The 144179-nt window shown below is 47.4% G+C and overlaps 1 protein-coding gene across 1 annotated transcript; it reads left to right on the top strand.

The window, feature by feature from the left end:
* The first annotated feature begins 21417 nt into the window (after positions 1–21417).
* LOC143930242 (beta-microseminoprotein-like) lies at positions 21418–100367 on the top strand. The gene is made up of 4 exons (XM_077454388.1): positions 21418–21479; positions 35206–35308; positions 38884–38989; positions 100129–100367. The coding sequence occupies exons 1-4, from the start codon at positions 21477–21479 to the stop codon at positions 100253–100255; spliced, it is 339 nt and encodes a 112-aa protein (XP_077310514.1). The 5' UTR covers positions 21418–21476; the 3' UTR covers positions 100256–100367.
* Positions 100368–144179: the final 43812 nt, after the last annotated feature.

Consider the following 144179-nt stretch of genomic DNA (forward strand, 5'->3'; position numbering starts at 1 on the left):
CATTTAAATATATGGCAAAGCAAATTGGAGTTGTATTATTTTTAACTGCAGTATGGAATAATTAATTCCAAATATTTAAACACATACACAGTTTTATTTGTCTTTAAAAAGCTAAAACGCAACATCTGTAAAATGGTTTTATCAAGATCTATGTAAAATAATTTCACTCTAAATTTAACAGAAGCTTTGATCAAATTATCAAGCTGTACACAATATAACAATTTTGTTTGTGCATTTAAGAGTGTTAGATCCCGTTCACACAGGGGCAACTCTGGGATCCGACTTCAGGTTTGCCCCAAGTCGCGCTGTTGAGAAAATCAATGTTAGTTAATGGAGCCGTCTTAATGTACACTACAGCAGTCACTCCAACTCCAAAAAAGGTTCCTGTACTACTTCAATCTGACTTCAATGCGACTTGTACCCATTGATTTCAATGGAAGTCGCCTCCAAGTCAGATCTATATTGAAGCGACAATGTCGCCTCTCTCACAGAATAATCAGTTCTCGAGGCGGAACTCCACGCCAAATTTTAAATAAAAAACCAGCAAAGGTTCCCCCTCCAGGAGCATACCAGGCCCTTAGGTCTGGTATGGGTTTTAAGGGGAACCCCCTACGCCAAAAAAACAGCGTGGGGGTCCCCCCAAAATCCATACCAGACCCTTATCCGAGCACGCAGCCCAGCCGGTCAGGAAAGGGGGTGGGGACGAGCGAGCGCTCCACCTCCTGAACCGTACCAGGCCTCATGCCCTCAACATGGGGGGGTGGGTGCTTTGGGGAAGGGGGGCACCATGCAGCCAACCACCCCAAAGCACCTTGTCACCATGTTGACGAGGACAAGGGCCTCTTCCCGACAACCCTGGCCGTTGGTTGTCGGGGTCTGCGGGCGGGGGGCTTATCGGAATCCGGGAGCCCCCTTTAATAAGGGGGCCCCCAAATCCCGACCCCCACCCTATGTGAATGAGTATGACTTCTCCGCACTTTTCGGCCTCTTCTCCAGCTCTGCGGCGTCGCCTCACACTCTCCGGTTCTTCTGCCGACTCCTCCTTCCAGCTCTTTTACTAGCAGACGAGCCCGGTGTCCTTCTTCCTTCTTCTTTCTTCTTTCTTCCGATGTTGACACGACACTCTCTTCCACTGTAATGGCTTGTGCAACATGCGCGGTGACTTATATAGGTATGGGGCGTGGTCACCAGGGCAATGTCACGTGGTGACCCCGCCCCTTATGACATCACAGTCCCAGCATGCCCCAGCACTTGAGACCAGGTTCGGGGCCACTCTGCAAAACGAGCTGCACAGTGGAGGTAAGTATAACATGTTTGTTATTTAAAAAAAAAAATTCCCTTTACAACCCCTTGAAGTTAATGCACACATCTAGGGGATGGTCTGTCCACCCTACTTTTATACTATAGTACAAGGATGGTGTTTTTCTCCTGGGGAACACTTGTGGTTCTCCTGAATACATTGACACTGGGTTGACCCCACCCCATCCCCCCCCCCCGTCAGTTGGACAAAGTCAAACGTTTTATTGATATGTAAACAAGTAATATAGACACATTATAATATCACATCCATCTTTCTATCCCCTGAAGAAAAGAAAAGTCTGTAAAACACATTCAGACTGCACAAATCCTGTCTCACTATATTTTGGTTGTAACATACACATGAAAAGCAATTATACCTATGTTTGATTGATGACATAAATGCATATAGTTGTTTGACTAATGATATAATGTGGATTGATGTTTGGTGGGCAGGATCTTGTTGGAGGCAATTGCTTATTAAATTTTAGACCAGGTTATACTGGATTGTTTATATTCTTACTATATACTATGTTATATCCTAAAAGAGTGCACATTATGGGCATAATGAGTGTAAATCTCTCCAGCCCTGAACACCAACACCAGTCAACCTGCTTCTGCAACAAGGGACCGATCCTCTGCAGCCCTGAAGGAACCACTATGTATTTAACTGCCAGAAGAGTTAGATCAAGAGATCTCTACAGTAATCATAGTGGTCTGGGGGTAACTGGTGTGTCGGCCAAAATGCAAAACAAAGTTGCAGGCCAGAGGCAGTGACAGATAGGCAGAGACTGAGAAAGCCTACAGTCACTAAGGGTTCCATACCAAGCCTAATCAAACAGCTGTGTTTATTTAAAGGCAGCCTCTACCTCAGAGCTTGCTTCTGGGAAACTACTATGGCAAGTTGACATATCAGAAGCAAAAGGTGGTTACTTTAACCCCATGCAAACAGACTGTGTGGAGCTCAGTTACTAAGGTATTTAAACAGCCATCTAAAGAGTACCTCTGCCTCAAAAGGAGCCGGCCAAACAGGCTTCATCGGATTAACCAAAGGTGTCATTCTTCCAGCAGAAGAAACAATATCCTTTGCAGAGTCCCTGGGGCAGAAAATAGATGAAGAAGGTTCCTACTACTGTTAAGTAGTGTTTTGTGACCTGCGACTGAGCTCACTTCGGTATCCAGATTGTCAGGACCCCAGACAGGATGAAAGCAGAGCTCTGGTCAGTGATAAAATCTCTATGATGGCGGATCCTAGCTTGAAAATGAAGCAGTTCAGCCACTGCAGATGCAAGACTGTATGCTGTTTCTCCGGTAATCACTGTGGTCAGTGAACCCTCACTGGAATGGAAATGGAATTTTCAATGAAATTTTCAATGGAGCCAATGGAATTTTCATTCCTCTCTTCCAATTCATTGCATCCCCTCCATGATGCATTAGAACACAAGGGTAGACATTATTATTATTATTATTATTATTATATAGGTTTTATATAGCGCCAACAGTTTACTCAGCGCTTTACAACATGAGGGCAGACATTACAGTTACATTACAATTTGGTACAAGAGGAATCAGAGGGCCCTGCTCGTTAGAGCTTACAATCTAAAAAGGAAGAGGCAATTGATACAAAAGGTAATAGCTGTGGGGGGATGAGCTGATGGAGGAAGTAAAACAGTGTTAGTTAGAAGCAGGATAGGCTTCTTTGAAGAGAAGGGTTTTCAGGGATCGTCTAAAGATGGATAGATTAGGGGACAGTCGGACAGATTGGGGTAGGGAGTTCCAAAGGATGGGAGAAGCTCTGAAGAAATCCTGGAGGCGAGCATGGGAGGAGGTGACAAGGGAGCTAGAGAGCAGGAGGTCTTGAGATGACCGAAGAGGGCGGCTTGGTTGGTATTTTGGGACTAGGTTAGTGATGTAACTAGGGACAGAGTTATGGATGGCTTTGTAAATTATTGTTAGTACTTTAAATTTTATTCGTTGGGTGAGTAGAAGCCAGTGCAGGGATTGGCAGAGAGGGGTGGAGGACACTGAATGGCTGGTAAGGTGGATAAGTCTGGAAGCGGCATTCATTATGGACTGGAGGGGGGATAGTCTATGTAAAGGTAATCCAAAGAGGAGGGAGTTGCAGTAGTCGAGACGAGAGATGACCAGGGAATGAATTAGAAGCTTAGTGGTGTCATTAGTTAAAAAGGGGCGTATTCTGGAAATGTTGCAGAGGCTAAGGCGACATGATTTGGACAGGGCTTGTATGTGGGCCTGAAAGGACAGTTCGGAGTCTAAGGTTACCCCTAGCACCCTGGCATGTGGGGATGGACTGATAGATGTGCCATTGATCTTGACAGAGAAGTCAGGCGAAGGGGCACGTGGGGGAGGAAATATTAAGAGTTCGGTTTTAGATAGATTAAGTTTGAGGAAGTGGTGTGACATCCAGGCTGATATGTCTGTTAGTAGATCAGTGATGCGTGAGGAGATTGATGGGGTGAGCTGAGGGGCAGAGAGATAGATTTGGGTGTCATCAGCATATAAATGGTAGTGAAAGCCATGGGAGGCTATCAGCTGGCCCAGGGAGGATGTGCAGATCGAGAATAGTAGAGGTCCAAGGATAGAACCTTGGGGGACCCCAACGGAAAGGGGAGTTGGAGAAGAGGAAGTGGAGTTGTAAGTGACACTGAAAGTGCGATGAGATAGGTACGATTCAAACCAACAGAGAGTGCAGCCATGGAGACCAAGCAAATTGAGTTTTTTGAGGAGGAGAGGGTGGTCAACTGTATCAAAGGCAGCAGAAAGGTCCAAAAGTAAGAGTATGGAATAATGAGCGTTGGTTTTGGCTGTTAGTAAGTCCTTAGTGAGTTTTAGGAGGGCAGTTACTGTGGAGTGCTGTGGGCGAAATCCAGACTGAAGAGGATCGAGAAGGTTATTTTCAATGAGGTGGTTGCTCAGTCGGTTGTAGACTAAACGTTCAAGGAGTTTGGAGGCAAAAGGGAGTAAAGAGATGGGTCTTAAGTTGTTAAGATTGGTGGGGTCTGAGGCCTTTTTGGTATGGGAGTGACTAGTGCATGTTTTAGAGGGTTGGGGAAGATGCCAGTAGAGAGTGAGAGGTTGAAGATATGAGTTAAGGAGCGTAGGATTGAGTCAGATGGTGACCGTAGTATTTGAGAAGGAACAGGGTCCAGGGGGCAGGAGGTTAAGTGGGCATTAGAAAAAAGTTTAGTGACTTCCTCTATAGTAGCTGGGTCAAAAGAGGAAAGTATTGATTGCGCAGGAGGACAGGGAGTGTAAGGAGAGGGAGATGTCTGTAGAGCGGAGATCTCGAGACAAATCATCTCAATATTATTTTTAAAGTGATAAGCAATCTCCTGGGCAGTGAGTAAATTAGTGGGTGGGGGTAATAGAGGACAAAGTAGAGTGGTAAAGGTAGAAAATTGTTGACGGGGACTGCGTGAGAGGGTGTTAATGAGAGCGATAAAGTAGGTCTGTTTGACAGCGTGCAGGCAGGAATGGTATTTTTGGAGGGCAGATTTATATTGGCTGAAGTCTTGCTGTGACTTATGCCGCGTACACACGGGCGGACTGTATGGCCTACTTAGTCCGCCGAAACACATTTCAGCGGACAGTCCGCTCGTGTGTGGGCTTCAGCGGACTTTTTCAGCGTGCAGTACGGCGGACTAAGTATTTCGGATTTTTCGAAATTCTGTCCGTCGTACTCGCATTTCGGCGGACAGTATGGCCGTGTGTGTGCCAGTCCGCCGTACTTTTGAAATGAACGGACTTTTCCCGCCCGGAGAAAAGTCCGCTCATTTCGAGCACGTCTCCAGGTAGGCGGGGTCCGTCGTACTCGCATTTCGGCAGACAGTATGGCCGTGTGTGTGCCAGTCCGCCGTACTTTTGAAATGAACGGACTTTTCCCGCCCGGAGAAAAGTCCGCTCATTTCGAGCGCGTCTCCAGGTAGGCGGGGCCCGCGAAGGAGACGTCGCTGGCCCCGCCGCCTGGTATGGACCTAAAGGGGACCCCCAACGCCGAAAAAAATCGACGTGGGGGTCCCCCCCAAGTCCACAACAGACCCTTGTCCGAGCACGCTACCCGGCCGGCCAGGAAAGGGGGGTGAGCGAGCGCCCCCCCTCCTGAGCCGTACCAGGCCGCGTGCCCTCAACATGGGGGGGCACCTTGTCCCCATGTTGATGAGGACAAGGGCCTCTTCCCGACAACCCTGGCCGTTGGTTGTCGGGGTCTGCGGGCGGGGGGCTTATGGGAATCCGGGAGCCCCCTTTAATAAGGGGGCCCCCGGAAACCGGCCCCCCACTCTATGTGAATGAGTATGGGGTATAATGTACCCCTACCCATTCACCTGTAAAATAAAAGTACAAAAAAAACACAACACACGAGATAAAATACTTTATTGCACAGCTCCGGGGGTCTTCCGTCTTCGGGGGTCTTCTCGCCGGACTCCTCCGCTATCTTCTTGTAGCTCTTTTGCTAGCGGAGGAGTCCGGCTTTCTTCCTCGCCGCCGGCCTCTTCTCCCGACTTCGGGGGTCTTGTCCCCCTCTTCGGTTCTTCTGCCGGGCCACCGCGCCTTCTTATAGCTCTTTTACAGGCGGTGGCCCGGTTTTCTGTCGCCGCCATCGCCGCCGCCGCCGCCTTCCGTTCTTCTTCTTCTTCTTCTTCTTCTTCTTCTTCTCCAGGAGATGTTGCCTCGACAATCTCTCCGGCCGGAATGCCAGGGACGCACTGCGCCGCCACTTATATAGGGACAAGGGGCGGTGTCACATGGCTTTATGTCACATGGGTTGGTCACATGGGTTGATGTCACATGGGGACTATGACATCGTAAGGGGGCGGGGTCACCATGTGACACCAACCCATGTGACATAAAGCCATGTGACACCGCCCCTTGTCCCTATATAAGTGGCCGTGCAGTGCGTCCCTGGCATTCCGGCCGGAGAGATCGTCGAGGCAAAATCTCCTGGAGAAGAAGAAGAAGAAGAAGAAGAACGGAAGGCGGCGGCGGCAGCGAGGAAGAAAGCCGGACTAGCAAAAGAGCTACAAGAAGATAGCGGAGGAGTCCGGCGAGAAGACCCCCGAAGACGGAAGACCCCCGGAGCTGTGCAATAAAGTATTTTATCTCGTGTGTTGTGGTTTTTTTTGTACTTTTATTTTACAGGTGAATGGGTAGGGGTACATTGTACCCCATACTCATTCACATAGGGTGGGGGGCCGGTATCCGGGGGCCCCCTTATTAAAGGGGGCTCCCGGATTCCGATAAGCCCCCCGCCCGCAGACCCCGACAACCAACGGCCAGGGTTGTCGGGAAGAGGCCCTTGTCCTCATCAACATGGGGACAAGGTGCTTTGGGGTGGGGGGGCGCTCGCTTGCCCCCCTTTCCTGGCCGGCCGGGTAGCGTGCTCGGACAAGGGTCTGTTGTGGACTTGGGGGGGGACCCCCACGCCGATTTTTTTCGGCGTTGGGGTTCCCCTTTAAGTCCATTCCAGGCGGCGGGGTCAGCGACGTCTCCTTCGCAGGCCCCGCCTACCTGGAGACGTGCTCGAAATGAGCGGACTTTCCTCCGCGTGTGTGGGCGAGTCCGTTCATTTCAAAAGTAGGGCGGATAGTATGGCGGACTTAGTACGCCGTATTAGTCCGCTCAAAAAGTGGTGTGTGTGGGCAAGTAGCCCGTTCGGAAAGTCTGACGGACAGTCTGGCGTACTTTTCCGCCAGACTAAGTACGTCATACAGTCTGCTCGTGTGTACGCGGCATTAGTTTTACGCCACAGATGCTCAAGAGTAGGGATGAGCTTCGAGTTCGAGTCGAACTCATGTTCGACTCGAACACTGCCTGTTCGCCTGTTCAGCGAACAGTGAACAATTTGGGCTGTTTGCAGCAAATTCAAAAAGCCAGAACACCCTATACAAGTCTATGGGAGAAATCTAAAGTGCTCATTTTAAAGGGTAATATGCAGGTTACTGTCCTAAAAAGTGTTTGGGGACCCGGGTCCTGCCCCAGGGGACATGGATCAATGCAAAAAAAAGTTTTAAAAACTGCCGTTTTTTCAGGAGCAGTGATTTTAATAATGATTAAAGTGAAACAATAAAAGTGTAATATTCCTTTAAATTTCGTAGCTGGGGGGGTATCTATAGTATGCCTGTGAAGGGGCGCATGTTTCTGGTGCTTAGAACTGTCCCTGCACAAAGTGTCATTTGTGCAGGAAAAAAAGTCTTTTAAAATCACTTGCGGCTATATTGTCGGCTCCCCGTAATACAGAGAACACTCAATGAGTGTTCTCTGTATTAGCCGACAATTCATTCATTCATTGATAAAAAAAAAAAAAGCGTGGGGGTTCCCCTAAATTCAATTACCAGGCCCTTCAGGTCCAACATGGATATTAAGGGGAACCCCGTGTCAAATTAAAAAAAAATTGACGTGGGGTCCCCCTAAATATCCATACCAGACCCTTCAGGTCTGATATGGATATTAAGGGGAACCCCGCATCAAATTAAAAAAAAAATTGACGTGGGGTCCCCCTAAAAATCCCAGACCCTTTATCCGAGCACGCAACCTGGCAGGCCGCAGGAAAAGAGGGGGGGACAAGAGTGCGGCCCCCCCTCCCTCCTGAACCGTACCAGGCCACATACCCTCAACATTGGGAGGATGCTTTGGGGGTCTGTGACCCCTCAAAGCACCTTGTCCCCATGTTGATGAGGACAAGGGCCTCATCCTCACAACCCTAGCCGGTGGTTGTGAGGGTCTGCAGGTGGGGGCTTATCATAATCTGGAAGCCCCCTTTAACAAGGGGACCCCCAGATCCCGGCCCCCCCCTGTTTGAAATGGTAAGGGGGTACAAAAGAAAGTGTAAAAATGGTTAAATAAGACAAACACACTTTTGAAAAATTCCTTTATTAAAAATAAAAAAAATAAAAAAAAGATTCCAGCGGTGCTAATCCACTCTTGCAATCCAGCGACGAATCTCCGGGGTCCAGCGATGGATGATCATATCCAGCGACGGGGGATCTCTCAGTTTTTTTTTAATTTGACATGGGGTTCCCCTTAATATTCATGTCAGTCCTGAAGGGCCTGGTAATTGAATTTAGGGGAACCCCCACGCTTTTTTTTATTTTTTTTTATCAATGAATGAATGAATTGTCGGCTAATACAGAGAACACTCATTGAGTGTTCTCTGTATTACGGGGAGCCGACAATATAGCCGCAAGTGATTTTAAAAGACTTTTTTTCCTGCACAAATGACACTTTGTGCATGGACAGTTCTAAGCACCAGAAACATGCGCCCCTTCACAGGCATACTATAGATACCCCCAGCTACGAAATTTAAAGGAATATTACACTTTTATTGTTTCACTTTAATCATTATTAAAATCACTGCTCCTGAAAAAACAGCCGTTTTTAAAACTTTTTTTTGCATTGATCCATGTCCCCTGGGGCAGGACCCAGGTCCCCAAATACTTTTTAGGACAGTAACTTGCATATTACCCTTTAAAATGAGCACTTTAGATTGTGAACGTTCGAGTCCCATAGACTTGTATAGGGTTCTAAAGTTCACACGAAGTTTAGGTCTGTTCGCAGGTTCTGGTGCGAACCGAACAGGGGGGTGTTCGTCTCATCCCTACTCAAGAGCACGGTTATGTTTTTTGAGGCTTCTGGTATTGTCGGTCTGCCAGGGTTGTAGCGGTTGGGGCCTGATTCTGTGCGTAATGAGGGGGACGAAGGTATCCAGGGTGGATGACAGTAAACTGTTGTAGACAGAAGTAGCCAAGTTGGGGCAGGACAAGGATGAGATTTTGTCGTAGAGACAATCTGTAGCAGAGAAAAGAAGAGAAGGGTTAAGATGGCAAAGGTTTCTATGGGTAATAGTTTGGTAGTTGGAAGGTAAGGAGGAGGCAGACAAGGAGAGATTGAAACTAATAAGTTGGTGATCAGATAGAGGCAAAGGAATATTGGAAAGGGTGTGCTGAGTGTATAGGTAGGAGAAGATGAGGTCAAGGCAGTTGTCAACAGAGTGAATGGAAGCACTTGTCCATTGTTTTAGATCAAAAGAGGTTAGACTCAGCAGCTTAGAAGTAGCAGGAGTGTTAAGATTAACAGGGATGTTGAAGTCACCAAGAATGATTGTTGGAATTTCAGAGGAGAGAAAGTAGGGTAACCAGGCAGTGAAGTCGTCAAGGAAGTTTGATACTGGTCCAGGGGGCCGATAGATCACAGAAATTCTCAATGAAATTGGAGAAAATAGATGAATACAGTGAGCTTCAAATGAAGAGAGGGACAGAGAGGGGGTGGATGAAGAACCTGAAAAGTGCTTTGAAGGGATAGGAGGATTCCAACACCATCTCCTTTCCGTCCATTATGCCTGGGAGAGTGAGTCCACAGGAGGCCACCATAGGAGAGAGAAGCAGGAGAAGGAAGGTCAGATTCTTGAATCCAGGTCTCAGTAATTGCAAGTAGGTTCAGGGAGTTAGTGATAAATAGGTCATGGACGGTGGTGAGTTTGTTACAAACAGAGCGGGCATTCCAAGGGGCATAGGAGAAGGGGAGGCTAGCTCTAGGCTTAAGAGGAATAGAAATGAGATTGTGTGGATTGCGGCTGCTAGCAGAGGATGGGTTGTGCCGTGTATGTTGGCCGAAGGTAAATGATTGTGGTCCAGGATTTGGGGAAATATCTCCAGAAGTTAGGAGAAGAAGAAGGGTGAGAGAGGTGATATGGGAGTGTGACTTATGTGGGGGGACACGTCCCAGTGGCTTGCAGGCTTTATTGGTATATGGATTTAGAGTTAGCAGGAGCTGATGAGTGCAGTAATAAGGTGAAGACGGGAGTGAGGGTGATATATATAAGCTGTGGGGGGGAGAAGGTGGGTGAAGGAGTGAGAATTTAAGCAGAGAGGATGCAACTGTGAGAAGGAAAAATAGAGAGTGCATGATACAGAGTGGTGAAATTGAGAGGAAGCATGAATGAGAGAAGAAAAAGTTTGGAGAATCAGGTGACCTGTAGTCTGTTTAATGTTCTGCAGAAGTCTGTGTATTTTCGCTTTGTGCAATCGCTGAAGTGCTGAGCAGAAGTGCAATACTTAATCCAATATGAATAGACATGTGTGTACATGGTCGTTAGTCAAAAGTAAAGACTTGAATAACAAGCGGAAGGATGAGGATCCAAAATTGCATCGGCCAACTAATCTCTCTAGCCTCCAGTAAGGCTTGACCTTCACAAATCATGCCCCATGATTTCCAAGGAGCATTGTTCATAGGGGTGCAACTTCAAGTCACAGCGACTTCAAAGTAGTACCTACACTACTTTTGATCCCACTGTGATCTAACTTGGGGCCATGGACATCAACAAATACACAGGCATTGATTCAAGTCGCATATAAATCACTGTAAAATCACACCAATTTTGTCTCACAATAGTTGAAACCTAGGCTGACCGTAGATAGACACAAGTCAATCAAGTCGAAGCTGTGTGTGTGATTATATGTCGGTATTACCTTGTATATCCTGTATGTTGTGCTCGTTCACAAGTATGTGTTTGGGTGTGTCTGTGTATACACACTTCGAGATGCCCATGTTTCGGCATTTTACTTTCGCCTTTCCACAAACTCCCGGCATTTCCCGGGATATTGGGTCCAGTAGGGGCTGACTTGCAGCAGCAAGGACTTCTGGGGAGCCTTGTTTGGGCAACAGACTGGCGCAATGACTTCCAGGTTCTGAGAAAAGAGTCCTAGTACAGACTCTGGAGGAGCCATCATCTAGAGACTATGGCCTACCGGGAAGCAGTTCTGAATTTCTGAGAAAATACAATAAAGTTACCCTCATAGAGAGCAACAGTATAAGTATCTCACTTGAACAAATAGATCTTTACCATTGGTCGCATCCCATGGTCGTAAGAGGGGTAAAGTAGTCTGTAGTAACCCACGTGGTCCGAAGGGCCCAAGGGAAGGTTGACAACTGGTTTTGTAGTAAGGAAAGACTTACTACCTGCACCAGGAACAGTGACTCCACAAAGAAGACAAGTCCCCTTTTGGGGAGGTAGCTAAGCTAACTAATATTTCAGTGTATCAGCTATTAGGCATACCAATCATCACAAGTTGTTACTTGTCGGATATTCATGCCGATGGAGGACAAGGTGTCAAAGTCAGAGTTGCAGTGGTCGCAGACTGAAGTCTTCCGAAACGCAACAAAAAGAGCCTCAACTATGCTGCAAAATGGGGAAGGCCTATCTTTGCTGTCAAGAATGAATGCAGAACTAGTAAACTTTTGTCAGAGGTATCTCACAGTCAGGTCTACCAGCCCCTTATGTAGGGTTTCTAGAACTTACTGTCAGACAGCGTAAAGTACAAAAACCGTTGGATGACAAGGGACAGTCTCCAAACCAACAAGCCAGTCAAGGGATCGGCAACAAGTAAGGCTGCAAGATATTGGTCTGACAATAACCTGGGTGGCTTCCCAGAGGTGGAAGCAGAGAAACTAATGACAGCCAGCTGGGTATGCAGATTAGCCAATATGTACATTGAACAAACCTAATAGTCTCCAGGATCCTTATCCGCATTCGCAGCCCTTCGGGGGTGATAACACTAATTGCCCTGTGACTTGCAGTCCATGACATCTGCAGATACAGTCTTAGAACTTGCTATTCTCCTTTCTGAGATTCAATACCTCATACAGTGTGACCAATGGTATCTTCCAAACTCATAAAAGTTATATCTAGATCCTGGAGACCAAGAAGTGGAGGTCTCACCTTTTAGTCTTTGAAATCCTTTGGAAGTCAGAATGCCTACTCCAGCCTTCAAGTACATTAGCTATGAGAAAACCTACAGAATTTAAAGGATGTAATTCTCTGTTCCTTGCTGTAAGGACTGAATTGTATACAAGTAAGCCTAGAGACGGCATTAAAGGATACATGAAACTCAGTCGTATCCTCACTTTCTGGGATCCAGTAACGGTTGCATATCTTAGTATCCAATACCGAAAGACCTGGGCAGATTATTCTTTCCCCCTGGGGTCTTCCAAATAGTGTGAGACACATTGTCTCACTATCCATTAAGAGGGATAAGACATCCTCAGTATGGTCAGTAACACGGAATAAGTAATTTGTGTGGCTAATAGGTCTAGAAGGATCTCAGACATCCAAGTGTCAAGCCATAAACTACCTTGTTGCTGAAATTATCAGGCAAAATGGCTCTAGTCTCTTCCTAAACACTATACAAAGGTTGGTATCTTTGCAACCTAGGTTAGAGCATCATCCTTCTGGCACATCCAAACTAAAGTTTTGAAGTACCACAAACATTGAAAATAGATTTAAGGTTGAAGAGAGACATAGCATTGGCCCTTCTTCAAAGAGCAAAACGATAGGCTCTTAAGGCCTAATGACATCAGAAGACAAGCACTGTCCAATAAAGACAATCGCAGGGTTGTAGATCAAGTAAGTCAAAGGGCTTAGATGGCTAGGACAAATCTATCACATAAGGGCAGAGACCGCTCTTCCAAACTGCGCATCCATGGGTGGAACTCCAAAGGAGTCCCTCCAGAATTAATATGTAAACTACGACCTGGTCTACATTAAACACACTGAGGGTCCATTCTTGTGGACCGAGCAGCCTTAACTACAATATATATCAGTCGTTATACTTGCCTAACGGTAATTTTCCTTTCCTGATGCAAGCATGGCAGCATATATGTCCCTCCCATTCAAAAAAGAAAAGAGAAAACAAGCAACAAGCAAGGCCTCACAGTGATACTAAATTACGAGAATGCTGCAGGCAGGGAGGAGACCTAATCTTATAATATAACCGGTCTGGTGATAGGGCAGGGGGCGGAGCCTACCCATATGTATATGTTGTCATGCTTGCATCAGGAAAAGAAAATTACATTAGGTAAGTATAATATATTTTTTTCTAGTGACATATTAACAAAATTAGGATGGAGGTACTGGTGGCAATAATCGCCTAAATTTAGTCATGTTCAACTTCTAACCCTTTCTCACTCTATCCGAAACTAATATAAAAAAATCTGGGAAGGTGCGGAGCAAGGAGGACGTGCGGCGGCTGAGCTCCACACAGGCAGGGAGAAATCCACCGCCATCCTCCGCCATCCATCCCTTACAATCAAGGATAGCAGCTCGCCAGACCTGTGCTGAGCCTGGGGATTGCGGTGCTGTCTCCCGGAGGCCGTCGGATGGGATATATCCATCCTTAACGGCGCAAACACACCCGGCCACATAGCGAATCATCCGGCGCCATCTTGTGGCCTACGAAATCAACGGCCCACGCCAGCCTCTACCGCAGCGCCGCCGGAGCGAGGAGGCTGCACTCCGGGCGGACACACGCCGCCGCTCACCCGGGGACTACACGGCCGGAACAGCAGGGCGCAGTATCCAGCAGATTCCCGGATACGGACGGCGCGACCATCCAGGCCTAGGAACCGGCCCATACTAACAACAGGCCGCAGTGAGTACACCCACGGCGCCCCCCTCACAGCGGACTCTTTTATACTATATTTAGTGGGAACCTGCAGATCCTGGGGGCAGAGCCTGGGGGCATAGGAAGCAAATAGGGCGGAATGCAGCTATACGGCCACCAGAGTTAGGAAAGCCTGAGGTTCCGGCCTACCTACTGGAGACAGCGGCCATCTTGCTACTCCATCTACACCCTGCACCTCCCTAACTAGCCCAGCTCGAACTGTAATCACCTAACCTTACCCCAGCATAACCCCAATACAGGTGCGCACCACACTAACAGTACAGTTCCACTACCCAAGAACTGGCAAACATTATTACAGGGGAAGTGGCCTGGTGATTGGCGCACATGACTGTAATATAGAGGAACCTTGGTGACCAGAGGGGCCTGTGCACTGAAAACAGACCTGACAGACGAATATGTCAACACAATCAAGGAGAAGCACGCACAGCCACATCCTCCGCTCTTTGGGGACACCCCAGAAGAAAAAAAAGAACTCACCAGCAAACCTTAGCAAGTTTAAATACTGTGAAGGGAGCAAAATTTCCAAAATGGCACTATCACAAAGAAACGATATTGTTGAGTATATGGATGACGACGAAGTCTCCCTACCAGCATCTGAAGATTCAGCCGCAGGCAACGGTAAAACAGACCAACTTCTTACCTACGCAGCTATGACAGACATTGCCGCTGATATTAAAAGTTCTTTTGCGGCAGCAATAACAGATATTAAAACCGAGCTAATGAGACTAACAGAGCAAATGGCAATCTCAGACAGAGCTGGGAAAAGGAGGGACAGAGCACTGGTCAGACTGGACGATATTACGAATTCACACTCCAAACATTTGATCGATATGAACAGACAAATTGAAGATCTGGACAACCGTGGTAGACGAAATAATATCAGAATCAGAGGAGTGCCCGAAACGGTGCCCCCGGACCAAATTAGACCAGCTCTAACAGCCATCTTTAATACTCTCATTGAACGGCCGGAACAATCTCCCATCGACTTTGACAGGGCACACAGAGCTCTCAGACCCAGGGCACAAGACGGAATCCCCCCAAGAGACATCATATGTTGTCTATCTAACTTTGGCTTGAAAGAAGATATCCTCCAAAAAGCGCGGATGAAAGAAAGGATAATGCACGAGGAAGCCACGATTCAACTTTTTCAGGACCTTTCACCCATCACACTTAAAAATAGAAGAGCACTACGTCCACTTTTAGAAGTTCTGAAACAAAAAGGTATCAACTACAGATGGAAATTCCCATTTGCACTGCAAGCAAACTTCATGGGAAAACAACATGTGCTAAAAGTCCCCGATGACCTCAAAAAATTCTGTGAGGACCTACAAATTACACCGATGGACCTCCCAGACTGGTATGCTGAATTCCTCACGCCACCAGCAATTAACAACCCACAATTCTCAGCAGAACCCCACCACGCACGATCGCCTTACCAGCTAGGCAAGCATCGCAGAAGTACTGACAGAAACAACTTTGAGTCCCCAACATCCTCTAAGAGTGCTAGGAGCCCGAGAGGAAGGGAGCCGAGAGGCTACTGAAATGGTCAGACCCTCTGCAACCCATTTTTTTTTTTTTTTTGAAAACTCGCCCATTATCCCATCCAGACGGCTGCCACAATTTTATGGTAACGAGGGGGCACACTACCTTAAAGGTTAAAAGTTAAACTTCTGAGGCTACTCCTTGAGACTTTTATCTGCACCTATGACAATCTATCTACATGAGGGTTTTTTTTTTTTCTTTTTGTTTTTTGTTTTTGTTTACCTCTTTCTTCCCCAAACAAGGTTTGAAACCCGCAAACTGCAGAGAGACTACAATAACCTGCAGCAACACCGTATACTTCTATCCTGTTATGCTCTAATTTTTGTCTTTTATTTAGGTTCTGAGACTGGCAAATTTGTTAAGTGGCTTGAATACCGCCATTTGCACGTATGACACTCCCCTACTTCCTTCAAGATGGTGTTTCTCTATTGACTGCGGAACTGTGAGTAACATTACCCGAGACACCGCTTTACATTCCTCTCCCTCCCAAAAATTAAAAAGGGGAAAGACATATCCTAGAAGCTCACGGCAGGAAGTAGCAACAGGCCAATCCTAAGGACACCATTTAATGCACCTTGTCTATACCTTTTTACGTACAGCCCCGGCAACTACTAACGTAGATAACACTCCCTGCCTCGCTATGATATGTTTCGCTCTAAGACTGTAAGAGTGGATAGGGCCTATACAGGACGGAAACCAAACTGCGCCTTACTGCAGAAATTGACACACCTATTATTGCTCACGTGACGCCCCTGCATGATGTGGAACACTCTCCGTTTGCATAGGGACTAGACTACCCCTCAAATATACAGGGGTGTCTACTCCTCACTATGTGCTGAGGAGAGTTGAAGTTAAATGCTCAGGATATGGGTTAAAAGTTTACAGTTATTTAAGCTAATATCTGTTATGCAGCTTGGCGCTTAGGCCACAGTTTCTTAGGAACGGTTTTACAAAGTGTTTATAATGTTATTTTCTTCTGCTAACTGGTTAATTGCGACTCGCACAACCCCTTCTCCTCCCTCCACCCCCTTACTCAAGTCCTCTATAGTCTATAATAAATGCCAATGGATGGTCTCAGACACCTTGCTTACAGTTAACCTCTTGATGGGGTCTAGAACCGTGAGATGTGCCGGGCTCCTCTGTTGGTTACCTCCATTACTGCTACAGAGCAGTTAAAGGAAACAGACGCTGTTAGACTGCTCATTGATCACCTCCCACTCTCCACCAAAGGGAAAATACTAACACTTATGTGCATTAATTAAATCCCAAATTGACCCACCACCAACTGGTGACTAGTGGGTACTTTCCTTCTTATCCCTTAACTAATTACATCCTTCCTCCCCCCTCCCCCCGTACTTTACCCCCCCCCCCCCCCCCCATCTCCCCCCCCCCCCTTTTTTTTTTTTCCTTTCTCTCTCTCCCCTCCTCCACGCACGTACGCACTCTCCTTTTCAGTCCCAAAACACTCCACCCTAACACTTTCTAAATCCCCAATATCTCTTGTGAAAACCATTCACAGACGCAGCTTCTCCAGAAAACACCCATCCTAGCCCAACGGCCAAGATGGCATATGCTTTTTTAGGGAAGACACCAACTATTATCTCACATAATGTAAATGGTCTGAATATACCTGAAAAAAGGTCTAAACTGTTGAGAGAACCTTAAAAAAGTGCGCCCATTAGTTGTATTTCTACAGGAAACCCACTTTAAAGACAAGAGTATTCCTAAACTCACTGACAATGTATTCACAAAAGTTTACCATTCTACCAACCCTCTTGCCAAAACGAAAGGAGTGTCCATCCTGCTGAACAAAGATGCACCCTTTGAACTGAAGCACCAACTTACTGATTCCGAGGGAAGGCATTTGTTTCTGAAGGGCACCTGGGAGGGATCCCCTGTAACACTTGCTAATGTGTACTTCCCGAATACCTCCCATGTGCCATTCTGTAGCAAAATAATTAAAGAAATTAAATGGTTTGCGGAGGGATGTGTCTTTTTGGGTGGAGACTTTAACATTCCTATTTCCCCCCTCAGGGATACTTCTTCTGGACACACCCATGTCAGTTATAGGCTTCTTAAACGAATGAAATCGCTACTACAGTCTCTAGCTCTGGTTGATGCATGGAGATCCGTGCATCCATCAGAGAGGGACTTTACCTTTTTCTCCGCACCTCACAAATGATACTCAAGAATTGACATGATCTTTGTCTCACAAAGGGACCTGGGCAACTTACTCGCAGCTGAGATAGGAATTATTGCACTCTCTGACCACGCACCCACAGCTATCTCAATAGAACTGGGTGCACACCGCAAACCTGCATTTAATTGGAGACTCAATCCTACACTCCTTACTGATCAAATTGTGAAAGATGACATCCACAACACGATTAATACATACTTTCACAACAACAATGACACCGACACGAACCCGCTAAATAATTGGGAAGCTCACAAGTCAGTGGTGAGGGGTGAACTTATAAAATGGGGTGCCAGAAAGAAAAGGGAAAGAGAAGGAGAAATTACAAAATTAGCCCAAAAAATTGCTAACTTGGAATTGCAGCACAAACATTCTCAATCTCTCAGGGTAGAAGAGCAACTGACTGAATGCAGAACGGCATTACGCCTTCTACTAGATCTCAAAATCAAAAGATCCCTTTTTTAAAAAAAAAATATTTTTTACGAACAAGGGGATAAGAGTGGGAAACAACTAGCTAGGGCCCTGAAGGAAGCAACACTATCAAGCCATATTCATGCCATAAAGGATAAAGAGGGGACTCTGAAGTACAAATCTAAAGAAATGGCAGACCTGTTTCACAATTATTATGCCAAATTGTACGATCTGCCGGCCCAACACAAACCACCCTATATAACACATACAAAACAAGAAGCAATCAAAGACTTCTTGGAAAATAGTAAATTACCCTCCCTGTCAAGCGACGACACATGCAAACTAGATGACCCTATAGCTATATCAGAAATCTCAGACGCAATATCCGACTTAAAAACAGGAAAGAGCCCTGGCCCTGATGGTTTTACATCACAATACTATAAGATGTACACAATATCTCTCTTGAAACCCCTTCAATCTGCTTTTAACTTCCTAGCAAAAAATAGAAACAACTCCAACTCATTCCTAATGGCACACATACTGTAGCTGTGATCCCCAAACCTAACAAAGACCACTCTGAATGCGCAAACTTCAGACCCATCTCCCTTCTAAATGTTGATCTCAAGATACTGGCCAAAATACTTGCCAACAGATTAAAACCCCTCCTAGCACAGATTATAGGCCCTGAACAAGTGGGATTCATGCCCGGTAGAGAAGCTCGTGACAATACTACTAAAGCGCTGAATCTAATCCATTTTGCCCAAAACTCTAAAACAGTCGGAATATTGCTTTCTACCGATGCAGAGAAGGCTTTCGATAGAGTCTCCTGGGACTACATGATGGACACCTGTGCCCATATCGGACTACGGGAAAACATGCTGTCATGGATCTCAGCACTCTACCAAAATCCCAAAGCCCAAATTAAAGTAAATAACACACTATCTGACCCCATCTTGATCCACAATGGAACACGCCAAGGATGCCCTCTATCTCCACTTCTCTTTATTCTCACCCTAGAACCCCTGATAAGAACAATCAACTTACATAGAGATATTCAGGGCTTCACAGTAAACAATAGAGAATACAAAATAGCCGCATATGCGGATGACCTCTTATTCTTCATCACCAATCCACATATATCCTTACCAAATCTTCAGAAAGTGTTTCAAACCTTTGGGTTCATCTCCAATTTTAAAGTGAATCAATCAAAATCTGAAGCACTCAACCTCACCCTCCCCCCTGACCAACTCCAGAGATTGAAAGACAACTTCCCTTATAAATGGGAACAAATCGCACTCAAATATCTAGGTATAAACTTAACTAGCAACCTCGACGTCTTATACAACGCCAACTATAAACCACTATTATCCGCTATAACAAAAGACCTACTAAGGTGGCACCCAAAAAAATTCTCATGGTTTGGCAGAGCGTCCATTCTGAAGATGACGATACTACCCAGACTTTTATACCTATTTAATGCTCTACCCATAAGAATCCCGGAAACCTTTTTTAGCACTCCCCTAAAGCACAGAGAGACTTCCTCTGGGCAGATAGAAAACCCAGAATCAATTTTGCTCTACTAACGCTTCCCAAAAGCAAAGGGGGTATAGGCCTCCCGGATTTTAAGAAATACTTCCAGGCTGCGCATATCACCAGACTCATAGACTGGCACTGCCATGGCCCTAACAAAGATTGGGTCCAGTTGGAAAGCAATTTAACCATACATAAAACGCTTTACTATCCATGGTCCAAACACTCCAAAAAAGATAAACAGATAGGCCACCCACTGGTTGAAAACACAATCACTATTTGGCACAAAACAGCAAGCCTACACAAAATCGCATCCATCCCAGGTCCACTGACACCACTTGCCAATAACCCTGATTTCCCACCGGGCATGCACCATAAACTACCACATGACCTCCTTATTCACCAATGCATGACAAACTCGAACATCAAAACGTTTGACGCACTTAGCTCTGAGGTGGGCGAGGCATTTCCTGGCCTGTGGTTTTACATGCAATTAAGGGACTTTGTGGTAAATGGTAAACACAAATCCAAATTCTGCCTCCCGTTGACGCAGTTGGAGTCCATATGCTTAAACAGATCACCGGTAGCCCACACCACATCCCTTGCATACTCATGGCTAATTTGTATGCCACACGCCGATAACAATAAACACAAAAGGAAGTGGGAACATGATCTTAAAATGAACATTTCTGAAAAGCAATGGGAAAAGGCGTGTATTTTGACACACAAATGCTCATTAAGCTCCAAATACCAAGAGATTTCCTATAAGGTCCTCACTCGATGGTATCTGACACCGCAAAAGGCCGGAAGATGGTCTCTCCCCACCTCAGATAAATGCTGGAGATGTAAAACTTGCATAGGCTCACTTCTACACATTTGGTGGGAATGTCCTCTCATTAGCGCCTACTGAGATGAAATTAAGACCTGGATAAAACATATAACGGAAACCAATCTAGAACTAAACGCAGCCGCCTGCCTGATCAATTTAGTCCCAACTACCTTAAGTCGCTACAAAAAAAAAACTCTCTCGACACCTACTAGTGGCGGCTAAAACGCTCATACCCATCCACTGGAAAACCTCCACAGTCCCAGGAGTTAAGGACTGGTTAAATAGGGTACAGTACATTTTTAAAATGGAGGAAATAGTGGCAATGAAAAAAGAGAACAGCATATCCTTCAATAGAACTTGGCAACCTTGGCGGGCCTTTACACTCTCGCCAGATTATCAATTACTCATGAGCTGAACTTCCCTTATCCATTACTCTACAGAGAAAAAGGTAATAGTAAGGAGGCAATAGAAGGGCTGTGTTATACATGTCTCTATTGGACACACACTGAACCTAAGGAAATGAACCCTAGTGCGATGGTACCCCCCCCCCGTGACTACCAACCCCCTTTATCCTGTACCCCCCTTCACCCTTCCCCCAATACATAACCTACCTTGTGATATCACTAGTTTATACGCTTCTCTATTTGTCTTTGTTTTCTTTTTTCGTTCTAATTGAGATACTAAGTTACAACACTAATGCTACCTAATTGTATCAGTGTTTGTATACATACCATTGTTGATAACATTTATAATTCTATGCTAATTGTAAACCTCAATAAAACCTTTTTTGACTGTGAAAAAAAAAAAAATCTGTGCTTCAGTTCTACTTTAATAATGATCACCTTAGGGGGGCCTGCCAAGTACCCCACTCTAAAGCACATATGTATAAGGCCTAAACTTGCACTTTTTTTACTTTATTATTTGAGAATCTGAGACCTCTTATTGAACCTTACAATTATCCAAAAACACAGAAAACTGATAAATGATAAGACTAAATAAGTACACCTGAAAATATTGTAGCTGGTTATGAATGTTGCAAAATATTGTGAGTGAAAAGGTATAATAATCTGGACAAATGATAGTAGTTCAGCATTTGTTTACATTTACCATTTCTGTGTAATGTTCAAAAATAGCCTCAAAAGAGTTTAAACAAGACATCCAAAGTTCACTGTGCTCAGTATACGAAGAACCTCTCAGGATGGTAAGTACTGCTCTCTCTTCTAAAAAAAAAAAAAGAATGGAATAATGTGTCAGTATAGAATATGCTAGTAACAATACATTTAATAATAATACAATACTTGCTACAATGCATATATTGCATAATATTGACACTCCTGAGCCTGTTTATTGCTTTATTTATCATGTATTTTATGTTTAATTCTTTTTGACTGATATTGCTTTGTATGTAGAGTAATCCCAATAAAACCACACGTACATTTTTAACCATCTGTTTATTTTACCAGTGAACGTAAATCTAAAGTCAGAACACAAAGTTAGGTATAGAAAATGCAGGTGTTGTATATGTTTAGGAAAGATATACTGTATTTGCGGTACAGAAATATACACTGAAAAATTACGAAGATTAAACTTCCCGATAAACCAATTTATTGAATTGCATTTTAAAAATTCAATAATGTTAAGGCTTCAAGAAAATGTATAATGATTTTTTTTTTAAAAATAAAAGTTTTTTTATTATTGTTTTTACTTAACAAGTTTTAAAATGAAAGTTTACATAATTCTTTGGACATTTATTTAATTTTTTTTTAATCAAAAGAACGTTTATTGAGTATTAAAAAAAGGATATACAAACAAGTGCCCAGTGCAATGGGCACTAAACAGACGGATATCAAATTTCACATAAACGAGTGAGTAATGTGCACATCTGATTGCAGATATAGGAAGCTGTTCGAAGTTTCAAGCAAAGAGTGAATAGGGGAGTCTATCTGAGGGTACAACTCACCGAACACCACCCGGCTCAGTTCGCACCAGAAATTTCGAACGGACCTAAAATTTGTGCGTTTTTTCGGGAGCACTGATTTTAATGATGATTAAAGTGAAAAAAAAAGTGAAATATTCCTTTAAATATCATGGCTGGGGGTGTCTATAGTATGCCTGTGAAGTGCCACGTGTTTCCCGTGTTTAGAACAGTCCCTGCACAAAATGACATTTAACGGAAAAAAAGTCATTTAAAACTGCTTGCGGTTTTAATATAATATCTGGTTATCTTTGAGAAAAATGGCATGGGTAGCCCCCCTGCCCATTACCAGCCCCTTTGGGTCTTGTACGGATATTAAGGAGAACCCCGTACCCAAATAAAAAAAAGGAAAGGCGTGGGGCCCCCAGGCCCTATATACTTAGAACAGCAGTATACAGGCGGTGCAAACAAGACAGGGACTGTGTAGGTTTGTTGTGTTAAGTTGAATCTGTTTGTAATTTTCAACTGGTACATTTTTAAAGTGTAGCTTCAGTAAAAAAATATATTTTTAAGCTTTTTGGAAAACATAGGGAAGGGTTATCACCCCTGTATAATTTTTTTGGCCATCCGTCTTTTTAAATCTCACTTCCTGTTGTCTCCTTCCGTTTGCAAGTAGGAGACGTTTGTAAGTTGGATGTTTGAAAGTAGGGGTCTGTCCTATATGCTCTGCAGAAATGGGGGCCTAAGGTGTTGGTGTTGCCACAACACTGTAAGCCCTCAAAGTGACTCTTGGTGGGCGCTGGAGCGCCCTGCTGTGAACGATTATATCAAGAATTGTAATTACATGCCATTGTTGAACAGTGGTAGAAAATTTGGGCCTTTGGTGGTTGTGGTGGTGGTGCTGCTGGTGCCACAACACTATAAGTCCTCACAGTTACTCTCGGTGGGTGCAGGAATGGGCCCTGCTGTGAAATTGGGGCTGAAAAATTGGGCCTTAGGCACTGCTTGCTGGTGCCACAACACTCCTCCCAGATACTCTAGTTGGAGCGCAGGAGTGAGCCCTGCTGCAAAGCATTGCATCAAAAATTGTATTACATGCCGCTGTTAAACAGGGGCTGAAAAATTGGGCCTATACACTGCAACCCCTAACATATACTCTAGTTGTTGTGCAGGAATGAGCCCTACTGCAAAGCATTGCATCAAAAATTGTATTACATGCCCCTGTTAAACAGGGGCTGAAAAATCGGGCCTATACAATGCAACCTCTACCATATACTCTAGTTTTAGTGCAGGAATGAGCCCTGCTGCAAAGAATTGCAACAAAAATTGTATTACATGCGACTGTTAAACAGGGGCTGAAAAATTGGGCCTATATACTGCAACCTCTACCATATACTCTAGTTGGAGTGCAGTAATGAGCCCTGCTGCAAAGCATTGCATAAAAAATTGTAATTACATGCCCCTGTTAAACAGGGGCTGAAAAATTGGGCTGGTGGCATCACACAGAACCAAAAATGTTCTTCCAAGATATCAGCGGGATCATTGAGGAGGAAGAGGATAGTCAGTCAACATAACAGGACAGTCACTCAGCATCAGCATAGGCAGTCTTGAAGGGATGTGACATTTCAAAAAAAATTATTTGGTTACATCAGCTTCAGGTGCTTGGTAGCTGGTGGTGATCCAAGACTGATTCATCTTTATGAAGGTCAGTCGATCAACTGAGTCGGTGGACAGGCGCACCCTGTGATAGGTTACAAAGCCACCAGCAGGACTGAAGGTGCATTCCGAAAGAACGCTGGATGCAGGACAGGCCAGTAGCTCAATTGCATACTGTGCAAGCTCTGGCCAGTGATCCATCCTCAAGACCCAGTAAGCCAGAGGATATTTGGTGGGAAAGGTGTCCAAGTCTGACCTTGCCTTTAGGTATTGCTGCACCATGTAGTTTAGACGCTGGTGATGGTTGCTGGAACCGATCATACCTTGGGACTGCGGAATAAAAAATTGTCTGAATGCATCGGTCAGATGGCCACCTTCTAAACCGCTCCTTCTGTGACTGACCGAAGTCTCAGCAACACGTTGTCCAGGACCAGGAGTTTGTAACCTCCCAGTCTCTGGGAACGTGTTGCACAGACCTTTCTGCAAGGCCTTCTGGAGATATCTCATCCTCTGCTCCCTCTGCGATGGCAAGATAAGGTCCGTAACCTTACCCTTGTACCGTGGATCAAGGAGAGTGGCCAGCCAGTAATGGTCCCTCTCCTTGATCCGAAGAATAAGAGGATCCTTCCACAGGCATTGCAGGATCAGGGAGGCCATGCAGTGTAGGTTAGCTGAGGCATTCGGTCTGAAGTCCTCTGGGTCACTAAGGACAAGATGATCCGCAGCTACCTCCTCCCAGCCATGTACAAGTCCACGTGTTTCTTGGGACTGTAAATCATCCCTAAAAGACTGCTGCTGCTGATTGCCAGGCTCCACCTCCATGTTGACACAAGCCTCCTCCTCCTCCTCCACTTCCTCTTCCTGTGTGATGGATGGGACAGCAGGAACACTGTCTGGAAAAGGGGGCCTTGAGAGGCAAGGAAGTCCTCCTCTTCCTGCCTCTGTTCTGCCTCAAGTGCCCTGTCCATTATTCCATGCAGCGTATGCTCCAACAGGTGGACAAGAGGTACAGTGTCACTGATGCATGTACTGTCACTGCTCACCATCCTCGTGGCCTCCTCAAATGGTGACAGGACAGTGCATGCATCCCTGATCATGCCCCACTGGCGCGGTGAGAAAAAACTAGCTCCCCTGACCCTGTCCTGGTGCCGTAGTCGCACAGGTACTCATTGATGACCCTCTGCTGTGTGTGCAGCCGCTGCAGCATGGCCAACGTTGAGTTCCACCTGGTGGGCATGTCACATATAAGGTGGTTCTTGGGCAGGTTCAACTCCTTTTGGAGCTCAGCCAGCCGAGCACTGGCATTAAATGATTGGCAGAAATGCACACAGACTTTCCTGACCTGCCTCAGGACATCCTGTAAGCCCAGGTACCTGCCCAAGAACCGCTGCACCACCAGGTTAAGGATGTGAGCCACACAGGGCACATGGGTCAGTTGTCCCTGTCGGAGGGCGGAGAGGAGGTTGGTGCCATTGTCACAAACCACCATTCCTGACTTAAGCTGGCGTGGCATCAACCACCTCTCGGCCTGCCCCTGCAGAGCTGACAAAACATCCGCCCCAGTGTGGCTCCTGTCCCCCAAACAAACCAGCGCAAGCACAGCATGACGTCTTTTTGCCTGCGTATTTGCGTAGCCCCTTGAATGCCTATGGAGCACCGCTGCTTCCAATGACAGAGTCACTGGAAGAGAGCATGGAGGAAGAAGAAGATGAGGGGGTGGAGGAGAGAGGTTTGTCACAACCAGTAGTAGCATTTTGGAGGCGTGGTGGCAGAACAACCTCCAACACTACTGCACCTTGTTCTGTATCCTTCCCAGCTGCCAGAAGAGTGACCCAATGGGGCGTGAAAGATAGGTAATAAAGTAAGTAAGCGGTAATATGCACCTTACCACTGACCGCCCTGTCCAGCGAGGCAAGGACATTGCCTTCCACATGCCGGTAGAGAGCCGGAATCACCTTCCGTGAGAAAAAGTGGCGTTTGGGGACCTGCCACTGAGGAACCGCACATTGCACAAACTAACGGAAGGGGGCCGAGTCTACCAACTGAAAAGGCAGCAGTTGAAGTGATAGCAATTTAGCCAAGCTAACATTCAACCACTGGGCATGTGGATGGCTGGGAGTGAACTTCTTTCAACGGTCCAGAAGCTGGGGCAGGGAAATTTGCCTGCTACAATCGGACGTGGGTGTACAGTACTGCTAGCAAAGTGCCCGCAAGTACTTGACTTGACTGTCACTTGACTGTCACACACCTAATTCTACGCCTTTATTCCTCTCAGTGCAGGTTTCAGAGAGGACGGAAGGTCTAGTGGGGTTGGAGATCCCAGCTGATGAGGAGCAAGGAGAGGTCCGCTTTGTTCTTTGGTGTGGGTCTTTAAGGTATGCTTGCCAACGAACTGCATGGCAGGCCAACATATGTCTGGTCAAGCATGTGGTGCCCAAGCGGCTGATGTTTTGGCCACGTGAGATACGCTTGAGACATATGTTGCAAATAGCAGCGGTGTGATATGATTCACTCGTCTCAAAAAAGGCCCACACCAAAGAACTTTTGGAATAACGCGCAGAGGCAGCGCCCTGCACAGGTGGAGCTCTGCGATGTGATTCAGTCGGTGTGCTGCCCCTAAGCTTGCCTCGGAGGGCACCCTGCCTCGTTGGAGATGTGCCTCCGCCTCCTCCTCCTCCCCTCTCCTATCAGGCACCCACATCAGTGACCTCATCATCCCCTCCCTCTTCATCACTGGAGCAAACCTGCCAGTATGCTGCAGCTGGTGGAACATGACTGCCAGATTGCTGTCCTTCTTGAGTATCCCCTCTCTCTGCGCTACTGCCTTCCTCTAGCTGGGTATCATTTTCAGAGCCTTCAAAACACTGGGCATCCTCCTGGAGCATGTACCCAACACTATGCTCAAACAGTTCGGGGGACTCCTCGGGAGGACATGGTGGGTCTAGGGAAGGACTGATGATGACATTGAGACGAGGGAAGAGAACACGTTGGCAGCTGCTTTGATAGTACCCTGAGCCTGGGTGAGAGAGGATGAGGAGGATGAAGAGGGCTTGGTCATCCACTCTACCAAGTCTTCGGGAATGATGCGGCTCAATAAATCCAGCTGCCGAAAATAAGGACAAGCGTGTCCCATGGCAACGTGCTGATGATGATGTACCGTGTCCACAACCAGCACTGTTGTCTCTAGACACAGAGCCTACTTTCCCTCTTTTTTTGGCTCGTGACTGTCTGCCTCTCCTTGTTGGCCTTCCAGACATAGTAATGGCCTGCAGGGAGATGGGAAAACGAGCAATTGGGTAGTGTATATTGTGCTGGAGACACACAACACCCACAAACTACTGCAGATGCCTGTATGAGAGAACACCAGCAATAAAGGGTAGATACAGGTGTATACTGCGCTGGAGGCACACAACACCCACTAACTCCTGCAGATGCTGGAGAAAAAAACACACTGTCCCTGCAATCTAGCTCTTTCCCTGCATGCCGGAACACACTACACTAGGCCGCCGCGCTGGTGACCTTATATAGTGTGGGGCGTGTACTAAACTCCCCTGAGCTACAATTGGCCACAGGCATCTTGCCTGTGGGCAATTATTGCTCTCTTTGCTGCCGGCACTGTGATTGGCCAAGCATGTGGGGTCACAGTGCATGCTTGGCCAATCATAAGCCAGCAATGCACTGCGATGGCGCAGTGCATTGTGGGCCGTGAGCGTCACAGGAATTTGGCGCGAACGGCCCATAATGTTCGGTATTTGCCGAACATGCGAAAAGCCGATGTTTGAGTCGAAGATACGTTCAACTCGAACACCAAGCTCATCCCTACTCTCCGTGTTCACTTACATATATGTAGCACTAACCCCGAAGGAGCTGCTGGTTTTATTGAGGCTTATCATTACCTCACCTGCTCGCCTCTTCATCTTAGGGGGGTCCCGTGGAAAGTAGCCCAAATGATGGTATATCAGACACGTGGTCCTTTTTGAAGATTTATTTAGGGGTAACACCAAAGAAAGACACAAGACACAGTCCTTCAATAGAGGCTTAGGGGATAAAGGGGAGTTCAGGCACCTGGTAATTGTGGGTTAGAGGTATAGGTCAGATCCAGAGGACAAACAGCTCCACAGACTGGATCCAGCAGTCACTGGATAGGCCCCTCTCCCTTGACCTAGCAGCCGATGAGATGCTAAACAAAGTCTCTGACACAGACTTGTTAAATGAACTTAGAGGTTTTGAGGGTAGATACACAACAAAGTCTTTGCCACAGACTTGTTACTTGAACTTATTGGTTTTGAGAGTTTTTAGGAAGAACTACCATACAGTACCAGATTCTTTCAGCCAACCCAGCGACACTGTAAGGATATTGATCTGGGTTGCGTCCTCAAACTGAGTCTCCAGGCTCCTCCAGAGACCAGCCTTGCGCTCGGTCCTCCACTGGAAAAGTCCTCCCCTGGATCCTCCAGCTTTCTTGGCTTCTCCCCCCAGATGAGACAGCACAGGACCACCCCTGGATCAGCAGGCCCCAAGACATTCCTTGGCCCACACTCTCAGTTGCAAGGCCTCGGGCCAGCCGGCCCCAAGGCGCAAGACCATGCGACACAGACCCCAGACCAGGAGGGCCATGGGGTTGAGATCATGGATCATGCAAAACAAACCCAAAAAAATGGCGTTGGTACCTTAAATACCCTCTCCCAGAATGCGCAGCGGGAAACCACAACCACTGAACCATTTCCGAGCAAGAGGTAGCATTCAATGCATCCAGCCTGCTGCTGTTCCACACCCACCAATGGTGACGGCGAGACCTATGGTCAGGTGGGAATCAGTGAAACCCAGCTGAACTGGTACAGAAACCAGAACTTTTAGAGAAATTAGTCTGTGCCAAACTACAGCTAAAGACAATTAAATTTAAAAAAGAACCATAGCGTCTGCTCATCAGGAGCAGGGCTCTACACATATATATCCTTAAGGGATTGGAATGTTTGGACCGTCCCGTTGTTTAGTACATGTGAAAGAAAAATAATTCCCTTGGATATCCAAAGGCTTTGGTCGGGGACATGAGAGTTGTCCCACAGAGGCGTGTGGGCATGAATTATAGGGGCCTTAATTGTGTTCATGGCTTGCTGCCAGATTTTACAGTGATGGGATAGCATATTGTTTTTGAAATCTGAGGGCTTGTGTTTGCCGCAAAAGAGAATCTGGAGTGGATGGGCTACAAAGCTTGTGTGAGGGGAGCAAACTAGGGTTAAATAGGTCCTTGTCTATTTGGTTGAGGTAGTAAAAGTGCGACAGCTGAGAAGCGGCATAATATTGGTCTGGGTCAGGGTGGGCAGTGCCCCCCAAATGAACGGGGCATTTCAGAGTCCGCCAAGAGAGCTTGTGTCAGGACGAGCCCCACACAAAGGTGTTAAGAATAGCTTCCATGGATTTGAAAATTCAGGCAGGGATATGGAGGGGAACGTGCCAGAATAAGTAAAGCAACTTGGAGAGGAGAATCATTTTAACTAAATTTATACGTCCCATGATTCCTAAAGGGAACCGGGACCAGACTTGCATTTTGGTTTTAAGAAAGGAAAAGAGGGGTTCTATGTTCAAACCTATGTACTCCTCCGGTGCCCTCGAGCACTGCACACCTAGGTATCTGGCCTGCTCAAACAAGAGGGAGTGCTGTCTGAGCTGCAGACGGTGCACCCAGATCTAGCGGGAGAATTTGTGATTTAGACCAATTAATTTAAAAACCGGAGTATTCCCCGAACTGCTGTATCAGCCGCAGAGCTGCCTCCAGTGATGGCCTTGAGTCTTCCAAATATAGGAGCATATCATCCACGTATAAACTAAGGGTCGCAGTCAGTCGGCCCAGGCGGAGTCCTTTAAGGGAATGTGCCCTAATGGCAATGGCCAGAGGCTCCATAGCAAGGGCATACAATAATGGGGATATGGGGCATCCCTGGCGGGTACCCCTGGACAAAGCGAACGGCTCAGAGATCTTGCCATTGACCTGGATGCGGGTGGTGGGGGCCTTGTAAAAGAGTTGTAGCCATTTAACAAACTTGGGGCCGAAGCCAAACCAGCAGAGGCATTCCCAAATGTAGTTCCATTCCACAGAATCGAATGCCTTAGCGGCATCCAGGCTCTCCACCACCCTGGATCCAGTATTGTCATGTGTGGCCTGCAGGTTCATGAAGAGCCTGCGGAGGTTGAACGCAGTATTTTTGTTTGGCATAAATCCAGTCTGATCGGGATGGATTAAACTAAGTATGACTTTATTGAGTCGTAGGGCAAGAATTTTGGCTAGGATTTTTACATCAAGCTGTAGGAGCGAGATAGGGTGGTAGGACTCAGGGAATCGGGGGTCCTTACCTGGTTTGGGTATGAGGACAATAAGAGCCTCTCCCATGGATAATGGGAGAGACTCAGGCCGCCTACACGCGGGCGGATTGTCTGGCCAACAAAGTTCGTCAGACAATCCGACAGACAATCCGTCCTACTTTTGAATGAACGGACTTGACCACACACGATGAGCAGACAGTCCGCCGAAAGCTTGCGCGATGACATGTACGGCACGTACGACGGGACTAGAAATTCGACGTCCAATACACTGCAATGCAACCTTCGGCGTGTAAATCCTTTCTGAGCATGCGCCATACTTAGTCCGTCCAACTTGCCTACACACGAGTGGACTGTCCGCTGAAACCAAGTTTGGACGGACAAAATTACGGAAATTCCGAAAGACTTAGTCCGCCAGACTGTCCGCTGAAAAAGTCAGCTGAAGCCCAAACACGTTTCAGCGGACTAAGTTGGGCAGACAATCCGCCCGTGTGTACGCGGCCTCAGTGTCAAATATGTAGGCGTAAAGAGATTGCAGTTTGGGTATAAGGGTTTCCTGAAAATGTGTGTAGAATTCAAGAGGAAGGCCATCTGAGCCAGGTGCCTTGGAGGATGGGAGATGTGCCAGCACCTCGGCAATGCATTCCGGGGTGATAGACACATCCAGTTGGGTCTTTTAGGAGGGAATGAGGCTGGAAAATCAGTACCATGGAGGAATTGGGCTAATTCAGTTTGGGTGTGGCATGCTGTAGATGTGTAGAGGGTGGAGTAGAGTCATTTAAATTCGTCTGCCACCGAGCTGGGATCTGTAATCACAGTACCAGAGGCGGTCCGAAGATGGACCACGACTGGGGGGCTGTGGTCGAGGTGGGCCATGTAGGCAAGCAATTTGCCCGCCCGTTCACCATGCTCAAATACACGTTGTTTACTAAAAAAAATACCCCGTTTCGCTTTTTCAAAATGTAGTTGGTCAGTCAATCTAGACTGAATGGATCAGGGAGGCATTGGCTGGTGAGGGATCTGCTAAAAACACCTGTTCAAGGGAGTTCAATCGCTCTTCAGATTGTTGAAGTGTGAGTTTGGGCGTGGCTTTGTGTTTATTTATGCGCGTGGATAGATTTAGGCGGTCATGTAGTTTGAAGGTCTCCCAAATCAGACCAATAGGTGCCGTGCCTAAATTGGCATGAAAGAAATGAATTCACTCCCTTTGGGCACCATCCAGGTCCGGCAGGACGGTGAGCCAAAATGGGTTCAAAGTCAAAGAGGCCTAAGTGCTGATACGATAGTATATATGTGATAAGAATAAAAATAGAAAAAACCTTAATGGTCAGGCTGCGACCATAAGTAGTGTTCTGTCACGCTAAGGGTTAATAGGTAAAGTAATGGTGCGCTCTAATCATTTTTCCATTTAGCCACTGCAATGAAAAGGAGTAAATACTACTCTATATAATTTCATTCAAATAAAGTGCTAAGTGCAATAATCCATCCTCTGCACATAAACCAAAAAATGCTGAATATTATCGAAATCAATATACCAAAATGATTATAAAGTGCCAAAGTACTGTGCGAAAATGCTCAAATAAAATCATATGTGCAATAAAAGGAAATATAATACATATGCTACTTCATAAATAAAGTGCTAAATATTGTGCAAAATAGCTCAAATGAAACTAGAAAAATATGTGCAAAATTCGCTGTGAAAAATAGATATGTTATGTCATACATGCAAAGGAAAAAAATGCTCTATGCCCCTCGCACCTATAATTAAAGTGCACAGTGCAGTAGAATACCCACCTTGAATCAAGTACTAACTACAATCAGGTTGTTGTATAACACCACTGGTTGTAGCTCCACAGATCAAAAAACTAAATTAACTGTGATCAAGCAAATGCTCAGTCCATTGCCATATATATGGTTTAGACCAGAAATGTATTGCGATCACATCACGATTGATGTTAAGCTTAAGGATTCTCAATGATGTCACTTCAATCTTCAAATATTGCATTTCACCATCATGTTCCTCATAAACCAAAGCGGTGGCAGTGCATGTAAAACAATCAGCTGTTGAAGGCATACCCCACACAGACTAAACACGGCAGGTGTGTTCACCGAGAGACACTCCACTGGATTATGTCAAAGGCTCCTCCCGACGCGTTGCATCACGTGACTTTATCAAGGATCCAAAATGGGTTCAGCCGCCAGATGTGGGAGGGATAAGCCTCAGGGAGGTGCAGAGTCATCCAATATGGGGAGTGATCCGAGAACACCCTGGTGCCGAACCCCACATAAATGAGCCTAGGCAGCAGGGTGGGCGAGACCAATATCATATAGATGCGAGACATAGCTGGCTGTGAGTAAGCAATCTTGGTTGGGTATTTGTGTCTCCAGGAATCAGTCATGGCGAACTCCTAGATAAATCTGCCAAATCTGGTGATGTGTGTGGGGGGGGAGGGGGTGGCAATTGTGCGGTCATGCCAATTCTATCTAAATTGGGGTTTATCCTCGTGTTAAAGTCACCAATCCAGATGGCAGGCACTGTGGGGTGTTGGACCATAAAATCAAGTCCCTCTTGCAGGGTGTGAAATTGGAATGGCGGTGGGATATAATAGGCCATAAGCAGCATCTCCAAGCCACTAATGGTGGTGTGCAAGAATAGGAACCGGCCCTGAGGATCCAACCGCAAACCGTGAAGCTGGAATTGCACCGTTTTGGCAATGAGGATGGCTATCCCACAGGCATTATAGGTGTAAGGAGCTTGGTATAACCAGCCCACCCAAGGTTTTTTAAGTGCCAGTTGGGTTTGGCTTGTAATATGGGTTTCAACAAGGACTGATATGTCAGCCCGTATGGACTTGAGGTGTGAGAGGACAGCCACCCATTTAGGTTCGGCACAGAGTCCTTGCATGTTCCAGGTGATTATCTTGAGCAAAGCCATCGGGTGTCAAGGAAGGTTTGGGTTATGCAGTCGGATCCAACAGGGGGGGGGAGGCATTGAATGTACCGTGAACAGCAAGACAACATACATTTAGAGAGGAACATTACACTTGAGGGTGCGGCAGGTATGTGCAAGCAGATGGCCGAGAACAAAACAGTAGCCCAGCCAGTGGCACAGAGAACCATCCCCAATGTTACAGAGCAGGTATGACATGACATGAGACTTTTTCTAAGAGACAGATATATGCAATATGTCAAATGTGAACAGCAGATCAAATAAAACATGTAAATTTCGTCAGCTCTGGACCAGCATGGCAAAACACTTAAACAAACACCCGCCACAGCCGTGGGGGTGATAGCTGGCCAGGGAAACAAGTCTTGAGCAAATGATAGCGAGCACCAGGTCAGAGGAGCAGTGGGGGAAGACACAGCTCCGGGGGCAACCATGGCAGTTTGTGGGGGCGACAACAGGGAAACTGTAGAACACAAAACAGAGAGAGGTAGAGAGTGTGCGATTATGCAGAGTGAGCGCCCATGAGGTGTCCGAGAACAAATTGAGGATAGTGGACGGGGGGTTCAAGGGAGCGGGAGGGATGAAGTGGGACACCCAACGCACTTGCATAGTCCTGTGAGCTGGGAGGTAATCTATCCTTGGAAAGACATCGAGGGTGGGGAAGAGGGGGGAGAGTAAGGGAGAGGGGAGCCGAAAACTGAAAACTCAAGTGTACCCGCTCCACTCCTTTGGTAAATCAATTTCACTTTGCAAAGTGAATACAGGTGAATAGGGCAACTCTGTGTTCAGTTAATATATACACTTATGTACTAGCAAAAATAGTTTTTTTTTTCCCCCTTGCACATTATTGGGTATTTAAAATTAAACTCAGGTTTGAACAGCCTCTACTCATTTAGTAGATGAACTCAATTATTACCCCTTGATTTAGGAATCCTGCTTGTTTATACACACTGTAAAAGATCAGCAACTATTCCAGTCTATAGGAATGTAGTCAAAGGTCAAGCATTGTATTATATAGTGCTGTTTTTTGTCATCCAAAAAAAATTTAACTATTTTTTTGTAATTCTTTTTTTTCCACTAAATGATACATTTATAAAGAAGCAATTTTCAAGTAAAATAAAGTATTCTTCAATATAGCACGTTGATATTATTTTCTATCATCAACTTGCTAATGACATAATCACATATCTAACTTCAACCTAATGCACTACTACACTAACAGTAATAGGAGTAGGAGGGGATAAAAGGTTGCAAAATACACTAAAAAAAGGAAGATTTGAAGGTTGTTGACAGCTTTACTACAGACCTGAGCAGGAAAGTAACATCCACAAAATGATGAGGCAACTGTGCCAAATATCATTGACTCAAATGATGCAAGGGTATACCACTGATGTTGAATTTTATGTGCACACAGAATGCAGATTGTCCACTCACTAGAGATCAGTGAAGTTCCTAAAATTGTAAAATTGCTTTCCCATTCACTGGAGACCAATGACTACCATGATAATTCAGCCTACCCATTAGAATATAATAGCACCACTATGGATGCAACCTATTTATTCACTACAGTCCGTTGACATCACTGAGAATGCAGCTATTGATTAGAAACCAGTGTATCCCCCCCCCCCCCCCTTTATCAATGCAGTGTATCCATTCACTAGAGACCAGCAACATCAATGCAAATGTATCCTTAAAGTGGTTCTAAAGCCTAAACATTTTTTTACCTTAATGCATTCCTTGTTTACATTTTATAATTTTATTTTAGCAGTTTACTTTAAAAGTCTAGTGACAAGACGTATGTGCTAGAAACCAGTGACGCAATTATCCATTCATCATATCTCTTTTATACAGCATTTGTTTTTTCACACCCCAAATGTTTTCAAAGGATTGCAGCAAACGCATAATAAAAATCACAGAAAATGTCCACAAAAGTAAAAGTCATAGTGGTAGTTGACCAATACCATTGCCTGTTTATGCATATCTGCACTTAGATTTTTTGTTATTCTGTAAAGCATGCTTCAAAAGTATTTTTCTACTGAAATAATGTTGTACCCAACTAACCCAAACAAACATTTATTACATACCTTTCAGAAATACCTTGTGACTATTTTATTGTTTGCTGTTACCTCCTTTGTTGTGTGTGAAGCAGCCTGTTTTATGATCCAAACTGAACAGCTTGAAGAGCCACTAAAGGGTGAGTTGAAATTGTTACTCCCTACAGAAAAGCTGCATGTTGCATCCAAACAAGAGCGTTGCTAGGTCTGCAAAAGATCTGGGGCTAGATCCCATAGCAGAGGTCACCAACCTTTTTGCATGCCCGAGGGGGGTGGGGGGTCGACCGTTGGTAAGCAATTTTTCATGGGCGATGGCTGGTGTTGGCGCTTCAATCATCATGGCACCATGGTTGATATGGTGTCAGGGAAACTGAAGTACATTATTTATTATATATTGTTAAATTCTAATATAAAATGAAGTGGTTCAACTCACCATAGTGCAGAATTACTATGGGGGCTCCACCAGATGCAGTGCATCACTCATCACTGTCGCCTGTCAACAGATGCAGCGTGTTACTTGCCACTTTCATCTGGCAACAGATGTGGATTGTCACTTGCTACATCTACTGCCACCAGTTGCAGATTGTCACTTGCCACGTCTCCTGGCACCATTTGCAGATTGCCACATCTCCTGCCACCATTTGTAGATTGTCACTTGCCACGTCACCGGCCACCAGATGTGGGTTGTCACTTGCCAAATGATGTGGATTGTCACTTGCCATGATAGTCAGTGCCAACATATGTGCATTGACGCTGCATTGGTGGCAGGCTGACAGCACTGGTTCATTTAGTGGGAGCAACAGAGCGGTGATGTGGGGTGAGCAGTGAGAGATGATGTCATCTCGCTGCTCCCCGCTGCACCTCCGACATTGAAGCAAGGGGGTCTGGCTGCAAAATGGAGCTCTATGATGATAGGAAGCACATGACCACAACTCCACCATGCTGTGAGGGCGGAAGAGCTCCGATGTGTGGCGGGCAGTGAGAGATGATGTTATCTCTCTGCTGCTCACCACACCTCGCTCCCAAATTGAAGAGGCCTGGCTGTGAAGAACGCTGATGTGGAGTGGGAAAAGAGAGATGTCATCTCTGCTCGCTTCTCTCCTCCACCTCTCATGCAGCCAGTCTGCCGCCGCAGCAGCCGCAAACGCTGGTTAGGCAGGGACCCTGCGGCAAGAAACTCTGGGCTATGTGTCCCAGATTCGGGCCTATAGCCCCAATACCTACCCCCTAGCAAAGCCCCTGCATCCAAACAAAACAAAATAAACCTCTAGCAATTAGAGTGTGAGAGTGTGAGTCTGTTCAAAGCATTCATTTTCACCATATACAGCAATCCTAGACAAATTTCAGCCCCAGGGCCAAATCTGGCCTATTGGCTGTCCCTATTTGGCCATCAATATCTCCACTGTTAGCATGCCTTTCTGAGCCTGTCAGCTTCCTCACCAAGGAAACAGATGTCCATGTGAATTGATGCTATAACTCAAAGGAGAGAGCCTGAGGAGCTGATTGGTACAGCAGGAAGGCTCTGTGCTGGTAGGAGAGCATTGCCTAGGAGACATCTTGAAGTTCTCCCACCACTCTTCTACCTGGCCAAGTTCTTCCTATGTTAACACCTGCAGGCTGCAAACCCCAGGAGCTGTGCACCTGTTCTTCAGTCTAGGTCAGGATCTGCAGAAATCCCCGCTGTACCAATCTCAGGCTCTCTCCTTCCAGTGCCAGTGCTTTTCAGAGGGAATGTGACAGGCAATGAGGAGGTGTAATATCACCTCTTCACTGCCTGATTTAAATGTATAATGGCGCAATAACAGTCTGCAATTGTGTGCATTGCAAATGGTTGCAGCATGGCCTTATTGAACTCAATGGGCAAGTTTGACTAAAGCTGTCGCTTGTCAAACTCTGCAGCCCAAGGTAAATATGCAGTGGGAGAAGCATGTGAACAGCTCCGTTTGCTAATATTTTACAGTTCAGGCGGGCAGGCGCAAGGGGAGGACCACAGCTCAGCTGCCCTTTTTCAACCCAATTAAAGAGAAAAAAAATCTAGTACCACGGTGTCTCAAAAATAAAACATACACAATTTTTTTAGATCCATCTATTAAAAGGAATCAATACCTGTAACTATGGATGCGTTTCAGCCTCATCATCTGAAAAAGACCTAGCTCATAAGCAGTTATTATTCCTAGTGCCAGGTGTTTGTTTTTAATATGTTAATGTACTTACAGATTAATAAATATTAATATTGAGCGGAATTATGTTTGCCCCCCCACAATAGTCCCAGTTTCTCATGTGGCCCATTGGAAATACAAATTGCCCATCTGATATACAGTATAGTTGAAGATTGCTTTAGCATTGTTATAATCAGTACTTGCACTTGCCTGTAAAAGCATCACTGTAATACCTTACTCAACTGAAGTAAATGGACCCTTCTGTATAGGCAAAGGTACCTATGGGTATGTTGCCATCAGCGTGGACCATCAATATGTAGGATTTGCAAAAGCAAAAAAATATTGGGTTTATAAATAGGTTTTCATAATTTGTATTATGTACCCCTGTAACTGCAAGCTTTGGAAACCTGCATACAGCAATTGAAACAAAACTGCAATCTGCAATTTCATCACATCAAACAGGCTTAGTATGCCCTACACCTAATCAGGGGTATATATGAAACTAGTGCAATGCTACTTCTGTCTACTAGGAAGAGGGATAAATTCTGCATTACCCTTCTTAAATAATGACCTATGAGCCAGTTTCTCAACCAGTGGTACCCCAGGAAGTACGTCTAGCAGGATCAGAAGGGTTATTTTATACATGAGTAACAAGTAACTAAAAATCTCAATTATAGAATGTCTTATTAATTTAAAGCATAAAGGGTCTTTGAAATTATTTTAAACATTCAAAGGGAGCACCAGGGGGTACGTAGAAAACATTCAATGTAATAAAGGACTTAATAATCTAATGAAGTTGTGACACCAGTCACACAACAAACAATACATCCAGGCACATCCTTGTTGTTTCAGGCAAAGGAAGTTATTTAAATAAAAATAACATAACCAGTACCCAAAACTCTCTCTTTAGAGTTATAAACATGCAGTTTTAAAAAAGCCTGAGTTTGTCAATATCTAATAATAACCTTAACACTAACTCCAATCCAGTTCACCAGATGGTGGGGCAAATGTTTGGTCCATCCTTATTAAAGCGGAGTTCCACCCAAAAGTGGAACTTCCACTCATTTCTGTCCATTCCGGGAGTCCAGGCTGCAGTGAATTACGTCACAGCTTAGCTCCCTCCTCCTTCCCCCCAACACCAGTAGGAGAGCGCAGCGGTGCCTCACCCATGCACAGTAGGGATCCAGCCATGAAGCCGTAATGCTACACTGCTGGGTTCCCTTATACACAATGGTAGCAGCAGCACCCGACAACTGATGGAAACATCAGCTGCGGTGCCGACATCGCTGGGCTTCAGAACAGGTAAGTGTCCTCTTTAACATAATAATAAAAGAAAGCTCCTATGTTTATCCATCCTGTACATTTATTTCCTACTGGTACAGTGTGTTGTACTACCTGCAGTATTGACGTTAGTTAAGAGCAAACATATCCAAGAGGGAAGAAGCTTTCTGTCATCTACCAATGCAGCTATACCAAAGATGATAACTTGATTACAACAGGCAAGAACTGTCAGGATTTCGGCATTTTGGATAATAGAATTTATATTTTTTTTCCAGGATGTCTCTATAAAGGAAAATTATATCCACCTGGCAAAACATGGAGGACGAGGAGCTGTTTGGACTGTTATTGTGACCCAGATGGGTTAATGGACTGCTGTCAAGCGTATGTTAATATTTTTAGCATTCTAAAAGACTTTTTAATAATATCTTCCGAACCCGTTAAATTACTAGGAGATTACAGCTGCAATCTTATTCTGTCATACCTTTATTTTCCTCACCTACAACAAAACAGTCTTCAACCACTTTAGCCCCAGAAGAATTTGCCCAAATTACCAGGCCATTTTTTGCGATACAGCACTGCATCGCTTTAACTAACAATTGCACGGTCGTCCGACGCTGTAGCCAAATAAAAGTGACATCCTTTTTACCCACAAATAGAGCTTTCTTTTTGTGGTATTTGATCACCTTTGTGGTTAAAAAAAGACTGACAATTTTGAGAATTTTTTTTTTTACTTTCTGATATAATACATATCCAAAAAAAAAAATTATTCATCAGTTTAGGTGTGTATATATATATATATATATATATATATATATATATATATATATATATACACAGTTGCAATAAAAAGTATGTGAACCCTTTTGGAAAGATATGGATTTCTGCGCAAATTGGTCATAAAATGTGATCTGATCTTCACAACAATAGACAATCACAGTCTGCTTAAACTAATAACACACAAAGAATTAAATGTTACCATGTTTTTATTGAACACACCATGTAAATATTCACAGTGCAGGTGTAAAAAGTATGTGAACCCCTGGACTAATGAGATCTCCAAAAGCTAATTGGAGTGAGGTGTCAGCCAACTGCAGTCCAATCAATGAAATGGGATTGGAGGTGTTGGTTACAGCTGCCCTGCCCTATAAAAAAACACACACCAGTTCTGGGTTTGCTTTTCACAAGAAGCATTGCCTGATGTGAATGATGCCTCACACAAAAGAGCTCTCAGAAGACCTACGATTAAGAATTTTTGACTTGCATAAAGCTGGAAAGGGTTATAAAAGTATCTCCAAAAGCCTTGCTGTTCATCAGTCCACGGTAAGACAAATTGTCTATAAATGGAGAAAGTTCAGCAGTGCTGCTACTGTCCCTAGGAGTGGGCATCCTGTAAAGATGACTGCAAGAGCACAGCACAGACTGCTCACTGAGGTGAAGAAAAATCCTAGAGTGTCAGCTAAAGACTTACAAAGTCTCTGGGATATGCTAACATCCCTGTTAGCGAATCTATGATACGTAAAACACTAAATAAGAATGGATTTCACAGGAGGATACCACAGAGGAAGCCACTGCTGTCCAAAAAAAAAACATTGCTGCACGTTTACGGTTTGCACAAGAGCACCTGGATGTTCCACAGCAGTACTGGCAAAATATTCTGTGGACAGATGAAACCAAAGTTGAGTTGTTTGAAAGAAACACACAACACTATGTGTGGAGAAAAAGAGGCATGGCACACCAACATCAAACCCTCATCCCAACTGTGTGTCAGGGCTGGCTTAGCCCTTCCTTCTCTGGGCTGGCTGCAAAGCTGTCAGCTAATTGCCAGCTCTCATTTCTCTCCACAGTTACCCAGCATTCCTGATTCTACTCGTCGGACCTGCCTACTTAAAGCTGTCCAGCTCACTTCATCTCTGCCTTCACCTTGGTCTCATCACAAGAAACCATCTCCTGCGTACCTGTTTTAAGACTTGCTTGCTGACATCCCTTCTGGCTCCTTATCCTGCTTGCTGTTCCTCCAATTGGATTCCTGACTTCTGGCCTGGCTGATTACCCAATCTGGTTATTGAACTCTGGCCAGGCTGACTACTCGATCTGGTTACTGGACTTTGGCTATGCTTTTACTAAGCTTAATCTATTTAAGTATGGTGGTGGGGGCAACATGGACGGATTGCTATCATCAAAGGCAAAATGAATTCCCAGGTTCATCAAGACATTTTGCAGGAGAACTTAAAGTGGAGGGCCACCCAAAAAAAAAAAAAAATCAGCATTAATATTCTTAAAAAATAAATAAAAAATAAAACATTTTAAGAAAAAAATGTTTTACCTTACTAGAAATCCCTGTTGCTAGGCAGTCTTCCTAATCTGCCTCTTCCTACTCTGCGACGATCTTCAGTCTTCTCTCCTCCTCGTGTTGTCTTCCGGGTAATGGGGCGCTCTGTGTTCTGGGAACTGTGTGTTTCCTAACACAGCGCGTCCCATTCACAAAGCACTGCGCGGCTGTTGGCTGGCAGCTGACCACGTGATAAGGGGTCGGGATCGACCCCTTGCACGGATCGGTGATCAGGCGAGTCTCATGGACTCGCCGATCACAGAGCGCGCCGCGCGCCCCTCAGGGGGCGCGCAGGGCGCTCGTACACGGGACGACGTCAATAGACGTAGTCCCGGAAAAGGAGATCCGCGCTGTAGCCGTCAATTGACTATAGCGCGGATCTCAAGTGGTTAAAGAGACAGTATACAAATGGCATGTTGTGGGTGAAGTCAGCTCAGATGCTGTAAGCAGCAGGTAAAGACATGGAGGAGGTCAGCAGGGCTTTGGCACAAGCCACCGTGACCCAGCAGCAAGCTTCAGCAGATGCAAACCGTCGACATGAGGAAGCGATGGCTCAGCAGCAGTACGCACTGGCACAGGCTATAGCTGCGCAGCAAGAAAGCACACGGTTGCTAGCCACCCAGTTTACTGCTCAGCAGTAGTCCACTCAAGTACAGGTGGCTGCCTTGCAGGAGGCAGTACAGCGGCTAGTTCAGGGATGAGAACAAGTGGTTGTTGCCGTTGGCAACCAAGTGTCCGTGAGGGCCAGCCATTTCTTACAAAAACTGACACCCAGCGATGATGTAGAGGCCTTTCTCACTAGTTTTGAGAGGATAGCGGAGAGAGAAGGGTGGCCCTGTGACCAATGGGCAGGCATTGTCTCCCCTTTCCTCATCGGTGACCCGCAAAAGGCCTATTTTGACCTCCCAACTGAACACATCAGCAACTATAAACATCTGAAGGCAGAGATCCTGGCCCACCTAGGAGTGACCACAGCCGTCCGGGATCAGAGGGTGCATCGCTGGCGGTACAAACCTAACCGACCACCCAGGTACCAAATGCATGAACTAATACAGCTGGTTAAAAAATGGCTGCAGCCAGAAAATCTGTCAGGCCTACAAATGGTGGAACGGGTGGTGATGGACTGGTACCTGCAGTCCCTGCCCCAGACGACCTACAGCGCTGGGTAAGCCATGGAGACCCTGCAAACACTGACCAGCTGGTTGAGTTGGTTGAAAGGAACATCATGGTGAAGGACCTGCTTGGGCCTGCCAAGCATCGGGAACCCACACCAAGAGCAACCAGACTAGCCACAGCACCTAGGAGAGAAGCCCTGCCAGACGTTGGAACCCGCAACCCTGCACCATCTTCTGCAGAACCTCGAAGGTTTGTCCCTGTCCCAAGGATGGGAGGCCTACAGTGTTGGCGATGTTGGTCCTGGGAGCATACCCAGGCACAATGCCCACTTCAGGAGGAGCCTATGGATTGCGGGACTGGTCGGAGAAGCTCCTTCTATGTGCAAAAAGTGCACTTTATGCACTTAGTCTCTCAGAGCTATTATCCCCAAAGTTTACTATATATAACTTTGGGGATATAACAACTTTGGACGCTGACACCAATAAAGTCCTTTTGAAAGGTTTTTATTTTTTTAGGGGTAACATCCAACAATACAGTCTCGTATGGAAACAGAGGGCAAGGGTGAAAGAACTCAGGTACCTTGAACTGCAGATATAACAAAGTCTCTAGTACCACCCAGAGAGTAGCCACTCGCAACTGGGCTCTTCAAAGCTGAACAAATCTTTAGCCAGAGATTATGGCAATCAGCACTTTGACTCAGAACTTGTGAAATCTCTGACCTTGAACAAGTTGTAACTGAAAGTGAATAGGAACCTTTTTCCTCAGTACCTGGAACGTTCTGTCTCCTTGACAGTACTGGAAAAAGCGTGGATTCGTCAATGTCCTTCACAATTCAGTAACCAGGCACTTCTCAGGATGCCAGCTTGTTGGCCCTCTTCCGAAGAGTCCTCCCCCAGTCACTTGCATGAGCTGCGGTGCCCCTCCAAGCCGAGAGCACACCCAGATGCCTTGAATCCTCCCTCAGTTACTGCGCCTCGGACCAGTCGGTTCCGAGACTCTGGAACAGACGGATCCCTACCCCAGACTAGGCGGGTCTATTAGGGTTAACCAACTGAAGCATGTCTTTGGAGCGACGAATGCTCCGGTTACCAGGACCCCTCGCGGGGCTACCCCGGTCCAGAATCAGGAACAGACCGCTAGGGCCTCACGAACGAACCACCCGTAACACGTGACCTCAACATCTTAAGTACCCCTCCCCAGACTCCTCAGCAGGGCCCGGCACACCCACTGATTGGCTCCGAGGAAGCTGATACCCAAAACGTCCAACCAGGCCTGGTTCTGGCCTGTCATGTGCACCTCACTGTACACATGACCAGGCAGAACCCTAACACAGCCCAGCCAAACTGATGTCAAAGTTAACCTACATAATTAGCCCTCAGAACCCCATTACAGTTCTGAGGCAGAAAACTAAATTTACACATGAATGACACTTTGTCCAAGGTGTCACCGCTACACATCCCCCCCAGTTATTTAGACAATGTCCTCATCGGCTAGGCAACAACCAAGGCAATGGGTGTTGGGGAAGGGAAGGAAAGGAAACTTATTCAAACATTTACGTTTTCAGAATAACACATTCAATGCTGTACATATACCACCCAGCTAACTGACTAAACCCACCCAACCTCCGATGAGCTTGACAATCGATCTCGGTGCATCCTGAAAGAAAAACACAATACAAAAGATAACACTGTACACTATACATTTCATCTTTCGTCTTCGTCAACGGAACTTCCTCGTTCAAAGACACATGAAATTTCTCTCTAACATTTCTAACGGCTTGTGAGAGAAAAAAAAAGTTTTTGCCTATTACTGCTCCTTTCCTGCCGACTCATGCCACCTAGGGGTCAGAGCCGCTGTAACTACAAGTCTCTCAATAATCAGAGCGCTTTGGGGCGAAAAGCCTGTAGAACTGTCACGGCTGGCTTAGCCCTTCCTTCTCTGGGCTGGCTGCTCAGCTGTCGGCTAACTGCCAGCTCTTATCTCTCTCCACAGTTACCACCTGTTCCTGATCATGCTCGTCTGACCTGCCTACTTAAAGCTGTCCAGCTCACTTCACCTCTGCCTTCCCCTTGGTCACATCACAAGAAACCATCTCCTGCAGTTCTGTTTAAAGACTGGCTTGCTGACATCCCTTCTGGCCACTTATCCAGCTTGCTGTTGCTCTGCTTGGATCCCTATCTTCTGGCCTGGCTGATTACCCGATCTGGTTATTGAACTCTTGCCTGGCTGACTACTCCTTACGGTTACTGAAGTCTAGCTATGCTTTGACTACTCTTTTTCTTTCTTTTTATTTTTATTTAATAAACAAGTGTGATTTAATTGTTCTTCTGTCTCATGGTTTCTGACAGTAGGCGAAGGCCATGAATTCAGAAGATACAGTCAATCAACTTGTTGGTAATATTTTTTCCAGATTGGATGAGCAAGATCACCGCATGGATCAGTTTGCCATGACGTTACAAATGCTCCTGAGTCGCACGGCTCACCTGGAATCCCCCACGGTGGCTGCTCCAGTACGTCCCTACTGCTGCGCCAGTCTCTGTGTAGGCACCCGCCTCGAGTATTACCTCGATAAGAGGTATGTCTGGTTCCGCTCCGCTTCCCCAGCGATTTGGAGGTGATCCAGTTCAATGCAGAGGGTTTCTCAATCAGGTTGAGATATTCTTTGAGATGCTGCCCCAGGCGTTTCCCACGGACAGAAGCAAAGTAGGTTTCATGATATCATTGCTTTCTGTGAGAGCCTTGGCCCATACCTCTTAAAAGCACTAAAAAAGTGCGCTTGTAAGACTGCTGCACAAATACGGTGTGAAAAAAAGTATTGCAATGACCACCATTTTATTCTCTAGGGTGTTAGAAAAAAAACAATATATAATGTTTGGGGGTTCTAAGTAATTTTCTAGCAAAAAAAATTGTTTTAAACATGTAAACACTGAGTGTGAAAAAGAGGCCTGGTCCTTAAGTGGTTAATAGCGAGTTATTTGGGACCCGGAATTTGGGAGGCTCTTAAGTGATATTAGGGTGGGAAAGAGCCTCCCTCCCTGACCACAGGCATTCAGCACACAGGGGGTTAAAGGCCTCCAGGAAACTGAAGGACGTTAAACTCTGGGGTGAAGACCCAGCTACAAAACCGTATGTGCTTTTTCTTTAATTTTGCTTTGTGCTGAAGTTAAGCAAACTTTGTTATACGCCGAAGATAAGCGGACTTTGTTTTATATTTTTGACCTGTGTTCTGAAGGAAGCCTTATTTTTGATTTACTTATAAATAAAAGCCTTTTGTTTCAAGTTTAAACAGTTTAAACTGGTGTCTTGGATGCTGGCAAAAGTGCATTTGCAGCCGCAAAAAACGTTTAAAACTAAAAAAACTGACATTTAACCACTTGCTTACTGGGCACTTAAACCCCCCTCAGTCCCAGACCAATTTTCAGCTTTCAGCGCTGATGCACTTTGAATGACAATTGCTCGGGCATACAACACTGTACCCAAATGAAATTTTTATCATTTTTTCCCCACAAATAGAGCTTTCTTTTGGTGGTATTTAGTTACAGCTCGGAGTTTTATTTTTTGCTAAACAAACAAAAAAAGATGCAAAAAAAAATAAAAAATCATGTTTTAATAGTTTGTTATAAAATTTTGCAAACGGGTCATTTTTCTCCTTCATTGAAGTGCGCTGATTAGGCGGCACTGATAGGCTGCACTGGTGGGCACTGATGGGCTGCATTGGTGGGCACTGATAGGCTGCACTGGTGGGCACTGATAGGCTGCACAGGTGGGCACTGATAGGCATAGTTAGGCGGCACTAATAGGCACAGATAAGGCGGCACCGATGGGCACAGATAAGGCGGCGCTGATGGGCGCTGATGGGCACAGATAAGATGGCACGGATGGGTGGCACGGATGGGTGGCACGGATGGGTATGGAAGGGCACCACTGATAGATAGGACTGATGGGCACTGATAGGTGGCACTGATAGGTGGCTCTGATAGGTGGCACTGCTGGGCACTGATGGGCGGCACTGCTGGGCACTGATGGGCGGCACTGATGGGCACTGATGGGCGGCACTGTGGGCGTGCAGCACCTTTGAGGCAGATTGTGGGCACTGCTGGGTGGCACTGTGGGTGGCACTGCTGGGTGGCACTGTGGGCACTGCTGGGTGGCACTGTGGGCACTGCTGGGTGGCACTATGGGCACTGCTGGGTGGCACTGACGGGGGGCACTTACTTTTATTAAGTGGGGCACTGCAGGGGGCAGGTGGGCACTGTCAGGGGGCAGGTGGTCGCTAGCAGGGCTGGCCGTGATCGGGACTGATGTCCCGATCACGGCCGCCGGTGATCGGCTTTTTTTTTTTTCTCCTCGCGCTGTCAGCGCGAGGAGGAATAATAGCCGATTACCGGCTCCGTTATATCACATGATCAGCTGTCATTGGCTGACAGCTGACCACGTGATAAGGGGTCGGGATCGACCCCTTGCACGGATCGGTGATCAGGCGAGTCTCATGGACTCGCCGATCACAGAGCGCGCCGCGCGCGCCCCTCAGGGGGCGCGCAGGGCGCTCGTACACGGGACGACGTCAATAGACGTAGTCCCGGAAAAGGAGATCCGCGCTGTAGCCGTCAATTGACTATAGCGCGGATCTCAAGTGGTTAAAGAGACAGTATACAAATGGCATGTTGTGGGTGAAGTCAGCTCAGATGCTGTAAGCAGCAGGTAAAGACATGGAGGAGGTCAGCAGGGCTTTGGCACAAGCCACCGTGACCCAGCAGCAAGCTTCAGCAGATGCAAACCGTCGACATGAGGAAGCGATGGCTCAGCAGCAGTACGCACTGGCACAGGCTATAGCTGCGCAGCAAGAAAGCACACGGTTGCTAGCCACCCAGTTTACTGCTCAGCAGTAGTCCACTCAAGTACAGGTGGCTGCCTTGCAGGAGGCAGTGCAGCGGCTAGTTCAGGGATGAGAACAAGTGGTTGTTGCCGTTGGCAACCAAGTGTCCGTGAGGGCCAGCCATTTCTTACAAAAACTGACACCCAGCGATGATGTAGAGGCCTTTCTCACTAGTTTTGAGAGGATAGCGGAGAGAGAAGGGTGGCCCTGTGACCAATGGGCAGGCATTGTCTCCCCTTTCCTCATCGGTGACCCGCAAAAGGCCTATTTTGACCTCCCAACTGAACACATCAGCAACTATAAACATCTGAAGGCAGAGATCCTGGCCCACCTAGGAGTGACCACAGCCGTCCGGGATCAGAGGGTGCATCACTGGCGGTACAAACCTAACCGACCACCCAGGTACCAAATGCATGAACTAATACAGCTGGTTAAAAAATGGCTGCAGCCAGAAAATCTGTCAGGCCTACAAATGGTGGAACGGGTGGTGATGGACTGGTACCTGCAGTCCCTGCCCCAGACGACCTACAGCGCTGGGTAAGCCATGGAGACCCTGCAAACACTGACCAGCTGGTTGAGTTGGTTGAAAGGAACATTATGGTGAAGGACCTGCTTGGGCCTGCCAAGCATCGGGAACCCACACCAAGAGCAACCAGACTAGCCACAGCACCTAGGAGAGAAGCCCTGCCAGACGTTGGAACCCGCAACCCTGCACCATCTTCTGCAGAACCTCGAAGGTTTGTCCCTGTTCCAAGGAGGGGAGGCCTACAGTGTTGGCGATGTTGGTCCTGGGAGCATACCCAGGCACAATGCCCACTTCAGGAGGAGCCTATGGATTGCGGGACTGGTCGGAGAAGCTCCTTCTATGTGCAAAAAGTGCACTTTATGCACTTAGTCTCTCAGAGCTATTATCCCCAAAGTTTACTATATATATAACTTTGGGGATATAACAACTTTGGACGCTGACACCAATAAAGTCCTTTTGAAAGGTTTTTATTTTTTTAGGGGTAACATCCAACAACACAGTCTCGTATGGAAACAGAGGGCAAGGGTGAAAGAACTCAGGCACCTTGAACTGCAGATATAACAAAGTCTCTAGTACCACCCAGAGAGTAGCCACTCGCAACTGGGCTCTTCAAAGCTGAACAAATCTCTAGCCAGAGATTATGGCAATCAGCACTTTGACTCAGAACTTGTGAAATCTCTGACCTTGAACAAGTTGTAACTGAAAGTGAATAGGAACCTTTTTCCTCAGTACCTGGAACGTTCTGTCTCCTTGACAGTACTGGAAAAAGCGTGGATTCGTCAATGTCCTTCACAATTCAGTAACCAGGCACTTCTCAGGATGCCAGCTTGTTGGCCCTCTTCCGAAGAGTCCTCCCCCAGTCACTTGCATGAGCTGCGGTGCCCCTCCAAGCCGAGAGCACACCCAGATACCTTGAATCCTCCCTCAGTTACTGCGCCTCAGACCAGTCGGTTCTGAGACTCTGGAACAGACGGATCCCTACCCCAGACTAGGCGGGTCTATTAGGGTTAACCAACTGAAGCATGTCTTTGGAGCGACGAATGCTCCGGTGACCAGGACCCCTCGCGGGTCAAAACTGATGTCAAAACTGATGTCAAAGTTAACCTACATAATTAGCCCTCAGAACCCCATTACAGTTCTGAGGCAGAAAACTAAATTTACACATGAATGACACTTTGTCCAAGGTGTCACCGCTAAACATCCCCCCCAGTTATTTAGACGATGTCCTCATCGGCTAGGCAACAACCAAGGCAATGAGAGTTGGGGAAGGGAAGGAAAGGAAACTTATTCAAACATTAACGTTTTCAGAATAACACATTCAATGCTGTACATATACCACCCAGCTAACTGACTAAACCCACCCAACCTCCGATGAGCTTGACAATCGATCTCGGTGCATCCTGAAAGAAAAACACAATACAAAAGATAACACTGTACACTATACATTTCGTCTTTCGTCTTCGTCAACGGAACTTCCTCGTTCAAAGACACATGAAATTTCTCTCTAACATTTCTAACGGCTTGTGAGAGAAAAAAAAAGTTTTTGCCTATTACTGCTCCTTTCCTGCTGACTCATGCCACCTAGGGGTCAGAGACGCTGTAACTACAAGTCTCTCAATAATCAGAGCGCTTTGGGCGAAAAGCCTGTAGAACTGTCAGGGCTGGCTTAGCCCTTCCTTCTCTGGGCTGGCTGCTCAGCTGTCGGCTAACTGCCAGCTCTTATCTCTCTCCACAGTTACCACCTGTTCCTGATCATGCTCGTCTGACCTGCCTACTTAAAGCTGTCCAGCTCACTTCACCTCTGCCTTCCCCTTGGTCACATCACAAGAAACCATCTCCTGCAGTTCTGTTTAAAGACTGGCTTGCGGACATCCCTTCTGGCCACTTATCCAGCTTGCTGTTGCTCTGCTTGGATCCCTATCTTCTGGCCTGGCTGATTACCCGATCTGGTTATTGAACTCTTGCCTGGCTGACTACTCGTTACGGTTACTGGAGTCTAGCTATGCTTTGACTACTCTTTTTCTTTCTTTTTCTTTTTATTTAATAAACAAGTGTGATTTAATTGTACTTCTGTCTCATGGTTTCTGACAGTAGGCGAAGGCCATGAATTCAGAAGATACAGTCAATCAACTTGTTGGTAATATTTTTTCCAGATTGGATGAGCAAGATCACCGCATGGATCAGTTTGCCATGACGTTACAAATGCTCCTGAGTCGCACGGCTCACCTGGAATCCCCCACGGTGGCTGCTCCGGTACGTCCCTGCTGCTGCACCAGTCTCTGTGTAGGCACCCGCCTCGAGTATTACCTTGATAAGAGGTATGTCTGGTTCCGCTTCGCTTCCCCAGCGATTTGGAGGTGATCCAGTTCAATGCAGAGGGTTTCTCAATCAGGTTGAGATATACTTTGAGATGCTGCCCCAGGCGTTTCCCACGGACAGAAGCAAAGTAGGTTTCATGATATCATTGCTTTCTGTGAGAGCCTTGGCCTGGGCTAACCCTCTATGGGAGATGCAAAAATCCGTTGTCTTGAGTTACCCTGAGTTTGTGGCCTCTTTTAAAAGGGTATTTGACATTCCAGCACGCTCCGCTTCTGCTGCCAAGTGCCTCATGTCCATCAAACAGAGTACGAGAACTGTTGCCATCTACGCCATTAAATTCCGCACTTTGGCAGCAGAGGTTGCTTGGAACAATGAGGCCCTCGTGGCTGCTTTTTCTCATGGTCTCTCGGATTACATCAAGGATGAGATAGCAGCCCGAGATATACCCACTAAGCTGGAGAGCTTGATCTCGTTTGCCATCCTCATTAACTCCAGACTCAGAGAAAGACTTTCTCTGAAGGAGCGCTTGAAGAAGCCTCCTGTACGTTTGCCTCCAAGCTTTGTAGTCCCACCCATGCTTCCCTCACCTTCCATGCCTCCTGGTACCGAGTCAGTCAGTGAAGTTGAACCCATGCACCTGGGCTTCACGTGTCTCTCTGTGGATGAGAGAGCCTTTAGGAGGAGGGAGAGATTGTGCCTTTATTGTGGCCAGGCAGGTCACTTTTTGAAGTCTTGTCCTACACGGTGTCCGGGGAATGCCCGAACCTTGAGGTCCTGCAATGGACAGACCTTAGGTGGCGTTGTTTCGTCCCCAGTTATCCAGAAGGATAAGCCCCTGGTTTTGGTCACCCTTTCTTGGGTTAAGTCGTCCATCGAGATACAGGCTCTAATCGACTCTGGGGCTGCAGGCCTGTTCATTGATGCTGCTTTTGTTTCGCAGCACTCGATTCCGCTGCAGCTGCGTGACACTCCACTTGCTATTGAGGCTCTTGACGGGAGACCTTTACAGCCTGCCCATGTGACTCATGAGACTCAGGTTTACAGCCTGCCCATGGCCGTAGAGGCTCTTCACCATGAGATATTCCAATTCCATGTTATTTCCTCACCCAGGTTTCTGCTGGTTATTGGTTATCCTTGGTTACAGAGGCACAACCCCTCTTTTGATTGGCTCCGTGCTGAGGATCTCTCCTGGTCACCACAATGCAGTGAGACATGCTTCCTGAAGGTACCCAAGGTCCTGTGCACCTCTTCACTCCCCTCCCTGCCGGAGGAGTACCGCGATTTTAGCGATGTCTTTGATAAAGGTCAAGCTGGTAGTTTGCCTCCTTGTGGCCGGGTTTACCCTTTGTCGGTCTTCGAGGATAAGGCCATGGTGGAATATGTTACTGTCGCACTTTCTCGAGGTTTCATCTGCAAATCCTCGTCTCCTGCTGGTGCTGGTTTCTTCTTTGTGAAGAAGAAGAGCGGTGAACTGAGGCCTTGTATAGATTATAGGGGTCTCAATCTTGTCGCGATTAAGAATGCCTAACCAATTCCATTGATTACAGAGTTATTTGACCGCCTCAAGGGAGCAACGGTTTTCATGAAGCTTGACATGAGAGGGGCATACAGTCTCGTGCGCATTAAGGAGGGCGATGAGTGGAAAACTGCGTTTAATACCAGAACAGGCCATTATGAATACCTGGTAATGCCTTTTGGCCTTTGTAACGCCCCAGTAGTTTTCCAGGAATTTATTAACGATGTCCTCCCAGATTTGTTGCGATTATGTGTGGTGGTTTATCTCGATGATATCTTCATATTTTCCAAGTCCCTGGAGAGCCACCACATAGATATCTGTTGTGTGCTTCAAAAACTAAGAGAGAACAATCTCTATTGTAAACTGGAGAAATGCGAGTTTCATCGTGAACAGGTTACATTCCTGTCATTTCCACTGCTGGTTTTTCGATGGACCCAGAGAAACTTTGGCAGTCCTGCAGTGGCCTCGACCCATGGGTTTACGTCCTCTGCAGCATTTCCTGGGCTTTGCCAACTACTGTCGGAAGTTTATTCATAACTTCTGGTCTCTGGTCAAGCCCCTGACTGATATGACCAGAAAGGACGGTAACCCACAGAGTTGGTCTCCGGAGTCCATTAAGGCCTTTGAGACACTTAAGGCTGCCTTTGTTTCTGCTCCTGTGTTGACACATCCTGATCCTACGTTGCCTTTTATCCTAGAAGTTGATGCTTCTGAGACTGGAGTTGGTGCCCTTCTGTCTCAACGTCCCAACCCTGAGAGCGCTATGCATCCGTGTGGCTACTTTTCCAAGAAATTGTCACCTGCTGAGTGCAATTATGAGATTGGTGACAGAGAGTTGTTGGCGATCATTTTAGCCCTGAAAGAATGGTGACATCTCCTTGAAGGTACCACTGTGCCGGTTCTTATTCTTACTGACCATAAGAATCTTACATTCTTGTCTGAGGCTAAGCAACTCTCTCCCAGAAGGTAGCGATGGTTTCATTTCTTGTCGAGCTTTAATTACATTGTCTCATTCTTACCCGGTACTAAGAATGTAAGGGCTGATGCCTTGTCACGACAATTTTCCTCCACTGCCAAGTCAGAGTCGGTTCCGGTTTCCATGATTCCTCCTGATCCTATCTTGGCTACGGTTTGCACCAGTCTTACTTCTCCTTTAGGTGACAAATGTCTTGCTGCTCAGGTCCATGCTCCTCCTGAGAAACCTTGTGACCGCTGCTTTGTCCCAGAGAGTCTCCAAACTGCTGTGCTCCAGACTTACCATTCTCCCAAGGCAGCTAGCCATCCTGGCAAAAAATCAACTCATTTGGGCCATTTCCCAACAATTCTGGTGGCTTAGTCTATGGGCTGATGTTACTGCCTTCATAGCTGCCTGTCTTGTGTGTGCTCAGAGTAAGACTCCACGACAACTTCTGACATCTTGCCGTCGCAGAGGGAGCAGAGGATGAGACATCTCCGGGAGGCCTTGCAGAAAAGTCTATGCAACGCGTTCCCAGAGACTGGGAGGTTACAAACTCCTGGTCCTGGACAACGTGTTGCTGAGGCATCGGTCAGAAGGAGCGGTGGAGAAGGTGGCCATCTGACCGATGCGTTCAGACAATTTTTTAGTCTGCGGCCCCAAGGTATGATCGGTTCCAGCAACCATCACCAGCGTCTGATTTACATGGTGCAGGAATACCTAGGGGCAAGCTCAGACTTGGATACCTTTCCCACTGAAAATTCTCTGGCTTACTGGGTCTTGAGGATGGATCACTGACCAGAGCTTGCACAGTATGCAATTGAGCTACTGGCCTGTCTTGCATCCAGCGTTCTTTCGGAACGCACCTTCAGTGCTGCTGGTGGCTTTGTAACCTATCACAGGGTGCACCTGTCCACCGACTCGGTTGATCGACTGACCTTCATAAAGATGAATCAGTCTTGGATCACCACCAGCTACCAAGCAACTGAAGCTGATGTAACCGAATAATTTTTTTGGAAATATCACATCCCTTCAAGACTGCCTAAGCTGATGCTGAGTGACTGTCCTGTTATGTTGACTGTCTATCCTCTTTCTCCTCCGCTGATATCTCGGAAGAACATTTTTGGTTCTGGGTGATGCCACCAGCCCAATTTTTCAGCCCCTGTTTAACAGGGGAGTGTAATTACAATGTTTGATGCAATGCTTTGCAGCAGGGCTCATGCCTGCACTCCAAATAGAGTATATGGGAGAGGTTGCAGTGTCTTGGCACCAGCACCAGTGCCTAAGGCCCAATTTTTCTGCCCCTGTTTAACAAGGGCGTGTAATTACAATTTTTGAGGCAATGCTTTGCAGCAGGGCTCATTCCTGCACTCCAACTAGAGTATCTGGGAGAGGTTGCAGTGTTGTGGCACCAGCAAGCAGTGCTTAAGGCCCAATTGTTCAGCCCCTGTTTAACATGGGCATGCAATTACAATTCTTGATATAATATTTCACAGCAGAGCCCGTTCCTGTGCCCACCAAGAGTAACTGTCAGGACTTATAGCGTTGTGGCACCAGCACCACCACCACTACCACCAAAGGCCCAATTTTTCTACCACTGTTCAACAATGGCATGTAATTACAATTCTTGATATAATCGTTCACTGCAGGGTGCTCTATCGCCCCCCACCAAGAGTCACTTTGAGGGCTTACAGTGTTGTGGCAACACCAACACCTTGTTCCGCCATTTCTGCAGGGCATATAGGGCAGGCCCCTACTTTCAAACATCCAACTTGCAAACGTCTCCTACTTGCAAATGGAAGCAGACAACAGGAAGGGAGATGAAAAAAAACGGACAGCAAAAAAATCATACAGGGGTAATAACCCTTCCCTATGTTTTCCAAAAAGCTTAAAAATACATTTTTTGACTGGAACTACACTTTAAAAATGTACCAGTTCAAAATTACAAACAGATTCTACTTAACACAACAAACCTACACAGTCCCTATCTTGTTTGCACCGCCTGTATACTCCTGTTCTGAGTATATAGGGCCTGAGGGCCCCACGTCTTTCCTTTTTTTAATATGGGTACGGGGTTCCCCTTAATATCCGTACAAGACCCAAAGGGGCTGGTAATGGACAGTGGGGGCTACCTATGCCATTTTTCTCAATGATTTCCATCCATATTGCCGGAATCAGATATTACATTAAAACCGCAAGCAGTTTTAAATGACTTTTTTTCCATTAAATGTCATTTTGTGCAGGGACTAAACACGGGAAACACGTGGCACTTCACAGGCATACTATAGAAACCCCCCAGGCACGATATTTAAAGGAATATTTCACTTTTTTTTTCACTTTAATTGTCATTAAAATCAGTGCTCCTGAAAAAACTTCAGTTTTTAAAAACATTTTAGGCATTGACCCATGTCCCCTGGGGCCAGGTCCCCAAACCCTTTTTAGGACAATATCTTGCATATTAGCCATTAAAATTAGCACTTTTTATTTTGAAAGTTCGAGTCCCATAGACTTCAATGGGGTTCTAAAGTTCTCACAAATTTTCGGTCCGTTAGAAAGTTCTGGTGCAAATTGAATCGGGGGGTGTTCGGCTCATCCCTAGTCTCCACCTAACTGAGTTGGAGAAACAAAGGAGGCGTGCATTGGGCCTATGACTGTATTGTGGACTTAAAAGGACATTTTGTTATCTGTCTGCCCTTCCCCTCCAGTAAAAGGCAGGGTCTAACCAGTGTTGGAGGAGCTGGGTTAGACCTTACAGGTATATCCTCCAAGACCAAGATTACCATTCCCGCCATTATCCATTTACCCTCTAAACTTGTCTCCAGTGAAGTTTTTGTGGATTCTGGACCCGCTGGCATATTCTCTAGACTACACTTTTGCTAAAGAAAAGAAAATTCCATTTGTTCCAAAGTCTAGACCCCTGACCATCACCACCCTGAATGGACAACCCTTGGGAGATGGTGTATTCCACAAAGAGGAAATTGTGTTGTCTCTTATTGACTCCATACTTCTGCCTGTTATCCTTGGTTACCCATGGTTACGACAACATAACCCTTCTTTTGATTGGGAAAATTGAGAACTAACCTCTTGGTCGTCCTGTCATCTAAACTGTCTCAACCCAAAACACTTTCTGGTTGTCTGTTGACTTCCGTGGCCATCCCACCTACCTTGCCTCATGAATACCATGAGTTTGCAGATGTATTTTGCAAGCAAAAGGCAGAGGTTTTACCTCCATATCGTTGTTTTGATTGTGCAATTAATTTGATTCCTAGAGCACCTCTTCCCAAAGGAAGGACCTGTCCCCTATCTTTGTCTGAACAAAAATCCATGGAGGAATATGTGAAAGACAACTTGGAAAAAGGTTTTATCCAACCCTCTTCTTCTCCAGTAAGGGCAGGTTTTTTCTTTGTTGAAAAAAAAGACGGGGATCTTCGACCATGCATAGATTATCGAGGGTTAAATCAAATTAATGAATGAATGAAATACTTATATAGCACACAATGCGAACTGAATCGCCTCTAGGCTAGATTTAATCACTGTAAAAAACTCCTACCCTTTGCCTCTCATTCTTGAACTGTTTGATGTACTTAAGGGAGCTGTTATCTTCTCTAAGTTGGACCTATGAGGGGTTATAATCTGATTTGAATTAAAGATGGGGAAGAGTGGAAGACAGCATTCAACACTTGTAATGGACATTTTGAATATCTGATTATGCCATTTGGGTTGTGTAACGCCCCTGCTGTCTTCCAACGTTTCATGAATGACATTTTTCATGATTTCAGCAACAGTTTTGTGATCGCGTGAAAGTGTAATAGTGCTGCGCTGTATAGGGAAAGGGGAAAAAGGACAAGGGAAACAAGGGGGGGGGGAGTGGATGGTCGGGGGTGGATGAAAAATAAAACATATATCTATATTACACCATAAAAATAACTGCTTGTGAACACGTTATATATTCCCTATGGTAAATAAATAGTATAAAAATCAAACAGCAATTATTGAATAAATAATGTGAATCAAAGTGTCATGGTGAGCTATGTAAGATACACTGACAAGTGCTAAGAGTTAAAGTGCAAAAACTCAAATAAAACTCAAAGTGACTAGTGCACACTCAAATAAAGTGACTAGTGCACACACATATAAAAAGATGATCAAATAAAATAATCACACTCAGAAATAAATCCGAAAAGCAATCCGTATAAATAAAGTGATAAGTGCCAATGAGTGCAAGTAATTAGTCGCATGGATGAAAAAACTGTAAGTAAAAGCAGTGTAACTATTGCTGTCGTGTTGTTCAGACAACGGACAAATCCATATTTTGTGCTGTGCAAATCATGCAGACAATTCAGTGGCACACTCCTCCTTTTCCCTTCGTGGGATAAATGGGTGGATGTCCCCTTACCTTACCGCTGTAAGGTTACAGCGTATAACAACATATGTTGGTCACTATGGGGCTTCCTCTCTCTTATATCGGCTGATATTGTGGCAGATGAACCTCATAAAATGTAAGAAACGTTGCCAAATAGTGTAGTATTTTGGTAAAACGTTTTTTTTATTAAATAAAGTTATCTGGCTACTCACATTTTAGAGGTTAAAAACAGGCATAGAATGAAAACAAAACGATGGACAGCGGGTCTAGGCGTCACTTCTGGTGTCTCTCTCTCTCTCTCTCTCTTTCTGCACGTGTTCGTCACTGTCACGTGACTTCATCAGGGAATAGACAGAGAGAAAGAAGTGTCCTTTATATACCCTTATTTTACTTATTACGGCGGCCATTTTGTTGAGGTCTGGTGGCCGGAAATACAATCGCGGCCATTTTCTTGTCTATCTTACACAGGAAATATGACCAGAAGTGTGAGTGCAGCCATTTTCTTATCTACCATGCGCCGGAGATACTATAGTGGGAGTAAATGAGTGATGGTCTCCATTTTGTTTTGGTCCGTACCTCAAGTGAATGGATGTACACACTAATTGCCATTATATCAATCGCCAGGTATGTTAATGAGCTTATACACGCCGGTCAATGTAGGCTATGTGTATACCGGAACGGTCAGAGGTAAGGTGACACCGGAAATGTAGGCACCGCTGTTTAAAACTCTTTTAATAAGATCATTGCATAAAACCACAATAAGAAATAATGGATGATAAAAAGTGAATCATTTAAAATTAAAAAATAAAAATAAAGATCAAAATGAAAAAAACAAAACAAAAAAATGAAGATAAGAAGGAATGTATGAATGCCAATAAAATAATATAAAATATAAACCCTATTATTATAGGAATGATGCTAATACCAAAAGTGACCATAGGTGTATTTAACATCATATGAATAACCTGGCCCTAAAATTAGTCTCTTAAAATTATTGCGCTGTTATGAAAAAAAAAATAGTATGTAAAAAAGAGGACCAAGGAAAACAGATGTTGAGTTTTTTTTTTTTAAATTCCTAAAATATTAAATTGCTCTGAAAGTGGGAGCAATGTATAACCAGAACCCAGAAAATATATTATGTTTAAAAATCACTAATAAAACAATTTAAGTCGAAGTCTATATTTAAGCCTTGTGGCGCAAAAGTATCCATGATAAAAATCCATTTGGATTCTAACTGGCTTAGGGTTCACACCTTGTGACTTCCCCGCCAGTGTTTGACGTACTGTTCTATACCCCAGAATTTGAGCTGGGAGGGGTCCTTGTTATGGACCATCGCAAAGTGTTTTGACACACTATGTTTATCAAACCCCTTTTTGATATTTTGTATATGTTCCTTCAAACGGGTTTTTAACGGTCTCTTAGTACGGCCCACATACTGCAGGCCGCAACTGCATTCAAGCACATAGACTGCCCCTTCAGTGTTACAACAGATGAAGTTTTTGATCTCGAACATATTGCCTGTGGATGTAGAGGTAAAGTTTTTTTTTTTTGTATTCTGACATTTGGTGCTCACACATGCAAAACATCATTTGCATGGGTAGAACCCTTTGCCTGAAAAGAATGTAAAATTATTTTTAGGAGGGTCTGGAATATTTTTTCACTATCCTATCACGGATGGTTGGGGCCCGTCTGTAGACAAATTTGGGCTTCAGAGGGAGAATGGTTTGTAATTGTCTATCAGCTAGCAAGATATTCCAATTGCGTCTGATTATTCTTTCTACCTCCTTGTATTGAATGTTATAATCCAACACGATAGGTACTGTGTCTGTTGAGGCCTCATATTTTGATTTATTTACCATTAGTGTTTTTCGATCAATGTCTGCTACTTCTTTAATTTTCCCATCAATGAACTTGCTGTCATAACCTTTTTCCAAAAACTTAGACCTCAGTGTAGCTGCTTGTATTTCATAGGATGTCTTGTCCGTGCAGTTTCTGCGTATCCTCGTGAGTTGTCCTTTCGGTATATTAAATAGACAATTCCTATTGTGGCAACTTTGCAGTGGAAGATAGCTGTTTCTATCGACCTCTTTAAAAAAGGTCTTGGAGGAGAGGGTATTATTATTCTGTGTGATTGTCAAATCTAAGAAGTTGATTTGCTCATCGCTTATTTCCCAGGTGAGGTGGATATTTCTATCATTATTGTTTAATTTTTCCAGGAAGCTATTTAATTCTTCTTTTCCACCTTTCCATATTATCATAATATCGCCTATATACCTTCTGTATATACATAGATCTTCTGGTACATTCATAAATACCTCTTCTTCCTCCCACTTGGCCATGAACAGGCCCGCTACACTGGGGGCAAATTTGGCTCCCATTGCCACCCCAGTTTTCTGAAAATAATAGGATCGGTTATACCAGAAATAGCTGTTTTTTAACACAAAATCGAGGCTTTTAATGATAAACTTCCTCTGACCTGTGATCGTATACTTGGACGACATTTTCATCTCTTCCAAGACTCATCCAGAGCACATGGCAGATGTAAAGTAGGTATTACAACGACTGAGAGAAACATCTTTACACGAAGATTGAGAAATGCAGTTTCCATCTAATCCGTATTCCTTTCCTTGGATACATTATAAGTGCTGTCAGTTTCCTAATGGACCCTCAAAAACGTTCTGCTGTCTGGCAATGGCCCCAATCAACCACTTTAAGAGGGCTCCAAAGCTTTCTAGGGTTCGCAATTTACTACAGATGTTTCATCAAAGGTTCTGCCTCCATTGCGGCCCCCCTTACTGCTATGACTAAGAAAGGCATAAATTGCAAGGTGTGGTCCTCAGAAGCAGAATCTGCTTTCCAGCAATTAAAAGACATGTTTAGCAAGGCTCCAATTCTTCAGCATCTAAATCCTGATCTCCAGTACATAATTGAGGTTGATGCCTCCAACGTAGGAGCTGGTGCCCTGCTGTCCCAGAGACAGCCTAAGTCCGGTAAAATCCATCCAGTATTGCTTTTTTTTCTAGAAAGTTTTCTCCAGCAGAGATGAATTACGACGTTGGGAATCGAGAACTACTGCCCATCAAACTGACATTGTCCGAATAGCGATATCTTCTGGAAGGTGATCCCAAAGCTTTTTCTATCCTCACTGACCATAAAAACCTGCTATATCTTCAGACTTAAAGACATTTGAACTCACGTCAGGCTCAATGGGCTCTGTTTTTCTCCCGTTTTAAATTTTGTTCTCATGTTCCTAGACATAAAAACAAGAGAGCCAATGCTATTTCCAGACAGTTCGCTACCCCTGGAGAAGATCAACCTACCCAGCAGTATGTAATCCCACCTCACAAAGTTGTCACACAGAATCTTTACGACTCTTTCCCAACAGTTACAAGAAACCCAGAATCATGTTTCCCAAGGCTTGACGATACCACCAGGTCGACTGTTCATAGCCCAAGCCTCAGAAATCCTGTACTCCTCTGGGCTCATGATTGTGTTTTATCTGGTCATCCTGGTGTCACCATAACTCTTTAGACCTTGCAATGTCATTTCTGGTGGCCTCATATGAAAAGGGATGTTACTTACTATGTGGTTGACCGTCCAACTTGTGCTGCTAATAAAGTACCTCACACATTGCCTACTGGACTGTTACAACCACTTCTGGCACCTTGCCAGCCTTGGACCAATTTGACTATTGACTTCATTACAGACTTACCCGAGTCCGAGGGCATGACTGCTATATGGGTCACAGTGAATCGCTTTTCCAAAATGTCTCATTTTGTGCCTCTCCTGTGATTACCTACAGCAGAAGCACTGTCTACCCTCTTCCTTTCCCAAAATGGTGAGAAATCATGGCATACCTACCAATGTCGTCTCAGACCGCGGATCCCAGTTTGTTTCCTGATTCTGGAAAGCATTCTGCAAGAAACTGGGATTAACGCTCTCACTCTCTACCGCACATCACCCTCAAACAGATGGTCAAACTGAACACATGAACCATACCCTAGAAACCTATCTTTGACATTATGTCAATGCCTCACACTCCAACTGGTCTGAGCATTTGCCTTTGGCTGAGTTTGCCATTAATTCCCGTTGGCACAGTGCTCGTCATACCACACCATTCTACGCAGCACTAGGCTATCACCCTCAGACTTTTCCCCTACTTCAGCCTTCTGGTGTACCAGCAGCAGATCTGCGGGTGAAAAATATTCTGCTACATTGGAAAAAAATGTGCTTATTACTATAGAAGTCAGCAGGCAAGTATGCGCTTTTCTCCAACAAACGAAGCAGCCATATACCTCCATAGGAGGTGGGGGACAGAGTTTGGCTATCAACCAAATAAGTGAGACTAAAACAACCTTCTATCAAATTGTGCCCTCAAATTATCGGTCCTTACAAAATTATTGCTCGAGTTGGGGCAGTCTCCTATTGGTTGAAATTGCCCTCCTCTCTCCGGATTCACCGCATATGCCACGTTTCCCTCCTCAGAAAGGCAATTTTCAATTGCTACTCCAGAAAGCAACAGCTACTGTAACTCCTGTTCTTGTTGATGGACAAAATGAGTTTGACGTCTCTAAGATTCTTGATTCTAGAAGACATAGTCGTGGCCTACGGTATCTGGTTCATTGGAAGGGATATCCCGTCACAGACCATTTCTGGGTCCCAGCCAAAGATTTGCATGATCCTGCTCTTATTCGAGATTTCCATGTCTCCTTTCCCACTAAGCCCTGCTAGGCCACCGGAGGGGTCCAATGGGGAGGGGGCCCTGTTATGTACCTGGGTGTATTTGAACCAGGATGTTCCTGGTCCCACAGCTGCAGTCCCACAGCTCTGGAGTTATAGCTATGTTCTCTTAGTTTGATGCATTACCTTGGACTCACTAGCCCCACCTGCTGCCAGCTGTGGCCAATGTACAATCAAAGCAGCCCATAAATAGCAGCACTTCCTATCGCTCAGTGCCTGTTTGTTTGGACTAGCTTCCTGGGTGTTTTGACTTTTTTTTTTTTTTTTTAATCCTGCCTGAATTCCTGACTACTCTCTAATCTGCTAATTTTCTACTTTCAGCTCGTGTATGACCTTTGCCTGCCTGACCAATCTCTGGATTTTGATCATGTACCGCTTTGCCTGATCTGTTGCCGTCTTGATCTGCCTGACTAAGTTTTCACTTGGATCCTCAGCAGACACTACCTATCACAGATACCTTACAGCTTCCACCTCCTCCCTAGCTCCTTTAGTGATTTCATCTCTCACATTCACTTGTGCATTATTCTTGATATACAGGCATACCCTTTCCCCTTTTTTGCCCTCTCTATCCCTGCGATAAAGGGAATACCCTTGAATGGTTGCCAGCCAATCATGAGAGCTGTTGAACCAAGTCTCTGAAATTCCCACAAAATCAAAATTCTCCCCGTACAACAGTATCTCTAGGTCTCCCATCTTGTCCGCCAGGCTCCTGGCATTGGTGAACATGCCACGTAGTTTAGACCGGTCGCATACTGTCTTATTATTGGGTGTTCCGAGGTTGCAAATAGGACTTGTTACTATACTCACCTTGGGTTTATATGCTTTATTCAACCTACCACTAATGCCCCCAATACTGTCCTCTGGAATATGTTCCGCGTTGACTATCTCTACCTCTGGACACTCCCTCCATCACCTAGTTTAAAAGCCCCTCTAATTTTTCGGCCATCTTCATTCCTGGCAGAACTGCCCCCTCCTCATTTAGGTGTGGTCCGTCCCTTCTATGGAGCTGGTGACAACTGAGAAGTCAACCCAGTTCTCCAGGTACTTCCCTAATCTCCCTCTGCCTTTCTGGTGTTGCACGAGGTACCGGTAGTATTTCTGAGAATACTACCTTGGAGGTGCTTCTCCTGAATTTAGCTCCTAAGTCCCTAAAATCATTCTTTATGGCACTCCATCTTCCTCTGACTTTGTCATTGGTGCCAACGTGCACCAGGACAGCCAGGTCTTCCCCAGCCCCTCCGAGTTATCTGTCCACCAGATCCGTGATGTGCCGAGTCTGAGTAGACAGCATATAGTTCAGCGTTTCAGGTCTTTGTCACAGATTGCCCTCTCTGTTCTTCTAAGAATTGAATCCCCTCTACCACCAGAATCTGTCTTTCCTTTCCTTTTGCTCCCCCCCCCACTCTCACTGGAGGAGTTATTCCCCTGGTAGCTAGGGGAGTCACTCAGCTACAGCAGTGCTGGTGCCTGACTGGTTTCCCAATGTCACTCAACAGGGCGTACTTATTGGGAAGCTCCAGCCCAGGATCAGCCTCCCTGACACTTTCCCCTCTACCCTTCCCGACTGTCACCCATCTCCTCTTTTCAAGTGCCTGCTCCTCTGCTGGTCCCTGTCGGGTATGTTCCCAGCTCTCCTTTAGTATGGAGGGTCTTCTCTGTGTTAATAGTTATGGCGCCAAAGTAAACATCCCCCTGCTCTAGCCCTGCTAGAACACTGTCCCTCATGCTGAGCCCCAATTTTGTGCCCTACTCCGTGCCATAGGCCTCCACAAGACATCCCTGGCCATAGACCTTTATATCGCTGCACTTCACTGGTGGTGGTCAGGAAATGGCATTACAGTCACATCACAAGGACATACACTCCTGAGTCACTTGACATTACACAGTCAATCACATAAAGTGGACAGTCAGCAGTCATCACAGGTGCAGGCATGTGAAGCACTTTAACAGCAACCTCTCTTACAGTTTCTCCTCTGCCCAGGGTCATCAGTACTCACAGGACTGTTCTCTCTGTAGACACCTCCTTGCTAGGTACATTTCTCCTGGGCACCCTCCAGGGAAGCAGCCTCACACAAGAACCTCCAGCCTGCCTAAAATGCCTTTTGCAATCTGCCCTAGCCAACACCTACATAAGGGACAGAATGACTACAGCCAGCCCTCCTGCATACAGGCCATCTCCACCCAGCCTCCTGCCCTGTCCAGGGCATAAGTGTGTTGGCTACATCCTCACAGGTGTGGGGTGTTTGGCTCACATGTCCCAATAAAGGGTGTGCTCCTGCCCACCTAGCTAATATGTGGGTGCTGACTCACCCCTGATATCACTGTGGAAGGTCTCTGTCTAAAAGGGGACTAACACCTGGTGTCACTACTAGAGATGGCCTTGCGGTTCGCCCGGCGGTCGGTTCACGGCAAATTTTGCTCGTTCGCGATTCACCATCGATTCATCCATCATGGGGTATAGGACAGCCAATTGAAACATTTCAGCACATGGACAATTGGACATTCCCCCTACCTTATAAATAGACTTGATCTGGCGGCCATTTTACATTCTGTCTTTTGTCAGTGTAGGGAGAGGTTGCTGTGTGGAGCAGGGACAGACTGTAGTGACACAAATCGCTAGCTATTAGGTCCACAAAAGTCCTTTTAAGGACTGGTATACATGTACAGTATATATGGTTCTGGTGCACTGCTGTGACTGCTATGCTGGTGATTGCTGAGTGCCCTGCTGACCAATTCTGCAGCTGTCTTTTGTCAGTGTAGGGACAGGATGCTGTGTGGAGCAGGGACAGTCAGTTTAATAACTAGCTATTACTATTAGGTCCACAAAGGTCCTTTTAAGAACTGGTATAGGTGTATAGTATATAGGGTTGTACATGTATAATATATTTTCTTTCAAATATACAAAGTATAATATGGTGCACTGCTGACTGCTGTGTTGTTGATTGCTGCCCGATTCTGCAGCTGTCTTTTATGTGTAGGGACTGAGGGACAGTTTGGTGTTCTGAACAGGGATAGTCTGCAAATCACTAGCTACTAGGTCCACAAAGGTCCTTTTATAGGTGTACAGTTTATAGGGTTGTACATGTATAATATACTTTCTTTCAAATATACAAAGTATATTATGATGCACTGCTGACTGCTGTGCTGCTGAGTGCTGCCCAATTCTGCAGCTGTCTTTTATCAGTGTAAGGACTGAGGGACAGTTTGGTGTTCTGAGCAGGGACAGTCTGCAAATCTCTAGCTACTAGGTCCACAAAGGTCCTTTTAAGGACTGGTATAGGTGTACAGTATATAGCGTTGTACACATATAATATACTTTCTTTCAAATATACAAAGTATATTATGGTGCACTACTGACTGCTGTGCTGCTGAGCTGATTACTGCCCGATTCTGCAGCTGTCTTTTATCAGTGTAGGGACTGAGGGACAGTTTGATGTTCTGAGCAGGGACAGTCTGCAAATCACTATCGCTACTAGGTCCACAAAGGTCCTTTTATAGGTGTACAGTATATAGGGTTGTACTCGTATAATATACTTTCTTTCAAATATAGAAAGCATATTATAGTGCACTGCGTGCAGTGCTGCTGACTGATTCTGCAGCTGTCATTTCTCAGTGTAGGAAGGGACAGTTTGGTTTTTGGAGCCAGGACAGTCTGCAATTCACTAGCTACTAGCTAGCTACTATTAGGTCCACAAAGGTCCTTTTAAGGACTGGTATAGGTGTACTATTTGGTGTGCAGTAGATAGTGGTGTAATACACGTATAAAATACTTGCACATACAGAAAGCATAGTATAGTGCATTTCCACTGTGCAGCATTGTGACTGTTGAGCGGTTCAACAGCGATACTACAAAGAGTGACAAACGCAATTAAAAAAAGTATTATAACTGGTGTGACAGACCAGTGACCCCCAAAAACGACAGATTGAAGCAGGGTGTTATATACCTTCTTCCACATACATACTGCACTTCTCTAGAGACTTTTGTCACAAGGTCATTTAAAAAAATGACAGGCAGAGGAAGAGGCAGGCCCTTCCACAGGGGTGGTAGGGGTAGGGCAGTAGCAACAGACTTGAGCCAAAGTGGCAAATTGCAGAAGGAGCGTGCGATTATGTCAAAGGATGCACCAGACTTGGTTGAGTGGTTCACTCAACCTTACTCTTCTGCACCCTCCTCATCCTCTCGATCGGCACCCTCTTCTTCACTCTCTGCTGTGTGCACCCCCAAAGACAGTACCACCAACACCACCACCACCATATACCTTTCGCTTGAGTCACAGGAATTATTTTCCGATCCATATCAAGACATTTCCGATGCGCAGCCACTCTTGGCATTGGATCAGGAAGAGGAGGTAGCAACAACCGCCACTCAGCAGTCTAACAACAGTACCCAGATCAGCCCAAGGGAGAGGTTGGTCCCCGGTGTTGCTGCCTACTCCGAGATCTCTAATTATAGCGGTGGGGAAGGTGACGTCGATGATGACGTGTCTAGTGATGTCACGTGGGTGCCCACAAGAGAGGAAGAGGAGGGGAGTTCAGAGGGATATATGGACCAGCAGATAGGGAGGAGATAGGGAGCAGGCAGAACTTAGATTGCACAGGAGGGACAAAGCAGACTACTAATGTATCAGGAGCGAGGCATCAACCATGTATGGTCACATCTGGCCCTCCCAGGATGCCGGCACATGGCTCCACAGTGTGGGCTTTTTTTTAACGTGTCCGCTGCTGACAATAGTGTTGGCATCTGCAGCCTTTGCAGTGAACGCATAAGTCGCGGTAAGCCCAACAGTTACCTAGGGACGACCACCTTAAGAAGGCACATGAGCTGCCATCACCGAGCCCAGTGGGAGCAACGGAACCCAAAAAGCCACACTCCAGGCTATCCTTGTCCAGCCTCGTCTTCTACTTCTCCTTCTCCTCTGTCCTCACAATTGTCCTCCACTCCACCTTCCATCATGCCATCCTCACATTTTTTTGGAAAAAGGCAGGCTTCTGTGGGCCAAATGTTCGAGCATATAAAAATGATGACGCCGGATAACCCTTGTCATGGTTATGCAATAGAGTTTGTCTGCTTACCTGTTTTCATGTGCTCATCTCTAGAGACCAGCCGACCCTCACCTAACTGCTTTTGTAATCCATCCTCTGGCATGACTCCACCCTAGCTCCTATCAGAGAACTCTATATTAACCTGTGCACTGCAGGCCAACCCTGCTGATCAACCATTGTGTATTCCTTTGTGTGTTTAGCTTCCTGTTACCTGCCGTGTGCTCTTCTGTTGTTCCGTTACCGACTTTGGCGTGTCCTTGACTATCCCTGTTTGCCTGTGATCCTGACCTATTGGCGTGTCCCTGACTATTCCTGTCTGCTTGTGGCCCTGACCTTGGCTTTATCCCTCACTATCCCTATCCTACTGTTGCCTACTGTGGGTGCGAGCTGGGGGACCCTGGGGGTCGCGACCTGGAGCCAGTTGCAGCCAAGTCCATCCTCACCACTAGAGGCTCTCGTGAACACCTGCTGGCTCTTATACTCTGCACCCCAGGGAATCTTACGCTCTAACCTCGGTGGGATCTGTCTCCATCTGCAGCAGTCAGCCTTAGGGTTCACAACCTTGCGGTGCACTCCTGATCCCTGCGCTGTGCATCTGTCACCTCGCTTCAAGGTGACCTGACAACCCTCTTGCCCAACGGTTGATGGCTGGCTTTTCAGAACTGATAGCCCGCCAACTACTGCCATATAAACTGGTGGACTCGGAGGCCTTTCGAAAATTTGTGGCCATTGGAACACCACAATGGAAGGTCCCAGGAAGGAAGTATTTCTCACAGAAGGGCATCCCAGAGCTATATGGCCATGTTCAGCGGCAAGTGAATGTATCTCTGGCACACAGTGTCGGTGCCAAGATACATCTGACCACAGACACGTGGTCTAGCAAACACGGGCAGGGAAGGTATATAACTTTTACTGCCCACTGGGTGAACCTTCTGATGGCCGCCAAGCATGTAACCCGTGGCACCCGTGTAGATTTGGGTTTACCTCCACGGATTGCATGCAGGCCTGCCTCTTCTTCTTCTTCTCCTCCTACTCCATCCTCCTCCCTCTCCTCCTCGGCTGACTCCTCCTTTTCCGCTGCTAGCGTCTCTTCCGCTGCACTGCCCAAGCTCCCTAGAACCTATTCGACATGCCAGGTGAGATGTTGCCATGCTGTGCTGCATCTGTTGTGCCTGGAATCCAAGAGCTCCACTGGCCCTGCACTCCTTTCAGCTTTGCGTCACAGGCAGATCAGTGGCTAATAGGGATGAGCCGAACACCCCTCGGTTCGGTTCGCACCAGAACTTTCGAACGGACCCCAAATTCGTACGAACTTTAAAACCCCATTGAAGTCTATGGGACTCGAACTTTCAAAATTAAAAGTGCTAATTTTAATGGCTAATATGCAAGATGCTGTCCTAAAAAGGGTTTGGGGACCTGGCTCCTGCCCCAGGGGACATGGGTCAATGCCTAAAATGTTTTTAAAAATGGCCGTTTTGGCGGGAGCACTGATTTTAATGACGATTAAAGTGAATAAAAAAAGTGAAATATTCCTTTAAATATCGTGCCTGGGGGGTGTCTGTAGTATGCCTGTGAAGTGCCACGTGTTTCCCGTGTTTAGAACAGTACCTGCACAAAATGACATTTAACGGAAATAACGTCATTTAAAACTGCTTGCGGTTTTAATGTTATATCTGGTTCCTGCAATATGGTTGAAAATCATTGAGAAAAATGGCATGGGTAGTCCTCCCTGCCCATTACCAGCCCCTTTGGGTCTTGTACGCATATTAAGGGGAACCCTGTACCCATATTAAAAAAAGGAAATGTGTGTGGCCCCCAGGCCCTATATACTCAGAACAGCAGTATGCAGGCGGTGCAAACAAGACAGGGACTGTGTAGGTTTGTTGTGTTAAGTTGAATTTGTTTGTAATTTTCAACTGGTACATTTTTAAAGTGTAGCTCCAGTCAAAAAAACTATTTTTAAGCTTTTTGGAAAACATAGGGAAGGGTTATCCTCCCTGTATAATTTGTTTTGTCGTCCATCTTTTTTCATCTCACTTGCTGTTGTCTCCTTCCATTTGCAAGTAGGAGATGTTTGTAAGTTGGATGTTTGAAAGTAGGGGCCTGCCCTATATGCTCTGCAGAAATGGCGCAACAAGGTGTTGGTTTTGCCACAACATTGTAAGCCCTGAAAGTGACTCTTGGTGGGCGCTGGAGCACCCTGCTGTGAACAATTATATCAAGAATTGTAATTACATGCCATTGTTGAACAGTGGTAGAAAAATTGACCTTTGGTGGTTGTGGTTCTGGTGCCACAACACTATAAGTCCTCACAGTTACTCTGGGTGGGCACAGGAACGGGCCCTCCTGTGAAATATTATATCAAGAATTGTAATTACATGTCCCTGTTAAACAGTGGCGGAAAAATTGGGCCTTAGGCACTGGTGCTGGTGCCACGACACTGCAACCTCTCCCATATACTCTAGTTTTATTGCAGGAATTAGCCCTGCTGCAAAGCATTGCATCAAAAATTGTAATTAAAAGCCCCTGTTAAACAGGGGCAGAAAAATTGGGCCTTAGGCACTGGTGCTGGTGCCACCACGCCGCAACCTCTCCCATATACTCTAGTTTTATTGCAGGAATTAGCCCTGCTGCAAAGCATTGCATCAAAAATTGTAATTAAACGCCCCTGTTAAACAGGGGCAGAAAAATTGGGCCTTAGGCACTGGTGCTGGTGCCATGACACTGCAACCTCTCCCATATACTCTAGTTTTATTGCAGGAATTAGCCCTGCTGCAAAGTATTGCATCAAAAATTGTAATTAAATGCCCCTGTTAAACAGGGGCAGAAAAATTGGGCCTTAGGCACTGGTGCTGGTGCCACGACACTGCAACCTCTCCCATATACTCTAGTTTTATTGCAGGAATTAGCCCTGCTGCAAAGAATTGCATCAAAAACTGTAATTAAACGCCCCTGTTAAACAGGGGCAGAAAAATTGGGCTGATGGCATCACCCAGAACCAGAAATGTTCTTCCAACATATCAGTGGAGGAGGAAGAGGATAGACAATCAACATAACAGGACAGTCACTCAGCATCAGCATAGGCAGTCTTGAAGGGATGTGATATTTCAAAAAAAATAATTCGGTTACATCAGCTTCAGGTGCTTGGTAGCTGTGGGTTATCCAAGACTGATTCATCTTGATGAAGGTCAGTCGATCAACTGATTCGGTGGACAGGCGCACCCTGTGATCGGTAACAAAGCCACCAGCAGCACTGAAGGTGCGTTCCGAAAGAACGCTGGATGCAGGACAGGCCAGTAGCTCAATTGCATACTGTGCAAGCTCTGGCCAGTGATCCATCCTCAAGACCCAGTAAGCCAGAGGATTTGCGGTGGGAAAGGTGTCCAAGTCTGACCTTGCCCCTAGGTATTCCTGCACCATGTAAATCAGACGCTGGCGATGGTTGCTGGAACTGATCATACCTTGGGGCTGCGGACTAAAAAATTGTCTGAAAGCATCAGTCAGACGGCCACCTTCTCCACCGCTCCTTCTGACCGATGCCTCAGCAACACGTTGTCCAGGACCAGGAGTTTGTAACCTCCCAGCCTCTGGGGACGCGTTGCAAGGACCTTTCTGCAAGGCCTCCCGGAGATGTCTCATCCTCTGCTCCCTCTGCGATGGCAAGATAAGGTCGGCAACCTTACCCTTGTACCGTGGATCAAGGAGAGTGGCCAGCCAGTAATGGTCCCTCTCCTTGATCCGAAGAATACGAGGATCCTTCCGCAGGCTTTGCAGGATCAGGGAGGCCATGCAGCGTAGGTTAGCTGAGGCATTCGGTCTGGAGTCCTCTGGGTCACTATGGACAACATGATCCGCAGCTACCTCCTCCCAGCCACGTACAAGTCCATGGGTTTCTTGGGACTGTAAATCATCCCTACAAGACTGCTGTTGCTGCTGATGCTGAGTGCCAGCCTCCACCTCCATGCTGACACAATCATCCTCCTCCTCCTCTTCCTCCTCATCCTCTTCCTGTGTGATGGGTGGCACAGCAGGAGCACTGTCTGGATAAAGGGGGCCTTGAGAGGCAAGGACAGTGCATGCATCCCTGATCATGTCCCACTGGCGTGGTGAGAAAAAACCGAGCTCCCCTGACCCTGTCCTGGTGCCGTAGTCGCACAGGTACTCATTGATGGCCCTCTGCTGCGTGTGCAGCTGCTGCAGCATGGCCAACGTTGAGTTCCACCTGGTGGGCATGTCACATATAAGGCGGTTCTTGGGCAGGTTCAACTCCTTTTGGAGCTCAGCCAGCCGAGCACAGGCATTAAATGACCGGCGGAAATGCACACAGACTTTCCTGGCCTGCTTCAGGACATCCTGTAAGCCCGGGTACCTGCCCAAGAACCGCTGCACCACCAGGTTAAGGATGTGAGCTACACAGGGCACATGGGTCAGTTGTCCCTGATGGAGGGCGGAGAGGAGGTTGGTGCCATTGTCGCAAACCACCATTCCTGGCTTAAGCTGGCGTGGCGTCAACCACCTCTCGGCCTGCCCCTGCAGAGCTGACAAAACATCCGCCCCAGTGTGGCTCCTGTCCCCCAAACAAACCAGCACAAGCACTGCATGGCATCGTTTTGCCTGCATACTTGCGTAGCCCCTGGAACGCCTACGGAGCACCGCTGGTTCTGAGGAAAGAGCACTGGAAGAGGCCATGGAGGAAGAAGAAGAGCAGGGGGTGGAGGAGAGAGGTGTGTCACAACCAATAGTAGCATTTTGGAGGCGTGGTGGCGGAACAACCTCCAACACTACTGCACCTTGTCCTGCATCCTTCCCAGCTGCCAGAAGAGTGACCCAATGGGCCGCGAAAGACAGGTAACGTCCCTGTCCATGCCTGCTGGACCATGAGTCAGCGGTAATATGCACCTTACCGCTGACCGCCCTGTCCAGCGAGGCAAGGACATTGCCTTCCACATGCCGGTAGAGAGCCGGAATCGCCTTCCGTGAGAAAAAGTGGCGTTTGGGGACCTGCCACTGAGTAACCGCACATTGTACAAACTCACGGAAGGAGGCCGAGTCTACCAACTGAAAAGGCAGCAGTTGAAGTGCTAGCAATTTAGTCAAGCTAGCATTCAACCGCTGGGCATGTGGATGGCTGGGAGTGAACTTCTTTCGCCGGTCCAGCAGCTGGGGCAGGGACATTTGCCTGCTATAATCGGACGTGGGTGTACTGCTAGCAGAGTGCCCGGAAGCACTTGGTTGTGACACACCTAATTCTACACCTTCATTCCTCTCAGAGCAGGTTTCAGAGAGGACTGAAGGTCTAGTGGGGTTGGAGATGCCAGCTGATGAGGAGCAAGGAGAGGTCCGCTTTGTTCATGTGGTGCCCAAGCGGCTGATGTTTTGGCCATGCGAGATACGCTTGAGACATATGTTGCAAATAGCAGCAGTGCGATCTGATGCACTCGTCTCAAAAAAGGCCCACACTAAAGAACTTTTAGAATAACGCGCAGAGGTAGCGCCCTGCACAGGCGGAGCTCTGCGGTGTGATTCAGTCGGTGTGCTGCCCCTAAGCTGGCCCCCGGAGGGCATCCTGCCTCGTTGGACATGTGCCTCCTCCTCCTCCTCCTCCTCCTCTCTCCTACCACGCACCCACGTGGAGTCAGTGCCCCCATCATCCCCTCCCTCTTCATCGCTGGAGCAAACCTGGCAGTATGCTGCAGCTTGTGGAACATGACTGTCAGATTGCTGTCCTTCTTGAGCATCCCCTCTCTCTGAGCTCACGCTACTGCCTTCCTCTAGCTGAGTATCATCATCAGAGCCTACAAAACACTGGGCATCCTCCTGGAGCATATACCCAACACTGTGCTCAAAAAGTTCAGGTGACTCCTGAGGAGGACGTGGTGGGTCTAGGGAAGGAGTCACTGATGGTGACATTGAGAGGAGGGAAGACGATGCGTTGGCAGCTGCTTTTCCAGTACCCTGAGCCTGGGTGAGAGAGGATGAGGAGGATAAAGAGGGCTTGGTCATCCACTCTACCAAGTTGTTGGCATGTTGCGGCTCAACATGTCCAGCTGCCGAAAATAAGGACAAGCGTGTCCCATGGCCACGTGCTGATGATGACGATGCACCGCGTCCACGACCAGCCCTGTTGTCTCTAGACACAGAGCCTGCTTGCCCTCTTTTATCAGCTCGCGCCTGTCTGCCTCTCCTTGCTGGCCTTCCAGACATGGTAATGGCCTGAAGGGAGTTGGGTAAAACAGCAATTGGGTAGTGTATATTGTGCTGGAGGCACACAACACCCACTAACTCCTGCAGATGCCTTTATTATAGAACACCAGCAATAAAGGGTAGATAAAAGGGTATACTGTACTGGAGGCACACAACACCCACTAAGCCCTGCAGATGGCTCTATTAGAGAACAGCAATAAAGGGTAGATACAGGTGTATATTGTGCTGGAGGCACACAACACCCACTAACTCCTGCAGATGCCTTTATTATAGAACACCAGCAATAAAGGGTAAATACAGATGTATACTGTGCTGTGCTGGAGGCACACACAACTTCCAATAACTCCTGCAGATGGCAGATGGCTCAAATAGAGAAGAGCTATGTAGGTGGATATAGCGGTGTGTATTGGGTACAGAGCACGCAGACAGCACGCACAAGCTCCTAACACTGACTGCAAGCTCTATTATAAAAGATAGATATATCGCTAGCTATATAGGTGAGGTGAATATAGCGGTGTATACTGTGGTCAGGGCACGCAGACAACAACCACTACAGAAGAGCAAGATCGAAAAATCGGCCGATAACGATCGGTGTATACTGTGTTGAAGGTACACAGAACACCCACTAACTGCTTCAGACACCAACACACTACACAAGGCCACCGCGCTGGCGGCCTTATATAGTGTGGGGCGTGTACTACACAGCCTGAGCTATGATTGGCCACAGGCATCCTGCCTGTGGCCAATCATGGCTCTCCTCGCTGCCGGAGCTGTGATTGGCCAAGCATGCGGGGTCACAGTGCATGCTTGGCAAATCATGCGCCAGCAATGCACTGCGCCATCGCAGTGCATTGTGGCCCGTGAGCGCCACACAAATTTGGCGCGAACGGCCCATAACGTTCGGAATTCGTCGAACAGGCGAACAGCCGATGTTCGAGTCGAACGTATGTTCGACTCGAACACGAAGCTCATCCCTAGTGGCTAACACCGCTCAATTGGACAGTTGGTAAAGTGGTGTGTGACAATGGTGCCAACCTGCTTAGCGCATTGAAACAGGGCAAAATTACGCACATGCCATACATGGCACACGTCTTAAACTTGGTCGTACAGCGATTCGTTGTCAAATACCCTGGGGTCCACGACATCTTGCGGCAGGAAAGGAAAATCTCGGCCCATTTCAGAAGATCTTACACGACCATGGCTCACCTTGCTGACATTCAGCAACAACACAATCTGCCAGTCAGGCGTCTTATTTGCAATTGCCCAACGCGATGGAACTCAACCTTCTATATGCTTGATAGACTGCTCCAGCAAAAACGTGCAGTTAACGACTACCTGTACGAACTCTGCGGCAGAACAGGTTCTGGGAAGCTTGGTTTTTTTCACCGCGCCAGTGGCTGCTCATGCGCGACGCATGCAGACTTCTGCGGCCATTTGATGAGATCACCAAACTGATCAGTCGCAGCCATGGCGCCATCAGTGACATCATATCCTATGCCTTATTTATGGAGCGTGCATTGCGTCGTGCCATTGATCAAGCCGTGGAGGAGCAGGAAGATGAGGAAGTCGCAATGCTGGATGGGGGGGCTACTCTATCTGAGACAAGTCAACAATAGGAGTCTGAAGAGAAGTCAGAGGAGGATGGTGCCGGGGCGGATGAGGAGGAGCAAGAAGAGCATGCTTTAAACCTTTCTGAGATCCCTGTTGTTGTGCATGGATGGGGAGAGGAGGACGAGGAGGACGACATTATCCTGGATGATGAGCAGGAGCTAGGCCACACACCACTTCCAGTTTAGTGCAAATGGGGGCCTTCTTCTCCAGTGTTTTAACAGGGACCCCCGTATAAAAAGCATAAAGGTCAAGGACCAGTACTGGGAAGCAACGTACTTATACCCCCGGTACAAACACAAAATGGCGGAAATGTTACCACCATCACAGAGGGCTGTCAGAATGGAGCACTTACAGACCTTGCTTCGACAACTGCTGCATTCTGCTTTTGCATGCGCTGGCAGAGGAGGAATTCCTACTCCCAGAGAAAGAGTTGCGGGTACCAATCCAACAGCGCCTGCAAGAAGAGGGTGGTTTGAAGATGTGTTGGTGACTTCTGATATGAGGTCATTCTTTCAGCCGACCCATCGACAGGTGTCATCCAGATCCAGCATCAGGGAACGCCTAGACCGATAGGTGTCTGACTACATCGTGTTAACGGCCAATTTGGATGCTCTGAGGAGTGATGAACCCCTGAACTACTGGGTGAGCAGGCTTGACCTCTGGCCAGAGCTTGCCCAATTTGCAATGGAACTGTTGGCTTGCCCCTCATCCAGTGTCCTGTCCGAAAGGATGTTCAGCGCAGCAGGGGGGATCATGACCAATAAGCGCACTCGCCTAGCTCACGACAGTGCTGACTACCTCGCATTTATAAAAATGAATGAGGCATGGATCTCGGAGGAATTCAACACATGTGACCAGTAGACCGTGTATATGCATAACTCTATAAACTATTTATTTAATCGAGCACACGGACCTTTTTTCTAACTTTGACTCACTTGACTCACAAAAAAGCACACCGTACTATATGCCCATACGCTCCTGTTTAACCACTTGAGGACCGCCGTATTGCCATTGTACGTCAGCACAATGGCACAGGCAGGCATAATCACGTACATCTACGTGATTGCCTTCCAGCGGGTGGGGGGTCCCATCGGACCCCCTCCCGCTGGTTACGGCGGTCCGATTCGGTCCAGGAGCGCTCCGTGATGAGGGGATGGCCGTTCGTTTTCGGCCACCCCCTCTGGATCGCTCCTGGCCAATGAGAAGCTTCCTCCCCTGTGTATTGTTTACACAGGAAGGAGGAAGTGATGTCATTCTCCTCGGGGCGGTCTTTTTGACCGGACTATGAGGAGAAGAGTAAAAGTAAGTCTGCACGAACACTACACTGACATGTAGGTACACACAGGCACACAAACCCCCCCCGATCCCCCCCCCGATCGCCCCCCGCCCCCCCTCCCCCCCCCAGTCACAGTGTCACTGATTGCATTGATCATTTCTTTACTGATCAATGCATTCAGTGTCAGTTGTGACAGTAAAAACTGTCAGGACAGTTAGTGTTAGGTCCAGGGTAGCCGCCTATCACCCCCCAATAAAGATTTAACCCCCTGATTGCCCCTAGAGTTAACCCTTTCACCCCCTTTTGCCAGTGTCACTAAGCGATCATTTTTCTGATCGCTGCATGTGTCGCTAGTGTCGCTAGGTAGCTAGTTATTTTTTTAGGTTCACCGCCAGGTTTTTATATCGCTAGGTACCCCGATATACTACCCAATAATGTTTTTAACCCCCTGATTGCCGCTAGTTAACCCTTTCACCCCCTTTTGCCAGTGTCACTAAGCGATCGTTTTTCTGATCGCTGCATTAGTGTCGCTACAGTCGCTAGGTAGCTAGTTATTTTTTTAGGTTCACCGCCAGGTTTTTATAGCGCTAGGTACCCCGATATACTACCCAATAATGTTTTTAACCCCCTGATTGCTGCTAGTTAACCCTTTCACCCCCTTTTGCCAGTGTCACTAAGCGATCATTTTTCTGATCGCTGCATGTGTCGCTAGGTAGCTAGTTATTTTTTTAGGTTCACCGCCAGGTTTTTATATCGCTAGGTACCCCGATATACTACCCAATAATGTTTTTAACCCCCTGATTGCCGCTAGTTAACCCTTTCACCCCCTTTTGCCAGTGTCACTAAGCGATCGTTTTTCTGATCGCTGCATTAGTGTCGCTACAGTCGCTAGGTAGCTAGTTATTTTTTTAGGTTCACCGCCAGGTTTTTATAGCGCTAGGTACCCCGATATACTACCCAATAATGGTTTTAACCCCCTGATTTCCGCTAGTTAACCCTTTCACCCCCTTTTGCCAGTGTCACTAAGCGATAATTTTTCTGAACGCTGCATCAGTGTCGCTAGTGTCGCTAGGTAGCTAGTTAACTAGGCTCCCAAAAAGTCCCCCACATGTGGTATCCCCGTACTCGGGAGAAGCAGCAGAATTTATTTTGGGGTGTAATTTGACTTCTGCCCATAGCATGTGTGAGCAATATATCATTTAGTGACAACTTTGTGCAAAAAAAAAAAAGTTTGTAATATTCCCGCAACTTTTGGCAAAATATAAAATATTCCATGGACTCAACATGCCTCTCAGTAAATAGCTTGGGGTGTCTACTTTCCAAAATGGGGTCATTTGGGGGGGTTTTGTGCTATTTTGGCATTTTATGGCCTTCGAAACTGTGATAGGTAGTGAGGAGTTAAATCAAAAATTTGCACCCTTAGAAATCCTGAAGGTGGTGATTGGTTTTCGGGGTGCCGTGCGCGACTAGACTCCCAAAAAGTCCCACACATGTAGTATCCCCGTACTCGGGAGAAGCAGCAGAATGTATTTTTTTCACATATAACCATGGCATGTGTGAGCAATATATCATTTAGTGACAACTTTTTGTAAAAAAAATTTTTTTTTTTTTTTTTGTCATTATTCAATCCCTTAGGACAAAAAAAATAAATATTCAATGGGCTCAACATACCCATCAGCAATTTCCTTGGGGTGTCTACTTTCCAAAATGGGGTCATTTGGGGGGGATTTGTACTGCCCTGCCATTTTAGCACCTCAAGAAATGAGATCGGCAGTCATAAATTAAAAGCTGTGTAAATTCCAGAAAATGTACTCTAGTTTGTAGACGCTATAACTTTTGCGCAAACCAAAAAATATACGCTTATTGACATTTTTTTTACTAAAGACATGTGGCTGAATAAATTTTGCCCTCAATGTATGACTAAAATTTAGTTTATTCGATTTTTTATAACAAAAAGAAGAAAATATCTTTTTTTTTCAAAATTTTCGCTCTTTTTCCATTTATATCGCAAAAAAAAAAAATCGCAGAGGCAATCAAATACCATCAAAAGAAAGCTCTATTTGTGGGAAGAAAAGGACGCAAATTTCGTTTGGGTGCAATATTGCATGACCGCGCAATTACCAGTTAAAGCAGCGCAGTGCGAAATTGCAAAAAGACCTCTGGTCCTTAAGGTGTTTATTGGTCCGGAGCTGAAGTGGTTAAAGAGGTTGAGCGGCGTCATATTTTAGGTCATGCAGCGAGTTGCTGGTATCAGTGCTGCTGTCAGTGCTCTCTATCTCGGTGCTGGTGTCAGTGCTCTCTCTTTATCTTGGTTCTGGTGTCAGTGCTCTCTATCACAGTGCTGGTGTGGTGTCAGTGCTCTCCATCTCGTTGCTGGTGTGGTCTCAGTGCTCTCTATCTCAGTGCTGGTGTGTTCTCAGTGCCCTCTATCTCGGTGATGGTGTGTTCTCAGTGCCCTCTATCTCGGTGATGGTTTGGTCTCAGTGCTCTCTATCACGGTGCTGGTGTCAGTGCTCTCTATCACGGTGCTGGTGTCAGTGCTCTCTATTTCAGTGCTGGTGTGGTCTCAGTGCTTTCTATCTCGGTGCTGGTGTGGTCTCAGTGCCCTCTATCTCGGTGCTGGTGTGGTCTCAGTGCTCTATATCACGGTGCTGGTGTCAGTGCTCTCTGTCACAGTGCTGGGGTGGTGTCAGTGCTCTCCATCTCGCTGCTGGTGTGGTCTCAGTGCTCTCTATCTCGGTGCTGGTGTGTTCTCAGTGCCCTCTATCTCGGTGATGGTGTGGTCTCAGTGCTCTCTATCACGGTGCTGGTGTCAGTGCTCTCTATCACAGTGCTGGTGTGGTGTCAGTGCTCTCTATCTCAGTGCTGGTGTGGTCTCAGTGCTTTCTATCTCGGTGCTGGTGTGGTCTCAGTGCCCTCTATCTTGGTGCTGGTGTGGTCTCAGTGCTCTCTATCACGGTGCTGGTGTCAGTGCTCTCTATCATGGTGCTGGTGTGGTGTCAGTGCTCTCTATCTCAGTGCTGGTGTGGTGTCAGTGCTCTCTATCTCCGTGCTGGTGTGGTCTCAGTGCTCTCTATCACGGTGCTGGTGTCAGTGCTCTCTATCACGGTGCGGGTGTGGTGTGAGTGCTCTCTATCTTGGTGCTGGTGTGGTCTCAGTGCTCTCTATCTCAGTGCTGGTGTGGTCTCAGTGCTCTCTATAACGGTGTCTGTGTCAGTGCTCTCTATCACGGTGCTGGTGTGGTGTCAGTGCTCTCTATCATGGTGCTGGTGTCAGTGCTCTCTACCTCTGTGCTGGTGTGGTTTCAGTGCTCTCTATCTCGGTGCTGGTGTGGTCTCAGTGCCCTCTATCTCGGTGCTGGTGTGGTCTCAGTGCTCTCCATCATGGTGCTGGGGTCAGTGCTCTCTATCACGGTGCTGGTGTGGTGTCAGTGCTCTCTATCTCGGTGCTGGTGTGGTCTCAGTGCTCTCTATCTCGGTGCTGGTGTGGTCTCAGTGCTCTCTATCACGGTGCTGGTGTCAGTGCTCTCTATCTCAATGCTGGTGCGGTGTCAGTTCTCTCTATCTCAGTGCTGGTGTGGTTTCAGTGCTCTCTATCATGGTGCTGGTGTCAGTGCTCTCTATCACGGCGCTGGTGTGGTGTCAGTGCTTTCTATCTCGGTGCTGGTGTGGTCTCAGTGCTCTCTATCTCGGTGCTGGTGTGGTCTCAGTGCCCTCTATCTCGGTTCTGGTGTGGTCTCAGTGCTCTCTATCTCGGTGCTGGTGTGGTGTCAGTGCTCTCTATATCGGTGCTGGTGTGGTCTCAGTGCTCTCTATCTCGTGCTGGTGTGGTCTCAGTGCTCTCTATCACGGTGCTGGTGTGGTGTCAGTGCTCTCTATCTCGGTGCTGGTGTGGTCTCAGTGCTCTCTATCACGGTGCTGGTGTCAGTACTCTCTATCTCAATGCTGGTGCGGTGTCAGTTCTCTCTATCTCTGTGCTGGTGTGGTCTCAGTGCTGTCTATCATGGTGCTGGTGTCAGTGCTCTCTATCTCGGTGCTGGTGTGGTCTCAGTGCTCTCTATCTCGGTGCTGCTGTGGTCTCAGTGCCCTCTATCTCGGTGCTGGTGTGGTCTCAGTGCTCTCTATCTCGTGCTGGTGTGGTCTCAGTGCTCTCTATCACGGTACTGGTGTGGTGTCAGTGCTCTCTATCTCGGTGCTGGTGTGGTCTCAGTGCTCTCTATCACGGTGCTGGTGTCAGTGCTCTCTATCTCAATGCTGGTGCGGTGTCAGTTCTCTCTATCTCTGTGCTGGTGTGGTCTCAGTGCTGTCTATCATGGTGCTGGTGTCAGTGCTCTCTATCACAGCGCTGGTGTGGTGTCAGTGCTCTCTATCTCGGTGCTGGTGTGGTCTCAGTGCCCTCTATCTCGGTGCTGGTGTGGTCTCAGTGCTCTCCATCATGGTGCTGGGGTCAGTGCTCTCTATCACGGTGCTGGTGTGGTGTCAGTGCTCTCTATCTCGGTGCTGGTGTGGTCTCAGTGCTCTCTATCTCGGTGCTGGTGTGGTCTCAGTGCTCTCTATCAGGTTGCTGGTGTCAGTGCTCTCTATCTCAATGCTGGTGCGGTGTCAGTTCTCTCTATCTCAGTGCTGGTGTGGTTTCAGTGCTCTCTATCATGGTGCTGGTGTCAGTGCTCTCTATCACGGCGCTGGTGTGGTGTCAGTGCTTTCTATCTTGGTGCTGGTGTGGTCTCAGTGCTCTCTATCTCGGTGCTGGTGTGGTCTCAGTGCCCTCTATCTCGGTTCTGGTGTGGTCTCAGTGCTCTCTATCTCGGTGCTGGTGTCAGTGCTCTCTATCTCGGTGCTGGTGTGGTGTCAGTGCTCTCTATATCGGTGCTGGTGTGGTCTCAGTGATCTCTATCTTGTGCTGGTGTGGCCTCAGTGCTCTCTATCACGGTGCTGGTGTGGTGTCAGTGCTCTCTATCTCGGTGCTGGTGTGGTCTCAGTGCTCTCTATCACGGTGCTGGTGTCAGTGCTCTCTATCTCAATGCTGGTGCGGTGTCAGTTCTCTCTATCTCTGTGCTGGTGTGGTCTCAGTGCTGTCTATCATGGTGCTGGTGTCAGTGCTCTCTATCACGGCACTGGTGTGGTGTCAGTGCTCTCTATCTCGGTGCTGGTGTGGTGTCAGTGCTCTCTATCTCGGTGCTGCTGTGGTCTCAGTGCCCTCTATCTCGGTGCTGGTGTGGTCTCAGTGCTCTCTATCATGGTGCTGGTGTCAGTGCTCTCTATCATGGTGCTGGTGTGGTGTCAGTGCTCTCTATCTCGGTGCTGGTGTGGTCTCATTGCTCTCTATCTCGGTGCTGGTGTGGTATCAATGCCCTCTATCACAGTGCTGGTGTCAGTGCTCTCTATCTCAATGCTGGTGTGGTGTCAGTGCTCTCTATCTCGGTGCTGGTGTGGTCGCAGTGCTCTCTATCTCGGTGCTAGTGTGGTCTCAGTGCCCCCTATCTCGGTGCTAGTGTGGTGTCAGTGCTCTCTATCATGGTGCTGGTGTCAGTGCTCTCTATCACGGTGCTGGTGTGGTGTCAGTGCTCTCTATCACAGTGCTGGTGTGGTGTCAGTGCTCTCTATCTCGGTGCTGGTGTGGTCTCAATGCCCTCTATCTCAGTGCTGGTGTGGTCTCAGTGCTCTCTATCACGGTGCTAGTGTCAGTGCTCTCTATCACGGTGCTGGTGTGGTCTCAGTGCTCGCAATCTTGGTGCTGGTGTGGTCTCAGTGCCCTCTATCTCGGTGCTGGTGTGGTCTCAGTGCTCTCTATCACGGTGCTGGTGTCAGTGTTCTCTATCACGGTGCTGGTGTGGTGTCAGTGCTTTCTATCTCGGTGCTGGTGTGGTCTCAGTGCCCTCTATCTTGGTGCTGGTGTGGTCTCAGTGCTCTCTATCACGGTGCTGGTGTCAGTGCTCTCTATCATGGTGCTGGTGTGGTGTCAGTGCTCTCTATCTCGGTGCTGATGTGGTGTCAGTGCTCTCTATCTCGGTGCTGGTGTGGTCTCAGTGCATTCTATCACGGTGCTGGTGTCAATGCTCTATATCACGGTGCGGGTGTGGTGTCAGTGCTCTCTATCTTGGTGCTGGTGTGGTCTCAGTGCTCTCTATCTCGGTGCTGGTGTGGTCTCAGTGCTCTCTATCACGGTGTCTGTGTCAGTGCTCTCTATCACGGTGCTGGTGTGGTGTCAGTGCTCTCTATCATGGTGCTGGTGTCAGTGCTCTCTATCACGGCGCTGGTGTGGTGTCAGTGCTCTCTATCTCGGTTCTGGTGTGGTCTCAGTGCTCTCTATCTCGGTGCTGGTGTGGTCTCAGTGCCCTCTATCTCGGTGCTGGTGTGGTCTCAGTGCTCTCTATCATGGTGCTGGGGTCAGTGCTCTCTATCACGGTGCTGGTGTGGTGTCAGTGCTCTCTATCTTGGTGCTGGTGTGGTCTCAGTGCTCTCTATCTCGGTGCTGGTGTGGTCTCAGTGCTCTCTATCACGGTGCTGGTGTCAGTGCTCTCTATCTCAATGCTGGTGCGGTGTCAGTTCTCTCTATCTCAGTGCTGGTGTGGTTTCAGTGCTGTCTATCATGGTGCTGGTGTCAGTGCTCTCTATCACGGCACTGGTGTGGTGTCAATGCTCTCTATCTCGGTGCTGGTGTGGTCTCAGTGCTCTCTATCTCTGTGCTGCTGTGGTCTCAGTGCCCTCTATCTCGGTGCTGGTGTGGTCTCAGTGCTCTCTATCATGGTGCTGGTGTCAGTGCTCTCTATCTCGGTGCTGGTGTGGTCTCAGCGCTCTCTACCTCTGTGCTAGTGTGGTCTCAGTGCCCTCTATCTCGGTGCTGGTGTGGTCTCAGTGCTCTCTATCATGGTGCTGGTGTCAGTGCTCTCTATCACAGTGCTGGTGTGGTGTCAGTGCTCTCTATCACGGTGCTGGTGTGGTGTCAGTGCTCTCTATCTTGGTGCTGGTGTGGTATCAGTTTTCTCTATCTCAGTGCTGGTGTGGTCTCAGTGCCCTCTATCTCGGTGCTGGTGTGGTCTCAGTGCTCTCTATCACGGTGCTACTGTCAGTACTCTCTATCACGGTGCTGGTGTGGTCGCAGTGCTCTCTATCACGGTGCTGGTGTGGTGTCAGTGCCCTCTATCTCGGTGCTGGTGTGGTCTCAGTGCTCTCCATCACGGTGCTGGTGTCAGTGCTCTCTATCACGGTGCTGGTGTGGTGTCAGTGCTCTCTATATCGGTGCTGGTGTGGTCTCAGTGCTCTCTATCTTGTGCTGGTGTGGTCTCAGTTCTCTCTATCACGGTGCTGGTGTGGTGTCAGTGCTCTCTATCTCGGTGCTGGTGTGGTCTCAGTGCTCTCTATCACGGTGCTGGTGTCAGTGCTCTCTATCTCAATGCTGGTGCTGGTGTCAGTGCTCTCTATCCCGGTGCTGGTGTGGTCTCAGCGCTCTCTACCTCTGTGCTAGTGTGGTCTCAGTGCCCTCTATCTCGGTGCTGGTGTGGTCTCAGTGCTCTCTATCATGGTGCTGGTGTCAGTGCTCTCTATCACAGTGCTGGTGTGGTGTCAGTGCTCTCTATCACGGTGCTGGTGTGGTGTCAGTGCTCTCTATCTTGGTGCTGGTGTGGTATCAGTTTTCTCTATCTCAGTGCTGGTGTGGTCTCAGTGCCCTCTATCTCGGTGCTGGTGTGGTCTCAGTGCTCTCTATCATGGTGCTACTGTCAATACTCTCTATCACGGTGCTGGTGTGGTCGCAGTGCTCTCTATCACGGTGCTGGTGTGGTGTCAGTGCCCTCTATCTCGGTGCTGGTGTGGTCTCAGTGCTCTCCATCACGGTGCTGGTGTCAGTGCTCTCTATCACGGTGCTGGTGTGGTGTCAGTGCTCTCTATATCGGTGCTGGTGTGGTCTCAGTGCTCTCTATCTCGTGCTGGTGTGGTCTCAGTGCTCTCTATCACGGTGCTGGTGTGGTGTCAGTGCTCTCTATCTCGGTGCTGGTGTGGTCTCAGTGCTCTCTATCACGGTGCTGGTGTCAGTGCTCTCTATCTCAATGCTGGTGCGGTGTCAGTTCTCTCTATTTCTGTGCTGGTGTGGTCTCAGTGCTGTCTATCATGGTGCTGGTGTCAGTGCTCTCTATCACGGCGCTGGTGTGGTGTCAGTGCTTTCTATCTCGGTGCTGGTGTGGTCTCAGTGCTCTCTATCTCGGTGCTGCTGTGGTCTCAGTGCCCTCTATCTCGGTGCTGGTGTGGTCTCAGTGCTCTCTATCATGGTGCTGGTGTCAGTGCTCTCTATCATGGTGCTGGTGTGGTGTCAGTGCTCTCTATCTCGGTGCTGGTGTGGTCTCATTGCTCTCTATCTCGGTGCTGGTGTGGTATCAATGCTCTCTATCACAGTGCTGGTGTCAGTGCTCTCTATCTCAATGCTGGTGTGGTGTCAGTGCTCTCTATCTCGGTGCTGGTGTGGTCGCAGTGCTCTCTATCTCGGTGCTAGTGTGGTCTCAGTGCCCCCTATCTCGGTGCTAGTGTGGTGTCAGTGCTCTCTATCATGGTGCTGGTGTCAGTGCTCTCTATCACGGTGCTGGTGTGGTGTCAGTGCTCTCTATCACAGTGCTGGTGTGGTGTCAGTGCTCTCTATCTCGGTGTTGGTGTGGTCTCAATGCCCTCTATCTCGGTGCTGGTGTGGTCTCAGTGCTCTCTATCACGGTGCTAGTGTCAGTGCTCTCTATCACGGTGCTGGTGTGGTCTCAGTGCTCGCAATCTTGGTGCTGGTGTGGTCTCAGTGCCCTCTATCTCAGTGCTGGTGTGGTCTCAGTGCTCTCTATCACGGTGCTGTGTCAGTGTTCTCTATCACGGTGCTGGCGTGGTGTCAGTGCTTTCTATCTCGGTGCTGGTGTGGTCTCAGTGCCCTCTATCTTGGTGCTGGTGTGGTCTCAGTGCTCTCTATCACGGTGCTGGTGTCAGTGCTCTCTATCATGGTGCTGGTGTGGTGTCAGTGCTCTCTATCTCGGTGCTGGTGTGGTGTCAGTGCTCTCTATCTCGGTGCTGGTGTGGTCTCAGTGCTCTCTATCACGGTGCTGGTGTCAGTGCTCTATATCACGGTGCGAGTGTGGTGTCAGTGCTCTCTATCTTGGTGCTGGTGTGGTCTCAGTGCTCTCTATCTCGGTGCTGGTGTGGTCTCAGTGCTCTCTATCACGGTGTCTGTGTCAGTGCTCTCTATCACGGTGCTGGTGTGGTGTCAGTGCTCTCTATCATGGTGCTGGTGTCAGTGCTCTCTATCACGGCGCTGGTGTGGTGTCAGTGCTCTCTATCTCGGTTCTGGTGTGGTCTCAGTGCTCTCTATCTCGGTGCTGGTGTGGTCTCAGTGCCCTCTATCTCGGTGCTGGTGTGGTCTCAGTGCTCTCTATCATGGTGCTGGGGTCAGTGCTCTCTATCACGGTGCTGGTGTGGTGTCAGTGCTCTCTATCTTGGTGCTGGTGTGGTCTCAGTGCTCTCTATCTCGGTGCTGGTGTGGTCTCAGTGCTCTCTATCACGGTGCTGGTGTCAGTGCTCTCTATCTCAATGCTGGTGCGGTGTCAGTTCTCTCTATCTCAGTGCTGGTGTGGTTTCAGTGCTGTCTATCATGGTGCTGGTGTCAGTGCTCTCTATCACGGCACTGGTGTGGTGTCAGTGCTCTCTATCTCGGTGCTGGAGTGGTCGCAGTGCTCTCTATCTCGGTGCTAGTGTGGTCTCAGTGCCCCCTATCTCGGTGCTAGTGTGGTGTCAGTGCTCTCTATCATGGTGCTGGTGTCAGTGCTCTCTATCACGGTGCTGGTGTGGTGTCAGTGCTCTCTATCACAGTGCTGGTGTGGTGTCAGTGCTCTCTATCTCGGTGCTGGTGTGGTCTCAATGCCCTCTATCTCGGTGCTGGTGTGGTCTTTGTGCTCTCTATCACGGTGCTAGTGTCAGTGCTCTCTATCACGGTGCTGGTGTGGTCTCAGTGCTCGCAATCTTGGTGCTGGTGTGGTCTCAGTGCCCTCTATCTCGGTGCTGGTGTGGTCTCAGTGCTCTCTATCACGGTGCTGGTGTCAGTGCTCTCTATCTCAATGCTGGTGCGGTGTCAGTTCTCTCTATCTCAGTGCTGGTGTGGTTTCAGTGCTGTCTATCATGGTGCTGGTGTCAGTGCTCTCTATCACGGCACTGGTGTGGTGTCAGTGCTCTCTATCTCGGTGCTGGTGTGGTCTCAGTGCTCTCTATCTCTGTGCTGCTGTGGTCTCAGTGCCCTCTATCTCGGTGCTGGTGTGGTCTCAGTGCTCTCTATCATGGTGCTGGGGTCAGTGCTCTCTATCACGGTGCTGGTGTGGTGTCAGTGCTCTCTATCTTGGTGCTGGTGTGGTCTCAGTGCTCTCTATCTCGGTTCTGGTGTGGTCTCATTGCTCTCTATCTCGGTGCTGGTGTGGTATCAATGCTCTCTATCACAGTGCTGGTGTCAGTGCTCTCTATCTCAATGCTGGTGTGGTGTCAGTGCTCTCTATCTCGGTGCTGGTGTGGTCGCAGTGCTCTCTATCTCGGTGCTAGTGTGGTCTCAGTGCCCCCTATCTCGGTGCTAGTGTGGTGTCAGTGCTCTCTATCATGGTGCTGGTGTCAGTGCTCTCTATCACGGTGCTGGTGTGGTGTCAGTGCTCTCTATCACAGTGCTGGTGTGGTGTCAGTGCTCTCTATCTCGGTGCTGGTGTGGTCTCAATGCCCTCTATCTTGGTGCTGGTGTGGTCTCAGTGCTCTCTATCACGGTGCTAGTGTCAGTGCTCTCTATCACGGTGCTGGTGTGGTCTCAGTGCTTGCAATCTTGGTGCTGGTGTGGTCGCAGTGCCCTCTATCTCGGTGCTTGTGTGGTCTCAGTGCTCTCTATCACGGTGCTGTGTCAGTGTTCTCTATCACGGTGCTGGTGTGGTGTCAGTGCTTTCTATCTCGGTGCTGGTGTGGTCTCAGTGCCCTCTATCTTGGTGCTGGTGTGGTCTCAGTGCTCTCTATCACGGTGCTGGTGTCAGTGCTCTCTATCATGGTGCTGGTGTGGTGTCAGTGCTCTCTATCTCGGTGCTGGTGTGGTGTCAGTGCTCTCTATCTCGGTGCTGGTGTGGTCTCAGTGCATTCTATCACGGTGCTGGTGTCAATGCTCTATATCACGGTGCGAGTGTGGTGTCAGTGCTCTCTATCTTGGTGCTGGTGTGGTCTCAGTGCTCTCTATCTCGGTGCTGGTGTGGTCTCAGTGCTCTCTATCACGGTGTCTGTGTCAGTGCTCTCTATCACGGTGCTGGTGTGGTGTCAGTGCTCTCTATCATGGTGCTGGTGTCAGTGCTCTCTATCACGGCGCTGGTGTGGTGTCAGTGCTCTCTATCTCGGTTCTGGTGTGGTCTCAGTGCTCTCTATCTCGGTGCTGGTGTGATCTCAGTGCCCTCTATCTCGGTGCTGGTGTGGTCTCAGTGCTCTCTATCATGGTGCTGGGGTCAGTGCTCTCTATCACGGTGCTGGTGTGGTGTCAGTGCTCTCTATCTTGGTGCTGGTGTGGTCTCAGTGCTCTCTATCTCGGTGCTGGTGTGGTCTCAGTGCTCTCTATCATGGTGCTGGTGTCAGTGCTCTCTATCTCAATGCTGGTGCGGTGTCAGTTCTCTCTATCTCAGTGCTGGTGTGGTTTCAGTGCTGTCTATCATGGTGCTGGTGTCAGTGCTCTCTATCACGGCACTGGTGTGGTGTCAGTGCTCTCTATCTCGGTGCTGGTGTGGTCGCAGTGCTCTCTATCTCGGTGCTAGTGTGGTCTCAGTGCCCCCTATCTCGGTGCTAGTGTGGTGTCAGTGCTCTCTATCATGGTGCTGGTGTCAGTGCTCTCTATCACGGTGCTGGTGTGGTGTCAGTGCTCTCTATCACAGTGCTGGTGTGGTGTCAGTGCTCTCTATCTCGGTGCTGGTGTGGTCTCAATGCCCTCTATCTCGGTGCTGGTGTGGTCTCAGTGCTCTCTATCACGGTGCTAGTGTCAGTGCTCTCTATCACGGTGCTGGTGTGGTCTCAGTGCTCGCAATCTTGGTGCTGGTGTGGTCTCAGTGCCCTCTATCTCGGTGCTGGTGTGGTCTCAGTGCCCTCTATCACGGTGCTGGTGTCAGTGCTCTCTATCTCAATGCTGGTGCGGTGTCAGTTCTCTCTATCTCAGTGCTGGTGTGGTTTCAGTGCTGTCTATCATGGTGCTGGTGTCAGTGCTCTCTTTCACGGCACTGGTGTGGTGTCAGTGCTCTCTATCTCGGTGCTGGTGTGGTCTCAGTGCTCTCTATCTCTGTGCTGCTGTGGTCTCAGTGCCCTCTATCTCGGTGCTGGTGTGGTCTCAGTGCTCTCTATCATGGTGCTGGTGTCAGTGCTCTCTATCTCGGTGCTGGTGTGGTCTCAGCGCTCTCTACCTCTGTGCTAGTGTGGTCTCAGTGCCCTCTATCTCGGTGCTGGTGTGGTCTCAGTGCTCTCTATCATGGTGCTGGTGTCAGTGCTCTCTATCACAGTGCTGGTGTGGTGTCAGTGCTCTCTATCACGGTGCTGGTGTGGTGTCAGTGCTCTCTATCTTGGTGCTGGTGTGGTATCAGTTTTCTCTATCTCGGTGCTGGTGTGGTCTCAGTGCCCTCTATCTCGGTGCTGGTGTGGTCTCAGTGCTCTCTATCACGGTGCTACTGTCAGTACTCTCTATCACGGTGCTGGTGTGGTCGCAGTGCTCTCTATCACGGTGCTGGTGTGGTGTCAGTGCCCTCTATCTCGGTGCTGGTGTGGTCTCAGTGCTCTCCATCACGGTGCTGGTGTCAGTGCTCTCTATCACGGTGGTGGTGTGGTGCCAGTGCTCTCTATCTCTGTGCTGGTGTGGTGTCAGTGCTCTCCATCTCGGTGCTGGTGTCAGTGCTCTTTATCACAGTGCTGGTGTCAGTGCTCTCTATCTCGGTGCTGGTGTCAGTGCTCAGTCTCTATCGTGGTGCTGGTGTCAGTGTTCTATCTCAGTGCTGGTGTCAGTGAGGGAGATAGCAGCGGAGAAGCCAATCAGCAGGCAGTGCCAGCACCATGGCTGAAGATCAGCACTGGACTGGCACCTCCGGACCACGGCAGTGAAGTCCTGCATAGGTGGGGGTAAGAGCCGGCAGAGGGAGGTGCTCAAGCACAGGTTGGCACACTGGGACACTGGCACAGGACTGTGCTGCCCTGACTGGGGCACTGATCATCTCCTGCACCCCCTTCATAGCCTGCCCTGACCTTGCCTCTCCTCCATGACCTTCATGTGCTCCTGAATTGTCAAAATTTCACAGATAAAAAAAGAATGCTTGTCGTTGTCGATCCCAGATTCACTTAATACTTTTGTTATGTCAGTGTCCATGTTGTGGGACTATGTGTGCACAGCTAGTAAGTATTTTGTGGCTGAAAATATGACCTGGAGGTTTTTAAGGTTCGCCTGCCATTAAAGTCAATGGGGCCTGCCACAAACTTTGTGGTTTGCAAGCTTTTGTCCGCGTCCGCGGTTCTCATTCGCGAAACGTCCCGTCAGAAGTTTGTCCATCACTAGTCACTACCTGCTTTACCAGACAATATTCTGGTACAGGGCCAGCTAGTGGTGAAGTAGCTAACTATACCTGCCTACATCCAAATCTCTATTCTGCCGTCAAAAGCATCAGATCAAACCGAGATTGGTTTGATCAGATGCTTTACAAGCTAGTAACAGCTCGTAAAGAACAAACCAAAAGGGAAAGTGACACAATCCTTGTTGCTTCCAGTTTCTGGCAACACAGGGGTGGGCATGGATATACCTGCCTTTCCTTTGTCTGCAGCCAAGCTAAAAAGTCACAGCAGTGGGTAGTGGCAGGGGGAGCCCCTTTGAAGCCCTGTAAAAATGATTGTGCAGCTGTCGAGCCGCTTGTAGGAGGGAATGCAGGTTACACTCAATCCATGCTTCCCCCCTCATTGGGCGCCCAGCAAAGGTCACATGATAGGCCTACCCCAGGCACTTTGTAAAAGGTCACTGCCATACACACATGGTACCTTTTACTTGAGCCACGCTTATGACCAGGTAGATGACAAACGTGAACAAGCTCTAGTAAACTCTGTTGATGTTTTTATACATATACAGGGGTTTGCATCTTTGTAGCCTGGCTTAGAACATCATCCTCTTTAGGCATGCAAAACCCACAGCTGCACCATTTTGATGATTGTTAGTAAGGATTCCAATTTGCAGATATTTAACATGAAGGGAAATAAAGGATTTATGATCCACTTCTGGTCTTCCTTCCCCATTCTTTTGGGGAGCACAACAAGAAGCGTTAAATAGAGCCTTTTGAAACAAAACTTGCAGGAAATGGACTGAGAAGTCTAAAAATGCCCAAAACGGATGGTAGATACCATTCAGGAATCCTTGCAAGGGCTGGACCAGACCCAGCAGATCTACTCAACCTGGCTCCGACCGTAAATGCTTGAGGTGGCCCTGCATTAAAATTAGTGTTTCTCCAACTCTTTTTTGGGTATCTGTTCTGCCAGAACAGTGTTTAGAGGATGCATATACAGCCCCAGGCTTCAGCCATAGGCCCCAGTGCCTCTATGATATCATCCTTTAGCACCACTGGTCGAATGGCCACCTCAATGTCTTCAGTCCAGACCCCTTTTGTGTTTGTGACTGATAAATGCCACAGAGTCCCTGTGTCAGGTCACCTTGAGGCGAGGTGACAGATGCACACTTTAGGAATCAGGAGTGTACCGCAAGGTTGTGGACCCTACGGCTGACTGCTGCGGACGGGAGACAGGTCCCACCGGAGTTAGAGCGTAGGATTCCCTGGGGCACTGAGTCTAAGAGCCAGCAGGTGTTCACCAGAGCCTCGAGTGGTGAGGATGGTCTTGGCTGCAACTGGCTCCAGGTCGCGACCCCCAGGGTCCCCCAGCTCACACCCACAGTAGGCAACAGGAGGATAGGGATAGTGAGGGACAAAGCCAAGGTCGGGGACACGGCAAAAGGTCAGGATCACAGGCAAGCAGGGATAGTCAAAGACACGCCAAAGTCGGTAACGGAAAACAGTAGAAGAGCACACGGCAGGTAACAGGAAGCTAAACACACAAAGGAATACACAATGGTTGATCAGCGCTGATGGCCTGCAGTGCACAGGTTAATATAGGGCTCCCTGATAGGGCCTGGGGTGGAGCCATGCTTAGAGGAGAGGTTATAAAAACCACCAGGTGGAAGTGGCTGGCCTCTTAGTCTGAAGACATGAGGGGAGGTAAGCAAACACAGGAAGATCACTGTATAACCATGACACCCTGACAACTTTCTTGATTAAATCCGTCACTTGGGCCTCAGCTTCCTCAAGTGTGACATGGCTCCAAAACGTCCTTGCAGACCAGCATATCTGCCATAGGGACGGCCCCGCAAGCTCAACACCTCTCAGAGTTTTCCCGTCTGGGAGAATTTGATGAACGGTGTCTCTTAAGCCCCATACACACTATCAGATTATCTGCTGAGTTTTTCCTTCAGATTTACCAAAACCATGTAGTAGAAGGGCCTGCCTGATTGCATACACATTGAAACTCCTAAGGTGTTTGGAGCTTGGCTGGGAATGACCCCTGCAGCGACCAGAAGTCTTGTTAGACTTGTGTTGGCGCATAGGGCTGAAAACAAAAGTAACAGCATAAAAAAAAAAATATATATATATATATATATATATATATATATATATATATATATATATATATATATATATTGTGAGGGGGTTAGCTCGGCAGCGGGTGTGTGTGACCCCCTGGATGGGTTCACAACACAAAATCAGGCACAGCAGACAGCGTTGTAGGTGCAAAAAACAAAAGATGCGGTTTATTTATGCTACATGCAGTGATACATATAACAGCCAAACAAAAATAAAACATGAAAATAAATCCTGGTCAGCTTGACCTCTAACTACACACTTAGATTCCCTGTCTAACAACTGAGTCCAGCCTTGTGCTGCACCAGTCCCTGTCTCTGTTGTAGAGGTTTGCCACACAGGCGTTAACTCACCGCACAGAACAGATATCACACTCCCCAGTCTATACAACACAAAACTGGTTCCAGGATGGAGCATCTCCCTAAGCATGCTGGAGTTTTTTGTAGAGGTCTTAATGAGCCCACTTACTTCAGCTGGGCTCATTAACTCTTCCCCTCTAATTGTAAAAGTCTGCATAAAGCCTGAATCTAGGGCACACAAATTTCCCATCCTGGATACAACCAGGTGACTTTACCTGCGTGCTGCCACATACCCCCCCCTCTTGTTTCAACCTTGGGGTTGTAACACAAGCAGTCAGACACGCATGTATCCGAGACAAAGCATCCACATTCCCCATTTTAACACCAGGGCGATGCTTAACTGTAAAGTTAAATTCTTGTAGGGCCAGGAACCACCTATTTACCCTTCTATTGGTCTCCTTGTTCTGAGCCATCCACTTTAAAGGAGCGTGATCAGTCACCAGGTCAAAGTGCCTACCTAGCAGATAGTACCGAAGGGAATCTAGAGCCCACTTCACTGCTAAACATTCCTTCTCAATTGTGGCGTAATTTACCTCATGGGACTTCAACTTCCTGCTGAGGTAAATGACTGGGTGCTCTTCCCCGTTCCAGACCTGGGATAACACTGCTCCTAACCCAACGTCTGATGCATCAGTTTGTACAACAAAGTCCTTAGAGAAGTCTGGTGAGTACAACACTGGCTGGCTACATAAGGCTGTTTTTAAGGACTGAAATGCTTCTTCAGCCTCTGGGGACCATTTAACCATGACAGACTCTTTCCCTTTTGTCAGGTTGGTGAGGGGCACAGCCTGAGAAGCAAAATGGGGAATGAATCGTCGATAATAGCCAGCGATTCCCAGAAAGGCTCGTACCTGTTTCTTGCTGTTGGGACGTGGCCAACTCTGTATGGCCTCGACTTTATTGACTTGGGGTTTTATCACCCCCCTCCCAATAGTGTACCCAAGATATTTGGCCTCCTCCTGTCCAATGGTACACTTCTTTGGATTGGCCGTAAACCCAGCTTCCCGGATAGAGTCTAGGACTGCTTGTACTTTCGGCAAATGTGAGACCCAGTCTGTGCTATGGATAATCACATCATCCAGGTAAGCTGCAGCATATTTCTGATGGGGCCTCAGAATCTTATCCATTTTCCGCTGGAATATTGCCGGTGCATTCTGTAACCCAAACGGCATTCTCTTATATTGGAATGCCCCATCTGGGGTTACAAACGCAGTTTTCTCCTTGGCCGACTCGGCCAGGGGAATTTGCCAATACCCTTTGGTGAGATCAAGAGTTGTCATATATCGGGCTGTTCCCAGCCGGTCAATCAACTCATCTATACGCGGCATGGGGTAGGTGTCAAATTTTGTAACTTTATTTAATTGTCGAAAATCGTTACAAAACCGCCAGCTCCCATCAGGTTTGGGCACTAGTACGATAGGACTGGACCAGTCACTCTGGGACTCCTCTATCACACCCAATTCCAGCATCCTTTGAACCTCCCCACGTATTGCCTCCCATCGGGCCTCTGGTATTCTATAAGGTTTTAGTTTTACCCTTTCTCCTGGCGGGGTGATAATGTCATGCTCTACGCCAGATGTTTGTCCCGGAAGCTCAGAGAAAATATCTTTGTTACGAAGTACAAACTCTTTAACCTCCTGTTGTTGGGGTTTCGATAAGGTGTCTGCTATTCCAACCTCAGGAACTAAGCAATCAGGCTGTACTTGTGACAAAGTCTCTGCGACTAGGGATTCCCTATCCCTCCAGGCTTTCAGCAGATTGACGTGATAGATCTGCTCCGGCTTTCGCCTTCCTGGCTGTCTAACCCTGTAGTTCACCTCACTAATTTTTTCAATTACTTCATATGGACCTTGCCATTTGGCCAGAAATTTGCTTTCAACCGTAGGGACTAGCACCAAGACCCTATCCCCCGGGGAAAAAGTACGGGTCTTGGCCCCACGGTTGTACACTCTCTGCTGTGCTAACTGCGCTTGGGTTAAATGTTCCTTTACAATTGGCATTACCTGTGCAATTCTATCTTGCATCAGGGCGACATGCTCAATCACACTCCTGTGAGGAGAACTCTCATTTTCCCAAGTTTCCTTGGCGATATCCAGCAGCCCTCTTGGGTGTCTCCCATAGAGCAACTCGAAGGGTGAGAAACCCGTAGAGGATTGGGGTACCTCCCTAATGGCAAACATTAGATAGGGTATTAGACAGTCCCAATTCTTTCCATCTCTATCCACCACCTTCTTTAACATTTGTTTAAGGGTTTTGTTGAATCTTTCAACCAACCCATCTGTTTGGGGGTGATACACAGATGTACGCAATTGCGTCACTTTGTACAACTTGCATAATTATTTCATAACCTGGGACATAAAGGGTGTACCTTGGTCCGTAAGCAGTTCCTTACAAATACCCACGCGGCTAAAAACAAGAGATAGCTCTTTGGCTATGGTTTTGGCCGAGGTATTTCGGAGAGGAATTGCTTCCAGATAACGGGTGGCATAGTCCAATATAACCAAAATGTACTGATGCCCCCTGGCGGACTTCATTATCGGACCTACCAAATCCATTGCGATCCTTTCAAAGGGGACCTCAATGATAGGAAGAGGTACCAGCGGGTTACGGAAATGTGGCATAGGTGCCGACTTCTGACACACAGGGCAGGAGGAACAATAATTTTCTATTTCCTTCATGACCCCAGGCCAATAGAATCTCTGCAATACCCTCTCTCTGGTTTTCTCTGTCCCCAGATGACCTCCCAGAATGTGCCCATGAGCCAATTCTAACACCAACTTCCTGTAAGGTTTGGGCACTACAAGTTGCTCAATGGTTTCTTCTGCCCTTTGAGCCACTCGATACAGCAGGTCCCTTTCCATAGTGAAGTAAGGATAAGGGCAAGTCTTATCTGGGTTCACTAACTCGCCATCTATTTTCACTACATTTTCCCGTGCCTTTATTAGGGTGGGGTCTTTTAACTGTTCTGTGGCAAAATTTTCCCTGTGAACCTCAAGATCCGAAAACTCCACAGACGGCATGTTTTCATCTGAGGATGTTGGCTCCTCCCCAGTTTCTCGAGTTTCCCCCGCCAATACCGACAAGGGAAATTCAGGAGAGTCCTCACAACTCCCAGAGGAATTCTGGTCATCTTCCTGGTTTATAGGGGCACCAGTGGGGGGCTCAGGACAATCCCAGAGTTCCCAGAATTTTGGAAAATCCCTTCCCACAATAGCATCATGTGGTAAGTGAGACACTAACCCCACCTGATGAGAGAGGTTACCTTTGGGGGTCTCAAAAAACACTGAAGTTACAGGATACTCTCGGGTGTCCCCATGCACACAAATAACAGCCACCCTGTTCTTCCCAGAAACCTCTGTAGTAACTAATTCAGCTTTTATCAATGTTACCAGGCTACCTGAATCCAGCAACACATCAACATTTCTACCATTAATACACATTTTACATAAATGTTTCTCAGGTCCCCGAATGGCAGTGCATGCAACTGTCGCAAACAGCGACTGACGTCTCTCCCTTATAAAGTCACATTGCATAGGCTCATCCACAACGGGGCAATTGGCTGCAATATGTCCCTCTTGCCGGCAGCGGTAGCAAATAATCTTTTTCGCTATCTCTTGCAGCATGGGCTTCCTGGGCTGCTCCCGCCAGACCTTAGGTAGAACTCCCACCCTCTCACTCTCTCCACCCTCACCCCTTGGAGTCATCTTACCCGCCACTGGGGATGAGCTGGTCTTAGGGTGGAAAGTCCGTGAGTCCCTGGAAGAGGTGGTCAGGTTCTCTGTAGCCAAGTACCTCTCAACCAGATCCACAAGTTTATCTGCATTTTCTGGGTCTCCATGGCTTACCCATTTTTGGATGGCAGTAGGAAGAGCTCTCAGGAAACGATCCATAACAACACGTTCCACAATGTTTGGTGCGGTCAAAGTCTCTGGCTGCAGCCACTTCCTGCTCAGGTGAATGAGATCATACATTTGAGACCTGGGGGGTTTTCCAACCTGAAAAGTCCAATTATGCACACGCTGAGCCCGGACGGCCAGGGTGACACCCAGCCGTGCCAATATTTCTGTTTTTAGCACCACATAGTCTTTTGCTTGGTCAGGCTCTAGGTCATAATAAGCTTTCTGCGATTCCCCAGTTAACAGAGGGGCCACCAGTCCAGCCCATTGCTCCTTAGGCCACTTTTCCCTTTCAGCAGTCCTTTCAAATGTGGTCAAAAACACCTCCGGATCATCCTCTCCAGTCATTTTTGTCAATAAACGGCTCACACCAAAGGATGCGGTATTATTGTAACCACTTGCTTCATTGGTCTGCGGATGTTGCTGTATTAATGTCTCTATTTTCTGTTGAAAACTCTGCTCTTGCTTCTGCAACAGGTCTATAAAGCGGGCTTCAGATTGCTGCTGTGCTTGTTGCTGAGCTTCCAGACTCTGCAGGTGAGCTTTCTGCTGGGCTGCAAGGCTCTGTTGTTGAGCTGCAAGGCTCTTTTGTAAAGCCGCATTTGTTTGCTGCTGATTTGCATTTGCTAGAGCCAGCTGTCTCAGTATCTCCTCCATGCTGGCCTTTAAAAAAATTGAAAAAAAACTGCCAAAATTCTCCACCAACTGTGAGGGGGTTAGCTCGGCAGCGGGTGTGTGTGACCCCCTGGATGGGTTCACAACACAAAATCAGGCACAGCAGACAGCGTTGTAGGTGCAAAAAACAAAAGATGCGGTTTATTTATGCTACATGCAGTGATACATATAACAGCCAAACAAAAATAAAACATGAAAATAAATCCTGGTCAGCTTGACCTCTAACTACACACTTAGATTCCCTGTCTAACAACTGAGTCCAGCCTTGTGCTGCACCAGTCCCTGTCTCTGTTGTAGAGGTTTGCCACACAGGCGTTAACTCACCGCACAGAACAGATATCACACTCCCCAGTCTATACAACACAAAACTGGTTCCAGGATGGAGCATCTCCCTAAGCATGCTGGAGTTTTTTGTAGAGGTCTTAATGAGCCCACTTACTTCAGCTGGGCTCATTAACTCTTCCCCTCTAATTGTAAAAGTCTGCATAAAGCCTGAATCTAGGGCACACATATTTCCCATCCTGGATACAACCAGGTGACTTTACCTGCGTGCTGCCACAATATATATATATATATATATATATATATATATATATATATATATATATATATATATATATAAATTTCTTCTTCAGGAACACGAGATTAAAGTATCTCTAGATGGCTCTGTACCAGAATAGTGTCTGGTAAAGCAGGTAGTGACACCAGGTGTTAGGCCCCTTTTTAGACAGAGACCTTCCACAGTGATTTCAGGGGTGAGTCAGCACCCACATATTAGCAAGGTGGGCTAGGCGTACACCCTTTATCTGTCTTTACCTAAGAATCTCTTTACCTATTTGTCTTTACCTAAGAAAGCAAAGGTCTTAATCAAAAGGTGGCTGACTCATTACTATGGAGTAGGCAGCAGCAGATAGGCAGCAGAGAAAAGTGGAAACAGACTACAAGAGACATAACAGAAAAAAGGAAAGGTAAAAGAGAAAATCTTTCTCTTTAAAAACATACACAATAATAAACCTTATACTATTTCTTTTTTAAAAAAAATCTCTTTTTTTTTCTAAATAACATCCTTACAACAATGAAACATTGTAAGAAAAAACATTTTTAGGGAACCATGAGCACTCAGAGAAAGGACCAGCTAGATCGAAAGCAGAGTGCTCTACTAACTTCCCCTCATTCTAAAGTAGGACCAGGGGAGGAGGGGAAAACACAGATCGCACCTAAGAACCCACCCCCCTTCAATACCTGCAGTGAGGGAAAAATGGTGATGTTTTTCCCTCCAAGCAAAATGGCGCCCGAGACTCATGCTCCTGCGCATGCTCCGTAAGAAAGCGCCACTCCGGACCCACCCATGATTTCCGGCAACATGGTGACCAGTCAAAGGGAGAAGCCAGCGCCGTATGAGGGATGCCACTGCACCCAAAGGAAGCCATTGAGGATAGAGAGAAACAAAGATAAAAAAAGACCAAAAGAGAAGTTTTGTCTTTTTAAGAACCTACAAATGCAAAATATGGCAGCAGCAAGTTTTAGCTAGGAAAAGAACGTTCTCTTACCTGCCCCCACAGTGTGGTACTAGCCAAGCCGATAAGCAGAACTAATGCTCCAGGATGTGAGACAGCTGCCACCCCACAAGACCTTCAGAAGGGGCTCCCCACCTTATCAGCGCTTTCAGCAGCCCAAGAAGAGGCATGAACCCAGATGGAAGCTGCATGAAGCAGAGGCAAGGACATACATTACCACTATACATCAGGTATGAGGAAAAAAAGGAGAATGCCAGGGTGGAGCTTATCACTGGTATGTTGCCATGGAGGCACCAGGAAATAGGTTTAACCTTAAACTACGTAGAGGGTTCTTTACTGTAAGAGCGGCAAGGATGTGGAATTCCATTCCACAGGTGGTGGTCTCAGTGGGGGGGGGGGGGGGGCATTGATAGTTTCAAGAAACTATTAGATAAGCACCTGAACGGCCGCAAAACATACAGGGATAAACAATGTAATACTGACATATAATCGCACAGATAGGTTGGACTTGATGGACATGTGTCTTTTTTTAACCTCATTAACTATGTAACAATATGTAATACCAAATGAGGACCCAAAAAAGGAATGCACTTGATTTGGCATGGTGGGATAAATACACTATGCTGGAACCATCAACAATGTCATCTTTCAAGAGACAACAGTTAACCCCTGTTAGGCAGCCCATTGTCAACCACAGTACGCTCAAAATCCCATAACCTATATCAAAGATCCTAATAATAATGAATAATGGAAATGAATAGTAGGAATAATAAAAACCCCTGCATTCTGGAAGAGCAGACTAAGGCCGCGTACACACGCGCGGACTGTTCGCCCAACTTTGTCCGTCCAACAGTTTCGGCAAACAGTCCGCTCAAAATTAGCATGGACGGACATGCCCACACACGACGAACGAACAGTTTGCTGAAACCGTGCGCGATGACGTGAACAAGACGTACGACGGGACGAAAAATACGACGTCCTATACACTGCATTATAGCTTTCGGCGTGAAAATCCTTTCTGAGCATGCACGCAACTTTGTTTGACGAACAAGCCTACACACGGGCGGACTGTTCGCTCAAACAAGGTTTCAGCGGACAGTTTTTCGGAATTTCCGAAAAACCTTGTCCGTCCAACTGTCTGCTGAAACTGTCCGCTGAAAGCCCACACACGAGCGGACTGTCCGCCCAAACACTGTTCAGCGGACAAAGTTGGGCGAACAGTCCGCGCGTGTGTACGCGGCCTAACTATATGAATTCTGCACGTTGAACAGCTGCAGAGAAGAAAAGACTGCATAGAAATAGGTACAACTTATGTAAGAGGATTTGTTTCATCTCTGTATCACCTTCAGTGGGTATATGTAAGGGTTTACAGCCACTTCAAATTCTACATAACATTAGGGTTGCCACCTGTCCGGGATTCACCCAGACAGTTCGGGTTTGGAATCATGTGTCCGGGTTTCAGACTGCCTGAAACCCGGACACATTATTCAGACCGGACTATAGCTTCTCAGCAGGGTTGCTGGCTGCAGTTGTCTAAGCTGAGAGTGTCTGTTACACTCTCTTTCACACTGCCCAAAGCCAACACTAACAACCCCCTCCGCATACAGATAGGAGAGGAGAGAGGGCTTGATCTGCTCCTCTTCCTTCTGCCGATAGGAGGCACAGTGCCAGGGATTGGAGTGTGGGCAGACATCGAGGGGCCTCTGTGTCTGCCCACACTCCAATCCTCTGGCGCTGTGCCTCAGAAAAGAAAAGCAGGGGCCGGAAATTTGAAGTTCAGCAGCCTCAGATACATCTGGATGAGAGGCGCTGACTGCCAAGGGGTGAGTGAGCTCACCATCCATCCCTGTCTGTGACTGAAGTCTCCCCCCCCTTCTCTCTCCTGCCTCTGAGTGAGTACACTAAGGCAAATCAGGGTTCTCAGAGCTCCCCTTACATCAGAGTTCCCCTTTACACCAGAAGCCACAGTGTTCCCCCTTACATCAGAGTCTTCTCCGTACATCGGAGTTCTCAGTGTTCCCCCTTACATCAGAGTCTTCTCCGTACATCGGAGTTCTCAGTGTTCCCCCTTACATCAGAGTCCTCTCCGTACATCGGAGTTCTCAGTGTTCCCCCTTACATCAGAGTCTTCTCCGTACATCGGAGTTCTCAGTGTTCCCCCTTAGATCAGGGTTTTCAGAGCATCCCTTATGTTAGTGTGCCCAGAGTTCTCCCTTACATCAGAGTCTGCAGAGTCCCGCCTTACAGTGAAAGGGAACTCTGTGAGTTCAGATGTAAAGGGGGAACTCTGTGGACTCTGATGTAAAGGGGAACTCTTTATTACTTCATAGGATTAGAAATGTTATTTATTAGCAAAATATATGTATAAAAAAAAAAAAATTGCTGCGCACCGCTAAAGTGTTCGGGTTTGACTTGAAGAAAAGGTGGCGACCCTACATAACATTCAGTTTGCATGCCTTGTTCTTGTAAGGAACAATGGCTTGCATGTCTAGGTCTGTTCATTATAGTAACAGAGAACTGATTTTTTTTTTTCAGTTATGGGACACCTCATAGCGATAACAGCAACTGCAAATTCAAATTTGACCGAAAGGCCTGTGAATATGTCCTAATACCAAATGAGGACCCAGAAAAGAAATGCACTCACTATGGCATGGTGGGCTAAATACATTATGCTGGAACCATCATCAATGTTATCTCTTTCAAGAATTCAAATGTATGATTATTGTACCCAGTTGCATGTTAACTAAATAAAGATATCCAAAGATTTAAGATAATCTTTATTGCTGCACCTATAATGACTTGTCATATAACTGATTCACCACCTCAATACAGGGCACTTTCACCCCCTTCCTGCCCAGACCAATTTTCAGCTTTCAGCCCTCTCACACTTTGAATGACAATTACTCAGTCATGCAACACTGTACCCAAACAACATTTTTATATTTTTTTTCTTGTTGAATAACTTTATTTTATAGATTATAATAAATTACAATGTCAGTATTATAAAAAAACAAGTTTCACAAGATAAAGTCAAAGCATGCAATAAAACTTGTATAAATAAGAGCTAGTAAAATAATGATAAATTATATAATGAGAGATTATATAATAATGTATTGTGTTAGAATATTCATATAAAAAAAAAAAATATATATATATATATATATATATACAGTATATACAAAATAGAAATTAAATTACATTATAATATCAGTAGTCATGTATAATTCTGGATGCCAAATGCTAAAAGGGGGTAATGATTAAATAATAATATAAGGTATTATGAAACAATAATGGATTATAAACTACAATCAGAGCCAAGGTCCGTCTATATGACTCGGTATTCCCTGAAAAAGTAAGTGAACATATTTTCCACCCCTATTTGTACTATAAAAAGGGGTAGGGAAAGGGGAAGGTTAGTAATAGGAAAGGGGAGGAAGAAAAAACCTTCCAGAGTAATGTTTTGTGGTATAGTAGAAATCACGTATCAAAGGGAGTGCAGTATTTATCATATTTCTTTATGTCTATATCAATTATTTATTTGTACCTGGTGGAAGATAATGATCTAGCCATGGTTTCCATTTGGATTCCAATTTTAGGATTTTGTCTAGATAAATCGCTTTAGTCTTTGCATGTACCATGGCTTGTGTCACTCTTTGTTTGACAATTTGTATGCAGAGGGTTAGTTTTCCATACTTTCGCTATGGATTGTTTAGCTGCTGTTGTTATAAATAGTAATAGTTTAAATTGGCGAAGGTTCAAGTTTTGGGGTTTCAAGTTTAATAGTGCTACAGTTGCATCAAGCATTAAAGACATATTAAATATCGTTGAAAGAATTTTGAATACTTTCTTCCAGAATGAGTTGGCTATGCGGCACTCTCACCAAATGTGTGTGCCCAGTGTTGTACATCCTCTGAAGCAGTTGGCAGGGAATTGATAGTTAAATTTGGCTAATCGTGCTGGAACTAAATACCATCTAGTAAAGGACTTTGTAATTAGTCTCAATGGCTACAATATTAGGAGTACCGTATTTTCCGGCGTATGAGACGACATTTTACATGTAAAAAAACTGGCCAAAAAACAGGGGTCGTCTTATACGCCGGGTTAGCCCCTCAGATGCCTGCTTGGCGTTCGGTAATACTGTATGTAGCTTTGGCTACATACAGTATATACCACTGAGCCAATCCTGGTGAGCGATGTATTCAAATGAATACAGAGCCTGCTTGGATTGGAGTAACAACCTCTGGCTTTGAGAGTCAGAGAGGCGCGGGCTGATGATGTTACAGCCTCTGCCAATCCATGCAGGCTTTGTATTCATTAATAGAATACATCGCTTGCCGTGATTGGCTCCAGCAAAAGCAGGAAGAAATATTAAGCCTCGAAAGCCGGGTTGTCTTATACGGCAAGTACCGTTTTAAAAGCGTTTTTGGCCTGTAAGTTAGGGGGTTGTCTTATATGCTGGGTCGCCTTATACACGGGCAAATATGGTAGCTGATTTGGTTGCTTGCCAGATTTGAGCACAATCTTGTTCATCTAAATGGAGATGGAGATCATTCTTCCATTTTTCTGTGTAGGATGGAGGGGAGGAAGTTGTATATGAAATTAATTGGGCATATAAATCTGAAATCATTCCTCTTCTCTGTGGGTCTGATATACAGCTTTGCTCAAAAATATAAAATTTAGTGGCTGTTTGTATGGGGTCAGAAATTTTTTAATTTGAATGTATCTGAAGGTTTCTGTTTGTGGTATATTATTATGTTGCTCACATAAAGTTGAGGATGGAAAGAATTGGTGGATTCGTAGCAGACATGCTATAGTCCATGCTGAAAAAGATTTTGGGGAGGACCAGGCTGGATAGATGGAAGAGTTATGAAGGAAAGAGAGTAGAGGGTTTTGTTTAGATTGGAAACCAAATCGAGTTTTTAACCTGTCCCATATGGAGAGACTATGTTTAGTGTAGTGATTAGTGATAGATTTCTGTTGAGTGGGGGTAAGCCAAAGGAGATTTGCAGTGGAAAGGAGTTCACAGTCCACTGATTCTAACGATACCCATAAAAGGTATTTCTTGAGTGGCATGGTATTTTGTCAATTGAGCTAATTGTGCTGCATAATAATATTTAGTAAAATCTGGTACCCCAAGTCCTCTTTTTATTTTGGGAGCATATAGAGTTTATTTAAGTAGACGTGGTCTAAGTTTATTCCAGATATATTGGATGGTTTTGTGTTGGAGGATGTGTAATGCCGCGTACACACGTAGCCGACTATCCGGCGGACTTAGTCTGGCGGACTTCCCGCCGGACTGTCCGTCCGACTTTCCGAACGGGCTACTTGCCCACACACGGCACTTTTTCAGCAGACTAATACGGCGTACTAAGTCCGCCGTACTATCCGCCGTACTTTTGAAATTAACGGACTCGCCCACACATGCGGAGGAAATTTCGAGCGCGTCTCCAAGTAGGTGGGGCCCACGAAGGAGACATCGCTGGCCCCACCACCTGGTATGGACTTAAAGGGGACCCCAACGCCGAAAAAAATCAGCGTGGGGTTCCCCCCAGGTCCACATCAGACCCTTGTCCAAGCATACTACCCGGCCGGCCAGGAAAGGGGGGGACGAGCGAGCGCCCCTCCCCCTCCTGAGCCGTACCACGTGCGGCCCCCCCACCCCAAAGCACCTTGTCCCCATGTTGATGAGGACAAGGGCCTCTTCCCGACAACCCTGGCCGTTGGTTGTCGGGGTGTGCGGGCGGGGGGGCTTATCGGAATCCGGGAGCCCCCTTTAATAAGGGGGCCCCCGGATACCGGCCTCCCACCCTATGTGAATGAGTATGGGGTACAATGTACCCCTACCCATTCACCTGTGAAAAAAAGTACAAAAAAACACAACAAAGGGTAAAAATAGTTTATTGCAAAGCTCCGGGGGTCTTCCGTCTTCGGGGGTCTTCTCGCCAGACTCCTCCGCTATCTTCTGCTAGCTCTTTTACAAGCGGAGGAGCCCGGCTTTCTTCCTCGCCGCCGGCCTCTTCTTCCGACTTTGGGGGTCTTGTCCCCCTCTTCGGTTCTTCTGCCGGGCCACCGCGCCTTCTTATAGCTCTTTTACAGGCGGTGGCCCGATCTTCTGTCGCCGCTGTCGTCGCCGCCTTCTGTTCTTCTGTTCTTCTCTTCAGATGTTGCCTCATCGCATCCTCCGCTCACAATGGCTCCGATGCGACGTGCGGCGACTTATATAGGGACATCACCGGATGATGCCCCCGCTCATTATGGTGTCACAGTCCCAGAGGATGCTGGGACTGTGACATCATAATAGGCGGGGACATCATCCGGTGATGTCCCTATATAAGTCGCCACGCGCCTGGTCCCTGTCATTGTGAGCGGAGGGAGCGACGAGTCAACATCTGAAGAGAAGAAGAGAAGAACAGAAGGCAGCGACGACAGCGGCGACAGCCGCGACAGAAGACCGGGCCACCACCTGTAAAAATCGTGGGGGTCCCCTCAGGTCCACATCAGACCCTTGTCCGAGCACGCTACCTGACCGGCCAGGAAAGGGGGGGACGAGCGAGCGCCCCTCCCCCTCCTGAGCCGTACCAGGCCACGTGCCCTCAACATGGGGGGTGCCTTGGGGAAGGGGGGCCGCGCGGCCCCCCCACCCCAAAGCACCTTGTCCCCATGTTGATGAGGACAAGGGCCTCTTCCCGACAACCCTGGACGTTGGTTGTCGGGGTCTGCGGGCGGGGGGCTTATCGGAATCCAGGAGCCCCCTTTAATAAGGGGGCCCCCGGATACCGGCCCCCCACCCTATGTGAATGAGTATGGGGTACAATGTACCCCTACCCATTCACCTGTGAAAAAAAGTACAAAAAAAAACACAACACAGGGTAAAAATAGTTTATTGCACAGCTCCGGGGGTCTTCCGTCTTCGGGGGTATTCTCGCCGGACTCCTCCGCTATCTTCTGCTAGCTCTTTTACTAGCGGAGGAGCCCGGCTTTCTTCCTCGCCGCCGGCCTCTTCTTCCGACTTTGGGGGTCTTGTCCCCCTCTTCGGTTCTTCTGCCGGGCCACCGCGCCTTCTTATAGCTCTTTTACAGGCGGTGGGCCTGTCTTTTGTCACCACTGTCGTCGCGGCCTTCTGTTCTTCTGTTCTTCTCTTCAGATGTTTCCTCATCGCATCCTCCGCTCACAATGGCTCCGATGCGACACGAGGCGTATTATATAGGGACATCACCGGATGATGCCCCCGCCCATTATGGTGTCACAGTCCCAGAGGATGCTGGGACTGTGACATCATAATAGGCGGGGACATCATCCGGTGATGTCCCTATATAAGTCGCCGCGCCTGGTCCCCGTCATTGTGAGCGGAGGGAGCGACGAGTCAACATCTGAAGAGAAGAAGAGAAGAACAGAAGGCGGCGACGACAGCCGCGACAGAAGACCGGGCCACCGCCTGTAAAAGAGCTATAAGAAGGAGCGGTGGCCCGGCAGAAGAACCGAAGAGGGGGACAAGACCCCCAAAGTCAGAAGAAAAGGGAAACGCGAGGATGAAAGCTGGGCTCCTCCGCTAGTAAAAGAGCTAGAAGAAGATAGCGGAGGAGTCCGGTGAGAAGACCCCCGAAGACGGAAGACCCACGGAGCTGTGCAATAAACTGTTTTTACCCAGAGATACTGTGATTCGTCCAAAGGCAAAGCTGGGCAGGCAATTTGGATGGTGTGTGATTGTAAAAAAAGGATTGTTACAGAGAGCACTGTCTCTCTATTCGCTGCAAAACCTTGCCGTGAGGTTGTCTCTTTGGCCCTCTCTTTGTCATCTGAGCCAAGCCAATGCAATAAAGCCTCACGGAGGGCCTTGTAATAAGTATTTTTCATATTCTTGTATTTTATGTTCTGATTGTAAGCTTTGTGATATTGTAATGTCTTTTTAAGCCCTTGTACACACGGTCGGACATTCTGCCAACCAAATCCGTTAGATTTTGTCCGACGGATTGTGTCCGAAACTGTTGCATACACACGGTCGGACCAAGTTGTCGGAATTTGCGGTTGCCAAGCATGCGGTGACGTAAGCCGTGTACGGCGGGACTAGAAAAGAGAAGTTCAGCACCATGTCCGGCACCCTTTGGGCTCCTTCTGCTGATCTTGTGTTAGTTTTTATTGTCTACTTGCTTCTGCTATTTAGGTCGTTCTTTCAGGCCTTGCTGTTTATCGGTGCTTTCTGGTGTCCATTCTGACCAGCCGACCGTTTTGAAACCATGTTTCGTCTACATACTCGTCGTAGAGTTTGTGCTGTGCAGGGGCTTTGTGTTGGGGTTCTTACTTTGACACAAGCCCGGTCCATGAACAGGGAGGGGAGGCATTTGTGGACCAAGAATTGGTTGCGCCAACGTCACCAGTTCTCGCACATGCCTTAGCTCTGTGAGATCCACGAGAATAATCCTGATGATTTCAGGAATTATCTCCGGATGACGGACCCCATTTTTCACCGTCTGCTGGCTTTGCTGACCCCTTATATCACCAGGCAGGATACCTGCATGTGGCAAGCCATCACTCCGGAGCAGAGGCTCATCGCCACGTTGCGCTACTTGGCGACAGGGAGAAGCCTTCAGGACCTCGAGTTCTCTACAGGCATCTCCCCCCAGGCTCTGGGGATCATTATTCCAGAAACCTGTTCTGCCATCATTCAGGTCCTGCAGAAGGACTATATGAAGCTAAGTTTTATCCTTAAACATCACATTCTATGTATTTCATGCTTGCTAATGTCTTGCATTTCTTTCCTCATTCCCTAATTACCATCATTGCAATATGCTCTAATTCATATGCTCTGCCCCTTTGTCCTCAGGCATATTTGCCTCACTAACTTTCCCACCATGCTCTTCTTGGCCCATAAAACTATAGTCTAGTCACTTACCAATGTCTTTTGTCAGATCCATAGTATTGCTTTTCCCTAAACACCCCCTAAAATGTCTAAAAATGTGATGTGTGTGCTTCAATTCATGCAGAGTGACGTTTTTTAAATTTTTGGGGTTGTGCCAAACTCATTAGTAACCCCCCTCCCCCCAACTGCTAGCTTAGCTGATAGCTGATGACTTGACCAAACCCAATACACACTATAGCTACCTTTTTGATGATCACATTTATGGATGAATTCACCTAAGCATGTAGTGCAAGGGCCTGCCTCAATACTTTCAAATGCTATTTTTTTTTAACCTATTAATTACCTTGATATGTAATAGCAGAATGTCAAAATGTGCTTCCATTTTGTTTTCTTTTTGGTATTATGACACTTCTTACCTGTCCGGTGGGCTGCCAATAGTGTAACTAAGGAGGGGCTTCTCAAAGTATCACGCATTATTTAGGCATTCAGCTCTCAATCAAGTGGAGAGGGTTACCTGTCCTAAACATCCCCTCATTTTTTAGCAAGGGCCCATCAGATGGGGGGGATGGGGGGATGATGATTCTCATAAGGGGACCTTATACTTTAGGCTTTAAATACTCAGTTCCCAAAATGTTATACTAATTTTGACCAAAAATGTTGGTGTCTAATCTGCTTGCAATGTTGATTTGTCAAATTACTAATTTTTGTTCTTGTTTCACTACACAGTGTCCTTCAACGCCACAGGAATGGCAGACTGTGGCCTCCCACATTGCCAGTTTTTTCAAGTTGTGTCTTTTTCACCAACAGTGTAAACCCAAGTTCAGAGCGAGATGAGGGGACAGTCTCTTCTTCAGATAATGTTATTATGTTGTGGGTCTGCTACACACGCACCTTCTTTTTGTAACTAATGTATGTAGTGCATTACTGACCAAAATTGTGCTCATTTTCTGCACCATGGCAGGAAAATGGCATGATTGTCCAAATTTACACCTCACTGTGGGTGTTTTTTTACTAAAGGCACATCCACGATGCACTACAAGTGCACTGCAAAAGTACACCTGAAACTGCACTTGGAGTGCAAAGTGGAGTTTCCTTTAGTAAATCACACTCCTTCTCAGCACAAACTAAAATTGTACTACAAATAAATTTTTGGTGCAATGAAAAAGGAAGCCACACATTATTGAAAATTTAACTTTTTAATACAAGCACATTCACATGTGCGTTTCGAAAAGGTTTTTACAACAAACCAAGAAATTGTGTGTATCAAAAACAGAGTTTAATCCAAATTTTGTTTACTTGGTGTTTTTGTGTAAACAGTCATGTATCAAACCGTAAAATACAGAACACAGGAACTTACAAAGTTCAACTTTGAAAAGTGAAGACAATATCAGACATGAGTATGTACAAACTGGGCTGATATTGCCTTCATCACATGGGGTGTCACCCCTGAAAAATCCAAATTTGGAAGATGCGCACAGTGTCTCAACATGTGCTTTCTCCCATCATGGGGGATCAATGTACATGCTTTGAGGCTGCAACCCCTTCATCTCAGACACTTTACACAAAACACGTACATTGATCCCCCATGATGGGAGATAGCACATGTTTACACACTCTGTGCATCTTCCAAATTTGTAATTTCGAGAAATACAAAATGTGTTGTTTAAAATATCAAAAATAAAACCCTATCTAGTTTTGTGTGTTTCACACTCTCCCCAAAACATCAATGTTGTTCTTCATTTTATTTTTAACATCATTGATGTTTTGCTGTATATTTTCCAAATCCCGATTGCACCCCATTATCTCCCTAATCAGGATCTGGGCACTTTCACTGGTAAAACAGGAATCTTCTTCCATATCACCTACAAAACAAAGCAAAAAAACACACCATGTAATAAAAATATGGTGACATACATTGATGAGCTTACCGGAAGCTGTGTTCTCCGACACTCACCTGTTGTGGTGACAATTTGCCCAACCTCCACGATCTCTCCTTCCTCCTCCTCCTCCTGCTCCTCTGTTTCTGCTTTTGGAAGTTGCCCTTCTTTGGGAGGGGTGTGGTCCCTGGTGTCCTCATACTTGCCGAGTCTTCTCTCCCCTATGAGAATGTAAACAAAGAATAATTAGCACACAGAGGGCAGAATAGGAATCTGAAACATTGCTTGGAAGTGTTGTACAATTGTGTTTTTTTGCCGAGTTCCAAGGTGAGAACATTATTGGGGACACTTTGTTAAGCTGGAATACTACCCTGCAGAACGATGTTTCTTACGAACGAATGAAACCATAAACTTGAAAGTGGCCATTTTAAAATGCACAACATGAAATCAAAGCACCTGGAGCAGTATGCAAGCAAGAATAATCATATGAACACACGACAACTACTTACTTTTTTTAAGAACACGCTTGATCCTTAGGTACTGCTCGTGCTCCCTCAGTTTCAGGTCTGACCAGCGTTTTCTCAGTTGATCCTTGGATCGTCGTACCCCAAAATTCTTATGAAGACTCTTCACAACTTTAGACATGATCTTGGCCTTTCTGATATTTGGGTTTGGGTAAGGTCCATACTTCCCATCATAGTCGGTCCTGTTCAATATGTCGACCATCTCCAACATCTCTCCAAAAGACATATTTGAGGCCTTAAATCTTCTCTTCCTGGATTGGGATGTTTCAGGCTCCGGGCTTTCCTCACCCTCCTCCTCCTTAGTGGAACTATTATTAGTGCGCACCTGCATTCTCTCCGCCATGTGCTCTCCCCACTGAGCCAGAAGCGAAGGGGCGGGGAATAGTCTAGAAAGAATGTCAGGGGCGGGCGGAGTTTCACGCATGCGCACTGTATATAAAACGCAACACGCGTGTATCGTCCGCACGTGCAAACGAAGGTATAATTTTTAACTTGGTGCATCACTAGGCTAGACTGTTTCTATCTAGGCCAATGTTGGGACAAGATTAGGAGGGTTTTAATGGCATTATTAGTATTTGAGGGTTTGTCTTGTGTTGTGTCTTGCAGACAATATGGATCCATTCAAAAACCCAAATTTTATGGGGCTATTCCTTGAACTCTACAAGGAGATGCCCTGCCTGTGGCAGTTCCACAACGAGTTTTATGCCGACATAACAAAGAGGAACGCAGCGATGGAGAAACTTCTTTCTTTGGTGCAGATCATGGTCCCCACGGCAGACATGGCCTATCTGAATAGGAAAATTGGGGCCATGAGGATTACATATCTCAGGGAGAGAAAGAAGCACCTGGAGTCCTTGAGAGCAGGAGATACAGATGCCGTTTATTACCCCAGGATGGTTTACTTTGAGAGGCTGCAATTTCTGGTAGACCAGGGGGTACCCAGGCCACCACTCAGGCCACCACTCTCCAGTCTTCCTTCAAGGCATCCTTCACCCCCAGCTGAGGCTTCCAACATCCAACCTGGGCCTTCCAGGCAGCAACATGTGGTGGGGCCCAGCTTGAGACAGGTATTGCATTGTTGAACATATTTCTTGTGTTACATTTAATGATGTTAACTAGATGTTCTTATTGATCAGTAAGTTGTGATTTATCAAAGTGGTTTACATATCAAGAGACAGTAGTGACCAAAAATGATTGGGACGGGAAAGAAAAATGCTGGGCTCAGAATGCTAGTCTGTTCTATTTGGTAACATTCAATTTGCAAAAGCCAGGAGCACAAAATGGTGTGATTGATGAGCAAAAAACTAAAACTATGTCCCCTTTTCATACACAGGAAGACCTCAGTCGGGGCAAGTGGCAGCCAGGAGGTCGACCAACGCCCTCCTTCTCCTCCTCCTGCCCCAACTACAGGAGACCAGCCACAGCCTCGAAGGATGCCTGGAGGGAAGTGCCTAAGGAAGACGAGTGAGTGATGGCCTAGGTTCTGTCTGGTCTGCCAGAAGATGCAGCCTCTTGAAGATCCACATCATGGGGACATAAGTCGCATCTGAATTTCCTGTTCTCTAGGACTTCGGGACCAGACTTCTCTCCCTGAGATATCTACTCCTCAGGCCACCAATTTTTTATATTCTAATTTGTTCATGTCTGCCCTGGGGGCCAAAGGCTGCACCAAAGTAACAAGTTTCTCCAGCGCTGTGTTCCTCTTTTTATTTTATTGCGACCAAAATAAAGATTTTTTTTGTTTGATCAAATGCTTGTGTATGTGTTTTCCTTCAAAAAGTACAGTTTATTTGTGAGCAGGCAGGTACATTTCAAAAAAACAAAGTGAAATGAATAACAAGGGGTACCAACAATAAACAACCTCCTGTAGATTAAAAAAGAAAAACAAATATCAAAAATAGAATAATGTTGTGGTAAGTTTACACACCAAAAAAAAAAAAAAAAGGAGAAATGAGCAAACTGTCTTTAAAGGAGATTTTTAGGAAATCCCCCAAAAAAAAAAAACATCCAAAAAAGAATAAACAAAATCTAAAATTGTGTAGATGTGACGCAAACTAAAATTGTATTGCTGAAATGGTTAAAAAAGAGTAATGAAATACGTTCGGGAGAAGTGTGTGTGACTATGAGCATCAAAAGAAGTTAATCATTGCAGCATTGTAAAGAACAAGAGAATGCGCTTCATGAAAGAATTTTTAACATTGCAGCGTGACGAATGTGCTATATCGCTTACGAGCAGTAGTTTTACCTGAACGGGCGCTTCCGTGTCGGAATTTGAATGTGAGCATGCGTGGCACCTTGTCCGTTGGAATAGGCTACACATGATCGGAGTAAGTCCAATCGGACCAGTTTGTCTGAAAATATTTCCAGCAAGTTGGAAAATTGGGTCCGACGGATATTCCGAAACAGTCCGATGCATACCACACACAGTCGGATTATCCGACAAACCGGTCCGATAGGACACATTCCGTCAGAATCTCCGACCGTGTGTACAAGGGCTAATACTTTATGTTGGCTTTTTCCTAATTTCCTGGGAAATAAAATATTCTTTTTACTAGCAACAGTTTGTGTGTTTTCATAACTAACTTTATATCAGTGTGCCTAGCAGAGTTTTATAAACTAGCTAACTATGGGAATAGACAAGCTAATAGTAGTTTGTATATTGCAGCATGTCCTTCAAGTTCTAAACGCTTTTTGTCATATTGTAACTTTGTTCACGGGGATGGATCAGACTGGAATTTCTCCGAAGTGTCATAGAATGCTGTTTCTAACTTCTTGTGAAGCTGTCTCTTTTGTTTATAGAAGTGAGATGCTTGACTTGACTACAAACACACCTCTGATACACGGTTTAAGAGCTTCCCAATAAGTTAGAGGATTTATATCATTAGTATTATTGTTTGCAATATAAACTTTGATAGCTTTTTCAATGATCTGTCTATATGAACCTAAAACAAGTAAAAAGGCACAATACACAGATATAAAGATATATATAATGAGGGACCCAGGCGCTACCTGTAATAGATGTAGTTGTAGGCAGATATATCCTAGATAGCTAAAAAACTCTAGGTTATTATTAGCTCCTAGTTGCTAATATTCCATAAGAGAAAAGGGGGAGAGAACTTGCCATATATTAGTGCCAGACAGGGCCGCTGATAGAAATCATGGGGCCCGTACAGCCTACCTGACGGGGCCCCCTTCAGCTCCACCCTGGCCCCGCCCCTGGTCCCTCCTTCAGCCCCACTCCTGGCCCCACCCATTGCCCCTCCCCAGACCCCGCCTTGAAACAAAGTGTAGGTTTGTCTACAAGTGATATTTGTTTTTCTCCAGCCAGTTATAGGTTTAATTATCCAAAAGAAATACTGTTTTCAGATGAGAACAGACCTCTTTAATATCTATATGTAATGCAAACCATTAATGAATAAATAAAATGGTATTTCGGAGAGTATTGGCAGGGTATTTATTGCAGAGTATTGGCAGGGTGAGTATTGCAGATTATTGCAGAGTATTGCAGAGTATTGCCAGGGTATTGGTGGGGTATGTATTGCAGAGTATTGGTGGGGTATGTATTGCAGAGTATTGGCGGGGTAAGTATTGCAGAGTATTGGCGGAGTAAGTATTGCAGAGTATTGGCGGGGTAAGTATTGCAGAGTATTGGCAGGGTAAGTATTGCAGAGTATTGGCAGGGTATTGGCAGGGTAAGTATTGCAGAGTATTGGCAGAGTATTGGCAATGTAAGTATTGCAGAGTATTGGCAGGGTAAGTATAAAGTATTGCAGAGTATTGGTAGAGTATGTGTTGCAGAGTATTGGCAGGGTATGTATTGCAGAGTATGTATTGCAGAGTATGTATTGCAGAGTATTGGCAGAGTATGTATTGCAGAGTAGTAGTAGATGTTGAACTTCAAGCCCCCCCCCCCCCCAAGCAAGCATACACCTCACCTGTGTAATTGTTAGCTCCAGCAGGGCAGCAGAGATCACTTTCTCCCTTTTCCTGAGTGTCCACAATAGCTCGATCGCCTGGCCCCTGCACTCTCTGCTCCTCTCACTCTGCTACTTCTTCTCACGCGGAGAGAGAGAGAGAGGAATATCACTCCGCAACACCATAGGATATGCTGGCCGGGACTTGTGCGGTGTGCGGAGCAGGAGGAGCGGGCGCAGAAGACGTATTCTTCCGCGCCTGAAATACAACAAATAGTCCCTCCCCTGCAGTCTCATACAGAACAGACTAATCACATCTCTAATAAAAAAAAACCTTATCGACCGAGGGGGGGATGGGGGGGGCTGTGGTGCGGACGATGATCGGTGGAAGAGAATTTTTTTTTATTTATTTACTTTGCAGTTCAGGTTGCCCGGGCCCCCCCCTGCTGGTCAGGCCCGGTACAGCAGGGCCAGTTGTACTGGCCTATCAGCGGCCCTGCTGCCAGAGGCCGAACAAGCAAAAATGGTCACTCAGTGTATATGAATGGGCCAGAAAGGGGGTCCTTATGTTAGAGTTCTGTATTCTTAGGCCTAGATGGGTTATCTGCTGCTCTCTACTGCATGTATATACCAGCATACATTTCTGGGTATACGAATGAGGGTAGGGAGGTCAGGCTACACGTGTAATATCGCATATAGAGCCATGATTAGAAAATACTACCCATTAAGAGACGAATATAGAAACAACCTCTAAAACCACCAGTATAAGGAGGTAATCAAATTAAGATAAAAATAGTAAAGAATGTGTAGGTATTTAGTTAGATAGTGGCACTTATCAACATTTGCCCATATAAATTGTGAAGGGCCCTATCCTAATAGGGGGCACTAAGCCAACTAAACAAAGATTCTACAATATAATATCATATATCATGTAGACAGTTATGCAGTATGTGGCGCGTATACATCAATATTTGTAGTACACTGAGAACCTCCAGATGTGCAAAATAAGAAACTTAATTAAATATGTGCAAATATAAGCATGTGCATCTAACTAGATACCTACACATTCTTTTCTATTTTTATCTTAATTTGATTACATCCTTATACTGGTGGTTTTTGAGGTTGTTTCTATATTCGGCTCTTAATGGGTGGTATTTTCTGATCATGGCTCTATATGCGATATTACACGTGTAGCCTGACCTCCCTACCATTCGTATACCCAGAAATGTATGCTGGTATATACATGCAGCAGAGAGCAGCAGGTAACCCATCTAGGCCTAAGAATACAGAACTCTAACATAAGGACCCCCTTTCTGGCCCATTCATATACATTGAGTGACCATTTTTGCTTGTTCGGCCTCTGGCACTAATATATGGCAAGTTCTCTCCCCCTTTTCTCTTATGGAATATTAGCAACTAGGAGCTAACTAGAGATGAGCCGAACACCCCCCGGTTCGGTTCGCACCAGAACTTTCGAACGGACCCCAAATTCGTACGAACGTTAGAACCCCATTGAAGTCTATGGGACTCGAACGTTCGAAATTAAAAGTGCTAATTTAACGGCTAATATGCAAGATACTGTCCTAAAAAGGGTTTGGGGACCTGGCTCCTGCCCCAGGGGACATGGGTCAATGCCTAAAATGTTTTTAAAAATGGCCGTTTTGGCGGGAGCACTGATTTTAATGACGATTAAAGTGAAAAAAAAAGTGAAATATTCCTTTAAATATGGTGAGTGGGGGGTGTCTGTAATATGCCTGTGAAGTGCCACCTGTTTCCCGTGTTAAGAACAGTCCCTGCACAAAATGAAATTTAACGGAAATAACGTCATTTAAAGCTGCTTGCGGTTTTAATGTTATATCTGGTTCCTGCAATATGGTTGAAAATCATTGAGAAAAATGGCATGGGTAGCCCTCCCTGCCCATTACCAGCCCCTTTCGGTCTTGTACGCATATTAAGGGGAACCCCATACCCATAGTAAAAAAAGGAAATGCGTGTGGCCCCCAGGCCCCATATACTCAGAACAGCAGTATACAGGCGGTGCAAACAAGACAGGGACTGTGTAGGTTTGTTGTGTTAAGTTGAATCTGTTTGTAATTTTCAACTGGTACATTTTTAAAGTGTAGCTCCAGTCAAAAAAACTATTTTTAAGCTTTTTGGAAAACATAGGGAAGGGTTATCACCCCTGTATAATTTGTTTTGTCGTACATCTTTTTTCATCTTACTTGCTGTTGTCTCCTTCCGTTTGCAAGTAGGAGATGTTTGTAAGTTGGATGTTTGAAAGTAGGGGCCTGCCTTATATGCTCTGCAGAAATGGCGGAACAAGGTGTTGGTTTTGCCACAACATTGTAAGCCCTGAAAGTGACTCTTGGTGGGCGCTGGAGCGCCCTGCTGTGAACAATTATATCAAGAATTGTAATTACATGCCATTGTTGAACAGTGGTAGAAAAATTGACCTTTGGTGGTTGTGGTGCTGGTGCCACAACACTGAAAGTCCTCACAGTTACTCTGGGTGGGCACAGGAACGGGCCCTCCTGTGAAATATTATATCAAGAATTGTAATTACATGTCCCTGTTAAACAGGGGCAGAAAAATTGGGCCTTAGGCACTGGTGCTGGTGCCACCACACTGCAACCTCTCCCATATACTCTATTTTTATTGCAGGAATTAGCCCTGCTGCAAAGCATTGCATCAAAAATTGTAATTAAACGCCCCTGTTAAACAGGGGCAGAAAAATTGGGCCTTAGGCACTGGTGCTGGTGCCACCACACTGCAACCTCTCCCATATACTCTAGTTTTATTGCAGGAATTAGCCCTGCTGCAAAGCATTGCATCAAAAATTGTAATTAAACGCCCCTGTTAAACAGAGGCAGAAAAATTGGGCCTTAGGCACTGGTGCCACCACACTGCAACCTCTCCCATATACTCTAGTTTTATTGCAGGAATTAGCCCTGCTGCAAAGCATTGCATCAAAAATTGTAATTAAATGCCCCTGTTAAACAGGGGCAGAAAAATGGGGCTGATGGCATCACCCAGAACCAGAAAGGTTCTTCCAACATATCAGCGGAGGAGGAAGAGGATAGACAATCAACATAACAGGACAGTCACTCAGCATCAGCATAGGCAGTCTTGAAAGGATGTGATATTTCAAAACAAATTATTCGGTTACATCAGCTTCAGGTGCTTGGTAGCTGTGGGTGATCCAAGACTGATTCATCTTGATGAAGGTCAGTCGATCAACTGAGTCGGTGGACAGGCGCACCCTGTGATCGGTAACAAAGCCACCAGCAGCACTGAAGGTGCGTTCCGAAAGAACGCTGGATGCAGGACAGGCCAGTAGCTCAATTGCATACTGTGCAAGCTCTGGCCAGTGATCCATCCTCAAGGCCCAGTAAGCCAGAGGATTTTCGGTGGGAAAGGTGTCCAAGTCTGACCTTGCCTCTAGGTAATCCTGCACCATGTAAATCAGACGCTGGCGATGGTTGCTGGAACCGATCATACCTTGGGGCTGCGGACTAAAAAATTGTCTGAAAGCATCAGTCAGACGGCCACCTTCTCCACCGCTCCTTCTGACCGATGCCTCAGCAACACATTGTCCAGGACCAGGAGTTTGTAACCTCCCAGTCTCTGGGAACGCGTTGCACAGACCTTTCTGCAAGGCCTCCCGGAGATGTCTCATCCTCTGCTCCCTCTGTGATGGCAAGATAAGGTCGGCAACCTTACCCTTGTACCGTGGATCAAGGAGAGTGGCCAGCCAGTAATGGTCCCTCTCCTTGATCCGAAGAATACGAGGATCCTTCCGCAGGCTTTGCAGGATCAGGGAGGCCATACAGCGTAGGTTAGCTGAGGCATTCGGTCCGGAGTCCTCTGGGTCACTAAGGACAACATGATCCGCAGCTACTTCCTCCCAGCCACGTACAAGTTCACGTGTTTCTTGGGACTGTAAATCATCCCTACAAGACTGCTGCTGCTGCTGATGCTGAGTGCCAGCCTCCACCTCCATGCTGACACAATCATCCTCCTCCTCCTCTTCCTCCTCCTCATCCTCTTCCTGTGTGATGGGTGGCACAGCAGGAACACTGTCTGGATAAAGGGGGCCTTGAGAGGCAAGGAAGTCCTCCTCTTCCTGCCTCTGTTCTGCCTCAAGTGCCCTGTCCATTATTCCACGCAGCGTATGCTCCAAGAGGTGGACAAGAGGTACAGTGTCACTGATGCATGCACTGTCACTGCTCACCATCCTTGTGGCCTCCTCAAACGGTGACAGGACAGTGCATGCATCCCTGATCATGCCCCACTGGCGTGGTGAGAAAAAATCGAGCTCCCCTGACCCTGTCCTGGTGCCGTAGTCGCACAGGTACTCATTGATGGCCCTCTGCTGCAGCATGGCCAACGTTGAGTTCCACCTGGTGGGCATGTCACATATAAGGCGGTTCTTGGGCAGGTTCAACTCCTTTTGGAGCTCAGCCAGCCGAGCACAGGCATTAAATGATCGGCAGAAATGCACACAGATATTCCTGGCCTGCTTCAGGACATCCTGTAAGCCGGGGTACCTGCCCAAGAACCGCTGCACCACCAGGTTAAGGATGTGAGCTACACAGGGCACATGGGTCAGTTGTCCCTGTCGGAGGGCGGAGAGGAGGTTGGTGCCATTATCGCAAACCACCATTCCTGGCTTAAGCTGGCGTGGCGTCAACCACCTCTCGGCCTGCCCCTGCAGAGCTGACAAAACATCCGCCCCAGTGTGGCTCCTGTCCCCCAAACAAACCAGCGCAAGCACGGCATGGCATCGTTTTGCCTGTGTACTTGCGTAGCCCCTGGAACGCCTACGGAGCACCGCTGGTTCTGAGGACAGAGCACTGGAAGAGGCCATGGAGGAAGAAGAAGAAGAGGGGGTGGAGGAGAGAGGTGTGTCACAACTAATAGTAGCATTTTGGAGGCGTGGTGGCGGAACAACCTCCAACACTACTGCACCTTGTCCTGCATCCTTCCTAGCTGCCAGAAGAGTGACCCAATGGGCTGTGAAAGACAGGTAACGTCCCTGTCCATGCCTGCTGGACCATGAGTCAGCAGTAATATGCACGTTACTGCTGACCGCCCTGTCCAGCGAGGCAAGGACATTGCCTTCCACATGCCGGTAGAGAGCCGGAATCGCCTTCCGTGAGAAAAAGTGGCGTTTGGGGACCTGCCACTGAGTAACCGCACATTGTACAAACTCATGGAAGGGGGCCGAGTCTACCAACTGAAAAGGCAGCAGTTGAAGTGCTAGCAATTTAGCCAAGCTAGCATTCAACCGCTGGGCATGTGGATGGCTGGGAGTGAACTTCTTTCGCCGGTCCAGCAGCTGGGGCAGGGACATTTGCCTGCTATAATCGGACGTGGGTGTACTGCTAGCAGAGTGCCCGGAAGCACTTGGCTGTGACACACCTAATTCTACACCTTCATTCCTCTCAGAGCAGGTTTCAGAGAGGACTGAAGGTCTAGTGGGGTTGGAGATGCCAGCTGATGAGGAGCAAGGAGAGGTCCGCTTTGTTCTTTGGTGTAGGTCTTTGAGGTACGCTTGCCAACGAGCTGCATGGCAGGTCAACATATGTCTGGTCAAGCATGTGGTGCCCAAGCGGCTGATGTTTTGGCCACGCGAGATACGCTTGAGACATATGTTGCAAATAGCAGCGGTGCGATCTGATGCACTCGTCTCAAAAAAGGCCCACACCAAAGAACTTTTAGAATAACGCGCAGAGGCAGCGCCCTGCACAGGCGGAGCTCTGTGGTGTGATTCAGTCGGTGTGCTGCCCCTAAGCTGGCCCCCGGAGGGCATCCTGCCTCGTTGGACATGTGCCTCCTCCTCCTCTCTCCTACCAGGCACCCACGTGGAGTCAGTGCCCTCATCATCCCCTCCCTCTTCATCGCTGTAGCAAACCTGGCAATATGCTGCAGCTTGTGGAACATGACTGCCAGATTGCTGTCCTTCTTGAGCATCCCCTCTGTCTGCATTCACGCTACTGCCTTCCTCTAGCTGAGTGTCATCATCAGAGGCTACAAAACACTGGGCATCCTCCTGGAGCATGTACCCAACACTTTGCTCAAAGAGTTCAGGAGACTCCTTGGGAGGACGTGGTGGGTCTAGGGAAGGAGTCACTGATGATGACATTGAGACGAGGGAAGACGATGCGTTGGCAGCTGCTTTGCTAGTACCCTGAGACTGGATGAGAGAGGATGAGGAGGTTGAAGAGGGCTTGGTCATCCACTCTACCAAGTCATTGGCATGTTGCGGTTCAACATGTCCAGCTGCCGAAAAGAAGGACAAGCGTGTCCCATGGCCACGTGCTGATGACAATGCACCGCGTCCACGACCAGCACTGTTGTCTCTAGACACAGAGCCTGCTTGCCCTCTTTTATCGGCTCGTGCCTGTCTGCCTCTCCTTGCTGGCCTTCCAGACATGGTAATGGCCTGAAGGGAGTTGGGTGAAACAGCATTTGGGTAGTGTATATTGTGCTGGAGGCACACAACACCCACTAACTCCTGCAGATGCCTTTATTATAGAACACCAGAGATAAAGGGGTATACTGTAATGGAGTCACACAACACCCACTAAGCCCTGCAGATGGCTCTATTAGAGAACAGCAATAAAGGGTAGATACAGGTGTATATTGTGCTGGAGGCACAAAACACCCACTAACTCCTGCAGATGCCTTTATTATAGAACACCAGAGATAAAGGGGTATATATAGATGTATACTGTGCTGTGCTGGAGGCACACACAACTTCCAATAACTCCTGCAGATGGCAGATGGCTCAAATAGAGAAGAGCTATGTAGGTGGATATAGCGGTGTGTATTGGGTACAGAGCACGCAGACAGCACGCACAAGCTCCTAACACTGACTGCAATCTCTATTATAAAAGATAGATCACTAGCTATATAGGTGAGGTGAATATAGCGGTGTATACTGCGGTCAGGGCACGCAGACAACAACCACGAAACAGCAAGATCGAAAATCGGCCGATAACGATCGGTGTGTACTGTGTTGAAGGTACACAGAACACCCACTAACTGCTTCAGACGCCAACACACTACACAAGGCCGCCGCGCTGGCGGCCTTATATAGTGTGGGGCGTGTACTACACAGCCTGAGCTATGATTGGCCACAGGCATCCTGTCTGCGGCCAATCATGGCTCTCCTCGCTGCTGGCGCTGTGATTGGCCAAGCATACGGGGTCACAGTGCATGCTTGGCCAATCATGAGCCAGCAATGCACTGCGATGACGCAGTGCATTGTGGGCCGTGAGCGCCACACTAATTTGGCGCGAACGGCCCATAACTTTCGGAATTTGCCGAACGGGCAAACAGCCGATGTTCGAGTCGAACGTATGTTCGACTCGAACACGAAGCTCATCCCTAGAGCTAACAATAACCTAGAGTTTTTTAGCTATCTAGGATATATCTGCCTACAACTACATATATTACAGGTAGCGCCTGGGTCCCTCATTATATATATCTTTATAACGGTTGCAGCTCACGGCCTTCTTTGGGAAGTGTGAGGTATAGGGACGGCAGCACCTTTTATTTTAGTCTAGTACATCTATTACCATAGCGAGGTTTTATTTCTTTTTAATTTTTACAATACACAGATACCTCAGCAAACAGTACCCAATAGTCCAAGGGCCAAGATGAAGTGGTGTGTGTGTGTGTTTATATGTATGTATGTATGCAGGCCCGGACTGGGATAAAAAATAGGCCCGGGCATTTTGCATTGAGCAGCCCATGACATGTTAACTGGCCCCTTCCCCACTCTCCTCCCTGACAGATCCCCTGAGAGGGGGAGGGGGAACCCACCAGGGGAGAGGCAGAGAACACAGGGAGGAAGAGGAGTGCACAGGGGGGCAGCATAGAGCATAGGGGGAGGTGGAGAGCACAGTGGGGCATTGGAGAGCATGTGGGGAGGTGGAGAGCACAGGGAGGGCGGCAGAGAGCACAGGGAGGCTGGCAGAGAGCATGGGGGTGGCGGAGAGCACGGGGTGGTGGAGAGCATGGGGGCGGCAGAGAGCATGGGGGCGGCAGAGAGCATGGGGGCGGCAGAGAGCATGGGGGGTGGCAGAGAGTATGGGGGAGGCTGCAGAGAGTATGGGGGGATGACAGAGAGCATGGGGGGAGGTGGAGTGTATGGGGGGGTGGCAGAGAGCATGGGGGGAGGTGGAGAGTATGGGGGGATGGCAGAGAACATGGGAGGAGGTGAAGACTATGGGGGATGGCAGAGAGCATGGGGGAGGTGGAGAGTATGGGGGGGTGGCAGAGAGCATGGGGGGGTGGCAGAGAGTATGGGGGAGGCGGCAGATAGTATGGGGGGATGACAGAGAGCATGGGGGGAGGTGGAGAGTATGGGGGGGTGGCAGAGAGTATGGGGGGATGGCAGAGAGCATGGGGGTAGTGGAGGACATGGGGGGGGTGGTGGAGAGCATTGGGGGTGGCAGAGAGCATGGGGGGAGGCGGAGAGCATTGGGGGAGGCGGGGAGCATGGGGGGAGGCGGGGAGCATGGGGGGAGGCGGAGAGCATGGGGGAGGCGGAGAGCATGGGGGAGGCGGAAAGCATGGGGGGTGGTGGAAAGCATGGGGGGGTGGCGGAGAGCATGGGGGGTGGCAGAGAGCATGGGGGGATGGCAGAGAGCATGGGGGATGGCAGAGAACATGGGGGGAGGTGGAGAATATGGGGGGGTGGCAGAGAGCATGGGGGGGACGTGGAGAGCATGGGGGGGTGGAGAGCATGGGGGGATGGAAGATGGCATGGGGGAGGTGGAGAGCATAGGGGAAGGTGGAGAGCATGGGGGGATGGCGGAGAGCATGGGGGGTGGCAAAGAGTATGGGGGGTGGCAGAGAGCATGGGGGGTGGCAGAGAGCATGGGGGGTGGCAGAGAGCATGGGGGGTGGCAGAGAGTATGGGGGGTGGCAGAGAGCATGGGGGGTGGCAGAGAGCATGGGGGGTGGCAGAGAGCATGGGGGGTGGCAGAGAGCATTTGGGGGGATGGCAGAGAGCATGGGGGGAGGTGGAGAGTATAGGGGGTGGCGGAGACTATGGGGGATGGCAGAGAGCATGGGAGGAGGTGGAGAGCATGGGGGGACGTGGAGAGCATGGGGGGAGGTGGAGAGCATGGGGGGGTGGCAGATGGCATGGGGGGAGGTGGAGAGCATAGGGGGAGGTGGAGAGCATGGGGGGATGGCGGAGAGCATGGGGGATGGCAGAGAGCATGGGGGGGTGGCGGAGAGCATGGGGGGTGGCAGAGAGCACTGGGAAGTGACAGAGAGCATGGGAGGTGGCAGAGAGCATGGGAGGTGGCAGAGAGCATGGGGAGTGGCAGAGAGCATGGGGGTGGCAGAGAGCACGGGGGGTGGCAGAGAGCACGGGGGGTGGCAGAGAGCATGGGGGGGTGGCAGAGAGCATGGGGGGAGGTGGAGACTATGGGGGATGGCAGAGAGCATGGGGGGGAGGTGGAGAGCATAGGGGGAGGTGGAGAGCATGGGGGGATGGCGGAGAGCATGGGGGGATGGCAGAGAGCATGGGGGGGAGAGCATAGGGGGAGGTGGAGACCATGGGGGGGTGGCAGATGGCATGGGGGGATGGCAAATGGCATGGGGGGGATGGCAGAGAGCATGGGGGGATGCAGAGAGCATGGGGGGAGGTGGAGAGTATGGCAGAGAGCATGGGGGGAGGTGGAAACTATGGGGGGATGGTAGAGAGCATGGAGGGGAGGTGAAGAGCATGGGGGGATGGCAGGGAGCATGGGGGGATGGCAGAGAACATGGCAGGGTGGCAGAGAGTATGGGTGCGGTGGAGAAACCAGGGGAAGCAGCAGAGAGAAGCAGGACAGGAGGAGCGGTGGAGGCGGCTGCATATAGAAGAATAATTATCTCCATCTTCCTCCTGCAGTCTCTGAATGCTTCTCCTCTCCCTCTTGCAGGCATTCTGCTACTGCAGGAGGAAGCTGGAGAGAATTATTCTTCTATATGCAGCCGCCCCCACCCCTCCTCCTATGCAGTTTACAAGGGGGCTGAACTCACGGTTTTTCTGGCACTTCCGAAGGTGTCTGCTCTGGCTCCTCCCAGGCACTGACGGCTGACCTATACGGGCGGCTGCGCAGCCACTGGCCGCCGAAGGCGTCTCTTCTAGCTCCTCCCCCGGCACCGATGGCTGAGCAGGCGGCCGCGGAGAGGCTGGATGAGCCCCGCAAGGACATGCAGCCTGGCAGCCCCGGCGGCCGCGGCCCACCGGGCAAGTGCCCGGTTTGCCCTATGGCCAATCCGGGCCTGTATGTATGTATATGTATGCATGTGTATATATGTATATGTATATAATTTCTGGAAGTTTATATGTCTTTGGGTCAGTCAGGGCAGCCACCAAGAAAACTAGAAGCAAGTTCCAGTAAGCTAGAATAAAAACAAGGAAGAGGGGTGCCTCTGAATATATATCATAAAACAATTTATTACAACAACAATATCCACTCACATGGAGGAAAGAGAAGTAGCATTCCTATCCTGTATGCTGGACTGGGCGTTCTGAAACACGTTGCATGCATGTGACGTCACTCTCGGGCGCCAAGCTGTGTTTGCTCCTCAAGCCTCGTCCTGATCTCAAACGCACGGCTGTGTCTTTTTACACCACAGACGAACGGATATTGTGGATACACGTCACGGCTTAACCATCAGCACTGGCGTCTGTCCCCTCTCTCCCCTTACTACCATCGGAACCCTCATATTCGATTGATGGACTTTATGTTTTTCCACCGGACTGAGATATGAGTAGCCTGGACCTTGTTAAGGCTATTTTTACCTACCTCACTTATATGCTTAAGGATACATAGCATACAGTAAGTGTCATAAAAACTTTTATCAATATGAATCAACCCATGCAGCTGCATATATAACCCATGAAATCAATAATGAATGATAACTGTGTAAAAAGAATACCAATCACATTTATTTATAAAGAAAAGAGGTTAGAATTACCAAATATAGTATAGAGATGTTATAAATGCAGTGTTGCCAGTGTTTACAAACATAGGTACTACAAAAAGGGGATATGGTTACAATTGACATACACATGCTATCAAGTTATTAACCACTTGCCGCCCGCCCTATTACAAATTGACGGCGGCAAAGTGGTTTCATTATCCTAACCCGACGTCATATGACGTGATTAGGATAATAAGCCGCTGCGCGCCCCCGGGGGCGCGCATCGCGGCGATCGTTGTTGCGGGGTGTCAGTCTGACACCCGGCAACTACGATCTCGGTAAAGAGTCTCCGACGGAGACTCTTTACCATGTGATCAGCCGTGTCCAATCACGGCTGATCACAGTGTAAATGGGAAGAGCCGGTGATCGGCTTTCCCTCACTCGCGTCTGTCAGACGCGAGTAGAGGAGAGCCGATCGGCTGCTCCTCTGACAGGGGGGGTCTGTGCTGATCGATTATCAGCACAGCCCCCCCGAGGATGCCCACACTGGACCACCAGGGACACCACTAGACCACCAGGGAAAAGGTAATAAAAATACATAATCCTCCCTAGACCACCAGGGTGCCAGTCAGCACAATGGGTGCCAATCAGTGCCCATAATGGATGCCAATCAGTGGCCACAATGGGCATCACTGATTGGCATGCATTATTGTTTGGCACTGATTGGCATCCATTACTATAACACCGATGCCGCCTATGAGTGCCCACCTGTGCCGCCTATGAGTGCCCACCTGTGCCGCCTGAGTGCCCACCTGTGCCGCCTGAGTGCCCACCTGTGCCGCCTATCCATGCCCACCTGTGCCGCCTATCTATGCCCACCTGTGCCGCCTATCTATGCCCACCTGTGCCGCCTATCTATGCCCACCTGTGCCGCCTATCCATGCCCACCTGTGCCGCCTATCCATGCCCATCCGTGCCGCCCATCCGTGCCAGCTATCAGTGCCAATTTGTGCCACCTATCAGTGTCCGTCCGTGTCGCCCATCCGTGTCGCCCATCCGTGTCGCCCATCCGTGTCGCCCATCAGTGCCGCCTATCAGTGCCACTTCATTGGTGCCACATTGGTGCCCATCAGTGCCACCTTATCAGTGCCCATCAGTGTAGCCCCATCAGTGCCCATCAGTGAAGGAGAAAACATACTTATTTACAAAGTTTTGAAACTGAAACAAAAAAAAACATTTTTTTTTTCAAAATTTTCGGTATTTTTTTATTTGTAGCGCAAAAAATAAAAACCGTAGAGGTGATCAAATACCACCAAAAGAAAGCTCTATTTGTGGGAAAAAAATTATAAAAATTTCATTTGGGTACAGTGTAGCATGACCGCGCAATTGTCATTCAAAGTGTGACAGCGCTGAAAGCTCAAAATTGGTCTGGGCAGGAAGGTGTTTAAGTGCCCGGTATTGAAGTGGTTAAGACAAACCTAGGATAGAAAAAGTTACAGAAGAGAAAAGAGACATAAGATGATACATTACCTAGACAGCCCTTATGTGACCATCTCTCATCTAGACCGTGAGCCGAAGAGACTGGGGGTAGCTCTCTCGACTGCTTTATACCACCCATGCCCCTATTCTCACCAATCCAGGTTCTACCCCCCTGGGACATTCTCATTGGTCTAGAGTAGCTCACATAAACATTGGCTACCACTGAAGCCTCCTAAATGTTCATTGGTTCACAGTTGCCTCAAATTCTGATTGGCTACACCTCAAGCCTGTTTGCCTACCATGCCCAGGTCTAAAAACATCCTTTCTGTCTATAAATGTTAAGCAACTTCCTTTGATCCCCAACCCTGCCAGTTCCGACATTAGCATGTCAAAAGACCCCCAACTCAGTTATGACACCAAGTCTGATATGACAATGAAAGATTAACTTAATTATCACCGGACTAAAACATTCAACAGCTTTTAAAAAACAGGAGAAACAAGGAGTATTTTTAAAATCTAAGCTGGGAAAAACATGCATACATACATACCCACACACATCTCTATCTCCTCATGGGGCATAATTTAAAATTGTTTATTTTGTATCAATATCTACATTTTTTTTTTTTTTTTTTAACAGTCAGGAGTACTTTATTGAAGGAATAAATACAACATATATATTCACAATACAGACTTATATCATGCACACCGCATGATGCATCAGATCTACATAACACATAACCAAGACTACCCACTGCCACCCATATTCACACCTCACTCATCAAGGAGATCTGTTCATTTTAGCAAAGATTTACCCAAGCCAGCAGCGGATGGTCCAGCGGGTCTGCTAAGCCCAGAAGGGGGGGGACAGACAGGAAGGCAAAATGAGGGGCAAAGGGAGGAGAGGGGAGGGGAGCAAGGAGGGGGGGGAGAAGGGGGAGGCAGCTCAACCCTCCGTCCACGGTGACCACATTTTTTCAAATTTCCAGGGGCACCCACGATTAATGTACGTGAGTTTATATAGCAGCAAGGCAGCATTTATTCTTTTCTCCCAGGAGGACACAGAGGGGGGGGGGGGTTCGGGGGTTCGGGGACGTCCACCCACACAGTATCTCTTTCTTTGCATAAAACAGAAGGTAAAAAATTAACAATTTGCTATGGTGGGACCTCTGGTCATCATCTACCACCTCTAGCAAGGCCAACTCAGGCGTCACAGGGACAGAGAGTTCCAGGTGGGTGTTTAGCTGTTCAAATATTCCAGACCAGAAGGACCGCAGGGCCGGGCACATCCAGAACATATGCAAGTATACCCCAGGGGATCCCCCACGCCTTGGGCAGCTCGGGTCCCTACCAGGGTACATCCTGGCCAAGCGCACCGGAGTAAATTAGACTCTACGGAGAAATTTTGTTTGGATGAGTTTGTCTCCCACAGAAATAACCATCCTAGGTCCCCTATCCAAACAGTCCTCCCAATCCTCCCTCTCCAGAGCCAGGATATCTTCCTTCCACATGCTCCAAAGTCTATCCATCTTGCCCGACAGGAAGCAGGGTGGTATATAAGGCAGACAAGGGCTTAGACAACTCGCTACCAGACAGCATGTCCTCAATCGGATCCATCTGAATGAGCGGTGCTAAGGGAAACTGGGCCCGTGCTGCGTGTCTAAGCTGTTCATAACGGAAGAACATCCAGCCAGGCAGCTGATAGGTCCGGGTCATTTGAGAGAACATCAGCAGCGTCCCAGATGGCATAATATCCCTCAGCACCTTAATGCCGAATCTTGCCCACACCTGTGGATCCGGTATTGAATGAAAATTGGGTAAATTGGGTTTTCCCCAGAGGGGCTGGATCGGAGACCAGCGCCCGACTAAGGAAAACCTATGCCTCGCAGCACCCCATACTCTAAGGGTCACCCTAGTTGCGCCAGGCAAGTCATCGTAGGCTCTCAATCCCCGATAGGGTAAATTTTGCAGTTCCCGCAAGGAACCTAGTTTCGCCACCTCCACACATACCGCTGCATTGGAGCGATCGGCTCCAAACCACCAGTATACTGTGATTGACATTGCTGCCTAGCAGTACACCCTGAAGTTCGGAAGGGCCAACCCCCCCAGATGGACAGGCCATTGCAGAGTGGATCTAGCCAAGCGCGGAACCATTCCCCCCCATATAAACAAAGTTATACACCCATCCAGCTCCTGAAAGAAGGCCGCCGGTATCCAAACTGGGCTATTCCTGAAAAAATAGTTGAATCTGAGCAAAACAACCATCTTAACAAGATTAATACACCCAATCAGATTCAGTGGAAGACCAGCCCAAGACCGGAAGCGTTCCCTCAGGAACCGGAGCAGGGGAAGGATGTTCAATTGATAGTACTGGGAAGGACATCTGGTCACCCTTATCCCCAAATATGTAAACTCCTCAACTCTCTTAAGCGGCGTGTGGCCAGACCCCACCGAACTCTGCGTGTCCAGCGACAAAATTGTCGACTTTGCCCAATTAATACATATACCCGACCAGGATCCAAACTTATTGAATAGGCCTAGGACCGCTGTGAGGGACTGGTCCTCGTCGCCAAGGTACAACAACGCATCATCAGCGTAGAGGGAAATCTTTTCCTCCACACTGCCGACCCACAACCCCTGAACCTCCCGAGACTCCCTAACCAAAATCGCAAGGGGCTCCAATGCAAGAGAGAACAGGGCAGGGGATAAAGGACAACCCTGCCATGTGCCCCTATGCAGGGCAAAGGATTCGGATCCTCATGGGGCATGATTTAATTAAGTCCTTGCAATGGTTCCCTTGGAGCTCCTTGATATAAATATGGATTTCAAAATCTCCATCACATTCCCCGTTGAATTTCATGCTTGAACTTATGTCCTCCTTCAATGATTTAGCATCCACCCACAACCACCAGAAGCTCCGACCCTTCCCCACCACCACTGTGGCCTCCTCTTTCTTTCTTGAACACGCCATAACCCATCGAGGTAGACTTGAGGCATGTCATGTATCAGATAAGACCAGAACTGTGTGGTCTGCAACAGAGGAAACCCAAACATGTATAAGTGAAATATGATTTATTAAGGAAAGTGAATAATATAAATACAACCACACAGTGCAATAAATCAACCAACAGAGACCCCCAAACAACAACAGACAGATATGTACAATAAATGGGAAATACTAGGATCGTAAACAATAGGCAGGCCAGGGTCATGCACAGAGGATCAGTAAATAAACAAGGGCAGTCCAGAATCAGAGACACAAGCCAGGCCAAGGTCATACATGGGGTGATCAGCAGATGGGGTAAGGAATACAGGACATGGAGAGGATGGACGGATCAGATCGCAGGACAGGGATAATGGTAACATGTGGGACAGGGTAGGGACCAGGACAGGGAAACAGGATCAGAACCACGGGTCCCAGGTTCAGGGCGCAGGAACAGGTTCAGAATCAGGCTCAGGATCACAAGCAGCAGATCAGGGCACAAGGAACAATACCAAGGCAAACATATGAGTGCTTGCCAGCTATTTATAGGCCTGTGATTGGCCTCAAGTGACACCTGATTGCAGGAGGTGCTGCCTGCTCCATACTGCCAGGATCTATCTGCTGGTGGACGCCAGTACTGCAGCCCAAAGATGATATAACATCAGCAGGGAAAAGCTCTCCTGACAGCTCAAAACTGACAGGAGACACCTGCTGGTGGACCTCAGTACTGCACGCCAAAAGACAGATATTATCAGCGGATGGAAAATTTACTGACAGTACCCCCCCCTCAAAGGAGCGGCCTCCGGACGCTCCAACTAGCTGCTGCTGGGACAAGTCCATGGCATCAAGCTGGGCAGCAGGCGGAGTCATAAAAGGTTTAGCAGCAGGCCCATCGAACTGGGCGGCAGGCTTCGGGTTGTTGGGTTGGGCGGCAGGCTCCAGGTCATCGGCAGGGTCCGGATTGTCGGACTGGGCAGCAGTCACCTTGAACTGTGCAACAGGCACATCAGGCTGGGAAGCTGGCACAGGCACATCAAGCGGGGCAGCGGGTACATCAAGTTGGGCAGAGGGCACCACAAGCTGGGCAGAGGGCACCGGCACTTCAGGCTGGACAGCGGGCACCGGCACTTCAGGCTGGACAGCGGGCACCGGCACTTCAGGCTGGACAACGGACAGGAACACCTCAGGCCGGGAGGCTGGCACATCAGACCGGGAGGCTGGAAGGCAGGCACCGGGACGGGAGGCTGGAAGGCAGGCACCGGGATGGCAGGCTGGAAGGCAGGCACCGGGGCGGCAGGCTGGAAGGCAGGCACCGGGGCGGCAGGCTGGAAGGCAGGCACCGGGGCGGCAGGCTGGAAGGCAGGCACCGGGGCGGCAGGCTGGAAGGCAGGCACATCAGACTGGAAGGCCCGGGACATCAGACTGAAAGGCATCAGACTGGAAGGCCGGGACATCAGACTGAAAGGCATCAGACTGGAAGGCCGGGACATCAGACTGGAAGGCCGGGACATCAGACTGGAAGGCCGGGACATCAGACTGGAAGGCATCAGACTGGAAGGCCGGGACATCAGACTGGAAGGCATCAGACTGGAAGGCCGGGACATCAGACTGGAAGGCATCAGACTGGAAGGCCGGGACATCAGACTGGAAGGCATCAGACTGGAAGGCCGGGACATCAGACTGGAAGGCATCAGACTGGAAGGCCGGGACATCAGACTGGAAGGTATCAGACTGGAAGGCCCGGACATCAGACTGGAAGGCATCAGACTGGAAGGCCAGGACATCAGACTGGAAGGCATCAGACTGGAAGGCATCAGACTGGAAGGCCGGGACATCAGGCTGGAAGGCCGGGACATCAGGCTGGAAGTCGTCAGGCTGGAAGGCCGGGACATCAGGCTGGAAGGCGTCAGGCTGGAAGGCCGGGACATCAGGCTGGAAGGCGTCAGGCTGGAAGGCCGGGACATCAGGCTGGAAGGCGTCAGGCTGGAAGGCCGGGACATCAGGCTGGAAGGCGTCAGGCTGGAAGGCCGGGACATCAGGCTGGAAGGCGTCAGGCTGGAGCACAGGAACTTCAGGCGGAGATGCTGGCTGAATAGCAGGCAGATGTTTGGCAAAATCAGGTGGGTGATCAGGTTCAGCTGGCATGCAGGCAGACTGGAGCAGGTTGGTTGGTGTGGAGGCAGGTTGTGTTACTGGCAGGATCAAATGGGTAGGAAAGAACTTCCGTCTCTTTTTAGATTTAGCTACTGAAGTCCTTTAGGTAGCTGCAGATCTATAGGTAGGGGATGAAGCAGACTGGAGAGAAGGGTTGGAATATGGCAGGGAAGAGGTAACAGTGGCTGGGGGAAGTTCTTGAGGGATAGTGGGCCACGGGAAAGAGGCAGTTGGATTAAAGGCAGGATATGTGCAGCAGGAGGAAACAGGGTATTGATATTTGGTGGGGAGTAGAGTATATTGGGCTGAAACAGAGGTTGCCATAGGTGATGGAGGAAGAAACTCTTGGGCAGGCAGGTGTTTGGTAGCAGAGATGGTTTGTTGTGGGCTGGCTGTGGCTGATTGCAAAATACCAGACCATGCTAAAAGTAGTAGTTGAACAAACTGTGGGTTACATACGGCCTGTCTAACAAGGGATTGTATGGAATCAACACATTCTATTATCATCTGTTGGGAACAGGCTGTGTAATGCTCAAAAAAGTAAGGGAAATCATCTTCCAGAAGCCATACCAGTGATGTGACTTGATTAATACTGAAAGGGGGAGAAAAATCATCATGGCCCCCCGGGATGCAGGGCAGGGCCAGCTCTGTGCAGATTTGAATTAACGGCTGAACATCCCCAAACAGCATACAGCCCTGATCAACCCAGGAGTGAGCTAAACAAATGGTTTCCAACAGCTGATCACTGGTCCACTCTTTCAGTGTCTGGCGGAGATAGTCACTACTCTCAGACGCCAGCAAAGCATAATAACGAATCACCTCTAAATTCATTTCAGTAAGCAACCTGAACTGAGATGGTTCCTCTGTGTAGCCACTTCTGGTCAGGGATGGCCTTGGTATTCTGTCATGTATCAGATAAGACCAGAACTGTGTGGACTGCAACAGAGGAAACCCAAACGTGTATAAGTGAAATATGATTTATTAAGTAAAGTGAATAATATAAATACAACCACACAGTGCAATAAATCAACCAACAGAGACCCCCAAACAACAACAGACAGATATGTACAATAAATAGGAAATACTAGGATCGTAAACAATAGGCAGGCCAGGGTCATGCACAGAGGATCAGTAAATAAACAAGGGCAGTCCAGAATCAGAGACACAAGCCAGGCCAAGGTCATACACGGGGAGATCAGCAGATGGAGTAAGGAATACAGAACAGGGAGAAGATGGACGGATCAGACCGCAGGACAGGGATAATGGTAACAGGTGGGACAGGGTAGGGATCAGGACAGGGAAACAGGATCAGAACCAAGGGTCATAGGTTCAGGTCGCAGGAACAGGTTCAGAATCAGGCTCAGGATCACAAGCAGCAGGTCAGGGCACAAAGAACAATACCAAGGCAAACATATGAGTGCTTGCCAGCTATTTATAGGCCTGTGATTGGCCTCAAGTGACACCTGATTGCAGGAGGTGCTGCCTGCTCCATACTGCCAGGATCCATCCGCTGGTGGACGCCAGTACTGCAGCCCAAAGATGATATAACATCAGCAGGGAAAAGTTCTCCTGACAGCTCAAAACTGACAGGAGACACCTGCTGGTGGACCTCAGTACTGCACGCCAAAAGACGGATATTATCAGTGGATGGAACATTTCCTGACAAGGCAGCAAAGAAATCCTGGTGCCTTTGAGACTTCACATCCAAACCATAAGTGTCTGTACTGCAATGTTTCATCGCCCCTCTGCCTTGGAAGAGCGGAACTCCAACATTGATGGCGGGATCTGGGCATATCTAGTCCTGTAAATATGGTGTAATGCTTGTAACGATTGGATCGGACTGCGAGACAGCACTTTTCAACTTGGTGAAGGAAAGTTCTTATTCGAAATGACTTGGTTGTCTTCTGGTAGTGGTTGGGCGGGCCTCCAGACAGTCGTGCATAAATACAAAAAAAGGCAAATGTCAGTGTGCAGGTATTGTAGGAATGCCAGACAGGAGCAGCGGGTTGGCCATTAAGACTAAATACTTATAAGGGGTGTAATGTGGACGAGTAAAGTCAGTTCCCCACAGGGAACAGAGTCTGAGCAACAGCCAGTATCACCCATGGCCCTTGATGGTAGGGATAGTCAACACTGCCTGCTATTGCCAGGTCCCTGGGTTCACCACATCTGCTCACGAGGCTCAGGTTAAAGCAGTAGGCAGAATAGGGGAGGTAGAATTACATTAAGACATAAAAACTGAGTCAGGCAGAAAGCTTTACAATTCACAGCTCATATCTGATATTCAAATAAAAGTTCCAGAAGACTAATACATTTACTTTTAAAGATATAGAAGAAGTTAGAACATTATCAGCTAATGGACTGGTACCATCACTTAAAGTAATTAAAGATAAGAATATCAAACAAAGAAAGTAGGAACGAGAAAGTAGAGGAAAAAAGAATTAGCACAAAATTTAAAAAAACATACAGGTTTAGGCCTCATGCACACGAGACGCAGTTAAACGCGTGTTCAGAGGCAGTTGGACACTTTTTTCAACTGCTCCTGAACTCATTCAATGTTATCCTATGTATCCATGCACACAGTCTCGCTTTTTGCCGTTTTTATGCAGTTGGGTTTAACCTCGTTTTTCCAGAAGCAAAAAAATGGGTTCAGACGCAAAAGTTTTCACGTTTCAGACGCAAAGCGCGGCAAAACGCGGTAAAACGCGGCAAAACTCCGGTACCGCGTTTTGCCGCGTTTTCGTTTATAAGCGTTTTTAAAGGTGACCTTTTTTTTACATTAAAAATCTCAAAAATGATTGCAAATGATGAAAAACCATTAGAAAAATATTTTAAACAATTGCAATTGCAAGTGGACAATCCACAGCTTGTGGCAAGTGACATGGCAGGTGGCAAGTGACGTGGCAAGTGGACAATCCACAACTTGTGGCAAGTGACATGGCAGGTGGCAAGTGATGTGGCAAGTGGACAATCCACAACTTGTGGCAAGTGACGTGGCAGGTGAAGTGGCAAGTGACGTGGAAAGTGGACAATCCACAACTTGTGGCAGGTGACGTGGCAAGTGACCTGGCAGGTGACACGGCAAGTGACCTGGCAGGTGTCGTGGCAAGTGGAAAATCCACAACTTGTGGCAGGTGACTGGCATGTGACGTGGCAAGTGGACAATCCATAACTTGTGGCAGGTGACGTGGCAAGTGATGTGGCAAGTGGACAATCCACTTGTGGCAGGGGACGTGGCAAGTGGACAATCCACTTGTGGCAGGGGACGTGGCAAGTGGACAATCCACAACTTGTGTCAGGTGACGTGGCAAGTGACGTGGCAAGTGGACAATCCACAACTTGTGGCAGGTGATGTGGCAAGTGACGTGGCAAGTGGACAATCCACTTGTGGCAGGTGACGTGGCAGGGGAAGTGGCAAGTGACGTGGCAAGTGGACAATCCACAACTTGTGGCAGGTGACGTGGAAAGTGATGTGGCAAGTGGACAATCCCCAACTTGTGGCAGATGATGTGGCTAGTGTTAGGTGTGACTACTGCAAGTCACCTATTCATAAGTTATGTTACCGTTTCCCAATTATTATTAGAGTCTTATCTAAGCAAGGAGACACGGAAAGAGTTCTCAGTATGTCTGCTCAGACGGTCGCACTCACTCACTCTGAGGTCCTTTATTATCACACAGCTCTTTTTATACACTAAGAAAAAGACAGGCGTTAAAAATGTTGAAACAAAACAACTTCTATAAAAGGCAATTTCTAAGTGTCTTCTGCTTTTAGAGCTGATGCAGCAGTTGACCCTTACGACATGGCTTCCTCTTTGTGTGTACGTGACTGCACCCATCCGGCCTTTAAGAATGATGTCTTTAAAACAACTGAAAACAGACGAGATAAGCATTTAGTGAAACATACTGTCAACCATTTTTATTCTTATACCTTGAGCCTCACAATTTCCCCCTTTGACATCACCCTTCCCTCTTACCCTGGGTCCACCTGAACAAGTTCTAGTCGGCCTATGTCCAAAGTACTCTCCCTGACCGCGAGTTGTCAGAGGGGTATACACCCATCCCCCTGGATAGTACCAACATCTAAAATTCAGGAAGAGTGGCTTTTCTGACAGATGGGTGATGTCAAGGAACCAAATCCACCTATCTTATCCAACTTATCAACTTACAAAAGTTCCATCTTTTCTACAGCATTTACCTTGGCTTTCTTGCAAAAGCACATGAGCAGTTTAAAACACGCATAAAGAAGAAATACAAATAAAAGCACCACTATAATTGTCATCGCTGCCTTCTTAAGCCAAGAGAATAACCCTGAGAAGCTAAAAGTTCCACCAAACGGATCCCAGTCACGGCCAATATTACGGGCCTTCTCCTGTAGATCCTTTACTTCCGTGCGGTGTCGTGCAATGATGTCATAATAGTCGGGTATCTCGATGCTAGTGTTATGTATCCAAGTACAACATTCATAGTCTTCTGTAGCCTCACAGAGTCCTGTCAATGCTGCACTCATACTTTCAATCGCTAACTCATGTAATTCTATTTGTTTTGTGATGGCTCTGGTCTCTAGATTTAACTTAGTAATGTCATCAGAGTTTTTCTCCAAAATATCATTAATTATTCCAGTATAGTTATTTAGTCGCTTCATTAAGTCTATACCCCATCCTGTCCAGGACGGGAACCAAGCCCATGCCATGTCCTGCTCTAAGAATATTTCTCTCTTGCTACGATATCTGAGGGGATATCTGGGGTGCATACTAGCTTCTAGTAGGTGATCACCTCGTTCATCACCCACTACTCCGATTACTGGTACCAAACTTGCGAGGTAGCACCATCCCTGAGCCCTTCTAGGTATCCAGGTATAACACTTATCCCCACAACAGATGTATATATTGTTTCCTAGAGCTACTGATCTTGAACTGATATCATTTCTATAACGAGAGGTGTATCCATAGAGGGATAAGTTGGATACTAACCACCTAACATTATTATCCACAATGTTAGTGAGGAAGTCAGATAATGTCTGGTGTGTGCTGGAATTACTGGGGTAGAAGCTTCCATTTAATACGACAATGGACAAATTAAACTTGCTGTCTTGGCATTCTCTATTTCCTCCGTTGTGTTCCCTAAGTTGAAACACCAGGCAGGGGGAAAGGCGAGACCATTTGATTTAAACATTACTGTCTTGCTGGTATTTGTTCCAGTTATGTTAATGCTACTGTTAGCAAGGTCAGTATAATTTATAGGAACTGCCATCAGTGGTATGTTTGCTGTACTGGGGTGTAATTTACTGCAAATCCAACATTTCTCATATCCTGACTTCCGAGCATAAGCATATTTAAACTTCAGTAATAACATTTTTTTAGAAAATCCTTCATCCTTGTGAATTTCATTCTGTGAGGTAACCAAACTATTGGTCAGGATTACTGAAACAAAAAGAATAAAAAGATACATGTTGTCATTTGCCAACTGGCTCCTTTTTACAGTGTGAAGCGTGGATCCAGGCTGCTTTACCCTCCAACTTGACCGATGTGGGAGTGGTCAGCAGTACTTGATATGGTCCTTCAAACCGTGGCTCTAAAGCTTTTCTGGTATGTTTCTTTACATAGACCCAATCTCCGGGGCTCAGCGAATGAGTACCTGCTATTGAGTTAGGGTCTGGAAGAGAAGAATACACACTTTTGTGGATCTTAGTTAGATGCTGTTGTAATTGTATCACATATGCAGTCAAACTATCACATTGCAATTGCATACTCTGTGGAAAGTATAAACCTAGTCTGGGTGCATTCCCAAAAAGTATTTCATATGGGGATAACCCTGTTTTTCCCGTTGGAGTATACCTTATGGAGAACAAAGCTAAAGGCAGACATTCTGGCCAAGGATTATTTAACTCTTGCATAGCTTTTTGTATTTTTAACTTTATTGTCCCATTTACTCTTTCTACTGATCCTGAACTCTGTGGGTGGTAAGGGGTGTGGAAACTTTGTTGAACCCCTAACATAGCCATTACATTCTGCATGATTTCTCCTGTAAAGTGTGTTCCCCTATCTGATTCTATGGTTTCAGGAAGACCAAACCTAGGTATTAACTCTGTGATCAGTTTCTTCGCTGTGGCTTTCGCTGTAGCTGATTTCACTGGATAACTTTCTGGCCAGCCTGAAAATAAGCAGATGCACACGAGACAAAATTCAAATGGGCCGCTCTTAGGCATTTGGATATAGTCAATTTGCAGTCTCTGAAAGGGATACTGGGCCCGAACCTGATGTTTACGTGGGGTTTTCACTCTCTGTCCTGGGTTATTTAACAGACAGATTTGGCATGCAGCACAGTAGTTCCTTGCAGTACTACTGAATCCAGGGGCTAGCCATCCTTGGCTTACAATCCTATACATAGAATTGGAGCTGACATGAGTGGGCAAGTGGACAGCCGCTGCCATTGCTGGGTATAGAGAGGCAGGTAGGCATATTCTGCCTCCTTCCCTCCATATATTGTCAAGGCCTGGTGCTGCTCCCATTTTTACCCATCTATCTTTCTCGCTCTCTCCTGCTTGCTCCTGTAGTTTACTCATCTGCTGCCATGTCGGTTCTGGGATGCTCACCTTTACCGTAGCTAAGGTCTCAGGGCTTACTTCCCCTAGAGCTGCTTGTTTTGCAGTTAAATCTGCAAATGCATTTCCTTTTGCCTCAATTGTTTTTGCGCTCGTGTGTGCCGCTATCTTCATAATGGCTACTCTTCTAACTTTTTGAAGATTGTTCAGGACTCTTTTGATTCCTTCACCATGTTTAACAGGTGTGCCTGCTGCTGTAAGGTAACCTCTAGCTTTCCATATGTGGCCATAATCATGTGCAACACCATAAGCATAGGCAGAGTCAGTGTAAATGTTCCCTTCTTGTCCCTCTAAGTGTTCTAAGGCTTTTTCTAAGGCCGTGAGTTCCGCTTCTTGTGCCGACATGTGTGCTGGTAATGACTTTGCCTCAATTACCTGTGTGTCCGTTACCACAGCATAACCTGTGTGATATTTACCTTTGTCATCGGCAAATCTACTACCATCTATGTACAGTGTGTGTTCTGCATTTGCAATGGGTGTGTCTGTGACATGTGGGAACCCCGTGATCTCTTGTTCCATAAGTTGAAAACAATCGTGTTCATCAGATGTTATGTCATGAAATGAAAGTGTATCAGAATCCTGAGTTTCTTGTGCTGTGCCTTCACCATTACTCCCCCCTGTCAAATCTGTCTGTAAGGGTAGAAGTTGTGCTAAGTTAAAGGAAGTGCATCGCTGGAAGGTAACATTGGGAGGTAGGAGCAAGGTGCATTGCAGACGCAGCTGCCTCGCCATTGATATGTGCTTTGGCTGAACTTGTGACAAGATGGCGTGTATGTCATGTGTGGTATGTACCACTACAGGATTGTCTAAGACAATTTCTGAGGATTTGTCATTGATAATTGACACTGCTGCGACTGCTCGTACACAGGACGGTGATCCTCTAGAGACAGGATCGAGAGCCGCTGAGAAATATGCTACCGGCCTTTGTTTGATGTGTTGTCGTGTCAACACCCCTGTTGCGTGTCCCGTGATTTCAGCAATGTACAAATGAAATGTTTTGGTATAGTCAGGGATCCCGATCGCAGGTGCCAAAATTAGTAACTTTCTTAAGGTGCTAAAAGACTTATGACCTGCTTCTGTGAGTACATAGGGTACTATTTTCAAGCAATCATATAATGGCTGCATCAGAGAACTGGCTACAATATGACACTATTCCCAGAAACATACGAAGTTGCTTAAAGTTGCGTGGGACATTCATTTGTCTTATGGCCTGGACTCGTTCTTCAGTGAGGTGTCGAGTACCCTGGGATATACAGTGGCCCAAAAAGACAACCTTTTTCTGGCATACCTGTAACTTAGTTCTATTCACTTTGCACCCTTTTTTAGCCAGGAATTGTAACAATGATAGAGTGGCTTTTAAACAAGTATCGTTATCCGGACAACATAACAATAGGTCATCTACATATTGCAACAATACACAAGTGTCAGGTGGTTGCCATTCCCTATTTTTACTTTTAAAGGTTTAGTCAGTGGGACATCGGACAAAAGACCGTCATAACCACTTATGGGTATGGTGTCACGGGATGTCATGTGTGGAGGGACTACTGAATCAGATAATAAGCTGCGTGATGCTCCTGTGTCAACTAAACAAGGAATATGTTTACCTTCCACCTTCATCAACATGTGGAGCATTTTATTCTCTGATTCAGCTAGGACTGGGGCAAGTCATGCGGTCGGATCGTCCCTATCTTTGGTACGCCTCTGTCTGTAGTCCCTCGTGTCTCTGTCCGTGTTTCCTTCCTGTTCGTCTTTTATTCTTTTCCTACAGTCTCTTTTTATATGTCCCACCTTGTTGCATTAATAACAGGTAAGAGGTTTACGGGAGGAATTCCCTCCTTCATTGACCCGGGCAACAGTGTTAACTCCCGGTGTCCTTCTGGGTTTAGCTTCTGCTAAATCAGCCTCTATGCCTTGTGCTTTCTGCAACAATGTTCCTCTGTCCCGTATGGCTCTCCATTCGGGAGTACATGCCTTCAGTTTGTCACCTATTTGGGGTACTAGTCCTTCCATAAACTGTCGATTGAAAGCCCTAATGGTGACGGGTAAGGCTAAATCTAGACCTTCGTCAGCCATCATGCTTTCCATGTTGAGGTAAAATTCTGTAACAGTCTGACCTGGGGCCTGTTTTATGGGCGCTGTCGAACCCCTTTCCTGCTGTTTCCTTTGGCAAAATTCTCGTAACTGATTAATAAACAGGAGTCTAGAGTCTATATGACGGGGGTGTACTCCTGGTGGATTTGTCGCTGGATCCCCTTGTGGTCTATGTGGAGCAATTTCATTCATAAATTGATTAAACATTGTTAGTGTCATTTTATGTCTACACAAATCTTCCCCATCTTGCCAAGTTGCTTCATGTGTGTCTAGTAATTGTGTCACGAATCTACAGAATGCGGCAGGTTTTGCTACGGGATCAGGAGCATTCTGTATTAATGCCATAAGAGTGTCAGCCGACCAAGGTGCCCATGTCCTCAGAACGACTTGTTGAGTCACTGTAGGTGGCTGTCCTGCTTGACCCGCATTTGGATTATTTACTTGTATTACCCTAGTCCGACTGTGGACTGGAGCTACGGACTCTGGTCTTTGAGCTCCGCAATGTACACATTCCTGTGCCCAGTCTGTATTCTGGGTACCGCATACTCGGCATACCCATCCTCTTCCTCTTAAGGAAGGATAAAGTTTTGGTCTTTCGCTACCTGGTGTGGTAGTGGTATAAGGAGGTGGAGTACCTTCCGTTTTTACTCCATCCTCGGGAGCAGAAGGGAGACTCTTGCGTCGGACCTTCATGTCCCATCCACCCTGTTCATGACAATACTTCCATCCCTCCTCTTTAGCCCTGTTGGAAACCTTAATTAAACATTGTATTTGTGATACCCATCTGTTCTGCAGGACCTCCCCCTGTCTGTCTCTCTTTATATTCTCCCAACCTTCTACACTTAGCCCATTTTCTCCATCCATTCCAAATTTCTTGAGAACCCTATTCGTGCCCTGTGCCTTGTCCTTCCCATACAACATTGTAATTATGTCTTTAACAGCATAACATTTCTGAGATTCCTCCTGGGGTTTACCATGTGTCTGGCCCATTTTGACAGTCCTGCCTAGGTGGCGTTTGGATCACTTACTAAGTGTCTCGTTGCCTTCTCCTCCTAGGGTGCCAAAATACTAAAAACCTCTCCTGGATGAGATTTCTGAAATCGAATTACTTTATATGCTAGCCAACTGACAAATATTATGACCAGACTGACGGCTACAACATATACAAGCATTCCTTTTGGTGGCCAAACACATATGACTAGATCTCCGGACTTTGTGGAGACCTTATTCCCTTCCCATTACCATGGAATCTCTCAGCAATCGTTTCTTATTCCTGCTTTATTGAGGCAGTCAGGACTTATACTTTCAACCCATTTTTAGGCTCATGAATCAAAAAGCGTATATCAAACTTAAGTGTCGGACCCCCAAGTACTCTTACGAGTTAAGGGCGCATTCCGTTACCCATTGGGATGATATATGTTTCAATTCACACCATACAAACAGGGCTTATCTCAGTCACAACAGACAGATGACAAGGAGACAGACAAGAAACAACGGTAACATAAGTCAAATATTAAATTCAAGACTCGCTTACTACAGAGGTTGGTTTTACCTGAAGAACAATACAGACAGATCGGGTGCGCACAAATCTAAGAAGCACAGAGTTTATAAGAAAATAAAGCTTTTCTTACCTGCGCAGGTTTTGTCTGTGGTTCCTGATGTGCCCGACCTCTTCGTTCCGTCCTTATGTTCGTTCGCCTCTTGTAGTTTCTTTAGCGAAGTCCCTTGTTCGTGCGCCAAAAATGTTAGGTGTGACTACTGCAAGTCACCTATTCATAAGTTATGTTACCGTTTCCCAATTATTATTAGAGTCTTATCTAAGCAAGGAGACACGGAAAGAGTTCTCAGTATGTCTGCTCAGACGGTCGCACTCACTCACTCTGAGGTCCTTTATTATCACACAGCTCTTTTTATACACTAAGAAAAAGACAGGCGTTAAAAATGTTGAAAAAAAACAACTTCTATAAAAGGCAATTTCTAAGTGTCTTCTGCTTTTAGAGCTGATGCAGCAGTTGACCCTTACGACATGGCTTCCTCTTTGTGTGTACGTGACTGCACCCATCCGGCCTTTAAGAATGATGTCTTTAAAACAACTGAAAACAGACGAGATAAGCATTTAGTGAAACATACTGTCAACCATTTTTATTCTTATACCTTGATCCTCACACTAGTGACGTGGCAAGTGGACAATCCACAACTTGTGGCAGGTGGCATGGCAGGTGATGTGGAAAGTGGACAATCCACATCTTGTGGCAAGTGATGTGGCAAGCGACGTGGCAAGTGGACAATTCACAACTTGTGGCAGGTGACGTGGCAGGTGATGTGGCAAGTGACGTGGCAAGTGGACAATCCACAACTTGTGGCAGGTGACGTGGAAAGTGATGTGGCAAGTGGACAATCCCCAACTTGTGGCAGGTGATGTGGCTAGTGACGTGGCAAGTGGACAATCCACAACTTGTGGCAGGTGGCATGGCAGGTGATGTGGAAAGTGGACAATCCACATCTTGTGGCAAGTGATGTGGCAAGCGACGTGGCAAGTGGACAATTCACAACTTGTGGCAGGTGACGTGGCAGGTGATGTGGCAAGTGACGTGGCAGGTGATGTGACAAGTGGACAATCCACATCTTGTGGCAAGTAACGTGGCAAGTGACGTGGCAGGTGATGTGGCAAGTCACGTGGCAAGTGGAAATCCACAACTTGAGGCAGGTGATGTGGCTGGTGACGTGGCAAGTGGACAATCCACAACTTGTGGCAGGTGGCATGGCAGGTGACATGGAAAGTGGACAATCCACATCTTGTGGCAAGTGACGTGGCAGGTGATGTGGCAAGTGACGTGGCAAGTGGACAATCCACAACTTGTGGCAGGTGACGTGGCAAGTGGACAATCCACAACTTGTGTCAGGTGACGTGGCAAGTGACGTGGCAAGTGGACAATCCACAACTTGTGGCAGGTGATGTGGCAAGTGACGTGGCAGGTGATGTGACAAGTGGACAATCCACATCTTGTGGCAAGTGACGTGGCAAGTGACGTGGCAGGTGATGTGGCAAGTCACGTGGCAAGTGGAAATCCACAACTTGTGGCAGGTGATGTGGCTGGTGACGTGGCAAATGGACAATCCACAACTTGTGGCAGGTGGCATGGCAGGTGACATGGAAAGTGGACAATCCACATATTGTGGCAAGTGACGTGGCAGGTGATGTGGCAAGTGGACAATCCACAATTTGTGGCAGGTGACGTGGCAAGTGGACAATCCACAACTTGTGGCAGGTGATGTGGCAAGTGATGTGGCAAGTGGACAATCCACTTGTGGCAGGTGACGTGGCAGGGGACGTGGCAAGTGACATGGCAAGTGGACAATCCACAACTTGTGGCAGGTGACGTGGAAAGTGATGTGGCAAGTGGACAATCCACAACTTGTGGCAGGTGATGTGGCTAGTGACGTGGCAAGTGGACAAACCACAACTTGTGGCAGGTGATGTGGCAGGGGACGTGGAAAGTGGTGTGGCAAGTGGACAATCCACAACTTGTGGCAGGTGATGTGGCTGGTGATGTGGCAAGTGGACAATCCACAACTTGTGGCAGGTGGCATGGCAGGTGACGTGGAAAGTGGACAATCCACATCTTGTGGCAGGTGACGTGGCAGGTGATGTGGCAAGTGACGTGGCAGGTGATGTGACAAGTGGACAATCCACATCTTGTGGCAAGTGACGTGGCAGCTGACGTGGTAAGTGGACAATCCACAACTTGTGGCAGGTGGCATGGCAGGTGACATGGAAAGTGGACAATCCACATCTTGTGGCAAGTGACGTGGCAGGTGATGTGGCAAGTGACGTGGCAAGTGGACAATCCACAACTTGTGGCAGGTGATGTGGCAAGTGACGTAGCAAGTGGACAATCCACAACTTGTGTCAGGTGACGTGGCAAGTGGACAATCCACAACTTGTGGCAGGTGATGTGGCAAGTGATGTGGCAAGTGGACAATCCACTTGTGGCAGGTGACGTGGCAGGTGACGTGGCAGGGGACATGGCAAGTGGACAATCCACAACTTGTGGCAGGTGACGTGGCAGGTGACGTGGAAAGTGATGTGGCAAGTGGACAATCCACAACTTGTGGCAGGTGATGTGGCTAGTGACGTGGCAAGTGGACAAACCACAACTTGTGGCAGGTGATGTGGCAGGGGACGTGGAAAGTGGTGTGGCAAGTGGACAATCCACAACTTGTGGCAGGTGATGTGGCTGGTGATGTGGCAAGTGGACAATCCACAACTTGTGGCAGGTGGCATGGCAGGTGACGTGGAAAGTGGACAATCCACATCTTGTGGCAGGTGACGTGGCAGGTGATGTGGCAAGTGACGTGGCAGGTGATGTGACAAGTGGACAATCCACATCTTGTGGCAAGTGACGTGGCAGCTGACGTGGCAAGTGGACAATCCACAACTTGTGGCAGGTGGCATGGCAGGTGACATGGAAAGTGGACAATCCACATCTTGTGGCAAGTGACGTGGCAGGTGATGTGGCAAGTGACGTGGCAAGTGGACAATCCACAACTTGTGGCAGGTGACGTGGCAAGTGACGTAGCAAGTGGACAATCCACAACTTGTGTCAGGTGACGTGGCAAGTGGACAATCCACAACTTGTGGCAGGTGATGTGGCAAGTGATGTGGCAAGTGGACAATCCACTTGTGGCAGGTGACGTGGCAGGGGACGTGGCAAGTGACATGGCAAGTGGACAATCCACAACTTGTGGCAGGTGACGTGGCAGGTGACGTGGAAAGTGATGTGGCAAGTGGACAATCCACAACTTGTGGCAGGTGATGTGGCTAGTGACGTGGCAAGTGGACAAACCACAACTTGTGGCAGGTGATGTGGCAGGTGACGTGGAAAGTGGTGTGGCAAGTGGACAATCCACAACTTGTGGCAGGTGATGTGGCTGGTGATGTGGCAAGTAGACAATCCACAACTTCTGGCAGGTGGCATGGCAGGTGACGTGGAAAGTGGACAATCCACATCTTGTGGCAAGTGACGTGGCAGGTGATGTGGCAAGTGACGTGGCAAGTGGACAATCCACAACTTGTGGCAGGTGACGTGGCAGGTGATGTGGCAAGTGACGTGGCAGGTGATGTGGCAAGTGACGTGGCAGGTGATGTGACAAGTGGACAATCCACATCT

The sequence above is a fragment of the Lithobates pipiens genome, unplaced genomic scaffold, assembly GCF_037356315.1.
Source record: "Lithobates pipiens isolate NorthernLeopardFrog02 unplaced genomic scaffold, aLitPip1_a1.2 Scaffold_25, whole genome shotgun sequence".
Taxonomy (NCBI): domain Eukaryota; kingdom Metazoa; phylum Chordata; class Amphibia; order Anura; family Ranidae; genus Lithobates; species Lithobates pipiens.

Coding starts and splice junctions, on each gene's coding strand:
- LOC143930242 (XM_077454388.1), top strand. Junction 35,309..38,883: donor GCTTGAAGAGCCACTAAAGG/GTGAGTTGAAAT, acceptor TTTTTTTTCCAG/GATGTCTCTATAAAGGAAAA. Junction 38,990..100,128: donor TTAATGGACTGCTGTCAAGC/GTATGTTAATAT, acceptor TTTTTTTTTCAG/TTATGGGACACCTCATAGCG.